Below are 116,821 nucleotides of genomic sequence, written 5' to 3'. Positions count from 1 at the left end.
TCCACATAATAAACCTCATAATTTAACAAGTTTATATAAATAAATAAAACCATTACAAAATAAACTAAGAGTCCTCAGTGATTCATCGTTAAAAAAGACTAGTTGCACCATGAATTGCAACAATGCAATTACATTTTTGTTCTTCGTGGCACAAGCCATGGAAGCACAAACTAAGGGGAAAACTTGTCTTGTCACGAAGCTCATTCAACATCATCTAATTGATCAAAGTTAAATTGAACATTTCAATTTTTTTTTACACGGTTAAAATTCTAAATTACTCTTAAAAAACATAAAAAAATCACATGATATATAGTGGCTTTTTACTTAAAAAACACAGTAAAATGAACAAATTACCTCTAATAACAAGAGCTCCTAAACTTATTTTCATGGTTTTTTTTTATTATAATTTTTTATTGTCATTGCATGGGTCAAAGGGTGACTTGATAATTTATCAAATTAAATATTTTTTTAAAAAATAGCTAACACGAGGGTAAGAGACAGGAAAATTTACAGGTGGGGTTAGGACTAGGATTTTTTTAAGGGGTAAAAACTCAATTTTTTATAGCTTTGGCTCTGAAATTTTAAATTATTGAAGGGGGAGTTAGTAATTTTCTTTTTTTGCAAGGGCCAGGACAGACCAATGCAGGCTTCCCTTGGCTTGGGCTTTTTTGACACCCATTTATAGATATGGATTTTAAAGATGGTTTGGTTTAAGTTTTTTTTATATATATATATATTTTTTTTTAATTTTTTTATTTGATATTATAAAACTCGAAACTTTCTTGGTTTCTGGCAAGCACTTTCAGTGGGGCAATTGTTTTTTGGCGTCATAGGAGAGTCCAGCTCTGGCTAGAGAAACATGGTACAAAAGAACCAATTTCTGGAAACATGGCTATCTGTTGGACAGAGAAGACGAAGCACTTGAAAGATATAAGTTGATTACAGGAAATATAGTTTTGTTTCCCAAGTTTCAGGTCCCCGGTAAGCACAGCTTAGAAGATGACTGGCTTTTCAGCTTCACCTGATGGGCTAGTTGACAAGTGTTCTGGGCTGAATCCCAGAGGAGTGCTGGAGCCTGGAAATAGAGTGTCCATTTTTTTAAAGGAGAAAAGATTAGGGCTTCACCTAGGCATGAATCTAAAAAGTGTTCTTTTTTGTTATTTTTCGCTTGGCAGTCACGAGAAAAGTCAAATGTATCTGATATTAAACAAACCATGACCCCTTCTTGTTGGTGGAGGTTGCGTTGCATCTTCTCCACCGCTCACTCTTTTTAAAATAATTTTTGAGAAGAACATCAAAACTATCCGAAAACTTAAAAATAATTAATCTTAAATAAAAAAAAGAAAAATTTCCAAACTTTACCTAACCCGGTTTGCAATGCAAAGCCAAAGAGAAATCATAATTGGCTATCATTATTCTTGAGCAAAGAGATGATATATGCAAATCCATAGCAAATATATAGTAATAGGGAATCGAGGTAGCTCCTCCTACCTAACTCTTTTATGTAAAATATATTATTTTGCCAACAAATTAAGTAAATTTGGATGCTAGTTTCCTCGGAAGAATTTATTTCGTTTCAGTCCTGATCAACATGATACGATATCCAAGAAATGAAGTTTCCATGCAAAGAAAATGAAATATGGTTGTTTAAACACGACCTGGATTGATATGGCCAGCCTCTGATTTAATTAGCTAGCTAGGCATATACTTCCAAGCCCGCCCCTCTCCAAACAGACCTGAAAGTCAAGATGGTTTTCCAAAACATCACGCCTGCTAACATTGTCAAACACTAAATCAATATTCTGAAGCATTAAGTATTAAATATTAAGTATTAATAGTAATCCACATTTGTTTATTTTTTGCATTTTGACCTTTTTGTTTTCTTTGGTTATTGATTTTGTTTTTTAATTTAGTCTTTATATGATGTGTTTATAGGGATTTAGTGTTGATAATTTATTTTAATTTGCCTTTTCTATTATTATAGCAATATCAAAAAAATATCCTAGTATCGGGTTGGTATGAAAAAATATTTTAGCATCGCGATATGATCTATTTTTTTTTAAAAGTTTAGTTAAATAAAAAATAATTTCTAAAAAAAACTAGAATATTAAACTTTGTGGAGTTAATGACCCGGTTTGCCAGTTTGGTGAGGTAACCCTAGTTGTCCATGTTCGCGGGTTTAGCGGTGATTTTTTTTTTATCATATATGTTGCACGTGTGCGACGTCGTAGCGATCATCCTCCCGGATTGGGATAGTCATCAATGATGTGGGCGGAAAGGACAATGAATTCTTGTCATTTATTAGTAAAAAAGAGGGAATGAGAGTCGCCACCTAATATTTTTATCACTAGGAACCCTAACTGGTCTTAGAGTCTGGAGAAGGAGACTGATTGCTTAAAATTAAGGTATTAGCACCCATAATACACCTTACCTGAGGTAAACTGCATTGTTTATTTGTCTGATACAAACTAAGGAAATGTTGTGTTTTCTATTTGTTAATCTATTTAAAGTTGAAGGAAAGTCCTTCTCAGTAAAGAGGTCCATATCTTATTAGGTTAAAAACCTAACCGTTCTAAGGCTAATAAAAGAAATATATCTTACGTATAAGTTCATAATCTTATATGTCGCGGGGCGCACGACAAAGAGCGATGACGGGTCTGCCGCTTGAGATGTTGGTAAAAAAAAAAGGGGTTTTGGGTATAATCATAAAGTTATAATTATAAAATTCAGGAGTCGCCACCTAGTGTTATGATTGCTAGGAAACCTATAGTCTACGAGAGTCTGGGTAAGGGACTAATTGTGCAAGGGAAAGACGTATCACCTCTACTGCACCTTACCTAAGGTAAGCTGTATTATTGTTTGATTGTTTTTCTAAGTCGTGTTTCTGTCCATTGGTCTTTTTTAAGTTTTAAAGTAGATCTCTCTTCGTGAGGAAGTCTCTACCTTATTGGGTTAAATCTTAATCATTCCAAGGGCCAAACTTATCTATTTTTGTATTTTTTAAAACATGATAAAATATGATCGTTATCTTTTAGAAAATATGCATGAAAAACCTTTTAGGATTTGGCTGTATGAACGAAAACAAAATATTTTTTTGTTTTTTTAAATAGAAAATTAATTTAAAAATTTTTGAATTTTCAAAAAAAAATTTAAGAAAATTTTTGTAGAAAACCAGGTATTTTAATACTAGATTTGTATCTTATAGTGTAAATATACAACCCGATATTATGCAAAATTATTGGAAAAACATGCGAGAAAATCAAGAATATTTTGAAAGGCTCTTGGAAATTTTTGGATTTTTTTTTTTTAAAAAATATTATTATTATTATTATTATATGGGCTAGGTCTGGCCTGACCCGACCATATGGGCGGGACCCAGCAAGGTCGGTTGGGTCAACTACGACCCATTAGACCTATACTCTCTTTTTTTTTTCTTTTTCTTTTTTACATTGGACGGGCTGGACTCGACCCAACCATTTGGGTTGGGCTGGAAAGGGTCTAGCCCAACCCATGTTAGTGGCATTTTGCCATTTGCATGCAAAAAGTATTCTACATGCAAATGGTTATGGAGGAGTTTTAAAGAAGAAAAATGAGAGGAAGACTTGCCTGGTCGAAGGAGAAAAGAGGCTGGCGGCGTTTCTGGTGGTACAAGAAAGATCGACGTGTGGTTGGTGGCGGCAACGTCGATGAAGATGCGGTGGTTACAATGGCGCAAAAAAGGCTAGTGAAGGGGGAGAAAAAAACTGGGGAAATGCTGTTTTTTCCCAACTTTAGCCTCTGATTTCTTGATGCTCAATACATCGAATTCACCCTTATTTATAAGGGGTGAGAGGGACATTATTTCTTTACTGATGTCAAATCTTGGCCTTTGATTCGACACGGAAGGATCCTAACTGTTGGTTCAAAGTTGCTGTCAAGGCCTGAAAAAGTTGGCAGCTAAAGGCTGGTCGGGTTGGGCACTTTGGAGTGGTGCTGCGGTGGCTGTAGGGCCTGTTGGCCGACTAGACCTACTTTAGGGTGTAGTACAATGTTAGGCTATCATGGCGGTGTATTGTCTTGTTTGATTGAGAGATGAAGCATTAAATGCCCTTGAAAAGTAGCCACCCGATCAGTTTTTGGGGTAAGAAGTTAAAAGACAATGAGCAGTAACCAGATCACATGTCGTCTGGTCCTCTTTTTTTTGGGAGAAAATAACATCGTTTTTCAATCTTAGGGTTTTAAATTAAGGGATTTGGTCAAAGTTCAATTTGGTGATTCGACTTCTGATTTCTTTTAATTACACCCTTAATTGACTTCAAACTCTTAATTTTGTGCAGTTTTGCCCCTATTAAACTTAAACATCGCCCCCGCATTTCGGCGCCTTTTTTATTTTGGTTATTGGTCTTGGATTTATGCAATTTGACCCTCAATTGACCATTAAACTTTTAATTCTCTTCAATTTCACCCCTGATTTCAATCAATTGAGTCCTCATAGTTCGACGCCTTTTGAAAAATGGTCATTGGTTGTGAATTTATTCAATCTAGCCCTTAATTGCCCTTAAACTTTTGATTTTCTTGCAATTTTACCCTTGATTTGCATCAATTGACTGGATAAAAATTAAATTTGGTCTTCTAAAATTTCAATATTCTTAATTAAGCTCAAATTAGGCTTGCAAACTTAAATTTTCATGAATTAGGCCCCTAATAAAATTAATTTGACCCATTTAAAGTATAATTAAGTCCTTGCACCTAATTAAATCATTTAATTGGACCCAAATTAATTCTTTAACATAATTAAACTTTTAATTTTGTCCATGATTAAATCAAATCGGCCTATTAAAAACCTAATTATATCATTGGACTTAATTTTTATACAGATTCGTCCAATAAACATTTAATTTGCATTGTCTCTTCAATCTTAGGTACAATGGGGTACAATTAAGCTCTCAATTCATCCAAAATTGAAGTGTGACCTTCCTCTATATTTCATAACCTTTCAGCTTGCTTTTACCCAAATGTCAGTCTTCTTGTAATTATTATTTTATTATTTTATTTTTATTTTGGAAAGGAAAAAGGGTAAAATTTAGGGAGTAATCCAAAAATAGATTATGACAGTTTCCCCCCTCTTTATAATGTTTACGATAGAAAGTCTCGTAAGAAACTTTAAATATTAAGCTTTATAAAGAAGAAAGTGGAATGAGATATAACAGACTCACTAGATGAAGAAGTGGTTAATCATTCTGAATGCGTTTGAAGTGAGGGATAAAAAGCGCACTCAAAGGAAAAAAAAAAGATAGGGCTAGAAAGCGCACTGTCTAGGATGAGGGCACAAAGACACACTGATCAAGAAGAGATGAAAAATAGAGATAGGGCTAGAAATCGCACTACCTGAAGAATTGAGGGCCCGAAGGCGCACTCAAGAAAAAATATAGGGCTAGAAAGTGCACTATCTGAGAGATGAGGGTTAGAATGTGCAACCAGTAAGAGATTGGGTTTGTAAAGAAAAAGATGATCTTTGAAAAACTGAAAGATTTTTAGAGTAGTATAGTTGTACCATGCAACATGCCTAAAGATTTTTGAAATGGTCAAATTGTCATGGGTGACCTGCCCAAGTGAAGAATATAAAGATTTTTTCAAATGATCTTATTGTAATGGGTGACTTGCTCAGGTGAAAAAAGGCAAAGATTTTTTAAAATGGTTTCAATGTAATAGGCGACCTATCCAGGTTGAAAAATACAAAGGATTTTCAAAATGGTCTCATTGTAATGGGTGACCTGCCTAGGTGAAGAATGCAAATGATTTTTCAACTGGTCTTATTGTAATAGGCGACCTGCCCAAGTGTGCAAGATTTTTCAAAGTGGTCTCATTGTATTGGGTGATCAGCCCATATGAAAGATGTGAAGATTTTTCAAAATGGTCTCATTGTTATGAGCGACTTGCCCAGGTAAAAAATGCAAAGATTTTTCAAAGTAGTCTCATTGTAATAGGAGACCTGCCCAAATGAAAAAAATACAAAGATTTTTTAAAGAGGTATCATTGTAATAGGTGACCTATCTAGGTGAAAAATTCAAAGATTTTTCAAAATGGTTTCATTGTAATGGACAACTTGCCCAGGTGGAAAAATTCAAGATTTTCAAAGTGATCTCGCTGTAATGAGCGACTTGCTCATGTGAAAAATATGAAGATTTTTCAAAGTGGTCTCATTGTAATGGGCGATCTGTTTAGGTAAAAAATACGACTTACCTGGTGAAAGGATTTATCTAGAGATGCCTTGAAGGGACGACAATATAAAACTTGAGGCGCACTATTTAGGAGATGAGAGCTTAAAAGAGCACTCACAAGGAAAAGAGATAGGGCTTGAAGGTGCACTATCTGAGAGATGAAGTCTCAAAGACGTGCTCAAAATAAGAAGATAGGGTCTGAAGGTGCACTATCTAAGAGATGAGGGTTTAAAGACACTCTCAATAAGAGATGAGATATAGAGATAGGTAGAAAGCGCACTATCAGAGGGATGAGGGCTAAAAGACCCACTCAAAGGAAGAGAGATAGAGATGGGACTAGAAAGCGCACTATTTGAGAAGCGAGGGCTAGAAAGCGCACTATGAAGGAAAATAAAGATAAAGCTATGAAGCGCACTATCTGGGATGTAAGGGCTCAAAGACACTCTCAAAAGGATGAGACATAGGTCTAGAAAGCGCACTATTTGAAATGATTGAGGACTCAAAGGTATATTTTAAAAGATAGGGTTGGTAAACTACAAACCCATTAAGGATTCTTCTTAGATTGTCAATAATGACCCAATTGCAATGTATACTTACTTGAGAAATATAGGTCTTCCTTTCTTCATAAACTGCCTCTTTCTGAAGTTGGATCTCTGTTAACTAGCTTCAGTGGCTTCTTGTTTTTTACTTTCTCGAGCCATTGTTTGTGGTCTTGATTTTTGGAAATAACAGATCTTTAGACTGTATCTACATTGCCCCTTACTTAAAGACCTATATCTTCAGTTTTGTTCAACATCCTTTGTCTTCTCAGAAAAGGCATCTTAAAGTCAGTCCTATTATGTTCCTTGGATTGCTCCAGCCTGATCATATCCTTAAATGTTCTGGGCTTTGAGTTTTTTTTAGGCATAAGGTTGTGTGAAAGAAGATTTGATTATTTATAAGGATTCCTTTCTCAGAAAATTTTTGGAACTTTAAATATTTACACAACATTGTAATTAAACATAAATCATAACAAAAACAAAACAAAAATCATCAAAATCTTTATACTTTAAATATATTTTAAGTTAAAAAAAAAATAGTCCGACACACAGCGAAGCGCGAGCGAATTTATTAGTGATATATTGAAACAAGACAAAAGAAGAATAATTATAGTACATTTCATGACATAGTGTGTGGAAAACCAGAGTTTTCAATCCATAAAATTACAACCCTAACATGGCAGGGAAAGAAATAAAATTATATGATATTTTATAAATATCTTAGTCTTAATTTTTTTTTAAATAAACTAAACATGTCTATTTATACTAGTTTTAGATCTAGAATTTCTATAGAAAAGAATTCATAATAAAAATTTAGTAACTAATACATTTCATCTAGCAGGATTATCCATCATGTCTGTGCCACTGAGAATCGAGATCATGCAGAGAGAAACCATCAAACCATCCTCTCCAACGCCCCTTCACTTAAGAAGTCTCAAGCTCTCTCTTCTGGACCAGTTCATGCCAGTAGTTCACATTCCACTGCTGCTATTTTACCCCAGGAATGGAAACGACACAGATCACCTTGCCAAAGCCACTGAAAGGTCACTGCTACTAAAGACCTCGCTGTCTGAAGCCTTGACTCATTTTTATCCGTTCGCAGGCAGACTCAAAGACAACTCGTCCATTGAATGTGATGACCATGGGGCTGAATATATTGAGGCTCGAATCCATTGTATTCTCTCTGATATTCTCAAAAAGCCTGATACTGAAGTGCTAAAACAACTCCTGCCTGCAGCTCTAAGTGAAGCCGCCACGGCCAGGGATAGTCAATTACTTGTCCAAGCTAGTTTCTTTGATTGTGGTGGCTTGGCAATTGGAATGAATCTTTCTCACAAGGTTGCAGATGCAGCCACGGTAACAACATTCATCAAGTGCTGGGCTGCAACCGCTCGCAGGTCGAGTACTGAGGTGGTGATCAGTCCAGTGTTCATGGGTGCTTCTATTTTCCCACAAATGGATTTACCAATCCCAATGCTTCCAGTAGATTTGATTCAAGGAGAGTCTGTCATGAAAAGGTTTGTGTTTGAAGCTCCCAAAATTACTGCTCTCAAGGCTAAAGCCATCAGTGCAAGCGTACCAGATCCAACACGGGTGGAATCTGTAACAGCGTTGATCTGGAAATGTGCGATGAGCGCATCAAGATCAAACTTGGGGGTTCCTAGAAAATCTGTGTTGTCTCTTAGCGTGAATATGCGGAAGAGGCTTGTGCCAACCTTACCAGACAACTACGGTGGGAACTACGTGGGTAGAATATCAGCGCGGATGGAGGATCATGATGATTTAGAATTGCAAGGTATAGTGAGCCGTATAAGGAAAGATCTTATAGAGTTTGGTGAAAATTATGCTAAAATAACCCAAGGGGATGATACTTCGTTAGCAATTTGCAAGGCGGTAGAAGAGTTTGGAAAGATGGCCATGAGCAAAGATATTGACTCCTATAACGGCACCAGTTGGTGTAGATTTGAACTTTATGATGCTGATTTCGGATGGGGAAAACCAACATGGTTGAGTACTGTTTTCACTAGAAAGCTGAAAAATCTTATGTGTTTGATCGACACAAGGGATGGTGATGGAATAGAAGCGTGTATAAGCTTGAGTCGAGAAGACATGGCCTTGTTCGAATCCAACAAGGAGCTGCTTGAATTTGCTGCTGCATATCATAGTGTATCAGTTTAGCTCAGATGGAAAGAACATGTTTGTGAGGTCCAATGTGTGATGTAATGCGCTTGAATGATCGATTCATTACATTACATTCTTTAGTTTGCTGGTGGTGAAATTTCTTTTCTTTTTCTTTTTTCTTGTTGTCTGGTCATAAAATTTTACAGTAATGTAATAGAGTTTATCAACAGTATCATTTAGCTGCTCTAATTTTACGAAATGCCACCACAGATGAGCCGTTGAACAAAAATCAAGCTGTATTTTTAAAAAATCATAACAAATATGAACACTTGGAGGTTTAATTCACACCTTTTCTACCGGAGCACTTGAATCGGACGGGATAACTAACAAGAACATGGCACCTGGAGCAGAGCAAACACAAATCTCCAATGCCTTGCGCCTAATGACAATAAAAACTTTACATTTACGTCACCAACACATGTTGGTGCTTCTTACAAATAAATTGGAATCAACATAAATGAATTGGCAACAGTCCATACAGCCCTTCAAACACAAAGCTATTAGCATATAAGCACTTGGCATCTCTCCATGTGGCTGGAGAGAGTAGTCACACAGAGTGAATGAAAGACTTCCATATTATTGTGCAATTGCACTTGGATTCCAACTTCGGAGGCTTCATACTGTCCATCTTCGGAGGATTTCACATTATCGTGCAATTGCACTTGGATTCCAACTTAGGAGGCTTCATAATGTCCATCTCGTTCGGAATTCCAACATTACGCACCATAGATTCATTGGCATTCTCATCGTTCTTGGTCTTGTTGACAAGTGTTCTGGGCTGAATCGCAGAGGAGTGCTGGAAATAGAGTGTCCATTTTTTAAAGGAGAAAAGAGTAGGGCTTCACCTTGGAAGCAGATCCCTCTTTGTCGTGTTCCACAATGTAGAAGAACAAGTCAAAGAGAAAAAGCATGCTGCAACAACCACCAAATTTGCAGGAACGTAGCTATCCAATATTCAAAGTTTAAAATCAAATAAGATTGTATCTGCTGTTTAAAATTCAAACTATCAGATATACATGCACATATGTGGGACATCAGTTAGTATTATCACGTATTTAAACCCTCTGTACATGCATACAAAGGCAATGAAAAATATATACAAGACAGTCTTCAAACACTTCTTCTTTAAGTGATAAAAGCTTATATGGTATCAGAGCCCCTACAAAAACAAACGTCTTCTCTTCTCTAAATTCTAAATGGCATCTTCATCATCCTCAAACTCCACTACTCCTGCAACTATCGTAACCCTTTCCAATCTCCCATTCACTATTACTGTTAAACTACACTCCTCTAACTACCCTGTGTGGAAAGCTCAAGCTATGCCATATTTTCGTGGTCATGATCTTTATGGCTATCTTGATGGCACGATCCCTATTCCACTAAAAGAAATCGACATCTCTGACTCTACCACAGGTACAAGTCAAACAATTCCTAATCCTCTCTATAACCAGTGGCTTCGTCAGGATTCCTTAATCCTAGCCACCATCAACTCCTCCCTAACTGAAGATGTACTCACTCAAGTCATGTCCTACACCACCTCACGTGAGGTATGGCTTGCACTTGAAAACAATTTCTCCTCCCTTTCTCGTGCTAAAGTAATCTAGATTCGAACTCAATTAGCAAATGCTAAGAAAGGCGCCATGACAGCTAATGAATTTTTCCTCTCTGTCAAACGCATGGCTGATGAACTTGCCCTTGCTGGACAACCTCTCCCAAATGATGATATCATCACTTATATTCTTGCTGGACTTGGCCAGGAGTATTATTCCCTGGCCTCCACCATTTCCTCACGGCGTGATCCTGTTAGTTTGGAGGAACTCTTCTCTCTGCTTCTCATATATGAATCACGGATCAATCATAATAATCAACCACTTCTTGCTTCTGCCAACCTGGTCACCACCTCACCCCAACAATTCCATCGCCAACCTGGCACCGTTCAACACTCAAATCGTTATCGGGGTAACTATCGTGGTCGGGGACGTTCTCACTTTCATGATTCCACCCACTCTTCATCCCTTATATGTCAGGTATGCCTCAAACCAGGTCACAGTGCTCGCAAATGCTATCATCGCTTTGATTTATCTTATCAGGCTCCACCTCATTCCAAGAACCAGCCACAGGCTCTACTTGCTGCACACTATCTGCAACCAGATAAAGAATGGCATCCCGACATAGGGGTCACTCATCATCTCACCAATGACGTAAACAATATTCAGATTTCTCATGCCAACCATGATACACAAGATCATGTTCAGGTGGCTAATGGTGCAGGTCTGAAAATTGTGCGTAGTGGCACTTCTACATTATCTTCTCCATCTAAATCATTTACTCTTAATCAAATTCTGCTTGTTCCTGATATTCAAAAAAATTTGTTACCTGTTCACCGTTTTTGTCTAGACAATAACGTTTTCTTTGAATTTCATGCCTCTTTCTTCATTGTGAAGGACTACTCGGGGAATACCCTACATCGCGGCCCCCTCAGTAATGGACTATACAACTTCTCAGCTTCCTTAACTCATCTTCAGCCGCAGGCTTTTTCCAGTGTTCGTGTGTCTTCCCAAATCTGGCATCGTCGTCTTGGACATGTTTCCTTTCCTGTTATTCATAAAGCTATTTCTTTACCAATTCCAAATAAAAATCACCCCATCTGTTCTGATTGTCAGCTGGCCAAGAGCCATGCTATGCCCTTTATCAAAATGCATGTTGCTGTTTCACAACCTTTAGAATTAATTTATTCGGATGTTTGGGGGCCAGCTTTTACATTATCGACCTCTGGTGCACGCTATTATATCAGTATTTTGGATGATGTTACTACATATTTATGGCTTTTTCCCTTAAAACTCAAATCTGACGCATATCAAACCTTTCTCAGCTTCCAAACTGTTGTTGAACGCCAGTTTGACAACAAAATTAAAGCTTTTCAAAGTGACAGGGGGGGAGAATACCACAGCTTAAATAGATATCTACACAATCAAGGCATCAATCATCGTATAACCTGTCCCTATACCTATCAACAGGCTGGTGCCATTGAAAGGCGTCATAGACAAATCGTTGAAATTGGACTAGCCTTGCTTGCTCACTCCAATTTGCCTTAAAAGTTCTGGGAAGATGCGTTCTTAACAGCAACCTTTATTATAAATAGACTTCCAACTCCCATCTTAAATCATAAATCTTTATATGAAATGGTTCATCATCAAAAGCTTGATTATAATTTTTTACGCACCTTTGACTGTGCATGTTGGCCCTATTTACATTCATATAATCATCACAAACTTGATTTTCGATCCAAAAACTGCATTTTTATTGGGTATAGTATTGGTCATCGAGGTTACAAATGTCTAGATGTGTCCACATGCAAAATTTTTATTTCCCGTCATGTTGTCTTTGATGAAAATCTCTTCCCATACACTGCACCAAACTCTCCCAGTCCTTTATCACCAACTACTTCTGTTACTCTACCATCCAATCTCAATTTATGTTCTGCAGGTTCCTCTTTTTCTACAGGTGCCACTCCTCAATCTCTTGCATCAAACACTCTGCATGTGGCTTCTCCATCTGGTCCTCAAACTGATCATGGTGTTCATTTGATCTCTCCAGCAATCACTTTCAATGAGCCTCAACATACTGATCCTCCACCCCATATTCCTTTACCCTCTGCCTCTGCTCCACCCATGCAAAATTTGCACCCAATGACTATAAGAAGCAAAAACAACATCCATAAATCGAAGTTGCCACCTGATTTCCACGTCAAATATCCCATTCCTAAAGCTCTTCTATCTACAATCCAAACACCAGAGACAGAACCAACTTGTTACACAGAGGCTGTTAAATATCCATACTGGCGAACTGCTATGAACACAGAGTTTGATGCCTTACTACAGAATGGGACTTGGAATTTAGTTCCCAAATCACTTACTGCTAATCTAGTTGGATGTAAATGGGTATACAGAATCAAAAGGAAAGCTAATGGGGATATTGACAGATTTAAAGCAAGACTTGTAGCCAAAGGGTTCCATCAATAAGAAGGTGTTGATTTCAGCGAGACATTTAGTCCTGTGGTAAAGCCAACCACAGTGAGGTTGGTTCTCTCATTAGCTGTTTCACGTGGCTGGCCTCTTCGCCAAATTGATATTCAAAATGCATTTTTATATGGTCACCTGCATGAAGATGTTTACATGGCTCAACCTCCCGATTTTGCTCATTCTCAGTTTCCAAATCATGTTTGCAAACTCGAAAAATCTCTCTATGGTCTTCGTCAAGCACCACGAGCATGGTTTTCACATTTGACAGATAAGCTCAAATCTATTGGTTTTCTTGGAAGTCAAGCTGATCACTCACTCTTTGTTTATCATCACAATTCCATTCTTATTTATTTTTTGATTTATATCAATGACATAATCATAACTGGCAGTGATATTGGTTCCATCAACCGAGTGATCACATTGTTGCAGGGTGACTTTGCAGTCAAGGATATGGGTAAACTAAGCTTCTTTCTAAACATTGAAGCTATTCGCACTGATGATGGTCTGTATCTATCACAACGACGTTATATTCTAGACCTCTTAATGCGCAGCAAAATGGACAAAGCCAAACCTTGTCTTACTCCAATGTCAACCTCGCTGCCATTATCCAAATTTGCTGGTATTACTTTTCATGATCCTTCTTTATACAAAAGTATCGTTAGAGGGCTTCAATATCTTTCATTTACTCGGCCAGACATTGTGTTTGCCATTCATAAAGTTAGCAAGTTTATGGATAATCCTATGGAAATGCATTGGGCGGCCGTCAAACGCATATTGCGTTATTTGAAGCACACCATTTCTCATTCTTTACTCATTCAGCCTACTGCAAATGTTACTTTACAAACATTTAGTGATGCAGATTGGGCGTCCGATCCTGATGATAGACGTTCCGTTGGTGCCTATTGTGTATACTTGGGCAATAATCTAGTTTCATGGAGCTGCAAGCAACAACAAACCGTTGCTCGCAGCAGTACAGGATCCGAATACAAAGCCCTTGCCAATGCAGCAGCAGAGCTTCAATGGATTAAGTCAGTGCTCAATGAACTTGGTGTTCCATCTGTGCATTCTCCTATTCTATGGTGCGACAACATAAGGGCTACTTACTTAACAAGTAACCCCATATTTCATGCTCGCACAAAGCATATTGAAATTGATTTTCATTATGTTCGTGACCAAGTTGTGCGTGGGCAACTTATCGTTCGCTTCATTTCCTCTAAAGATCAGTATACCGATGCTCTCACAAAACCGCTTCCATCTGTCAGATTTCATACTTTGCGAGACAATCTCAGAGTTCGGTCCCTACCCTTTCGATTGCAGGGGCGTGTAGAAGAACAAGTCAAAGAGAAAGAGCATGCTGCAACAACCACCAAATCTGCAAGAACGTAGCTATCCAATATTCAAAGTTTGAAATCAAACAAGATTGTATCTGCTGTTTAAAATTCAAACTATCAGATATACATGCACATATGTAGGAAATCAGTTAGTATTATCATGTATTTAAACCCTCTGTATACATGCACACAAAGGCAATGAAAAATATATACAAGACAGTCTTCAAACACTTCTTCTTTAAGTGATAAAAGCTTATACACAAGCTCAAGGTTTAGTGGAAATGCTCGACAAGGATTGGATGGATTTCTATGTTTAGACTCCTAATGGAAGCAGTCTGTCTGCGTTATAATGGATGCTCTGAAAACAACACTTTCTGATCTCTGGATTAATCATGTCCTGCCAGCAAAGGAGGTGTGCAATAAAAGAGATAGCAGATCCCCTGAAAGAATTAGGATCATTGAAGCCCGAAGCCTGCACCTAGGCATGAATTGTATAGCTATATAGTTTATTAGCGGGCAACTTCAAAATTGATGCAGCTAGGACTTGATGAGCTGAGGCATTCATTACAGTTTGAATAGGTTTTTTTTTTTGGTTGAAAATCAGGGCTTAAAGACCAGAGAAAAAAAAACTATATTAAATGAGGAAAAGTGGATGCAATAATATCATAATACAAGGTAAAAAACAACCTGATGGTGGATCTGAATAATTCAATTATTTCTATTAATTGGATTTCTAATAAGATTATAATTTGCTAACCAATCTGCTGCTGCGTTAGCCTCCCTGAATATGTGCTGAATTTGGACCATCCGGTCCTTGGTTATAAGCTCTCGTGCTTTCATAACTAGGGTATAATTTGCATCTATATTAATAATTGGCCTTGTAATTAGCCGAACCACCAATAAAAAATCCAATTCCAATTGATCTTTAAATCCCGATCGCAATGACTTGAACACGATATGTCAGTCTAACCGAAACAATTAAAATTTAAATTGATCTTTTCCACATGATTAGATTGTATGTTGAAAAAGTGTTTTCTATAAAAAATTAAATTATTTTTACTTTAAATTATTTTTTATATTATTTTGATGCAAATTATGGTAAAATGTTTTTTTAAAAAATATTATAGCATTCTTTTTATGAGCAGTATTTTAGCCATACAAAAACTATATTTGTTCATGTACAAATCTCACCTAATGTGATGTCATTGATTTTTATAGAAACTTAAATTATCCTATGTCATACTTGTTTTTGAATATTCTATTTCATATAATCTTTGTTTGCTTGCTTGCAAATTTTGTCCTAACAATCTTGTTTAAATTGATTATAGTTATGTTCTAACAATCTTGTTTTAATTTATTATAAGGCTAATTTAAATTGATTCTTAAACTGTTAAACACATGACATTTAAAAAAGTATATTTGACAATAGACTTGATTTGAGATGGCAACATGGTATGGTTATAAATAAGGGCGAAGGAGTTAAGGAGGCTACGGTGGGCTATAGCCTAGGTTAAAAAAAATAGATTATAAAAAATTCAATAACCCACTCACCTTGATTTTTAGTAATTGGTCATGAGACAATCATATAAACTTTCCAATAACCCAAAACTCAATAAAAACTTTCTCCTTGTCCTTTACTAAAATCCACATAAATCCTAAACACAAATAATTAATTGGTCGTGAGACAATTAGATTCACATGCCTTTGTAAGTTAGGGATTTAGCTACCGCAGAACATGCAGCTTAATAAATATGTATGGTGCAACTTATGCTTGAAAGTATGGTTCAAGAAGGATCTTCTACCTCTATACGTGGAGAAGCTGGTGATTGTTTGATTGTGATGAACTCTTTTGAATTTATATTCATCTTATATTTGATGCATAAAATAATAAGGATTATTGATTTATTTTGTCGAGTTTTGCAGCAAAAATCTCTTGACATCTTAAATGCAATGGATTTTGTATCAGCTACTAAAGCATTACTTTGAATTTTGAGAGATGTCGAATTTGATCTTTTCCTTACACATGTGCAATCTGTTTGCACACAATATGAAATTGACATACCACATATGAATATTTCGTATAAAAAGGCTAGAGGTTGTTCATGTCAGTAACAAGGACCAGTGACACTTTACCAACATTATCATTATGATATATTTAACTCAATATTAGATTTTCAATTGGAAGAATTAAATTTTAGATTCAGTGATGGGACAGTGGAACTCCTTGCACTTAGCTCTCCTTTAGAACCTAAGGACAACTTTAAATCATTTAAAGTTGATGTTATTTACAAGTTTGCTGAGAAATTTTATCATGAAGATTTTAATGAATAAGAGATGTATGATTTGAGATCTTAACTAGAGCATTATCAGATTGATGTGATTCATCATAAGAGCTTTCATAATATGTCTATCATTGCTGAATTATGTCGAAGATTAGTTGAAACTAATAAGTCGCAACACTATCATTTGATTGACATGTTGATTCGTCTTGTTTTAACTTTGCCTGTTTTCACTACCACCACAGAGCAAGCATTTTCAGTTATAAAACATGTTAAAATTGTGCTTCACAATAAAATTAAAGAGGAGTTCATAGCAGATTCTATGATGATTTCCATTGAACGAGAGCTTGCTGAAGATATCGATTCGGATTCGATCATAGATGAATTCTATTTCACAAAACATCGAAAGGTGCAACTTTGATAGTGTAATTTTTTTATATATATTTTGTGTTATGTATTTGGATTGAAAATTTATTGTTAACTTGACACAAATTTATATATATGAGTTAATGATTGATCTTGAAAAATAATTTATGTTTATTTATTTTGTAGCTCATGGTAGAAAAAATTCCTGGCTCCGCCCTTGGTTATAAATAAGAATTCAAGAAAAAATCAGTAAAAGTATTGTGAAAGATAATGAGTCAATCAAATCTCAATTTTATTAACTAGATTATTAGCCCGCGTCACGCTGCGGGTTAGATCAATTTTATTTATTTTTTAACATAAAGAAAAAAGTGTAAGCATTGCTAATGTTTTTTCTAGTAGTTTTTTTTTTTATCAAAACCGTGTAGGAATTGATTCAATGTGACCCAGTCAATCTGGATGATCTAAAAATAATTCAAATGACCAGTAAAAATATAAGTTGACTCAAAATAAATATCCAATATGAATTTTTTTTTTATAAATATTGAGACGACAACACATTTGATCGATTCGAGTCAACTCGGGTTAACTTGTTAATCCGCATGTCAGGTCATGAGACCATAATAACCTCATATAAAGCAAATAAAAATAAATTACGAAACTTAATTTTTAATTAACAAGTGCTGAAGGATATAGTTGGAACAACAAATTCATTTAAAAGAAGGACAAAAAAATGACCCATGTTAACCTACTAAACTTGTACTCGGGTCATGAGACCGAGATAACCCAATAAAAAGTAAATTAAAATAAATTATGAAGTACAATTCACAATCAACATAGTGTTGATATATGAAATTAAAAAAATCTAATTAAAAAGGACATGTAACAAACAACTCGGGTTAACCCATTGAACTTGTGACTTAGGTCATGAGATGTTGATACCTCGTAAAAAGTAAACCCAAACAAATAACGAAATCTAATTCTCAATTAACCCAATATCAAATGATAAAATTTTTTAAAAATCAATTAGGAAAAAAGGAAAAAAAACTCGAGCTAACCGAGCTAATTTGTCAAACTCGTGATCCGGGTCATGAAACCGAAACAACCTAGTAAAAGTAGTTGAAAAAATATAAATCTCAATCCACAACAAACCTAATATTGAAAGTTGAAAGATAGAATTAAAATTTAAAAAAATATAAAGAAACAATAAATAGTGTTTTGTGATGAGTGGTATAATAAAATATTTCAAGAGCATGTTATTCATTACTAGAGACTAAATTGTAAAATCTCCATAATTTAGAAGCAAAACCATAATTTACAAAATTCAAGAAATACACCAAAAATACCACAAATCAATGAACAAACTAAAATTCATCATTCTTAATTTCACAATCATTACGTGACAATGTTCATAATTTCAAAACATGTTTAAGAGGTCAGAATACAATTTTAAAAAGTATAGGGACTAAATTAAGATTTTCATAAATCAGAGACTATATTGAAATTCCATCATCTTTTACCTATAGATAATTGTTTTTTTCCGGACGCAACGCTAGTTTTCTCCACATAATAAACCTCATAATTTAACAAGTTTATATAAATAAATAAAACCATTACAAAATAAACTAAGAGTCATCAGTAATTCATAAAAAGTATAGGGAAAAATTATCTTGTCACGAAGCTCATTCAATATCATCTAATCGATCAAAGTTAAATTGATCATCTCAATTTTTTTTTACGCGGTTAAAAATCTAAATTACCTTTAAAAAACATAAAAAAATCACATGACATATAGTGGTCTTTTTACTTAAAAAACATAGTAAAATGAACAAATTACCTCTAATAACAAGAGCTCCTAAACTTATTGTCATGGTGTTTTCATGTTTTTTTTTTATTATAATTTTTTGTTGTTATTGCATGGGTTAAAGGGTGATTTGATAATTGATCAAATTAAATATTATTAAAAAAATAGCTAACACGAGGGTAAGAGACAGGAAAATTTATAGTGGGGTTAGGAGTTAGGAGTTAGGAATATGATTTTTTTAAGGGGTAAAAACTCAATTTTTTATAGCTTTGGCTCTAAAATTTTAAATTATTGAAGTGGGGGCTATTAATTTTGTTTTTTTGCAAGGGCCTGGACAGACCAGTGCAGGCTTCCCTTGGCTTGGGCGTTTTTGACACCCATTTATAGATATGGATTTTAAAGATGGTTTGGTTTAAGTTTATATATATATATATATATATTTTTTTTTTTAATTTTTTTTATTTGATATTATAAAACTCGAAACTTTCTTGGTTTCTGGCAAGCACTTTCAGTGGGGCAATTGTTTTTTGGCGTCATAGGAGAGTCCAGCTCTGGCTAGAGAAACATGGTACAAAAGAACCAATTTCTGGTAAGATGGCTATCTGTTGGACCAATGCCAAAGAAGAGGAAGCGCTTGAAAGATATAAGTTGATTACAGGAAATATAGTTTTGTTTCCCAAGTTTCAGGTCCTCGGTAAGAACAGCTTAGAAGATGACTGGCTTTTCAACTTCACCTGATGGGCTAGTTGACAAGTGTTCTGGGCTGAATCCCAGAGGAGTGCTGGAAATAGAGTGTCCATTTTTTTAAAGGAGAAAAGATTTGGGCTTCACCTAGGCATGAATTGTATAGCTATATAGTTTATTAGCTGGCAACTTCAAAACTGATGCAGCTAGAACTTATCACTTGATAAGCTGAGCTATTTCGTTACAGTTTGAATATTTTTTTTGGTTGAAAATTGAGGCTTAAAGCCTGGAGAAAAAAAATTATATTAAACGAGGAAGAGTGTATCCAACAAAATCATAATACAAGATGAAAAACAATCTTAATGGTAGATCTGAATAATCCAATTATCTCTATTAATTAGATTTTTAGTAAGATTATAATTTGCTAATCAGTTGTTGCTGTGTCAGCCTCCCTGAATACTAGTTGAATTCAAACCTTCTAGTCCTTGGTTATAAGCTCTCGTGCTTTCATAACTAGGTATAATTTGCATCTATCTTAATAGTTGGCCTTGTAATTAGCTGAACCACCAATAAAAAATCAAATTTCAAAATGACCCGTCTAATCCTAAAAGAGCAGGCTAGTTCCAAACCAGTGATAACATTCCACAATTTTACCTTGACTGATGAACAAATACTCTATCATTTTTTGAATAGTTGAAAGTGTCTTTTTTCATTATTTTTCACTTCCAGTCACGAGAAAAGTCAAATGTATTTGATATTAAACAAATGATGACCCTTTCTTGGTGGTGTAGGTTGCGTTGCATTTTCTCCACCACTCTAATTTCTTTTTCAATCGGGTATTTGAGAGTGTAGTAATAATTATTTTTCAAAGTATTTTTTGTTTGGAAATATATTAGAATAATTTTTTTTAAAATAATTTTTTATAAGCACATCAAAACTATTCGAAAAAATAAAAAAATTAATCTTAAATAAAAAAAGAAAAATTTCCGAACTTTACCCAACCCGGTTTGTAATGCAAAGCCAAAGAGAAATCATAAATTGGCTATCATTCATTATTCTTGAGCAAAGAGATGATGCATGCAAATCCATAGCAAATATATAGTAATAGGGAATGGAGATAGCTCCTCCTACCTAACTCTTTTATGTAAAACATATTATTTTGCCAACAAATTAAGTAAATTTGGATGCTAGTTTCCTCGGAAGAATTTATTTCGTTTCAGTCCTGATCAACATGATACGATATCCAAGAAATGAAGTTTCCATGCAAAGAAAATGAAATATGGTTGTTTAAACACGACCTGGATTAATATGGCCAGCCTCTGATTTAATTAGTTAGCTAGGCATATACTTCCAAGCCCGCCCCTCTACAAACAGACCTGAAAGTCAAGATGGTTTCCCAAAACACTAAATCAATATTCTGAAGCATTAAATATTAAATATTAAATATTAAGTATTAATAGTAATCCACATTTATTTATTTTTTGCATTTTGACCTTTTTGTTTTCTTTGGTTATTGATTTTCCTTTTTAATTTAGTCTTTATATGATGTGTTTATAGGGATTTAGTGTTGATAATTTATTTTAATTTGCCTTTTGTATTATTATCGCAATATCAAAAAAATATCCTAGCATCAGGTTGGTATGAAAAAATATCTTAGCATCGCGATATGATCTATTTTTTTAAAAAAAGTTTAGTTAAATAAAAAATAATTTCTAAAAAAATTAGGATATTAAACTTTGTGGAGTTAATGACCCGGTTTGCTAGTTTGGTGAGGTAACCCTAGTTGTCTTGGTTCGCGGGTTTAGCGGTGATTTTACTTTTTATCATATATGTTGCACGTGTGCGACGTCGCAGCGATCATCCTTCTAAATTGGGATAGTCATCAATGATGTGGGTGGAAAGGACAAGAAATTCTTGTCATTTATTAGTAAAAAAGAGGGAATGAGAGTCGTTACTTAATATTTTTATCACTAGAAACTCTAACTGGTCTTAGAGTCTGGAGAAGGGGACTGATTGCGTAAAATTAAAGTATTAGCACCCATAACACACCTTACCTGAGGTAAACTGCATTGTTTATTTGTCTGATACAAACTAAGAAAATGTTGTGTTCTCTAACTGTTGATCTATTTAAGGTTGGAGAAAAATCCTTCTCAGTAAAAAGGTTCGTATCTTATTAGGTTAAAAACCTAACCATTCTAATGCCAATAAAAAGAATATATCTTACATATAAGTTCACAATCCTATATGTCACCGGGCACACGACATAGAGCGATGACAGATCTACCGCTTGAGATGTTGGTGAAAAAGAAAGGGGTTTTGGGTATAATCATAAAGTTATAATTATAAAATTTAGGAGTCGCCACCTAGTGTTATGATTACTAAGAAACCTATGGTCGACGAGAGTTTGAGTAAGGGACTAATTGTGCAAGGGGAAGACGTATCACCCCCAATGCACCCTACCTAAAGTAAGCTGCATTATTGTTTGATTGTTTTTCTAAGTCGTGTTTCTGTCCATTGGTCTTTTTTAAGTTTTAAAGTAGATCTCCCTTCGTGAGGAAGTCTCTACTTTATTGGGTTAAATCTTAATCATTCCAAGAGCCAAACTTATCTATTTTTTTTATTTTTTAAAACATGATAAAACATGATCGTTATCTTTTTAAAAATATGCATGAAAAACCTTTTAGGACTTGGCTGTATGCACGAAAATAAAATATATTTTTTTATTTTTTTAAATAGAAAATTAATTAAACTTTTTTGAATTTTCTAAAAAATATTTAAGAATTTTTTTTTAGAAAACCAAGTATTTTAATACTAGATTTGTATCTTATAGTGTAAATATACAGCCCAATATTATACAAAATTATTGAAAAAACTTGCGAGAAAATCAAAAATATTTTGAAAGGACTCTTGAAAATTTTTGGATTTTTTTTGTTTTTTTTTAAATATTTTTATTATATAATAATAATAATAATATATTATTATTATTATTATTATTATTATATGGGCTGGGTCCGGCCTGACCCAACCATATGGGCCGGACCCAGCAAGGTCGGTTGGGTAAACTACGACCTATTAGACCTATCATCTCTTTTTTTTTCTTTTTCATTTTTACATTGGGCGGGCTGGACTCGGTCCAACCATCTGGGTTGGGCTGGAAAGGGTCTAGCCCAACCCATGTTAGTGGCATTTTTCCATTTAAATGCAAAAAGTCTTCTATATGCAAATGGTTATGAAGGAGTTTTGGAGAAGAAAAATGAGAGGAAGACTTGCCTGGCCGAAGAAGAAAAGAGGCTGGCGGCGTTCCTGGTGGTACAGGGAAGACTGACGTGTGGTTTGGTTGGTGGCGGCAATGGCGACAAAGATGTGGTGGTTACAGTGGCGCAAAAAAGGCTAGCAAAGGGGGAGAAAAAAAAACTGGGGAAATGCTTTTTTTCCCAACTTTAGCCTCTGATTTCTTGATGCTCAATGTATCGAATTCACCCCTATTTATAAGGGGTGGAAAAGGGACACCATTTCTTTATTGATGTCAAATCTTGGTCTTTGAATCGACCCGGAAGGATCCTAACTGTTGGTTCAAAATTGCTGTCAAGGCCTGAAAAAGTTGGCAGCTAAAGGCTGGTCGAGTTGGCCACTTTGGAGTGGTGCTGTGGTGGTTGTAGGGCTAGTTGGCCGACGAGACCTCCTCTAGGGTGTAGTACAATGTTAGGCCATCATGGTGGTGTATTGTCCGGTTTGGTGAGAGATGAAGCATTAAATGCCCCTGAAAAGTAGTCACCCGATCAGCTTTTTCGGGTAAGAAGTTCAGGGACAATGAGCAGTAACTAGATGACATGTCGTCTGGTCCTCTTTTTTTTTTTTGAATAAATTGAGTCGTTTTTCAGTCGTAGTGTTTTAAATTCAATAATTTGGTCAAAGTTCAATTTAGTAATTCAACTTCTGATTTCTTTTAATTACACCTTTAACTGACTTCAAACTTTTAATTTTGTGTAGCTTTGCCCCTATTAAACTTCAACATCGCCCTCGCATTTCGACGTTTTTTTTTTATATTTTGGTTATTGGTCTTTGATTTATGCAATTTGACCTTCAATTGACCATTAAACTAAAATTCATCATTCTTAATTTCACAATCATTACGTGCAATGTCTATAATTTCAAAATATGTTTCAGAGGTCAGAATACAATTTTAAAAAGTATAGGGATTAAATTAAGATTTTCGCAAATCAAAGGCTATATTGAAATTCCACCATCTTTTACCTAGAGATAATTTTTTTTTCCCCGGACGCAACGCTAGTTTTCTCCACATAATAAACCTCATAATTTAACAAGTTTATATAAATAAATAAAACCATTACAAAATAAACTAAGAGTCCTCAGTGATTCATCGTTAAAAAAGACTAGTTGCACCATGAATTGCAACAATGCAATTACATTTTTGTTCTTCGTGGCACAAGCCATGGAAGCACAAACTAAGGGGAAAACTTGTCTTGTCACGAAGCTCATTCAACATCATCTAATTGATCAAAGTTAAATTGAACATTTCAATTTTTTTTTACACGGTTAAAATTCTAAATTACTCTTAAAAAACATAAAAAAATCACATGATATATAGTGGTTTTTTACTTAAAAAACACAGTAAAATGAACAAATTACCTCTAATAACAAGAGCTCCTAAACTTATTTTCATGGTTTTTTTTTATTATAATTTTTTATTGTCATTGCATGGGTCAAAGGGTGACTTGATAATTTATCAAATTAAATATTTTTTTAAAAAATAGCTAACACGAGGGTAAGAGACAGGAAAATTTACAGGAGGGGTTAGGACTAGGATTTTTTTTAAGGGGTAAAAACTCAATTTTTTATAGCTTTGGCTCTGAAATTTTAAATTATTGAAGGGGGAGTTAGTAATTTTCTTTTTTTGCAAGGGCCAGGACAGACCAATGCAGGCTTCCCTTGGCTTGGGCTTTTTTGACACCCATTTATAGATATGGATTTTAAAGATGGTTTGGTTTAAGTTTTTTTTTTTTTATATATATATATTTTTAATTTTTTTATTTGATATTATAAAACTCGAAACTTTCTTGGTTTCTGGCAAGCACTTTCAGTGGGGCAATTGTTTTTTGGCGTCATAGGAGAGTCCAGCTCTGGCTAGAGAAACCTGGCACAAAAGAACCAATTTCCGGAAACATGGCTATCTGTTGGACAGAGAAGAGGAAGCACTTGAAAGATATAAGTTGATTACAGGAAATATAGTTTTGTTTCCCAAGTTTCAGGTCCCCGGTAAGCACAGCTTAGAAGATGACTGGCTTTTCAGCTTCACCTGATGGGCTAGTTGAAAAGTGTTCTGGGCTGAATCCCAGAGGAGTGCTGGAGCCTGGAAATAGAGTGTCCATTTTTTTAAAGGAGAAAAGATTAGGGCTTCACCTAGGCATGAATCTAAAAAGTGTTCTTTTTTGTTATTTTTCGCTTGGCAGTCAGGAGAAAAGTCAAATGTATCTGATATTAAACAAACCATGACCCCTTCTTGTTGGTGGAGGTTGCGTTGCATCTTCTCCACCGCTCACTCTTTTTAAAATAATTTTTGAGAAGAACATCAAAACTATCCGAAAACTTAAAAAAAATTAATCTTAAATAAAAAAAGAAAAATTTCCAAACTTTACCTAACCCGGTTTGCAATGCAAAGCCAAAGAGAAATCATAAATTGGCTATCATTATTCTTGAGCAAAGAGATGATATATGCAAATCCATAGCAAATATATAGTAATAGGGAATCGAGGTAGCTCCTCCTACCTAACTCTTTTATGTAAAATATATTATTTTGCCAACAAATTAAGTAAATTTGGATGCTAGTTTCCTCGGAAGAATTTATTTCGTTTCAGTCCTGATCAACATGATACGATATCCAAGAAATGAAGTTTCCATGCAAAGAAAATGAAATATGGTTGTTTAAACACGACCTGGATTGATATGGCCAGCCTCTGATTTAATTAGCTAGCTAGGCATATACATCCAAGCCCCCCCCCCCCCTCTCCAAACAGACCTGAAAGTCAAGATGGTTTTCCAAAACATCACGCCTGCTAACATTGTCAAACACTAAATCAATATTCTGAAGCATTAAGTATTAAATATTAAGTATTAAGTATTAAGTATTAATAGTAATCCACATTTGTTTATTTTTTGCATTTGACCCTTTTTTCCTTTGATTATTGATTTTTTTTTAATTTAGTTTTTATATGATGTGTTTATAGGGATTTAGAGTTGATACTTTATTTTAATTTTCCTTTTATACTATTATCGCGGTATCAAAAAAACATATCCCAGCATCGGGTTGGTATAAAAAAATATTTCAGTATCGCAGCATGGTCTATTTTTTTAAAAAAAGTTTAGTTAAATAAAAAATAATTTCTAAAAAAAACTAGGATATTAAACTTTGTGGAGTTAATGACTTGGTTTGCTAGTTTGGTGAGGTAACTCTGGTTGTCCCGGTTGGCGGGTTTAGCGGTGATTTTTCTTTTTACTAATTGAACTCGATTATGTGATCATCTATTTTTCTTTTTATCATATATGTTGCACTTGTGCGGCGCGCGTCGCAACGATCATCCTTCCGGATTGGGATAGTCATGAATGATGTGGGTGGAAAGGACAATGAATTCTTGTAATTTATTAGTAAAAAAGAGGGAATGAGAGTCGCCACCTAGTATTTTTATTACTAGGAACCCTAACTGGTCTCAGAGTCTTGAGAAGGGGACTGATTGCGTAAAATTAAGGTATTAGCACCCATAATACACCTTACATGAGGTAAACTGAATTGTTTATTTGTGTGATACAAAATAAGAAAATGTTGTGTTATCTAACTGTTAATCTATTTAAGGTTGAAGAAAAGTCATTTTCAGTAAAAAGGTCTGTATTTTATTAGGTTAAAAAGCTAAGCGTTCTAATGTCAATAAAAGAAATATATCTTATGTATAAGTTTATAATCCTATATGTCGCGGTGCGCACGATGTTGAGCGACGACGGGTCTGCCGCCTAAGATGTTGGTGAAAAAGAAAGGGGTTTTGGGTATAATCATAAAGTTATGATTATAGAATTCAGGAGTCGCCACCTAGTGTTATGATTACTAGGAAACATATGGTCTACGAGAGTCTGGGTAAGGGACTAATTGTGCAAGGGAAAGACGTATCACCCCTAGTGCACCCTACCTAAGATAAGCTGCATTATTGTTTGATTGTTTTTCTAGGTCATGTTTCTGTCCATTGGTCTTTTCTAAGGTTCAAGGTAGATCTCGTTTCGTGAGTAAGTCTCTACCTTATTGACTTAAATCTTAATCATTCCAAGGGCCAAACTTATCTATTTTTGTATTTTTAAAACATGATCGTTATCTTTTAGAAAATATGCATGAAAAACCTTTTAGGATTTTGCCGTATGCACGAAAATAAAATATTTTTTTGTTTTTTTAAATAGAAAATTAATTTGAATTTTTTAAAAAATTTTAAGAATTGTTTTTTAGAAAACTAGGTATTTTAATACTAGATTTATATCTTATAGTGTAAATATACAGCCCGATATTATGCAAAATTATTGGAAAAACATGCGAGAAAATAAAAAATATTTTGAAAGGACTCTTGGAAAGTTTTGGATTATTTGTTTTTTAAATATTATTATTATATAATATATTTTTATTTTTATTATTATGGGCTGGGCCCGGCCCGACCTAACCATATGGGTCGGACCCAGCAAGGTCGGTTAGGTCAACTACGACCCAATAGACCTAACATCTCTCTTTTCTTTCTTTTTTACATTGGGTGGGCTGGACTCGGCCCAACCATCTGGGTTGGGCTGGAAAAGGGTCTAGCCTAACCCATGTTAGTGGCATTTTTCCATTTGCATGCAAAAAGTATTTTACATGCAAATGGTTACGGAGGAGTTTTGGAGAAGAAAAAGGAGAGGAAGAATTGCCTAGCCGAAGGAGAAAAGAGGCTAGCAGCGTTCCTTGTGGTACAGGAAAGACCAGTGTGTGGTTGGTGGCAGCAACGGCGATGAAGATGTGATGGTTACAGTGGCGCAAAAAAGGCTAGCGAAGGGGGAGAAAAAAACTAGGGAAATGCTGTTTTTTTCCCCAACTTTAGCCTCTAATTTCTTAATGCTCAATGCATCGAATTCACCCCTATTTATAAAGGGTGGAAGAGGGACACTGTTTCTTTACTGATGTCAAATCTTGGTCTTTGATTCGACCCAGAAGGATCCTAACCTTTGGTTTAAAGTTGCTGTCAAGGCCTGAAAAAGTTGGCAGCGGAAGGCTAGTCGGGTTGGCCACTTAGGAGTGGTGTTGTGGTGGTTGTAGGGCCAGTTGGCCAATGAGACCTCCTCTAGGGTGTAGTACAATGTTAGGCCATCATGGTGGTGTATTATCCGGTTTGGTGAGAGATGAAGCATTAAATGCCCCTAAAAAGTAGCCACCCGATCAGCTTTTTCGGGTAAGAAGTTAAGGGACAATGAGCAGTAATGTCGTCTGGTCCTTTTTTGTTTTTGAATAAATCGAGTCATTTTTTAGTCTTAGGGTTTTAAATTCAGGGATTTGGTCAAAGTTCAATTTAGTAATTCGACTTCTGATTTCTTTTAATTACACCCTTAACTGACTTCAAACTTTTAATTTTGTGCAGTTTTGCCCCTATTAAACTTCAACATCGCCCTAGTATTTTGATGTTTTTTTTTTGTTATTGGTCTTTGATTTATGCAATTTGACTCTCAATTGACCATTAAACTTTTAATTCTCTTCAATTTCACCCTTGATTTTAATCAATTGAGTCCTCATAGTTCGACACCTTTTGAAAAATGGTCATTGGTTGTGAATTTCTTCAATCGAGCCCTTAATTGACCCAAAACTTTTGATTTTCTTGCAATTTTACCTCTGATTTGCATCAATTGACTGCATAAAAATTAAATTTGATCTCCTAAAATTCCAATCTTCTTAATTAAGCTCAATTTTGGCTCCAAAACTTAAATTTTCATGAATTAAGCCCCTAATAACATTAATTTAACCCATTTAAAGTATAATTAAGTCCTTGCATCTAATTAAATCATTTAATTAGACCGAAATTAATTCTTTAACATAATTAAACTTTTAATTTTGTCCATGATTAAATCGAATCAGCCTATTAAAAACCTAATTATATCACTGGACTTAATTTTTATACAGATTCATCCAATAAGCATTTAATTTGACATTGAATTTGCATTGTCTCTTCAATCTTAGGTACAATGGGGTACAATTAAACTCTCAATTCATCCAAAATTAAAGCTTGACCTTCCTCTATATTTGAAATCCTTTCAACTTGCTTTTACCCAAATGCCAGTCTTCTTGTTATTATTTTATTTTTATTTTGGAAAGAAAAAAGGGTAAAATTTAAGGAGTAACCCAAAAATAGGTTATGACAATTGCACCCCTTTTTACAATGTTTACGATACAAAGTCTCGTAAGAGACTTTATATAGTAAGCTTTATAAAGAAGAAAATGGAATGAGAGATAACAGACTCACCAGATGAAGAAATGGTCAATTCTTCTGAATGTGTTTGAAGTGAGGGCTAAAAAGTGCACTCAAAGGAAAAAAAAAAAAGAGATAGGGCTAGAAAGTGCACTATCTAGGATGAGGGCACAAAGACGCACTAAAAAAGATATGAATAATAAAGATAGGGCTAGAAAGCGCACTACCTGAAGAATTGAGGGCCCAAAGGCGCTCTCAAGAAAAAAATATAGGGCTAGAAAGCACACTATCTGAGAGATGAATGTTAGTATGCACACTTAGTAAGAGATTGGGTTTGTAAAGAAAAAGATGATCTTTGAAAAACTGAAAGATTTTTGGAGTAGTATAGTTGTACCATGCAACATGCCTCAAGATTTTTGAAATAGTCAAATTATCATGGGTGACCTGTCCAAGTGAAGAATATAAAGATTTTTCCAAATGGTCTCATTATAATGGGCGACTTGCTCAGGTGAAAAAATGCAAAGATTTTTCAAAATGGTCTCATTGTAATGGGAGATCTGTCCAAGTGAAGAATACAAACGTTTTTTCAAATGGTTTTATTATAATAGGCGACCTGCCCAAGTGTGCAAGATTTTTCAAAGTGGTCTCATTGTATTGGGTGATCAGCTTATATGAAAGATGCGAAGTTTTTTCAAAATGGTCTTATTGTTATGAGCGACTTGCCTAGGTGAAAAATGCAAAGACTTTTCAAAGTGGTCTCATTGTAATAGACGACATGTTCAAATGAAAAAATACAAAGATTTTTCAAAGAGGTCTCATTGTAATGGGTGACCTATCCAGGTGAAAAATTCAAAGATTTTTCAAAATGATTTCATTGTAATAGGCGACTTGCCCAGGTGAAAAATACGAGAATTTTTCAAAGTGATCTCATTGTAATGGACGACCTGTCCAGGTAAAAAATACAACTTACCTGGTGAAAGGATTTATCTAGAGATGCCTTGAAGGGACGACAAGATAAGGCTTGAGGCGCACTATTTAGGAGATGAGAGCTTAAAAGAGCACTCACAAGGAAAAAAGATAGAGCTTGAAGGTGCACTATCTGAGAGATAATCTCAAAGACGTGCTCAAAATAAGAAGATATGGTCTTAAGGTGCACTATATAAGAGATGAGGTTTGAAGGCACACTTAATAAGAGATGAGATATAGAGATAGGCTAGAAAGCACACTATCATAGGGATGAGGGCTAAAAGGCCCCCTCAAAGAAAGAGGGATAGAGATGGGATTAGAAAGCGCACTATATGAGAAGCGAGGGCTAGAAAGCGCACTCTGAATGAAAATAGAGATAAGGCTAAGAAGCGCACTATCTAGGATTAAGGGCTCAAAGACGTTCTCAAAAGGACGAGATATAGGTCTAGAAAGCGCACTATTTAAAATGATTGAGGACTTAAAGGTATATTTTAAAAGATAGGGTTGGTAAACTACAAACCCATTAAGGATTATTCTTAGATTCTCAACAATGATCCAATTACAATGTATACTTACCTAAGAAATATATGTTTTCCTTTCTTCACGGATTGTCTCTTTCTGAAGTTGGATCTCTATTAAGTAGCTTCAGCAACTTCTTGTTTTTTGCTTACTCAAGCCATCGCCTGTGGTCTTGATTTCTAGAAATAACAGATCTTTAGATTGTATCTACATTGCCCCCTACTTAAAGACCTTTATCTTCAGTTTTGTTCGACATCCTCTATCTTCTCAGAAAGGGAATCTTAGAGTCAGTCCTATTATGTTCATTGGATTGCTCCAGCCTGATTATATCCTCAAATGTTCTAGGCTTTGAGTTTCTTTTTTATTTTTTTAGGCATAAGGTTGTGTGAAAGAAGATTTGATTATTTACAAGGATTGGTTTTTCAGAAAATTTTTGGAACATTAAATACTTACACAACATTGTAATAAAACATAAATCATAACAAAAACAAAACAAAAATCATCAAAATCTCTATATTTTTAATATTTTTTAAGTTTAGAAAAAAAATAGTCCGACCCGTAATGGAGCGCGAGCGATATCAATGATATATTGAAACAAGACAAAAAAGGAATAATTATAGTACATTTCATGATGTAGTGCGAGGAAAACTAGAGTTTTCAATCCATAAAATTACAACCCTAACAAGGGAGGGAAATAAATAAAATTCTATAATATTTTATAAAAATCTTAGACTTATTTTTTTAAAAAAAATAAATTAAACATTTCTATTTATAGTGGTTTTAGATCTAGAATCTCTATAGATAAGAATTCATAATAAAAATTTACTTAAACCAGTACATTTCATCTAGCAGGATAATTATCCATCATGTCTGTGCCACTGAGAATCGAGATCATGCAGAGAGAAACCATCAAACCATCCTCTCCAACGCCCCTTCACTTAAGAAGTCTCAAGCTCTCTCTTCTGGACCAGTTCATGCCAGTAGTTCACATTCCACTGCTTCTATTTTACCCCAGGAATGGAAACGACACAGATCACCTTGCCAAAGCCACGGAAAGGTCACTGCTACTAAAGACCTCGCTGTCTGAAGCCTTGACTCATTTTTATCCATTCGCAGGCAGACTCAAAGACAACTCGTCCATTGAATGTGATGACCATGGGGCTGAATATATTGAGGCTCGAATCCATTGTATTCTCTCTGATATTCTCAAAAAGCCTGATACTGAAGTGCTAAAACAACTCCTGCCTGCAGCTCTAAGTGAAGCAGCCACGGCCAGGGATAGTCAATTACTTGTCCAAGCTAGTTTCTTTGATTGTGGTGGCTTGGCAATTGGGGTGAATCTTTCTCACAAGGTTGCAGATGCAGCCACGGTAACATCATTCATCAAGTGCTGGGCTGCAACCGCTCGCAGGTCGAGTACTGAGGTGGTGATCAGTCCAGTGTTCATGGGTGCTTCCATTTTCCCACAAATGGATTTACCAATCCCAATGCTTCCAGTAGATTTGATTCAAGGAGAGTCTGTCATGAAAAGGTTTGTGTTTGAAGCTCCCAAAATTACTGCTCTCAAGGCTAAAGCCATCAGTGCAAGCGTGCCAGATCCAACACGGGTGGAATCTGTAACAGCGTTGATCTGGAAATGTGCGATGAGCGCATCCAGATCAAACTTGGGGGTTCCTAGAAAATCGGTGTTGTCTCTTGGCGTGAATATTCGGAAGAGGCTTGTGCCAACCTTACCAGACAACTACGGTGGGAACTACGTAGGTAGTATATCAGCGCGGATGGAGGATCATGATGATTTAGAATTGCAAGGTATAGTGAGCCGTATAAGGAAAGATCTTATAGAGTTTGGTGAAAATTATGCTAAAATAACCCAAGGGGACGATACTTCGTTAGCAATTTGCAAGGCGGTAGAAGAGTTTGGAAAGATGGCCACGAGCAAAGATATTGACTACTATAACGGCACCAGTTGGTGTAGATTTGAACTTTATGATGCTGATTTCGGATGGGGAAAACCAACATGGTTGAGTACTGTTTTCACTATAGAGCTGAAAAATCTTATGTGTTTGATCGACACAAGGGATGGTGATGGAATAGAAGCGTGTATAAGTTTGAGTCCAGAAGACATGGCCTTGTTCGAATCCAACAGGGAGCTGCTTGAATTTGCTGCTGCAAATCATAGCGTATCAGTTTAGCTCAGATGGAAAGAACATGTTTGTGAGGTCCAACGTGTGATGTAATGCGCTTGAATGATCGATTCATTACATTACATTCTTTAGTTTGCTGGTGGTGAAATTTCTTTTCTTTTTCTTTTTTCTTGTTGTCTGGTCATAAAATTTTACAGTAATGTAATAGAGTTTATCAACAGTATCATTTTAGCTGCTCTAATTTTACGAAATGCCACCACAGATGAGCCGTTGAACAAAAATCAAGCTGTATTTAAAAAAAAAAAATCATAACAAATATGAACACTTGGGGGTTTAATTCACACCTTTTCTACCGGAGCACTTGAATCGGACGGGATAACTAACAAGAACATGGCACCTGGAGCAGAGCAAACACAAATCTACAATGCCTCGCGCCTAATGACAATAAAAACTTTACATTTACGTCACCAACACATGTTGGTGCTTCTTACAAATAAATTGGAATCAACATAAATGAATTGGCAACAGTCCATACAGCCCTTCAAACACAAAGCTATTAGCATATAAGCACTTGGCATCTCTCCATGTGGCTGGAGAGAGTAGTCACACAGAGTGAATGAAAGACTTCCATATTATTGTGCAATTGCACTTGGATTCCAACTTCGGAGGCTTCATACTGTCCATCTTCGGAGGATTTCACATTATCGTGCAATTGCACTTGGATTCCAACTTAGGAGGCTTCATAATGTCCATCTCGTTCGGAAGCCCAACATTACGCACCATAGATTCATTGGCATTCTCATCGTTCTCGGTCTCGTTGACAAGTGTTCTGGGCTGAATCCCAGAGGAGTGCTGGAAATAGAGTGTCCATTTTTTAAAGGAGAAAATAGTAGGGCTTCACCTTGGAAGCGGATCCCTCTTTGTTGTGTCCCACAAGCTCAAGGTTTATTGGAAATGCTCGACAAGGATCGGATGGGTTTCTATGTCTGGACTACTAATGGAAGCAGTCTGTCTGCGTTATATCGAGACGAGGCATAATGGATGCTCTGAAAACAGCACTTTCTGATCTCTGGATTAATCCGCTGAAAGATTCAGGATCATTGAAGCCCGAAGCCTGCAACTAGGCATGAATTGTATAGCTATATAGTTTATTAGCGGGCAACTTCAAAACTGATGCTGCTAGGACTCTATGAGCTGAGGCATTTCGCTACAGTTTGAATAGTTGAAAGTGTCCTTTTTTGTTATTTTTCACTTGCCGGCACGAGAAAACTGAAATGTATCTGATATTAAACAAACCGTGACCCCTTCTTCTTGTTGGTGGAGGTTGCGTTGCCTCTTCTCCACCACTCACTCTGACTTCTTTTTTTCAGTTGGGTATTTAAAAATGCCATAATAATGATTTTTTAATGTATTTTTTGTTTGGAATTATATTAGAATATTTTTTTTTTTTAAAAAATAATTTTTAATAAATACATCAAAACTATCCAAAAACTTAAAAAAATTAATCTTAAATAAAAAAAAGAAAAATTTCCAAACTTTACCTAACCCGGTTTGTAATGCAAAGCCAGAGAGAAATCATAAATTGGCTATCATTCATTATTCTTGAGCAAAGAGGTGATATATGCAAATCCATAGCAAATATATAGTAATAGGGAATCAAGATAGCTCCTTCTAGAGGTGAGCATTTTCAGTTCGGTCTGGTTTTGGGTTAAAATAAGCAATCAAACCGAAATTATTTTTTTTCAAGTTTTTGAACCGAACCGAACGGAAAACCGGTTCGAACCGACCATGTTCGGTTCAGTTTTTTTCCCTTTCAAACCAATTTAAATCAAAAATTATTTCTGGGTTTTTTCACTTATCATATTTTTTCAGGGATTTTATTTTTGTTTTGTTTCTAATTTCACAGATCTGTGCTTTCTGTGCTTATTTTATGAGAAATCTTGGCTTTCTCAACAAGTATGACTCTTTTTTTAACTGGTTAGGCATGCATGATATCCAGAAATTCAATCCTGATTTTCTTTTTGTTAGATCTTTGACGAATAATTAAACTTTGCAAAAAGATACACAAAACAAAAGCAAAGAACAGAAGTCATTTGACTGGAGAGAAAAAAACAAAGAAAAGATCAAAAGATATATGTTATTCAAATATAAAACCATCAAAACATTATTATTTGAACAAGAGGAAACAAATCAAAGAGGAAGGGCCAAACCCTTACACGCTAGTTAAAAAAATCCCTTTTTTTTCCTCTCTAATCTTCCCTCCACTTGGTTTTGGAGCCGCCACCACACACCTGCAAAGAAAAAACCCTACACTCGCTTTCAATGGTGACCGTTCCAACTCTATTGCACCTAGAGGTGATCATTTTCGGTTCGGTTCGGTTTTTACCTAAAAAAATAACCAAAATAAAATTTTAAAAAACTGAAAAATTTGAACCAGAACCGAACCGGAATCGGTTCAAACCGACCGGTTTCGGTTCGGTCCGGTTCGGTTTTTTTAACATAAAAATAAAAAAAACCTATATTCAAACCGACCGGGTTTTTTTAACAATCTTCTCTATAGCTTCTCCAGCTTCCTTCTTGTTCTTCCCTACAAACCCCACAATTTCAAAAGCCCAATTACTCAACAAACAATAAATCTGTCATCATAAGCTTCATGAAAACTATCATGGGACTGCAGATTATAGAGTTCTGGTAAGACAACAAAGAGTTGCAAGGAGAATAGTTTTCTTGAAGATGAAGATCACTAAAGCCATGAAGATGAATCTGTCATCATAAGCTTCATGAAAACTATCATGCCCAATTACTGAAGCCTTGAAGTTGAAGATTGAAGCTATGTTGAAATTTTGTCAAATGACTAGAAGTCTAGATCTGGCCATTAGTGATGGACGAGAGTGTGAGAGATTGAGATTTGAGAGTTGTGTACTTTGGGGGGGGATCTGGCCATTAGTGATGGACGAGAGTGTGAGAGAATGAGATTTGAGAGTTGTGTGCTTTTGGGGGAGAGGGGGGGGGGGCGGCTGCGATGCAGAAGGAGGGGGAGTGCTAGGGTTAAAAATTTAGAAGAGGCTTTTATAGTATTTTTTTTTTAAACTGAACCGGTTCGGTTCGGTTTGGTTTTTTCAGTTTCAGGCTTATCAAACCGAAACCGAACCGAACCGGTCGGTTTTTTAAAAATTTTAATCGGTTTAATCGGTTTTTTTTACGGTTCGGTTTTTTCGGTTATTTTTTTCCCGGTTTTCTCGGTTTAATCGGTTTTTTGATTTTTTTGCTCACCCCTAATTGCACCAACTCAGTCTCCTTCTTCAATCAAAGAGGAGAGATGCAAAGAGAAAGGGAGGGGAGAGAAGCAGAGAGAAAGGGAGGGGGAAGGGTGGCTGCTTTTGTGTTTAGGGAATACAGAGAGCAAAGTTTAAGCTTTAGGTTTAGGATTAGAAAAAGCATCTTATTTCTAGTTGTTTTTTTTTAAGTGCTAGTCTGGTAGAACCGGTTCGGTTCGGTTCGGTTTAATCGGTTTCAGACTTTGAAAACCGAACCGAACTAGAATTTTTTGTGATTTTTTAATCGGTTAATTCGGTTTTTTTTTCGGTTCGGTTTTTTCGGGTTTTTTTCTGGTTTTCTCGGTTTAATCGGTTTATCGGTTTTTTTGCTCACCCCTAGCTCCTACCTAACTCTTTTATGTAAAATAAATTATTTTGCAACAAATTAAGTAAATTTGGATGCTAGTTTCCTCGGAGAATTTATTTCGTTTCAGTCCTGATCAACATGATACGATATCCCAGAAATGAAGTTTCCATGCAAAGAAAATGAAATATGGTTGTTTAAACACGACCTGGATTAATATGGCCAGCCTCTGATTTAATTAGCTAGCTAGGCATATACATCCAAGCCCGCCCCTCTCCAAACAGACCTGAAAGTCAAGATGGTTTCCCAAAACATCACGCCTGCTAACATTGTCAAACACTAAATCAATATTCTGAAGCATTAAATATTAAATATTAAGTATTAATAGTAATCCACATTTATTTATTTTTTGCATTTTGACCTTTTTGTTTTCTTTGGTTATTGATTTCCCTTTTTAATTTAGTCTTTATATGATGTGTTTATAGGGATTTAGTGTTGATAATTTATTTTAATTTGTCTTTTGTATTATTATCGCAATATCAAAAAAATATCCTAGCATCGGGTTGATATGAAAAAATATCTCAGCATCGCGATATGGTCTATTTTTTTTAAAAAAATTTAGTTAAATAAAAAATAATTTCTAAAAAAAACTAGGATATTAAACTTTGTGGAGTTAATGACCCGGTTTTCCAGTTTGGTGAGGTAACCCTAGTTGTCTCGGTTCGCGGGTTTAGTGGTGATTTTACTTTTTATCATATATGTTGCGCGTGTGCGACGTCGCAGCGATCATCCTCCTGGATTGGGATAGTCATCAATGATGTGGGTGGAAAGGACAAGGAATTCTTGTCATTTATTAGTAAAAAAAGGGAATAAGAGTCGCCACCTAGTATTTTTATCAATAGGAACCCTAACTGGTCTCAGAGTCTGGAGAAAAGGACTGATTGCGTAAAATTAAGGTATTAGCACCCATAATACACCTTACCTGAGGTAAACTGCATTGTTTATTTGTTTGATACAAACTAAGCAAATGTTGTGTTTTTTTAACTATTGATCTATTTAAGGTTGGACAAAAGTCATTCTTAGTAAAGAGGTCCGTAACTTATTAGGTTAAAAACCTAATCGTTCTAATGTCAATAAAAAAAATATATCTTACGTATAAGTTCATAATCCTATATGTCGCGGGGCACACGACATAGAGCGATGACGGGTCTGTCGCTTGAGATGTTGGTGAAAAAGAAAGGGGTTTTGGGTATAATCATAAAGTTATAATTATAAAATTCAGGAGTAGCCACCTAGTGTTATGATTACTAGGAAACCTATGGTGTACGAGAGTCTGGGTAAGGGGCTAATTTTGCAAGGGGAAGACGTATCACCCCAATGCACTCTACCTAGGGTAAGCTGCATTAATGTTTGATTGTTTTTCTAAGTCGTGTTTCTGTCCATTGTTCTTTTTTAAGTTTTAAAGTAGATTTCCCTTCATAAGGAAGTCTCTATCTTATTGGGTTAAATTTTAATCATTCCAAGGGCCAAACTTATCTATTTTTGTATTTTTTAAAACATGATAAAATATGATCGTTATCTTTTAAAAAATATGCATGAAAAACCTTTTAGGATTTGGTCGTATGCGCAGAAAAAAAATATTTTTTTGTTTTTTTAAATAGAAAACTAATTTAAAATTTTTTGAATTTTCAAAAAAAAATTTAAGAAAATTTTGTAGAAAACCATGTATTTAATACTAGATTTGTATCTTATAGTGTAAATATACAGCCCGATATTATGCAAAATTATTGGAAAAACATGCGAAAAAATCAAAAATATTTTGAAAGGACTCCTGGAAATTTTTGGATTTTTTTTCGTTTTTTAAATATTTTTATTATTATCTAATATTTTTATTATTATTATTATTATTATATGGACGGGGAACGGCCCAACCCAACCATATGGGCCGGACCCAGCAAGGTTGATTGGGTCAACTACAACCCAACAGACCTGGCATCTCTCTTTTTTTCTTTTTTTTCTTTTTACATTGGTTGGGCTGGACTCAGCCCACCCTTCTAGGTTGGGCTGGAAAGGGTTTAGCCCTACCCATGTTAGTGGCATTTTGCCATTTGCATGCAAAAAGTATTCTACATTTGGAGGAGTTTTGGAGAAGAAAAAGGAGAGGAAGGCTTGCATGGCCGAAGGAGAAAAGAGGCTGGCGGTGTTCCTGGTGGTACAGGGAAGACCAACGTGTGGTTGGTTGCGGCAATGACGACGAAAATGCGGTGGTTATAGTGGTGCACAAGAGGCTAATGAAGGAGGAGGAAAAAAACTGGGGAAATGTTGTTTTTCCCAACTTTAGCCTCTGATTTCTTGATGCTCAATGCATCGAATTCACCCTTATTTATAAGGAGTGGAAGAGGGATATTGTTTCTTTACTGATGCCAAATCTTGGCTTTTGATTCAACCCGGAAGGATTCTAACTGTTGGTTCAAAGTTGTTGTCAAGGCCTAAAAAAGTTGGCAGCTAAAGGCTGGTCGGGTTGACCACTTTGGAGTGGTGCTGCGGTGGCTGTAGGGCCAGTTGGCTGATGAGACCTACTCTAGGGTGTAATACAATGTTAGGCCATCATAGTGGTGTATTGTCCGGTTTGGTTGAGAGATGTAGCATTAAATGTCCCTGAAAAGTAGCCACCCGATCAGCTTTTCAGGAAAGAAGTTAGGGGAATGAGCAGTAACTAGATGACATGTCGTCCAATCCTTCTTTTTTTTACAAAATAACATCGTTTTTCAGTCTTAGTGTAACATCTCCATTTCCAAAACCAACGCATCAATCATAAAATAATAATAAAAAAGGAAACATGATAATTTTATTTATTTTTACTTTATTTTCTTTATTGAACTCATACAAAGTTTATTGAAATTTCTACCGAAATTTCAGCAAAGTCTCCCATATACCGTGAGGTTCCAAGTTATCGACAAATCATTTGTACACATCCTGTATTTATTTTTCATACACATTCCAATCACTCCAAGTCTCAAACTGTAACACCCCAAACTTTTAAGATAAAAATTCACATAATTATCAAGTTATAAAAATGGGAAGAATCCTAGGAAGTTTTTTTTAAAACAATTAAGAGATAACCATTAATTAATCATCGTAATTGCATTCATACATTAGCATAATGAAAATTCTAAATTTCAAATTACTACTTAAAGTTTTAACAACATAGTACTACATAACTTTATACATACAAATTAGAAGTATTGTTATATACAACTCAAAAGAAAATTATTCCATCTTCATATTAACTTAAGTGACTATACAGAGGGAACACCCATGCATCAACTAAGGGTTACGCTGCTGAGACGAACCTGCATAGTAATTTGCATAAACATAATTAAATTAATTAAGATGATCTAGTATATTTTTCATTACGCTAACAATTTGTTTTTTTTTTAATTCATTTATCATCAATTTCTATAATTTTCCACCTGTCAGCACACCAATCTTCTCCAATAATAACTAATTATATTGATCACCCATTTCCAGGGCACCAATTCCAAACTAGGACACTGGTCCAACCATCAGCCCATTCACAGGGATCATCAGCCCATTCACAGGGCACCAGTTCCAAACCAGGACATTGTCCAATCATCAACCCATTCACCAGGCGCCAGTCCCAAACCAGGAACTGGTTAAACCATCATTCAAACATTACATATAAATACAAAAATTTGAACTACATATTATTAGGGACTAAGCTAAAGAATTAAACAAGACTTTAAATTAGAGATCTAAATGTCAGATACCTATTTGAAATCTGTGCTCTGCTAGTCGTCCCCTGCTCTCATCTATTTCCCATAATCTCACATGTACCAATAGTTACACTAATTTAAATTTCAAGTCTTGACCACACATACACACATATACGTACTACCTTCATAATTTAACATTTTGTAATAAAAAACAATTCCAAATAGAAGTTACCAAATTACAAGTTTTAGGTAGCTCAACATTTTGGATTCCAAACACTGTTTAGTATTTTGAGTATAACTGGAGCTATAGAACTTGGTTTTATGCGTGGTTTGTTTCTTTAGAACACTAAAACATAGGTCTACAACTTTCATGAAGATGAATATACCCAATTTTTCCATCTACATGCCTAAATTCATAAATTTCAGAAATCCAAAAATTTGTCCTGCGGATTCCTGGTTTTTTACCTATCTTTAGTTTTTCTTTCATATTTAGTGTTTTGTCACTCAAATTTAAGCAAGGTCAATTTCATTTGAAAGGTAACATCCATGTCTAAAACTTTCATGAAGAAATATATCTCAAATTTTATCATCTTAGGGTTCAAATCTTAATAGAGAAATTGAGAGACAACCTATCCAGTTTTGATTTCAAAGTTCAACAAGTATAAATTTGTTTCCCATGTATTTTTTCATCATTTCCAGCCATTATAAACACAAAATGCCTCTACCTATCATTATTTAACAAATTTCTTAAACCTATACTAAGGTATTCTCAAATCTCAATTATTCAAGAAAAACACGAACAAATTCGAGTAACGTGATAAGAGAGTTTGTTACCTTCTATTACAAAAAATGAGTCAAGAGATTGAGAACAACCCCTCTTCTTCTTCCCCTTCCTTCCTTCTTCTAACCCTTCCCTTCCCACTAGTAAATTTTCTAGGTTTTCTCAAATTTTTCTTCCTAAATCTTACTTGAAGCACTCTTAGTTCATTTACTCTCACTTTTCTTTGGATTAAAATGATGAATCTACAAGGTTTCCTCTCAATTTTTCTTTTCTCCTCTTTCTTCCTCTCATTGGCCGACCATTACTCTAGGAATTTCTAAAGATTTCTTGTTATATATAATTATGTTCTTTCTTTATTTGCATCTTGCCCCCTCATTTTACTTCTATTTTCACATGACCCCACCATTCCTTTTATTAATCCATTTACCCTATTACTTCTCTTTCTCTTTACTAAATCCTTACTCCTTTATTATTGTTTTCAATTTCACCCTTCTCATTAAATAACTTCTCTTTTAATCCAATTAATTTGTTCAATTTAATCATTTCTCCACATCCTTTGTATTTTATTTTACTTTACTAAATCAAGATGAGATTATTTTATCCAAGGGCTTACATTCTCCCCTCCTAAAAAAAACTTTCGTCCTCAAAATTAAAATTTTATACCCGAGTTTAGAAAAGTTCAGGGTACTTCCTCCTCATCTCCACTAATTTTCCCACATTTCTTCCTCAATTTGAGAACTCCTCTATAACACATTGACCAAAGGAATTTTCTTATTTTGAAGCTCCTTTTCACTCTAATCCAAAATCTTCACAGGTTTCACTTCTAAAGTCAAATCTTCTTCAATCTCTATAGGAACCTGTGGTAGCACTTGAGTCGGGTCTATCTCTGCTTTCTGTAACATAGAAACATGAAAAACATTATGGATCTTGGTCAAATGCGGGGGCAACGCCAATTTATACGCCACATGTCAAATTCTCTTTACCACTTCATAGGGCCCGATGTATCTTGGTGCTAACTTTCCCTTCATACTAAATCTTAACATGTGCTTCCATGGAGCGACTTTCAAGTATACTCGGTCTCCTACATTAAATTCAAGAGGTCTTCTTCATTTGTCAACATAACTTTTCTGCTTGTCTTGGGCTTCTTTCATACGATCCTTTATAACCTTAACCTTTTCCGTTGTCATCTGAATAATTTCAGCTCCAATTAAACGCCGAACACCTACTTCTTCCCAACATACATGAGTCTGACACCTCCTACCATACAAAGCTTCATATGGGGCCATTCCTATAGTGGCTTGATAACTATTATTATAAGTGAACTCCATTAGGGGTAGATGATCCTCCCAATTACCACCAAACTCCAATACGCAAGCTCTTAATAAATCTTCTAGGATTTGAATTTTTCTCTCAGTTTGTCCATCAGTTTGAGGATGAAAAGTTGTGCTCATATTCAAACTCGTTCCCAAAGAATGTTGTATGCTCAGCCACAATCGAGAAGCAAACCGAGGATCATGGTTTGAAACTATCGACACGGGTACTCCATGCATCCTTACCACTTCATTTATATACAATCGAGCCAATTTATCAATTGAGTCGGTCATTTTCATTGGTAAAAAGAGAGTAGGCTTGGTCAATCTGTCTATTATCACCTATATCGCGTCATTGCCCTTTTTCCCTTTAGGTAAACCAAATACAAATTCCATAGTGATGTCCTCCCATTTTCACTAGGGTATCAACAACGACTACAAAGGCCTTGCCGACTTCTGATGTTCTGCCTTTACTTGTTGGCAGATAGCACAACTAGTTATGTATTTAGCTATCTGTTTTTTCATATTTGACCACTAATACAACTCTTTCAAATCTTTATACATCTTAGTACTTCCAGGATGCATATTAAGTTTGGTCTCATACGCCTCTTTCAACAATTCATCTTTCAAAGTCATGTCTTCCGGTACATACATTAATTTTCCCATTACCACCATTCCATCATCTAAGATTTGAAAAGGAGTTTCAACCCCGAATTCAATCTTATCTTTTATCTTACTAACTTCGATATCAATTCGCTGAGCCCCTAATATTTTTTCACAAAATACCGATCTCACTTTCAATTGAGCTAACAAAGAACCCCTAGGTCCAATCTCCACCTTAGCATTAATTTTCCTTAACTCTAACAATTCTTTTTCATCACAATCATCTGATTCCAAAGTTGATACCCTATTTTTACGACTAAGAGCATCCGCCACAACATTAGCTTTTCCCGAGTGATAATCTATCACACAATCATAATCTTTAATTAGTTCAAGCCATCGTCTTTGCCGCATATTTAACTCCTTTTGAGTCATTAAATATTTTAAACTTTTATGATCGGTAAAAATTTGAACTCGAGACCCATACAAGTAGTGTCTCCACACTCGTAAGGCAAATACTACAACAATCAATTCTAAATCATGATCTGGATAGTTGACTTTATGGGGCTTCAACTGTCTAGAGGCATAAGCAATCACCTTCTCATGTTGCATCAATACGCACTCTAAACCCTTTTTGGATGCATCACTATATACCACAAAACCTTCCATCCCTAAGGGTAAAGCTAACACCGGTGCAGTGGTAAGCCTCTTCTTTAGTTCTTGAAAACTCTTTTAACATTCGGGTGTCCATTCCCACTTTGTTTCCTTTCGAGTCAATCAGGTCATTGGGGTTGCTATAGTAGAAAATCCCTCAATAAATCTTCTATAATAATCAGTCAACCCAAGAAAACTATGAATTTCAGTCATATTAGTGGGCCTCTCTCATTTTAACATCGCCTCCACTTTTTTTGGATCAATAAATATCCATTCAGCCAATATAACATGCCCTAAGAAAGTCACCTTATTTAACCAAAATTCACATTTACTCAACTTGGCATACAGCCGATGTTCTCTCAAAGTTTGCAAAACCTCCCTAAAATGTTGCTCATGTTCCAAATATGTATTGGAATACACCAGTATGTCATCTATAAAAACCACCACAGACTTATCTATAAATACTGCAGGAGCATTTGTCAACCCAAAAGGCATCACCAAAAATTCATAATGTCCATAACGGGTTCTGAAAGCGGTCTTTGCTACATCATGTTCTTTAATTCTTAATTGGTAATAATCCGATCTCAAATCTATCTTTGAAAATACCCTAGCTCCCTTGAGTTGATCAAATAAATAATCTATTCATGAAAGTGGATATTTATTTTTTATTGTCACCTTATTCAACTGTCTATAATCAATACAGAGTCGAGAGTTTCATCCTTCTTTTTTACAAATAACACAGGGGCTTCCCAAGGAGAATTACTTGGACGTATGAACTCCTTTTCTAATAATTCCCGCAATTGTATTTTTAGCTCAGCCAGCTCCGTTGACGCCATTCTATATGGCACTTGGGCTATAAGGGATTGACCCGGTAGTGTATTAATTGAAACTTCTACTTCTCTCTCTGGAGGTAATCCTGGTAGTTTTTTCAGAAACACATCCGAGAACTCTCTTGCTACGGGGATGCTGACCAACTCTCTTTTTCTTCCATGGACATCCACCACTAAGGCGAGGTAAACCTCGCATCCTTTCCTCATTATATTTTGTGTTGTCATAGCAGAAATTAAACAATTTGGTATGACATTTCTTTCTCCTTAAAACACTACTCTCTCACCCATAGATCCAGAAAATGTTACTGTTTTTGCAAAGTAGTCCATTTGGGCCCTATACTTACCCAACCAATCCATTCCCAATATAATATCAAAATCATGTATCCCTAAGGGAATCAAATCTACATGTGTGTCACACCCTATGATTTCAAGTTTAATACCCATATATATTACATCAATGTCTACATGTTTCCCCAAAGGAGTACTAATGATAAATCCTTTCCCAACTCTACTTGGACTCCTTCCTAATTTTCCTACTGTCGTATGTGCAATAAATGAATGGGTAGCTCCAGGATCAAATAACACATAGATAGGCAGATGATTTAACAGTAAAGTACCTGCAACAACATCAGGGGAAACCCGAGCCTCCTCTTGCGTTATGGTGAACACCCTACCTTGGGTCCGATCCCCTTGTGCCTTGACATGGCCTCTGTTACCACTGGCCCAAACTGAGTTTGTCTAGCCGGTCGATCCACTGTAATCGACTGCTGCTGGCTCTGCATCTGTTGCTGTGTCTAAATAAACTCTAACCTCCGAGGCAATCCTTTCTAACATGTCCATGCCTATGGCAGTAATAACATCCCTTGCCTAAATATAGGCAATCCCTCCATCTATTCTCTCCTCGACATACATAACACTGCCCTGGTGTAGTGGAACAATCTCTAGGATGCTTCTGTCCACGCCGGATACATAGAGGATAAACAATTGGCCTCTACTCTGACATCCCTCCAACCGATCCGGATCCACTCCTACTGCCCTGTTGTCCTTCAGTAGGTCCAATACCAGAACTTTGAACAGTCCCAACTGTTACCCCTTCCTTTCTCCTAAACTAACTGAACTGAGGCTTCCCCATTTAAAAAAAAAGAGGTCTACCTGAGGAAACATCAACATCCTTCCTCTTACCCAATATTGTCTGGCCTTGATGAACCTCTATTGTACATGCTTCTAAAGCCTGAGCCGCCTCTATAAACTTCCTAGTTGACTCAAACCGTAAAGCAATCAATCCTTGTCTCAACTCCTGATGTAATCCATCACGTAGTCTTTCAACCATATGTTGCTTAGTAGCAATGAACTGTGAAGCAAAAGAGAGAGATCATGGAACCTCCTCCCATACTCTAGTACTGACATGTCCCCTTATTTCAACGCTAGGAACTCCTACTTTTTGATCCTACACTGATAAGAAGAGAAAAATTGCATCTCAAACTGTCTTTTGAATTCACTCCAAGTCCATGTCTTAATATCCCTCCTGGACTGTATCACCTCCTTCCATGACTAGGCTCTATCGGTCAGCAACTGTGAAGCATAATTCATCCAACAATCCTCGGGTACTCTCATTTGAGTCATATTGTTCTCTACTTTTCGCATCCATCTACCTGCAATCTCTGCATCTTGTTCGCCCAAAAAGGGCTCACATCCCAACTCCCCCATACTCTTTATATTCCGCACTAGAGCAATTAAATTGTCAGAATCAATAGCAGTAGGGACAGCTGGAGCTGTCAGTGGTACTGAAATTGCTGGTGTTATTAGGGCTGCTGGAGCTACTGTACTAAGCATAGACTCGATCACGGGGCTACTATCGATGCTGCTGATGCTGCTCTCTGTTCTTGCGGTCCAGCTCTCTCAGGTGGTAAATCCCCAGCTTGAATAGAACCAACCCCAGCCTGGAGTTTAGATGACTCCTCAACACTTGGCTATTGAGATGTTGACGGTATATGCGAAGCAGTGTCCTCTAAAGGATCTCCCGCTGCCTATTAGCAAATCCTGTATCCTGATCTCTCCCCCTCACTAAAGAGGGATTAGTAGCCACGCATTTTCTCGTCTGTACCATCCTGAAATAATCCAACAATCATAAGGTTTTCATTTCAATATCCTAAACCCTATACAGGCTCTAATACCAAAATGTAACATCCCCATTTTCGAAACCAACGCATCAATCATAAAAAAAAAAAAAGGAAACATGGTAATTTTTTTTTTACTTTATTTTCTTTGTTGAACTCATACAAAGTTTATTGAAATTTCTACCGAAATTTTGGCAGAGTCTCTCCTATACCGGAAGGTCCAAATTTATCGACAAATCATTTGTACACATCTTGTATTTATTGTTCATACACATTCCAATCATTCCAAGTCTCAAACTGTAACACCCCAAACTTTTAACATAAAAAATCACACAATTATCAAGTTATAAAAATGAGAAGAATCCCAGGGAGTTTTTTAAAAAATTAAGAGATAACCATTAATTAACCATCGTAATTGCATTCATACATTAGCATAATGAAGATTTCAAATTTCAAATTACTATTTAAAGTTTTAACAAAAGAGTACTACATAACTTTATACCTACAAATTAGAAGTATTGTCCCGGTTCGTGGGTTTAGCGGTGATTTTTCTTTTTATTAATTGAACTCAATTATGTGATCATCTATTTTTCTTTTTATCATATATGTTGCAAGTGTGCGGCGTCGCAATGCTCATTCTCCCGGATTGGGATAGTCATGAATGACATGGGTGGAAAAGATCAGGAATTCTTGTCATTTATTTGTAAAAAAGAGGGAATGAGAGTCGCCACCTAGTATTTTGATCACTAGAAACCCTAATTGGTCTCAGAGTCTGGAGAAGGGGATTGATTGCATAAAATTAAAGTATTAGCACCCATAATACACCTTAGCTGAGATAAACTGTATTGTTTATTTGTCTGATACAAACTAAGAAAATGTTGTGTTTTCTAACTGTTGATCTATTTAAGGTTGAAGAAAAGTTCTTCTCAGTAAAGAAGTATGTTTAAAAACCTAACTGTTCTAATGCCAATTGACACGATCAAAGAGTTAATGTCTTATCCCAAGTGCAGGAGTGTCAAAGTAATAAATAACCCGGCAAGACCGGGGTCGAACCACAGGGAGGTGAACTATATAAATTATAAATAATAACAATAATAATAACAACAACAACAACAATGATGATGGTGATGTTGATGATGAGTTGAAGAGGACTTTGAGATGTAAGATTAATGTGAAGATTAAACAATGATAAAAACAAATGTCAAGGTTAAAGGATCCACTAATAGTATTAGAGATAAGAAAAGTATAAACTCTTTAGAAATTATCAACATGATCATATTAATCATCTTATTTACTTAATACCATACTATAAATTTTATCAGGTATTCATGATGTTAACTTATGTTGACAACAAATCAAGTTCCTCTCATAATAACGATGTCAACCGAAGACTATGAAGGATCAAGTATTTGATGTACCAAGTGTTATACAACACAAATCTAGATTAACCATTTAACAAGCAAGGTATTAAGAATTAATAAGATAAAAATGATAAGACATGTTAATAGCAAGTTGTTTAGGATATAAGCATTGAAGTCCATATTGAGTTTATATTATATTTATCCTAACACCATTGGTGAAACCTTTTCACCTTAACATGGTAAACTTAGTTATACATTATGAAGGAGAAAAACATAAATAAATAATATAAAAACATAAACATGATATAAGTTAACTACGTATAGTAAAGGAAATGAAAAGCATAAACAAGAGATTAATGAAAGCAAAACTTAAGCATTACAAAAATATAAAGAGAGAGAGCAAGAACATGATCTTGATCTAAGAACCAAGATGCCTAAATGAATGGCAAATGCCTCCTTTTATAGGCTAAAATTCGGAACTATTCATTTGGTAATTGATTATTGATGTAGTAGCCAACTATTGATTTAGTGGACTTGGTGGATAGCAGCACTCAAACATTTTGGCTGGATGAAATGACATTGATTCAATCTGAATTTGACAAAGTGTTCCTCATGAAAGTTGTTGGAAATCATCTCTTCTTTCTACCCATAAAATTTCAGAGCATTTGGATCACTAGAGCTCGAGATATGGCTAAATTATTTAGTAGTGCTTCTGGTGGACGTGGTGGACAGCCCTTAAGCTCTTGTCTAGATGAAATGTCATTACTAAATCAGAATTGGAGCAGGTCGTCTGCATGAAAGTTGTTGGAAATTGTCTTATCCTTCCACCCACCAAATTTGACATCATTTTACGTTCTAAAACTCTAGCTATGGGTAAACTTCTGAGCAGTGTTTGGGCTGGATTGCAGGACAGATTCTGACTTCTCTTTTGTAGCCAAACTTTGAATTTAAAAATGGCATATTTGGATCTTCCACTATTCATGAAAGTTGTAGGCCTATTTCTTAGATTTCTAGCCATATAAACCAAACTGAAATCCAAGATCTATAGCTCCAGATATGACCCAATGACTGAACAGTGCTCCAATTTGAATTGAATCGACATCTCCTTTCTAAGCTTAGCCTTTTCTTTGTCCTTTCACTTTCAATAGTTAATCACGGCAATCAATTCTTTGAATTGTGAGATATGCCTTCATTTAAAATGAGCATTTACCATAAATTAAAGCTATCTTATATTATCAGACTTGTTATTATAAAAACATGATTTAATTAAGGAGTTATTGATACTTCAAGTGCAAAATGATGATATAAAACCTTGATAAAAATACACTTTTAAGTACTAATCACCAATAAAAGGAATATATCTTACGTATAAATTCATAATCCTATATGTTGCGGGGCACACAACATCGAGCGATGACGGGTCTGCCGCCTGAGATGTTGGTGAAAAAGAAAGGGGTTTTGGGTATAATCATAAAGTTATAATTATAAAATTCAGGAGTCGCCACCTAGTGTTATGATTATCAGGAAACTTTTGGTCTACGAGAGTATGGGTAAGGGACTAATTATGCAAGGAGAAGACGTATCACCCCCAGTGCAAAGAAAATGAAATATAGTTGTTAAGCACAACCTGAGTTGATTTGAAAAAACTAGGTTATAAAGTCTGATTTAAATTGGATTTTGAGTTCAATCAAACAATATATTAATTTGACAAAATCTAATTAATAATAATACATTTTTAATAATTTGATTGACTCATCAAATCCTCTCCAAACATAATTGCATTAGTGTTAAAGAAAAAAAATTGCAAAACAATATCATTTTAATATAAATGGTCTGATAACCTACTAATCGACCCAACAAGCCCGGTATTTAAGAGGGTGTGGTAGCGGCTGTTTTTTAAAATATTTTTTTTTCAAAAATACATTAAATTAATTTTTTTATTTTTAAAATCAACATATAAAAAATATTTAAGACCATGAAAAAATAATTTTAAATAAAAAATAAAAATTTAATAATCTTCACGGTCATCCTCTAATTTAATTAGCTAGCTAGGCATATTCTTCCATGCCCGTCCCTCTCCAAACAGACCTTTCAATCGAAGTCAAGATGGTTTTCAAAACATCATGCCTGCTAACATTGTCAAACACTAAATCAATATTCTGAAGCATTAATTATTAATAGGACTCCACAGTTTGTTTTTTTATTTTTATTTTGACCCTTATTAATACTAATCAAACAACAATACAATTTATTTATTTTAGGTAAGGTATATTAGAAGTGATACATCCTTTTCTTATACAATTAGTCTCTTACCTAGATTCTCGCAGACCATTAATTTTCTAATAACCATAATATTAGGTGGCAACTTCTAAATTCTATAATCATAACTTTATGATCATACCCAAAATTCTTTTTCTTTTCACCAACATCTCAGGAGGTATGGTCTATTTTAAAAAAAAAATTAGTTAAATAAAAAAATAATTTCTAAAAAAAAACTAAAATATTAAATTTTGTAGAGTTAATGATCCAGTTTGACAAGATAACCCTAATTACTCCAATTCACGGGTTTAGCAATGACTTTTCTTTTTACTATTTGATCTTTTTTTTTTTTATATATCATACATAAGACTTTAATATTATTAAGATATTGAAAGAAAGTGTCCCACATTGCATAAGACAGCATCGTCCAGTTGTTTTTTTCCACTTGACTTGTCCGTTTACTTTGATTAGTTGCTTTCGTTGCTATCACTCCGTTCTTACCAGGGGAGTTGTTATGTTAATTACTGTCTCGATTGAGGACTTATCTGTTAACCAGACTGGAAAATAGATAGCTAGCAGGATTATCCATCATGTCTGTGCCTATGAGAATCGAGATCATGCAGAGAGAAACCATCAAACCATCCTCTCCAACGCCCCTTCACTTAAGAAGTCTCAAGCTCTCTCTTCTGGACCAATTCATGCCAGTAGGTCACATTCCCCTGCAGCTATTTTACCCCAGGAATGGAAACGACACAGATCACCTTGCCAAAGCCACGGAAAGGTCACTGCTACTAAAGACCTCACTGTCTGAAGCCTTGACTCATTTTTATCCATTCGCAGGCAGACTCAAAGACAATTCGTCCATTGAATGTGATGACCATGGGGCTGAATATATTGAGGCTCGAATCCATTGTATTCTCTCTGATATTCTCAAAAAACCTGATACTGAAGTGCTAAAACAACTCATGCCTGCAGCTGTAAGTGAACCAGCCACGGCCAGGGATAGTCAATTAATTGTCCAAGCTAGTTTCTTTGATTGTGGTGGCTTGGCAATTGGCGTGAATCTTTCTCACAAGGTTGCAGATGCAGCCACGCTAACATCATTCATCAAGTGCTGGGCTGCAACCGCTCGCAGGTCGAGTACTGAGGTGGTGATCAGTCCAGTGTTCATGGGTGCTTCTATTTTCCCACAAATGGATTTACCAATCTCAATGCTTCCAGTAGATTTGATTCAAGGAGAGTCTGTCATGAAAAGGTTTGTGTTTGAAGCTCCCAAAATTACTGCTCTCAAGGCTAAAGCCATCAGTGCAAGCGTGCCAGATCCAACACGGGTGGAATCTGTAACAGCGTTGATCTGGAAATGTGCGATGAGCGCATCAAGATCAAACTTGGGGGTTCCTAGAAAAGCTGTGTTGTCTCTTGGAGTGAATATTCGGAAGAGGCTTGTGCCAACCTTACCAGACAACTACGGTGGGAACTACGTAGGTAGTATATCAGCGCGGATAGAGGATCATGATGATTTAGAATTGCAAGGTATAGTGAGCCGTATAAGGAAAGATCTTATAGAGTTTGGTGAAAATTATGCTAAAATAACCCAAGGGGACGATACTTCGTTAGCAATTTGCAAGGCGGTAGAAGAGTTTGGAAAGATGGCCATGAGCAAAGATATTGACTCCTATAACGGCACCAGTTGGTGTAGATTTGAACTTTATGATGCTGATTTCGGATGGGGAAAACCAACATGGTTGAGCAATGTTTTCACTATAGAGCTGAAAAATATTATGTGTTTGATGGACACAAGGGATGGTGATGGAATAGAAGCGTGTATAAGTTTGAGTCGAGAAGACATGGCCTTGTTCGAATCCAACAAGGAGCTGCTTGAATTTGCTGCTGCAAATCCTAGTGTATCAGTTTAGCTCAGATGGAAAGAACATGTTTGCGAGGTCCAATGTGTGATGTAATGCGCTTGAATGATCGATTCATTACATTACATTCTTTAGTTTGCTGGTGGTGAAATTTCTTTTCTTTTTCTTTTTTCTTGTTGTCTGGTCATAAAATTTTACAGCAATGTAATTGCGTTTCTCAACAGTATCATTTTAGCTGCTCTAATTTTACGAAATGCCACCACAGATGAGCCGTTGAACAAAAATCAAGCTGTATTTTTAAAAAATCATAACAAATATGAACACTTGGGGGTTTAATTCACACCTTTTCTACCGGAGCACTTGAATCGGACGGGATAACTAACAAGAATATGGCACCTGGAGCAGAGCAAACACAAATCTCCAATGCCTTGCGCCTAATGACAATAAAAACTTTACATTTACGTCACCAACACATGGTGGTGCTTCTTACAAATAAATTGGAATCAACATAAATGAATTGGCAACAGTCCATACAGCCCTTCAAACACAAAACTATTAGCATACAAGCACTTGGCATCTCTCCATGTGGCTGGAGAGAGTAGTCACACAGAGTGAATGAAAGACTTCCATATTATTGTGCAATTGCACTTGGATTCCAACTTCGGAGGCTTCATACTGTCCATCTTCAGAGGATTTCACATTATCGTGCAATTGCACTTGGATTCCAACTTAGGAGGCTTCATAATGTCCATCTCGTTCGGAAGCCCAACATTACGCACCATAGATTCATTGGCATTCTCATCATTCTCGGTCTTGTTGGCAGAATGTTTTGCATCTACTCCTGCCCGCTTTTGCCTAACTTTTAGGGATTTTGAAGTGCGTTTTGCAGCAGGTCTCCCACGCGGATCCTTTCTGTCAGCTGTGGATTTTCCAAGAATTGTAACAGTTGGCCAAGAACCTTCCAATGGGACTGAACTTTCCTTTTCAATGGCTGTAGTTGCAGCCTGGTAGGCCAGATCATGAACAATGGAGCTACAGAAAAGTATTGTATCTGTTGCTTCTTCAAGGGTTAGGCTTCTTGCCTTGCTCCCTACCTGACAGTCTACCATGACAGTTGACTCCTCTGTCAAAAGTTAAAACATTGTTAGAGAATCAAACCAAAACATGCTACACCAATCTCAAAGTTAGCATTAGATTAAAATATGTGGCAAGCATATGGAAACTGGAAAATCATTTTGTAAACATAGGAATTGCTACTAACATTACTTTTACAAACTGTGGAACTTGACTCATTATTCTAACTGGAAAATAATGTTTAAATCAGACTGTCAAAGCAAAAAAAAATTGGAGCCATGTTTCAGTCAATTGTGTTCAAACCTGCAAGCAACATGTAATCAACACAAATCATAACCCAGGATTAAATATACCTATTATGCCATCTGCATGATCTGGCCTGTTGTGTTCCAAAACAGAAGCAGGAGTTTCGTTATCTGAAGGTGTTGGGACTGGATGATCCTGAACTTCACTTATGGTGCTCCTTGAATTTGTCAATATATCATCATTCTCTGAGCCAGTACCATGACAATTGTTCTCAACTTCTATTTCTGATATTGAAGCCAAACGACTATGAGCAGGAATCTCAGCAACATTCAATCTGTCAAGACTGGTGTTTAGCATGTTTTGTTCTGTGACAACAGAAGAATCTGGAGGAAGAGCTGATGCTTCTACATCTGAGACATCGCCTACATTGTTTGGCAAATCTTCTCCATTTTCATATAAAGAAAAGTTGCCATGATTTGATAGTGCTGAATTCTCCTCCAACCGAATCCCAACTGTATGACTTGGCAAATCTGAGGAAGATACATCAGTTTTTCTATTACTGTCCTTTTGCTCAAACAAATCTTCTTCAGGAACTGCTGCGTCAGTAAAAAACATACAAGAAACATCCATTTCTTTATTTTCTGAAGCCAGCAATATCCTTTGAAAAGCTACAGGTGTTTCCTCCAAACCATCATATTTTATATTGCCAACAGAAACCTCGACATTTTCTTCATGTGTGTTTGTTGCAAGACCTAGAGTTTGGTGACCATCATTTAAAGTTCCAGAAAAAGATGATGCAGTGCTTTGAGGTCTTGAGCTTAGGTCATATCTGTAGTTCTCCATGTCAGATTTCCTGCCACTTAACTGTCGTTGAACACGTGTTTCAACTTGTCTGCTGGTGCTGAAATCAATGGAGGATGATGCTGATGTACTACCATGCCCAATGGAACTTCTAAAACTGTTTGCACTGTCTCTTGCATACGACAAATCATCGTAAGTAATGGTAGAGGCAATTAAAGTCCTGCCTTGAACAACAGGCCCTTTGCTACTGCTAGACCTTTTGAGCAATACAGAAATCCCAGCACCTTCTGAAACACCAGCCTTCAAACTTGGATAGTTATTTGAGCGAGGCAATAGCTGATCTCCACCGTCTCCGCTAGGAAGGCTATAACCAGGAAGTGGCTGTCCTGTTTCATGATGGCCAGCAGTACTATGTTCACTTCCTTCCATCAAAGACCTCGTGAGAGAACTTTCTCGGGAATAAATATGGTTTTGCTCATGGTATGAAGTCTCGCCTTGCTTAATAGCACTATGTTCACTTCCTTCCATCAAAGACCTCGTGAGAGAACTTTCTCGGGAATAAATACGGTTTTGCTCATGGTATGAAGCCTCGTCTTGCTTAACTCTGTCTTCAGGCAGGGAAACCCTTGCATCAACCATTTCAACAAATTGTGATTCCATATCATTAACTTGTGGCTGTAATTCAGGTACAGCCATCCGGATATTTGGCTCATCAGATGGCTGGTGTTCTTCAGAAATATTAATAGACAGCACTGGGATGCTGTCAATGGCTACTATTTCTGTGTCTGGAGTGGCAGTGCCTACAAGATTGTCGCAATCAGGACAGAGATTGACATCCTTTTCCAGAGTTTCAATAACACTATACCTGCAACCACATTTAGAACAAACACTTGTTTTTTCTAGACTGTCAACTTCTGACAAATCAGCCTTGAAACATAAAGTGTCAGAAGCAGAACTGATTTCCACATGATGGTGCCTGCCCTCCTCATAACCACCAGGTTCATATTCAATTGAGGGGTCTCTTTCCAAGTCATGCAGCTGAAAGTGAAGGCCATCGTCTGTATCATGCCCAGCATCTTTATTTAATGCATCCACCTTATCAAAGGCAAAAACCCCTTCCTGAGCATCAGGATGCAGTACCTTACCACTTTCAGTTGCCATATCTTCCTGGTGGTGGTCACCTCCCTCGGTATCAGGTGCAATGCTGGTACCTTGATCAGAACTCGCATTACTGCTGGTTGTTACAGAAGAGTTCCTCGACATCAAAGAGCGATGTGCAGAACTTGCTTTTCCACCATAGAAGGTAGTGCTGGGGACACTGGATAGAAGTGGTCTGAACATGTTCTGAGGACTTTTCCGATGATCCTACACAAAAAATATTTGTCAAACAAATGATCGGCACACCAAGACTTGTGAAAAACTATGAATGCACAGTAGAGGAAAGTAAATGCAAGAACTCCACGATTTTCACAGAATAAATATAAACTACTTAAGGTTTCATGGACAGTTCCATAAATAAACTTTTTCTTACTTGTCAAACCGGACACTTTAGACCTGCATTATTCCAGAAATGATGTGACAGCATGACCACAACAAAAAAGTTTAACTAATTACATGATTTTAATTAATAAACAATTTGGTAAGACCATATCAAACTAGAAAATGCATAATTGAAGCATGTATGGTCAAAGCGTACAAACAAAAAATGCATGCCATTTTATCTAAAAGGAAAAGATCAACCGATTGAAAAGCATTTATTTCAGAGCTGCAAGGAAGGTAAACACTAAAAAAATGTGTTAATGTATTTAAAGTTCAAATTAAATAAAAAAGACATAATATTCTTATTATAATGGCTGTGGTTACCAAAGAAATACAAGTGAAGAAATTTTTTGCGAAACTATCAGAGTAAAAAAGGACATGATAACAATTCACGATGCCTTTCCCTTCTGATACAATTTCATTGTCACAGTTGAGCATATATTTTTTTATTTCTTTGGGTAAGTTTATAACAGATCCATTTTATTCAACATCCATTTCACGTTTTCTTTTGTTTTATGGAGGGGGGAGGATGCAGGTGGAAGGGTGATCTACTGTAGGATTGGTCAAGTTTTTAGGAATTATGATGACTTCCCACACAATTGCAGGCATTAGAAATGAATTAGTTATTGATGGCAGGGTTGAGTAATAAAAATGATCTTAAAGTTTTAAGTTCTTGAGGTAGGTCAGAGAATGGTGTTCATGACAATTTTGGCTATGTTTATATATCTGTGGAAACTTTTGATTTTAGTATCATGGTCAATAAATAAAAGGACTTATGGTGGCGATAAAAGTTATCGAAATTGTCAATAAACTAATTTGTACATGGAAGCTCACCTTCATATCTGAAGTATGACAGGGATCTGTGTAAAACCTAACTCTAGAAAGTGACTATTGTAGGGATACTCGCAAAACTTTATCACAGTAAATATTTAACAGAGAAGAGAGTGGTTAAGTGCAATAGACACTGCCATACCATTTGACGAAGAGCAGAGTCAAAGGATTTTTTTGGAGCGGAACTTGGGGAAAATACTCTAGTTGAGTTCTTTGAGAACGCAGGAGCTCTATTATTAGGAAAGCCACCAGTTCTCTTTGAAGCTAAGTGGTCTAAGCTACCCACATAAGTGGATTGTAGAGAGTCCACATCATCATCACCAGATGATGCCACAGAACCTTTGCTGTGTGAGCTAATTCGGTCTCTATCATGACTGTGTGATGAACTGACACTTCTAGAGGCTGGAGACATTGATTGCCTGCCAAATTTTGAGCCCGAGTCCCTACTATTTCTGGATGCTGGAGAGGAACCCCTTACATATGATGCTGGCCGATCTGCCAGAGAAGTGCGAAGATTCGGTGGTGCTTCAGAGGAGAAACCAGGAATATTTGACTGCCATGCCCTTATTTTTGGTGAGGCAGAGTTCCCTCTACTTGTCCTTATGGGGGAAGTTCCCCTTGCCCCCGATCCTGTGCTCATCCTCCTTGGAGTTGGAGTAGAAGACCTTGGAGCGGGTGTTGAGGCTTTACTCGGAGGAGGAGATGGTCTACGTGATGGAGTGGAAGCCCGTTGACTAGGAGTTGGACTAGAATAAGATGCCGACGATGGCCTTCCTCTCGACTGAAATGTACTATTACCAGAACGCGGGGAAGGGCTTAAGCGATTTGGACTTGCACTGCCCCTACTGCTCCTGTGACTCTTCTCCATCTACACATGGATGCACCCATCTCAATTACAGGAAATTATGGATATAATTGTATTCTTTATCCTAAACCTTTGGGCAATAAATTGTATTCCATAAAAGCAGTCAATGACTTACCGTCGAAGATCTCGATATGGAAATGGGTTGACTACGAGGTCTGCCCCTGGATGCAACATTAACTGGTGGGGGTTCATCATCCAAAGAAGGAAAAAGCGGGGTCTCAGGAGGAGTTAATAACCTACAAAATTATTAAGACCAAGCAATTCATCAAAACCAAGAGCAGCTAAGAGCTCTCTTACCAGCTTAAAAGCAAGATGCAAAAGAAAAAATGTGATATTAATTATTATAAAATGATCAATTTCAGCTTGTCTTTGTGAATTAACCAACCAACTGGCAGCGCTATTAGCTTGACATTTAGAAACTTGACTTGTTAAATATGGTAAATTTAGCTTGTATACCTCAAAACTTGAATTTTTAACTATGATAAATTGAACACGCTAGAGACAAGTAGACTGTGGCCTAAAAACAAGTTTCTCCTTGTCAAAAACTGAAATATTGTGTTCACTAGAGAAACAAAAATTAACAAGGTGTTGTAAAATGTTTCCAAATAGGAAACCATAACCCACCAGTCATAGTCATTCTTCTCCCCATCTACATTAAGAAGTTCACTACTCTCTCCTCGAACAGGGATGGAAACTCCAAGTTTTAAGTCTGAAAAGTATCTCAACTTTGTGGCTGCATAAAACAATTTAATTCATCAACGGAGCATGCAACACCATTAGCCAGAAGAAACATAGAAATATTTATATTCAGGAAAGGATAGATAATGCAATAAATAAACCAAATGAAAGAATGGAGCTTGCATGGACAATTACAGAATGAGTCTTCAAAGTCATCAGCTGACTGAAGCAAGAAATTCTCTCCTTCTCTAGACTGCATTTCATTGAACAGAGCAAGATCCTCATCTTTCTCTTTGAAGAGCAATCCACCTTCAAGGCTACGCCCTCGCTTATGATTTTCTGCTCTTGGCTCTCTCCCAGGAGAATATCTCAATGCCGGAGAAGGCGGCATCTCCTCCACTATGAATAAACTTCCAAACTAATCACTTCAACCTCTCCTCGGCACTAAAACCAAGATAACCGTTTTTCCAACCAGATTTCCCATAAACCGGTATCCAACGACGAAACCAAACTAATAAATTAACCAAAACACCTTTTCTTCCGAAAAATGAAGCTTCAGTTCTAGTTTCACTGAATTAAATTAACACCACTTCTAGCAACCCGAAGCAAAGCCAACCAATTCCCACGCATACAATTTAACCCCAAATCTTCAAAGACAAACCTACAGCACAGCATATACCATGACATTAATTGAAGCAAATGCAGCATTAAAAATGAAGTAGCTCAACAACCCTATGAAAATAAGAAGCAAACAGAATCCTTCATCTCGCAATACAATATCAAAACCCTAGATTCCTTTCCATCATGATCCCAGCACACTGATACTACACTCCATCACACTCAAAACCCCCCAATTCAACTCAAATTCAACTTCTAATCACCTTCCACCGAATAAAAAAAAAGATTAAAAACTCACCGTTTTAAAGCAGCAAAGAGGAGTAGCCAACTCAGCAAGTAGCCACAGCAGCAGCAGCAGCAGCAGAGCAACTTCACTTGCCAGAAACCAAAAAATATATATATTCAAGTAAAAAATTCTTCAACGAAGATCTCAAATTCCAAGATTAAATGCCAAATTACACCCCCAAGAACGCTTTCTTTTCTAGATCTAAACGCATTCAATGCTCCAAGTTATTCACTGCCAGATCGCGGATCGATCACCTTCGTTTTTTTTCCAGCATTCTTCTCTCTCCTCCGAGAAATTAAAAAAAAAACTAAAAAAACTCTTCTTTTTTAGTTGTTACGGAGCTGCTTTGATTTGCTTGTTCCTTCTTCTTTCCTTCTCATCAACACCAAACTTCCATTTTCTATTCTCTTTCTCTCTCAGTCGTTTCACTTTCTCGCTGCTCTGCGATGGATATTTCCTCTCTTCCTTTTTTCCCTTTTCTAGATTATTGCTCTGGTTATTATTTTCTTTATTTGTCTTGATTGCAATTATTTTTCCTTAAGACAGTATAATACGAGAATTCTTATTTCTTAACATACGATTTATTAATTTTAAATTTTTAAGTATGAAATACGATCCTAGTGGTCACGTGCTTTGATAGGCTTTTTAAGTCCTTCAGCCTTACGTATTCCTGTTACCATGATATATATATATATATATATATATATATATATATATATATATATATATATATATATATATATATATATATTGAAATTAATTAATTAATTAATTAGAGAATTTTCGTATCTGCTGAGTGCTTACCTTTTATTGCAGGAGTATTGTTGTACTTACAAGCTAATTAACCTGTTCTTTTTTGGGACCAGGAAAATTACTTTCTAACAACATTAATGTGTGAGCCCAACATCTGACGATTGAAACTATTTAATGGGACAGGTATTTAGCACATATTTTGGGCTGAACTATTTTTTTTTATTAAATTTTAATTTTTTTACTAATATTTTTTTTGGTGTATGGATGTTAAAAATAAATTTTAAAAAATAAAATAAAAATATTATTTTAATATATTTTAAAAAATAATTTAAATCAAGAGCTATGTTATGTTTTGAAACTTTTTTAGGAGGAATTAGGGTATTTTTTTTATTATAACTGACTAGAAAAGGATTTATATTTCTTTTTCAAATAATATTAAACTATTTATATATATATACATAGAGAGAGATTTTTTATTTAATTATAAAGGATATTAGATTAATTGTTTTACTAGGATACACTTTTATAGCAATTTGGTATTTTTTAAAAAATATATATATTAACAATGTTGAAAATCATCTATCGATCAGTCTTGTCATTTGCACAAGTGTTCATGTGTCAGGTAGCTTGCAGTGTAATAAATAATAACTACAAATACGTGGCATTACAGCATTTAAGCTGGGGCAGGTGATAGGGAAAACTTAAAATGCCTGGACAATAATGATAACAATTATTTATTAATTTTAATTTTGAAGTCAGTGTTTAAAAATATTCATTAATTTTCTCGAATATAATACGTGAGATATTTCCATGAATTCGCTGGAAGTGATAACTTACCTACTTAAAATAATTATTTATCATAGATTCGATAATATAATTTTAAAATAAGAGGACTAGCAACCACACTCCACGCTCGATCTGCGAAGGTCCAAGAAAACTCTCATTCCATGTCGGGCCATATAACAACTTTTTTTTTTTTTAGTTTAATGTAGGTGTCCGAGCCAGCTTGCGCGCACCTCGGCTAATCCCACGGGCCCTGAAGTTAACGACCATGTAAGCCTCCAGTAGCCATCATATGAGTAACCACATGGCTCGAACCTGAGACCACAGAGGGAGCAAACCTCTTGGTCTCAAGTTCTTACCACTGGGCCACAATTTAGATGGTTCATATAACAACTTTTTATCCAGGGAGTTAGCGCTAAACATTTACGTGTTTGTTTTTTTATGTAGTAATCGTATTTTATAAAATTTTAATTTTTTTTAAAATTAATATTTTTTTTATTTTGATATATTGGTATTAAAAATAAATTTTAAAAAATAAAAAATATTAATTTTATATATTTTCAAATAAAAAGAAGAAGAAGCAATCACCGTATCATAATTAGGTGGTACTGTTTGATTGAGATTTATTAAATTGCTGCTGTTGTGATTGTTAATCCATCAATTTGGATGAAGATCATGCTTGGTTTCAAGTCAACATCAGACTTCTAGGCCCATGATAAGCTCATTTTTCGTTCTTTCTGTATGTTGACCGATCAGCTAACACCATGCTTTCATGGATTGATAATCGGGAAAGTCAAACAATAATTCTTAAGAGGCAACGTAAAATAAAAAAAAATAAAAAAAAAGGGAAATTTGTGAAGGGCTACGTTTGGACCTAGAAATCATTTAACTAGAAGCTACAAAAAGGTCGGGACTTGAGACCTTGGTAACTGGCAGTACAACCCAGACCGCAGTTTTAACTTTTGACACCTTTTTTCAGGGGTTGCTTTTGCATTATTTAAACTCGAGGGTGGTCGGAAGTCAACAGGTCCTAGATTCGAGCTGTGAAGATAAACTCGGATCGATTCCAAAAATGTATATTTAAAAAAAAAAAAGAGTTGAAACTATTTTTTTTGAAGAAAAAAAATCAAATAAAGTTTTACTCCTCTGACGATATTAACTCTCTATCTACTTTAAAACTAGATTTGCTGCAAATCTTTTTCTTATATAAACAAAATATTAGCATAAGAAAAATCCAAAAAGAATATCATATAAGTCTAACTAAGTTATCAAATAACTCAATATTAACGTAATAGAAGGTAAATAACACGAGAAGCAAAACTCCAAAAACAATCAGCTTAAAAAAAACATGTAAATTCAAACGAACCTCCTAAACTTCATCTAATATTTAAAATATCCAACTCGTTAAATCATGGATTCCTGTTCAATGAAAAAACTAGACTCTAAATCAATTTAATTTTAAAGTATGTAATCGTTGAAAAAATATTAATAAAAAAACTTGTAAACGCCAAAATAATAAAAATAAAAAGAGTGTGGATAAAATTTGAGATAAAAAATCCAAGGACGGTGAAATTTGAAAAATAAAAATGATCTCATACAAGATAAATAGAAATTAAAAAAATGAGTATCAAATTTTAAAAATTAAAAAAATCATAGGGGATGAAATTAAAAAAACATTTGTAATTTGATAGATTATTTATAGATTAAAAAATTATAAAGGGCTAACCTAATAGAATAGGATAGCAAAACCAAAAAAAAAACCCCAAAAAAATAACAAAAGATATGAAAACATTAGCTTAAAAAATAAAAATAAAATCAAATAAACCCGAGTGAAAATTCTTAACCTGATCTAATCTCTAAAATTTACAACAAATGAAATCTTCAAACCGAATTCGATCAAGAAACTCAATTATCAACAAGTTTAATCTTGAAGGATTAAAATGTAAAAAGAAAAAAGAATAAATCATAAATCATAAAAGAACAAAACAAGAAAAAGAATAAAAAAACATCATCTTAAAAAAAAAAAAACCTGACTAAACCCCTAGACTTTGCCTAGTCTCTAAAAATCACAACCCGTGAAATCTTGGACTTGAATTAAATTAATAATCTAAATTATTAATTAATTTAATTTTGGAGGATGAGATCAGTGAAAAAATACTATTATATATATATATATATATATATAGAAAAAGAGCAAATAAGAAAATGGGGATAAAATTTGATAGTAAAAAAGATCTAAGAATAATGAAATTTAAAAAAATAAATAAAAATAAACACAAGTAAAATAAATAATAATTAAAAAAACGAGAATCAAATTTGAAAGATAAAAAAAAATATAGGTGAATTTGAAAAAAACTTATAATTTTATGAATCATTAAAGGATTAAAAAATAAAAAGAAAAGTGAAACAGAAAATAATGGTAGACAAATCACAAACAAAACAAAAAAAATATAAAAATATAAAAAATCACTTTTGAACATCCAAGTCAAAAGTTTTACAATTATTTATTTCAAGGCTAGATTTGTAATTGCATTTTACATTAAGAAAGTGACACGTGTAATATATTAAACACATTTATACCATACCGAAAAGACAATATAACCTCTAAAACTTACATCATTGTTTTTTTTTTTAAAAGACAAATTAATAATTATACTATCATAATAAATAAAAAATATGTCTCAGGTTATTGTAACTTTATTAGCAGACTTAGTTTTTTTTCTAATAAAACCTAGCCAGCTCGGATACCCATGTCGGTAAACTATCAGGTTGGACCGATTCGGGGTTTTATGATAGCTGCTCCGCGAGAACTAACGCCATGAGATACAAATGACGGTCAATTTACTTATGCAGGGCTCGTCAAAAACACGTGACGCTGTTTTTAACAATTGAGAAGGTGATAAAATGGACTGGACAAGAGTCAAGAGACCAAGCAGGTCATTTAACCGACCATAGCATCTCCCTTATAAATCTCCCAACCTCCTGAAGACTCTTGCAGAGTCTCCCTTTCTTTTTTTCTTTCTTTCTTTTTAAAAAAACTTAAAAATCTTACAAATTATTGCAAAATATTATCAATTTTTAAAGATCTTAGAAAGTCTGCCTTTTTCAGAGTTTTATTGTCTGGTCTGAACTTAAGTTATGACGTGTTTTACATTGTGGTTTAATTATTTTTAATATTTTTTAATCGTTTTGATGGGTTGAAATCAAAAATAAAAAATAAAAAATAAATTATTTTAATATATTTACAAGTAAAAAAATATCTTAAGAATCAATTTCTACTACATTTCTAAACATGTGTATTTTTTTTACTCGAGGTATAAATATTTATTTATTTTACTTGATTTCTTTTTTTATTTCAGATTTATTTTTTTTTTCTTAAATCTACAATCAGCGGAAAAAAAAAAAGATGCTAGAGATTAGCTTCTGCTCTTCTTCTTTATGTTTTTATTTTTGGTGAGAAATTTCCACTCATAATGTTCTTAGTGAGATTAGTTCCCTTTCTTTTTTCAATCGTTGATCGGCTTAGATATAACTTCTTGGGTGTGCAAAACAAAAGATATATGTTCTTGTTTTTCTCCGGGAAGAAACGTGTTTCCTGTGATTTCACGGGGACATAGGGTGCATACGTGGATTTAGAAAAAATAAATAAATAAACCTTTCCTTTTAAATAGATAAATTACAAATGGATTTCGATTCTATTTTTAAATTTAAATAGGATTCATATTTTTAACCTTAAGTTTAAAATCCACTTATAATCAAATATTTGATATTCTATCATATTATATTTAAAAACACTATATTACTATCATCACGCACGTGTGAGAACCAAATATATTTTTTTTCACGTCGAAAATCATGATTGCAAAAAATTTGTCGATTTGGTCACTTGCACAGGACATATGGGTTTCACAAACATGCACGTAAAATTGTCATGCAGAAATAGCTTGAAATGGTCACGGGCTATTCAGAATAGCTTGCAGAGTGATATTTTGGGTATAAATAATAACCATTTAGGTGGTGGTACAGTGATAAGAGCTTGGGACCAAGAGGTTTGTTTCTTTTGTGGTCTCAGGTTCGAGTCCTGTGGTTGCTCATATGATGGCCACTGGAGGCTTACATGGTCGTTAACTTCAGGGCCCGTGGGATTAGTCGAGGTGCGCGCAAGCTGGCCCGGACACTCACGTTAAACTAAAAAAAAAGAACTACATATAGAAGGATGGTGCTAAATCTCACTACAAAAATATCAGAGATAATTAAAAAAAAACTCTCATATAATCTGATATTGATTTCATTTTTTCTCTGTATTTTTATAATTAAATTATACTTTTCATCCTATAATTTACATGTTTAATAATAGTTTATATTTTCATAATGTATTTTATTTGATTTTTTTACTTGATTTAGAATATAAAAAATCGAGGTAAAACACTGGTACGTGACTATCTCCTAGTTCTTATAAAAGATAAGCTTTTTGTTTCATTATTTATTATTTTATATATATTTTTATTTATTTTATTTTTAATAAAAAAATTCATAATATCATAGAACGTCCACATAACACCAACACTTTATTATGTTTTTGGGCTAGAAACTAACTTGGGACTATATTTCACAAAACACGGTTGTGTCGTGCCAGCCCATGTACTATAAGAGCTTAGCCCAACCTGACGTGTCGTACACCTCCTCAAGAAATAAAAGAAAACGATGCCGTCTAGGCGTCGTTCATACCAAGGCAAAGTGGGTGGGAATTAGTTTGCGCGGTTGAACCAAACTTTCCCGTCCATCAATTGTCAAAAAAAGATCTCGAAATATTCGCAATTTACCACCTTGCCATCTCAAGCCAATGCCAGCTCAGTTCGTCAATGGCAACCCAGAATGCAATGACTGGCATCCTGGGAATCAATGAACAAATGATACCTAACGTTTGAAACTATTGTTGGTTTTTAAAATATTATTCGATTAAAAATATATTAAAATAAAATATATTTTTTAATTTATTTTAGATACTAATATATTAAAATAATTTAAAATTAAAACGAAAAAAATTACTTAAAAATTTTCAAAAATATTAATTTTACGTTCAAGCAATTCTTTTGAAAAATTTTATTTAAAATTAATTTTTTAGTGTTTTTATACTTTTTATATATGAATATAAAAATAAATTCTAAAAAATAAAAAATATTATTTTAATATATATTTTTAAACGAAAAGTAATAACAGTACCAAAATCAACTTTGAGTGTATCGCCACTAATAACAGTTCCGGAGCTAACAAAGCGAAGCACCAGCTACAAACAACCAATCAATTTTCTTTTCCTATAAAAAGCAAAGCAAATCGTCGTGGTTTCTCTGGCTATCTTCTTCCCTTCCTCCTCCTCCTCCTCCTCCTCGTCTATTCTAAGGAGACACTTTGTACCTCTCATGGCTGCTGCTGCTTCCCTTGCCGGATCCAATGTCGTCGCCTACAGATCCGCCGCTCATTTCCCCACCTCCGCTGATACAAGAATCGCTCACTTTCGCCCTTTCTCTACAGTTTCCGCTGGAGTCGGGCATCGCATTTCTCTCCAGTGTAGATCGAGGAGCTCATTTGCTTCTTCTGGTATCTATTTTAATTTCTAATTAGAGTGATTATTTACTTACGTCGGGGATTATTCATCAGTGATTGATTGATTGATTGGCGCACGCGCAGGTGTAAGAGCTCAGGTTGCGACTTCTGAAAAAGCGAGCGCAGAGGCGGCACAGAAGGTGCAATCACCGGTAGTGGTAGTGACTGGAGCCTCTAGAGGTATTGGCAAAGCAATTGCTCTGTCTTTGGGAAAAGCAGGTTGCAAGGTTAGTAAAATTCCACTATCTAACTCATAGAATAGTATTGTTATTTTTTAATTTCTGGAAAATGGTGAATTAGAGATATTTTCTTTTTCTGATATTGCAGGTCTTGGTTAATTATGCTAGGTCTTCAAAGGAAGCTGAGGAAGTTTCCAAAGAGGTAGGTGAATCCCTGATTTTTATAATTTTAATACCAAGGTGTCCTTCAGCTTTGCATTTTTGTGTCTCACGGTTCAAGGTTTTAGTGGCTAGCTGACCATTAATAATTTTCTGGCCATCACCGAAATGCTGGTTTGATTAGCACGAGACGGTCCAATTGAAAGAAATAGAAGGTGCCGATCAATTATTTTCCACCAAGTGTTAAAATGACATACTTTCAAGGGCTCAAGATGTGAATTAGCTCCTTTGTAGCCAGATGCGGTCGGGAAATAATAAAGTCGCCGCTTTATTTCTTTTGCCGCGCTGCCCAATGTTTACCCTTTTGTTGTCTGGCCTATTCTTGATGACCTTTTTGAAATGGAAGTAAATAATGACTAAAATGGAAATTGGTAGAGATGGTGATGTTTGGTTTAACAGCTTCGTCAGGTTTCATTCAAAATATTTTTTCTCAAACCTGGAAATTTCAGTTTACTTGCTGTATATGTGGTTGTTTCTTCTGTTTACTGGAAATGGAATTGTTACTAATTCACAGTGCATGATTAAAACTACCGTTGGGTTTATTTGATAATTTTGTAGATTGAGGCTTATGGTGGTCAGGCCCTCACTTTTGGGGGTGATGTTTCAAAAGAGGCTGATGTGGAATCAATGATGAAAACTGTGAGTGGATGTTCCTTCTGTTGGTTGAATTTAATTGCAAATATTATTTATGCTTTTGCTAATGATTTGTCACATTTGTAGGCTGTTGATGCATGGGGAACCGTTGATATACTGATAAATAATGCAGGTTAGTAATAACTCCTATCTTTCCTCATCACTTTCTGCTTTCCTTTTAGTGCTCGTAATGCATATACCTTGATTTCAGGAATTACACGGGATACATTGCTGATGAGAATGAAGAAATCTCAGTGGCAGGAGGTTATTGATCTTAATCTCACTGGTGTATTCCTTTGTACACAGGTGTGTGCATTGAGATCCAAATAATTTGATCAATCTGACATCAACTTATGATTATCCTAATCAAACTAAGATAGTGTGCTCTGTGCAGGCAGCAGCCAAAATTATGATGAAAAAGAGAAAGGTAAGATCCCTTGCCCATCTTCAAGTCATTGGCCTTCCTTGTTCTTGGCTAATTAAGCCAGTGATAGATTTGTGCCCTAAACCCCCAATTTGTTACAGTTTTGAGCCCCATGCAAGTTTAAATTTCTTTCGTTCATCATGCACTTCTCTTATACATAATCTTCTTTAACAGTGTCAGATTGTTGTTAAGAAGTTATCATAGTCCGAAAACTATTTCTTTATATTGAAACCTGTAATCATATCTCAAAGATAAAATAACTTTGAGACTTGTCACCATGAGTGTTTCCAATGGGTGTACACTGACCTGTCCAAGACCGAGGATGCTTTCAGCTGATTCAACTTTTTTGTAGCTAATACCTCCGTATCTATAATTTGCAGAAATTAAATGATAAACAGAATGGGGGCATAATATAAGTTCTATTAAGTGAAATTTTTAATTTGTGTAGGGAAGGATTATTAACATAGCATCAGTTGTTGGTTTGGTTGGCAATGCCGGGCAAGCCAACTATAGTGCTGCAAAGGCAGGAGTTATTGGCCTGACAAAGACTGTTGCAAAGGAATATGCAAGCAGAAACATTAATGTGAGTTTTCAGGAGTTTTATCTTTTGTTAAAATTGTTGTGCACTTTTTAAGTTTTTGCATGGAATCAGATCTAATTAAGACTATTTTCCAGGTAAATGCTGTGGCCCCAGGATTCATTGCATCTGATATGACTGCCAAGCTTGGAGATGATATTGAAAAGAAAATCTTGGAAACAATCCCTTTGGGTGAGTATATTTTTTTTTTCAAATTTTTTATTTTTTTATCAAATTTCACATTGCAGTTGGCCTTTTAAGTTTCTGCTGCAAAGTTTTCGAGGCAACGGATTTTTCAAAGGGTTTGAGAAGTATTCATGCGAAACTCATCCGAAAGCCCTCATCATTTTTTGCTTTTGGAAATGTGCTAATATTGCTAGCTTATGTAGTTCATCAAATCTTTGTTTGTTTGTAGTAGATGATGTGAATATTTCTCTAGCTCTATGCTTCTATTGAATGACGAGTCCTTGTCAGTTTGATCTCCTTATTTAACTGATCCAGTCATCTGAATTTGAACAAGTTGAATTTTTTTTCACGAGCATCTCATAGAATTATGTTCAGATGATGGTCATAACAGTTGATATTTGTTCAGGACGTTATGGCCAACCAGAAGAGGTTGCAGGACTAGTGGAATTCCTGGCTCTTAATCCCGCCTCCAGTTACATCACTGGACAGGTTCTAAATCTATTCTATTTTGATTTTCCATGTTTTGTAAGTTTTAACTGCTGAAGTTATAGCCCAAACCAGCTCTTCTAAATTATTTTCTTTGGGTTGCTTCGTGTCCTGGCATGGCTTGCCTAGGCACTGTTTTGATTCTCCCTTTGCTTGGTCCAAGCCAACCCCTTGCATGCTTTAAATTTGCCTGCGGGCTTCATTACCTTGGCTATCCCTTAAGGAGCCATAACCTTGTGATGTAATCCATAGGCTAAACAGATTTAGCTAATAAGTCTCACAGGGAGACAAATTCTAGTGGTTTGATCAATTAATGCTCTGGTTTACCAGATCCATTGCATAACATGCATTGCCTTTGCTTTACATTGCCACTTAATTGCTATGCTCTGCCATGGAGGAGAACTGCATGTAATGAGGTCCATTGGCTAAAGCCAAGTGTTAAATGGAGCCCCTTGGCATGGTTCCTTTGGCATCCCAGCTAATGAATGCTGAACCCAGCCCCCGTTCGGTTTTCATGGTTGCTAAGTTAGATATTATTGTTTTGCAGGTGTTCACTATTGATGGAGGAATGGTAATGTAAGTGATGCGCCATGTCTGGTTAAACCCCGAGATTCAAAGATCATGCTGGTGCTCTTCGAACTGCATGTCAAGTCAGGGTTTTGGCCAGCTTGGGCAAGACAGTTTTTAGCATAACATTACGGTGTAATAAATGACCACCCAGAACAAGTTTTGATAGAAGCATTTCTGAAACGGTAGAAGAGAGGTGCAGCTGTTTTTCTAGGCTTTGGTTGGCATATGGAAAAGTAATTGATTGCTGTGTGGTATTAGTAAGAAAATGGTGTTCATCTAAAATCGCTTCTTATCAGGACGAGCTTCTGCATGATTCTTTTCTATTTCAGAAAAATGAACGCATCTTTGATGTCGTTCTGTTTTGTAATTGGCGGGCTATAATCTGGAAGGAAAAAGGAAAAAGGAAAAAGCCTCCTTGACCTCCATAGATTCAAAGAATTCTGAACCTTTTTTTTTTAGCAGTAAGAGAGTTCTGAAGCTTGTTTCAATCATTCATAGGTGAATCAATCTCTGTCCTTTATGTGATAACATGAGCCTCAAAAAGCATCAATCTTGTGTTAATTTCCTGCAGTCAGGTGAAATGGGTACTCCACTTCTCCAGTGTCCAACCCTACTCATACTCTTTCTTTTGTTTCTTCTCTCCACGTATTTTTTAGCTTATTTTGTTATTCTTCGAAACTGGGAACCAAAACAGCGAAAAGAAGCTTCGAGCTGCTTCACGTCCCTTGCTCATCATGGCAGTCCTGCGGTTATTATGGCTGTCCGTGCAGTACTGCTACACAGCCAAACCTCACTTACCTTTGCCTCTCCAAACTCAGCTTACGATAACACAATGCTTGAGCTCAGCATGGCTTTAGTTCTTGGTGGACCTCCTTCACTACATGGCATTCTTCCCTAATGACACTCTCTTCATACTTCACCATGTAGCAACACTATTTGTTTGTCGCTTGTTATGGAGCACATGGACTTCCTCTGCTTCTCACATTGCCCAAGTTACTAGTGCTTGTCTGAATGTCTGGAGCATTGCCAGATCCTGAAAGCCAGTGTTCCTGCCGCGGCAAGCTTGTGTTAAGTTTTGGCGAGGACAGAACATTTGTTTGTTTGTTTGTTCAATGAAATGATTTTGTTTTACAGAGATGAAGCAGTTATTACTTCTGTGATCTATATCTTGGACAAAATTATACTTGAAAACTGAACTCATTTTAAATGACTTTGCAGTAGCTTCTTCTGTAAGAGCAAATTGATAACTGCATAGAACATTGAAAGGAAGTGAGTGAATACAATATTGTATCTATACCAAATCACTTGTACAGCTGATGTACTGTTCGATTGTTACGAGAGAGCAAGACGATTACGGTGGTCATCACTGGCACTAATGCAGCATCAGGACTGAAAGTCTGAAATCCTTCCAAATCACTCAACCGATGCATTTAGTTTAACTTCTATTACAATGCTGATCCAACAAATTGAAACTTAGCTGTGTTAGACCTTCAATTCTGATATTGTGCACCAGCTGCTGAGCCTTTTCGAGGAACATTCAAGTTTGGTACATTACTTAAAGGGTTTGGGTCCAGGATTTATATGCCTATAATTGAAGCATTCATCTTGTCAGGACTCCCTTGGTAGTTAAGCTCTGCAAAAGTCCCACCTCCCTCTCCCTTTGCCAGTCTTCCTGGGTTTATGCAAATGCACTTCCTTTGCTCTTCCCCTTCACCAAGGGTCAACACCTGTGCCAGAGAGCAAACACTTGAAGGGTTTGAAGAAGTTGAACCCACCATCCTTCACTGGTTGGCTACATTTTGAGCCTATCTGCACATCTTTTTTTCTATCTTCTATTTTTTTTTTTGAAATCGGGACTGAAACCAAAAAGATTCAGGTACTTGGTGCTATGTTTACCTTCATAAAGTACTTCATATCTGAAGGCAGGATGAGAATATCTGGAATAGAGTTAATGTGAAGAGCTTCTGGAGCAAGTGAAAAGTCCAATGGAACGTCTTCAGCTGGCGGATATAGAGGATAAAAGCTGTTTTCATTTATTTAAAAATTAACAAGTCAGGTACTCTAGACCTCCGATCTCTTGAACCAACAAAAATATCAAGTGGAGGAGTTTTCAATAAGAATTTTCAAACGTACCTGCGCTGACTGATAATATGGTTCGCAAGTCTACTCATTCGATCACTGGGTGTTCCATCTGTTGGATTTCGTGACATCTCCTCTCCGCTTATCTGTTTTAGAATGTCCACTGTGCAGCAGCCTACTTTGACCTGAAACTAAAACTATTAAACAGAATACATGCATTGCACACTCTGATGCAGATTCATGTTTATGAAAAAAAATAAGGATCAATAGCACCTCTGAAATTTGAAGTTGTGGGATGCTTGGATACTAGACCTAGGTGGCATGTGATCTTGAAAAAAATCACGACAAGATTTTCAATTTTCAATAATGGATCCTGGGAAATTTCAGGATCTTTACTGACCACCCAAGTTGCTTAACATGCTCTAGAGAAACGAGACTTGGGCTTGGTCCAAGCTAGAATTCTAGTAAATTCAACTACTCTGGCAGAACATTCTATTGACATGCACAAAATATAGAAATTTGTCGTCTATGGAACCTAAACCTAGACTGAACCTGAAAGGGGTTCAAAAAATTTGAGCTTCCTTTATAATTATAATCCTTTAGGGTTGCTTAATAGGATGGAAAACTTATGTCCTGAATGTTATAATTTTCCCTAGGTTCTCAACCTCTTGGTTTGCTACCCGAGCAGATAGCCAGAAATTCTGAGCTCTAATTACTGATCCAAAACAATGAACATTTGCCCATAAAAACCGTACTTGGTGAATCATCCAAATGGTGACCAATCAGTATTTGGATACGATTAAGGTCTACAAGAACCTCGTTATAAAGATTAACCTAGCACATTTGAATAACAAAAGTAATATAGCTTGTATTGAACACAAGACAGTTCAAAGTTGATTGTCCAACAGGAACTTCTAAAAAATACAGGTGAGATGAATAGTTTTTGAAAAATGGAAATTCTAAATCAATTTTCCATCAGCGAAAACCAAAAAATCATTGTTGAGAGTTTCAAGCAAGAATTGAAAATTTGAGTGTAAAAAAATGGGCATCATTTTTTACCTGATTTGCTTCAAAAATTCCTGGATTTGTGAGACCGGTTATCTGGCAAAAGGACAGAAAATGAAATAAAATGTATGATCTGCATGGGGTGGTAAAATGTACTGCAAATACCTTCTTTGTTTGTTTGTTCTTCTTCTTCTTTTTATCAAACAAGCAGCGTCTTTCTAGTTACAACACGAATGACTCGAATCATATATATCATGTACCTGATGTTCGAGATTGGGGAGATGAATATCAAAAGCAGGCTGCACAACCACAGCTAAATCTCAGTAACAAATATACACATCTATAGGTAAAAACAATATACACAAGACATGCACGCGTGTGCTTGCTATGATTAAGTAAAGGAATTATTTTAGGACTCAATATATCACTATCATGACCTGTGGGAAAACAAAATCATGCTGAGCATCCCGTATAGATGGAACAAGAATCACACGCACATTAGAGCCAGCATATTCCACATGGTCTTGCAACTGAAAGAATAAACAGCTAAATGATTATAAAATAATGAAGTTGCTCCCATGAAACAATTCACAACGTTTTGATTAGTTACCCTTCTCAGAATTTCCTGACAAAACAACTCATCAAAGCTCCTGTCTACAGCCCCTTTCTTAACCTCTGGATGTTCAGAATCGATGAATGGTCCCATCTAAGAAAAACTGCCATTAAGTCTACGACATGATATTTCCTGAGCCCATAACCCGAGCATGACAATGCATTCAAAAATAGTAAAATCATACCAGTACAAGTAATTGTGGTAACTTTCTGCCTGCATATGCAAGCAGCTCTGTCAGAGGCTCAAAGAATAAGTTGTCTGTTGTGGTGAAAGGGCCCGAAGCAATAAGCTGTTAGATACAAACAGATTATTTCCTATAGGATCGAAATATTGCAGGAATACAAGAGAGCAAACATGATTGCTCAATTTGTTATGATTTCACATGTGACTTATGAATGAAAACTTTGGCAGAAAACTGAATTATTGTCTTAAGTGGCGAGGTTTGAGCTTTTATTGTACAAGTATGCAAGTTTTATCCGCTTCAAGCAGCAATTTAAAACCTCCTGCCTTCTCAGCTTTGCAGTAGTTTCTCTACAGTTAACAAATGAAATGCACACGCTGCTGCTGATACTTTTTAAATCTATCCCATCCGAAAGCCTTTAATTCATTAGCTTCTACAAGTGCATCATTGATCCTGAACATTTTAAACTATTTTAATTCCATATTTTCAGTTAAATGCTCTACTATTGGACTCTTCCAATGTTTGCACCCCAAATCATCTGTCCCTTCCACTCAGCAACAACTATGAAACATGGTATGTATGGCTTATGATCAAGCACAAGAAACAGTGTTATTCTAATATCCTCAATTGAAGTGGAAGACAAAGCTACATACAGCTGATATCTCTTTTTGTACATAAGAAGAATCGGTTGACTCAACCACCAGATCCAAAGCTTGCTTCTTTGTAGGATGCTGATTCACAGCAACAGTGGCAGATAAAGGAACTGAGTCCACCAGTTTAGATGCAATCAAACAATGTCCACTAGGATTTTGACCTTCAATACCTACAATCTGCAGAAAGGCTAAGCTTGATTTAGGGATATATGGATCAAAGATCAATAATCTTATTTCTAGTTTACCTGTCCTGGAAAAATGGAGAACTGGCTCAAGTTATGCAATTCTAAACGAACATTGCGGCCTCCAGAATGCTCAACACTGTTGCATAGATATGGCACACATAATCAGGACTAGCATTCAACAGTCTCTTCCCTGTGACCATCGTTCATATGAAAAAAAATATCCAAGAACACCCTGATTGTCAGATCTTTTGACTATGAATCTAGGAACTGGGCAATCTAGGCCCTGTTTTAGCCTGGACACAACCCTTCGGGGGCAAACTTGGCCAAGACAGTTATTTTTATCGCATTGCCTCATACACGGGCTTCTTCCAAAATGAGACCAGATTTTTAGACCATGAATTGATATCATTTCTGTTCTCCTTAAATATACCAGCACATAAATCTACTTCATCATGGATGTCCTATTGTGCACGTCGCATCATTTCCCTTACAAGTTGATTGATGCAAATGAATAGCATAAAGGAAAATCATGTGACTTCTTACCTGCTTTGCAACATGATGGATTTCTCATTTAAACGCCCTTCTCCATCACAACAGATCATTCCGACAGCAAATATATTTCTCTGAAAAAATAGTTCTAATCAGATGCATGGATGAACAGCTTTATGGCAGTGTAAAAGTTTACATAAAGCATGCTGGAGAATTTAGAAAGCAATTAATTCATCAAAGGCAAACTAAAAAATTATCTTCTTTTTTTTTCACAAGAAAAAAAGAAGCAAATAACAGAAGAGTATAGGGAGAATTTGGATACAAGATATCTAACACAATTGATATGTTAGGGTCCCCATACAGTTATTTACATCTAACAGAGATAAGCACACGGCCATGGTATTTCATGCTGGCATGATTTCAGTTATCAGAATGCTAACGAGAAGATAAATATCATGAAAGCAGACAACAGCCAAGTTACCTGTGAAGCAACTGTTGGGTCCATTGGTTCCTCGTACAGCCCAGAAGCAAAGAGTGCAATTGCATGCTTTCTAATGCGATTTTCAAGTGCATTAAACTAAATGGTAGGAAAATTATGTTAGTGCAATACAGAAAAATTGGAGGTACGAAGAACCACTTTATAGTTTATGCAATGAGAAGCATCATATACCCTATCTTCAATCTTGTCATACATGAACCTGCAACCAGGTTCTGGCCCCAATCTATGGACCATCAAAGAACACCTCTTGCAGGGTTGAGCCCTCTTAATAATTTCATCCTCAAGATTCCCATGGTCATGCTCACCATCATTGTTCTCCACCACAGGAAGGCTATTGATGTTGAATTTGACCACAAACTTATCAGTCCGCCGTCCAAAGGGTGTCACAAGTTTTGATGGTTTCCCAGAAGAATAACCATTTCCATACGATTTGGGTGGTGAATTGAATGGCTCTGAGTTGAGTTTTAATGATTTGTCTGTTGGAGTCCCGGGAACTTCTTCTTTCAAATCTTCTTCATCGTAATTCAAGATCCTAGACAGCATGATACATTTCTATCAAGTTTAACAGACCAAATATTTTCCATCCAGCATAGAAACAAATTAACAAGCAAAACAGAGAAAGAGTAGACAAATAAACTGCTCACATGTCCACATCTTTGCTTGAATAGATGTACAAATTGGGTTCCTCTTTAACAACAGCTTCTTTCTGTTCATTCTGCAGGTGCAACAAAAACCCATCCATTTCAGCATTTCGAACCGTCGATTCATCAAGTAGCCTGCACCAAAGTTAAGCTTGAAAGGCAATAATTTTGTTCTTTTTTACGGTGAAAACTCTATAAAAATAAATAAATAACCATGAAAATAATAAAGAAAAAAGAAACCTAGACGGAGAATAAAACTCACCTATTGAGATAGTAAACCTCCCAGCTCGAGACGAGGTCTGATGGCTTCAGATTGTAATTTATACAGAAAGTAAGACCTAATAATTAAAGCAGATTAGGATCTGAACAGAACTATTGGCAATGCAAGAAAATTAAGGGACAAAAGTGCAAAGCAGGGCTTACATTTCTTGAGGACTTCTTCTTCATCGTCTAGAGAGAACCCGCTCTTCTTAAATTCTTCTTTGATTTCCTCTTCCATCAAGCAACCTCTCTCCCCCTCTCAGATTCTCTCTCTTAGGGTTTCGTTCTCTCCCCCTCTCAGATTCTCTCTCTCCCTTTGAGCAAAATGGCGGGAAAATAGTGTTGTTCAGTAGATAAAATAGTGGTCTTCGCGGGTTTTTAATTTATACTCCCCTCTCCTTTACATTTATTTCGAAAATGCCCTGAAAGAAGTCCGGTCCAATGGGCCCGATTCAGCCCGTTTGCCTGGCAAATTGTTATTTATACCCTCTTTCTATATATATATATATATATATATAATCCAAATTGTTATTTTTTTTCAATTGTTATAGTTGAGGAATTATTCATTTTCATATAAAAAAATAAAATAAAATCAATACATCCTTGATAAATAAATAATTAATAATTAAAGCATTGGATTCCATGTTTGTTTTAATTTTTTAATTAATTTTTCCATGTTTGTTTTTAGTTTTTTAGAACAATTTAGACATAGATGACTTGTTTAAAAATTAATAAAAAAAATATAGTTTTGAATTTTGATAAAAAAAACTATGATTAAAAAAAAGAAAATATTGGTATACAAGATTATTTTTTTAACACAATTAGTGTAATATTCCATATATAGATGTCAACTTAACATTTTGGAACAGCTTGAGAAACTTTCATGGAAGAAAGAAGGAAAAAATCCTGTCCAAACTAAATTAAATTTCATGCATACCCCCATGAAAGTTATCAACGATGGAGAAGTTGTTATTGTTGTTTATACAGAGAAACCTTAACATAAAAGAAACCAGTTCCCCAAGCGTTGTATAAACAGGAGGACACAACAATATCAACTCTACAACTGTTAATTAAATTTGAGTTTCCTGCTAAGTGCAAAGGCCATAACCAGCAACTCAATCAACACCCTTTCTTTACAGTACTTGGTCTGCCCTTGTCTCGCATTTGGTGTGATGCTCATGAGAAGAACTCGTAGTCTTTGGCTGTAAGGATGATATGTCTTAGGGCACCAATGGGTGACAATATCATCAGCAAAATTCCAAGCACAATGCAGACCTGAAATATATTTTTGAATTATTCAGCTCATGCAAGCCTCAAGATTAATATAATTGATTTCTAAACAATGTCAAGCTTACGCACCCAATTTGCTATCCAAGAGAAGCTGAACTTCTTGGGTTTATAGATGGCAAGCCACATGATGCAAGGGAGCTGTAAAGAGTTGATTTTTTTGTCAGTGATGATAGCTTAAATATGAAGCAGGTATGTGGTAAATGATATATATATATATATACTGGGTTAGTAATGAGTTCTTACAAAGTATGTTGTTGGGGCAAAAGCAAATCCTCCGAAGAACGAAAGCAGGCCACCGAAGAATGGAATACATATACCAACAATCATTGTGAACCCTGCAGCAAACAATATTCAAAGAAGAGATTGAGCGCCCAAAGCTGCAGGTACAAACTTGCAGAGGCGTTCAGAATAGGTAGCTGAAAGAAAAATAGAGTGGCCTGGAAGCTGCACTTACCAACATATACCGTGCGAGTAACAAAGCGAAGCATGAAAGAAGGAGAAAAATGGAGTTTCTTCACCAATGCAGTTTCCAACATGTCGAACACTGCCATAGCATATATCTGCAGATTGAAACATGCATCATGAGTCAATATACATGTATGTGTGCATGCAGTAGGCGCTGGAATCGACCGAAACTGAATTAACCAAGGAAAAAAAAGAAGTAAAACGCACCTGATAACTTCCAATAACATGAATGACAACAAACATGTTAGCAGTTGCAATAAGCCAAGCTGGTTTCTCGAGTGAGATAAGAATGTTGTCTTCCACGCTGTTTCCAAAAAACCAGTATCCAATCAAGGCAACTGGGAAGTAGCAGATGGCGACGACAACATATGCAAGGAAGGCTCCTCTCCACATGGGTTTCTTGGAAGGCTTCTCTGGAGTAGAGGGAATTGTTGCTTGGATCTCCAAGATCACATTGTGACCGGCATATGCAAAAGCTATATCACCCAAGGCAGAGAAAAAGTCAAAGACAGCTCCGGTTTTAGTGCTCGCTTTATAGCTGTAGTCGACATCAGGCTGAACACCCTTATTAAGGGTGGCTCCCCAGGCAATTGTGGAGTAACTGCATGATGCAATCACCGCCATATCCGTATAAAAAAGAGGGTCTTGGATTATATACGTATATAGATTAAACTGATCAAATAGTGAGGCGAATTGAGTAGCTAGGTGCGTACCTCAAGGACATGACTGCTGCAGCCAGAGAGATAACACTAATGGAGTTGAGATTGGGAAGATGAGCCAGAACAAACTGAAGCGAAGCGAAAATCATGATGAAGTACGTTAGCCTGATGTCTTTGCAGTCGGAGCAAACCAAATCATGGAACTTCTTCAATGATTTTCCTCCGGTAACCATATAGACTATGTTTACTCCAACTTGTACAACTAGTTGCTGTGGCACAACAATCCAGAGACCCAGCTTCTCTCCAAACGCATGTTGCCCTAGCTCATGGTATCTATCAAATCGCTTACCAGGAACCATCTCATGCATTTCAACCATTTGCCATAGAGTGTATAACGTGATCACCCATGATAAAAAAAGTATGGCAACACCTGGTCCCCTAAAATTTCATGGATGCAGAACAAAGAATTAATTAGTAGTTAAGCTCATACATATATTGATCTATGTATATATAATAAAGTTAAGATTAAGCATATATTTATAGATACATACCATCCAAGTTGAGCCATGGCATAGGGGAGACTAAGAACACCAGCACCAACCATGGCAGTGACATTGTGGAAGGTTGAGTACCACCATTTGGCATTCCTCGAGGAAGTGACTGGAAGCCAATCATTTATGGCCTTTTCTCTTGCTGCTTCATCGTTCTGTGACTCATTGGATGGCATAATTGCAATCAAGCTAGTTTACGTAACACAACAAAAAGTCACAGAAACGTTTGGTTGATTCAAGCAATCTTAGCCTCCCGGAATATCCTTCTCCTCGAGCCACAGGAAACTCCAATAAAATGGTCGCCTCCAAATACAATTTATAATGAAGATACGCGAGAGAATATCGGTGGAGGATTCTGTAATTAGCAGATGATCCTTAGACCAAAGATGGTAAATTGGCAATTGGTGGTTCAGGATACTATTTCTCTCCTGGCTAAATTTTGAATCTTGCTTACCCGGAGGAAGGGGGATTTCTCCTATAAATGCAACAAGATATCCTTATCTTGTTTGATGTTTATATCTTCATTAGTCAATTTATGCATATTTGAAGATTGCACGTTGAATATGTAATCTTGGTAGCCACTAGTTGATCGTTGATTCCTAAAAAAAAAAGAGAGCTATAATTAGATCATTAAGCTGGAAACATACAGATATAGGAGGAGTCTAATTTTTCTTTATTTTTTATTGATCTGCTAACACTTCTGAACTTCAAACAATAGGGTGGATATAAAGAAATACTCAATTATTTGACTAAGAAATACTATTTCTCTTCCTGACTAAATTTTGAATCTTGTTGACCTGTCCATTGAGAAAGGATAGGGGATTTCTCCTATAAAATCACAAAGATACCCTTATCTTGTTCAATGTTTATATCAAGAGGAGGGGCTTCATTAGTCAATTTGCACATATTTAAAGATTGCACGTTGAATTTGTAATCCTGGTAGCCGCTAGTTGATCGTTGATTCCTCGAATAAAAAAAGGGCTATAATTAGATCATTAAGCTGGAAACATACAGATATAGGGAGGAGAGTCTAATTTTTCTTTATTTTTTATTGATATGCTAACACTTCTGAGCTCCAGACAGTGGGGTGGCGGATACAAAGAAATACTCAATTATTTGACCAAGAAATACTATTTCTCTTTCTGGCCAAATTTTGAATCTTGCTAACCTGTCCGTTGAGGAAGGACAGGGGATTTCTCCTATAAAAGCACCAAGATACCCTTATCTTGTTTGATATTTATATCAAGAGGAGGGGCTTCATTAGTCAATTTGTGTATATTTGAAGATTGCACGTTAAATTTATAATCCTAGTAGCCGCTATTTGATCGTTGATTCCTTGAAAAAAATAGACTATAATTAGATCATTAAACTGGAAACATGCAGATATAGAAGGAAAACTCTAATTTTTCTTTATTTTTTATTATTTTGCTAACACTTATGAGCTCCAGTAGGTGGAGTGGATACAAAAAAATACTCAATTATTTGACCAAGAAATGGGTTAGTCACAAAATCTTGACAAGAAATCATGAGGGTATTCTGCTATATAGAAATGGTGCTTTCTATAGTTGATGCAGATGGTGTCTTCGATTTGGGATGAACATATTACAGACCTGATTTTGTTGAATCATCAGTTACATGTGCAGCAGAACAAGAAGAATATAGTTAAAGTCGTAGGATATTAACCATGGATCTAATAGCCATATTGTCGTCTTGCTTCTCAACTAGTCATCGACATGAATGTTTCCATCAACTTCGACATCAGCTTTTGATATCTGTTGGGAAATTAAGAATATAGTCAAAATTGCTGTGTTTGATTTTGCGGTACAGCCACGTTTTCTAAAAAAAATTAATTTGTTTTTGTTTTAATTTAGTTTGTTATGATGTTTTTAAATCGTTTTAATTCGTTAATATTAAAAATAAATTTTAAAATTAAAAAAATTATTTTATTATATTTTCAAATAAAAAACATTTTAAAAAACAATATTTACCACAATCTTAAATTAACACACTATATCATAAAAAAAAAAAAAAAAAAAACTCTATCGGTATACAAAGACCAAAATGAATTAAGAAAATTAATATGTGGAAAGAACACTTTGGATTCCAAAACAAAAGATTCTACTATGACGATCCTGCCGAAACTCACAAGTCTTTTTACAATCAATTCAGGCTACTAAAGGAGTGGCATGCTTGTAGCTCTGATTCGTCCCTGAATCTTCCACTGCTAGCCCTTGAGCAATAAAGCAAAAATACTGGTTCATCGACTTCTTGTTGAAGGATGCTTGTTTATGCTTCGATGGCTGATTTGAGAAAGAGGTTCCTGCAATATCAATATCCTTTTCTTTATCCATTGAAACGGGCGAGGACAGGGATGACCCTGAAAATGAACTTGAAGGCGATCTATCTGAAACAGCTAAATGTGTATTTGCTTGAATAGCTCCATGCATTAGCCCCGTGGTAAATTTCTTTCCAGGTGATGGACTTGGAAGACCGCTCCTTCCAGAAATTGTTCTTTTGTTGGTTGAGAGGGAAAACAGTTTTGAGTATCTCTGCCGGAGAGGAATTGGACGGTCTTCCAAGGTTTGGCATAAATTAAATGAGTTTACAGAGTCATCATCTTCTAACTCCATCACAGCAGCTTTTTTCTCTTTCCTCCTGGGCAACTGAAGGAGAGACCTCAGACGCCTTGCAGCATTATTTACAGAACCTGATTTTTTGTTTTCCGACGAGTTACCCGTGTCAATATCACTTGGGCCACTCAAGCATGAATTGTCACCAACACTTCTGTGATCGCAACTGGCATCAGATGCGTTCTCAATACCAGTGTACAAGAACACCTCTGCATCTGGAATTCTAAAAGAAGTGCCAGGACTCTTTCCTATACCATGCCCTTTCAGATGGGAAACAATAGCTTTTCTGGCTATGTTATCCTGAGGATAAGAGATCCCTCCAGCTGAAATCAGCTGCTTGATTAGAATTTCAGAAGATGCTGATCTTGGCCGTTGCTTGAGGAGATCTAGTGGAGTCATGGCGTCCATGTCACTAATATTAAGTTGATTGATGGTATGAAGGGCTGTTCTTCCATCGTTGTTCTTGACATTGGTGATATCTTTGATATTCACAATCTTACCACTCATTAACTGAGTGAAGAGCTCAATCTGCCTATCCACTCTTCGAAAACCAGGGGTCTGGAAGCCTGACACTGCCATATGGAGAAAAGTATCTCCATAGTTGTTTGTAAAGGAGGCGAGTGAGGGAGATGCAAGTATCAAAATCTCTGCCACAGCTAAGTAACCCCTGTAAGCAGCCACGTGCAGTGCCGTATTCCCTTGATAATCTTTGGAGGCAATGATATCAAAGGATGTAATTAGATCCTTAACTACCTGCACGAACAGGATAAATTTTTCTGTAAGTGTAGTTTTTCTTAGGTCTAAGGGATATCACCATGAAGAACAAAGTGGATTCATCCCTGCATGAGCACAGAATAAAAAACGAAGGGATAATAAGAACAAAATGGACTCGAAATGAGCATGCCATCAGAAAGGCTCTAGATAAAACTTCTCCAATCATGAGTAGATAGGAGTAATCCTGACATGTGATAGCCAGTCCATCAAACAGAAGTAAGAGAGAACTCTACAATTCTGTTGGCCATTTCTTTCAAGAAAGCAAAACGAGTAAACTCTTATGGCAAGAACCGGCCTTGCTGAGAGGGGAGGTGAATCTGAGAATCTAAAGTGAGAGGGACTTGCCAATGTACACATTGAAGGGCTAACAGCAATACGAGGAGTCTCCCAGAAAAGGCTACTGCCCATTTGACAAGTCAGGGTTCTCCATTTGAACAAGGCTCGTACAATAAGAACTACTGCTAAAATTGCCATCTGAACAACCAGAACCCAAATGACACTATGAAAAATATACGTTTCATATAATCGGTGGAGAAAGGCACCTTCAACTCATATGCATAACCAGACCTGTACGTTAAAATATTGTAAAATGATAGGTGGAGAAATTCACCTAAAGCCAATGAAAGATGTGGACTACTGACACAAGGGAGGAAAATAAACCAGGAGCAATCAACTAGTCTAATCTGAAGCATCACAAACAGCCCCCTTCTTCAAAAAGGGGAGATCAATCTTTCTCTATCAGTCATGTAATATTGGATCACTGTCCTTTCTACAGCTCATTAACCTGATGCATTTGAGCATGTACTCAGAAGAGAGGAAAGGAATGACAACCATGCACTAGCAAACTAAAATAACAGGAAAACTTCTGATAATAGTGCAAGGATGAATATGTGAAGCTACTGATAAAGCATAAAACAGAATAGTCCTCACCTCGACCTGCCCCCTCCCTGCGGCAGCATGTAAGACGGTCGACCCTTGAGCATCTCTATAAACAAAAACATCCGAGCAATCCCCTAGAAGCTCCTTCAAAATCTCCAAATTCCCACCTCTAGCTGCAGCATGGACAGCTCTATTCATAATCTCCCACTTAAATTCGGAATGACTCTCACTCTGCTGCTCCTCTAACTCTCCTCCAGAGCCAAGGCCACATCGTGGTGAAATAGAGAAATCAAGCAAGAGCCTGAAAACCTCAGAATTCCTGCTCCTGGCCGCGGCATAAAATATGTCAGTGACACCATATTCTCCTTCTCCAAAAACAAGAAGAGGGTTTCTCTCCAACAATTCCTTGACAAAGGTCCCATCACCAGCTGAAGCAGCAGTGTACAAAAGCCAACCACCATGTCCAGCTCTAATGAGAGTGTTGTGACCTCCTTTTGTTTCACATTCTAGCAGGAGCTGTCTGGCTACATGAGAACGACATTGAGCAACACCATCGAACTGCTCCTCGTCGTCCCAAACAGTTTCAAGCCGACGAATCCGACGAAGGGAAGTGAGTTTGATGAGGAGATTGGTGTCAAGGTAAATAAGCTCTCTCACCAAGTCATAGTAGCCATTAGCAGCTGCGAAATCAATGGGTGACGCATACCACCACTGATCTCCAGTGCTTTCCCACCTAAGAGGGAAGTATGAGGGTGGCATTGTTGCCTATATTCAATAATAAAAACCAGCAACTATAAGCAGAGTTTTTAATCAAGCGCAGAGAATTCAAGAATCCAGCAGCAAGTTGTGAAATGGGAGGAAAAGTGGCAAGAGGGAAAGGCCATTAGCCAGTAATGATTACTAGTTTCACCTTTTAAAGTGAAATCAATTCTTTTTATGTGAGAATATTTTCGGGAAAGTTGCAAGGATAAGGAATCTTGGAATTCAGGAATAAAAATCAGATCACATAGCAAGACAGCTTGTGGGAGTTAAACGAAGCACGGTGGAAAGAACAGATAACTATCGGAAATCCACAAACAACCCTCCACTAGGTAGTTAGAGAGCCAGGAGGGAACAGGACCCAGGAGACAAAAACGAGGCAAAGAAAAAAATTGTCGCTCCAACGGGGCATACCAAACCTTCAACTGTTCGGGTATGAAAATAAATATAGAGTTTGTGAAAAAATTATTTTCAAGATGTTTATTTATTTCATATAAATATATTATATTTAGCATACAATTAAGCATTTTAAATCTTTTAAAGAATTAAAAAAATACATTTATTTTGTATGTGTGTATGTATAATTATTAATGAAGGAGTTATATTTTAATTTAATCTGAATAATTACTATTCAGTTTTATCCTAACAATTATAAATATCAAAATTAATTATAAAAATTAAAAAAATAAATTAAAAACAAAATTAATATCACCGAGTGCCAACTTTTAACATTATGAATAACTATTTAAAAGCATTAGAAATCTTACTGAAGAAATTCATAATTTTCATTTAATTTACTATACAGTAAAAACTCACTCTTACAAACAATTAGAAAAAAGTGTTTCTCTCTATTTCTATGATGGGATCAATGTTCTTTAGTTCTTTATTCATCTACAAGCTACCACTTAATTTTTAACTTTTCTGGAGATATATTTCTTTCTTGTGGTGGAGAAAAGGAGTGTTCAATGTTCATTAATTCCATCTGTCCCTGGAAAGGGAAATCTCAACAACAGGATTCACACAGCATTGATCATATCTTTGCTTTCTTGTATCGAATTCTCTGAAGGCTATTCTACATCCTCCCCTTCTACTTTCTGATCTCGCATTTCAGACACCAGTGTGCTCTGTGCAGGGATCTTCACAGATGTCACCAACTCATCGGAACTTGCATCGGTGGACAGAACAGAAAAGGGACATTAAGTGGCTTGAATCTGCCGTTGAAGTAACTGAAAGTTTGCGAGGCCCATGCATCTACCTCCACTAATAAAGAACCTGCACCTAACTGCTCATGCAAGCCATCGGGCAATCAATTTTTTACTTTTTCTTTAGGAGTCGAACCCATGATTATGTCGCAAGTTTTCTCCTTTGATTCTTGTTTAGTATTGATCCAACTAAAGACTAACTACTTGAGTTGTTGCGAGGAAAGTCACTTGTCGATTCAGTTGTCTTCCATTAAAGTGCTTTAAAATTAATTATTTGTTGATTTTTTTTCAAATCAAGTTCATACACATCAATAATGATTACTAGTTAAGTAAGATTAGTTAGTGGTGAGATAAAGCAGGTAAAATAAACAATTCAATCCAATAATTTAAGTTGTTAGGTAAAATTTTAAAATATAATTTATATTATTTTCTAACATTTCTTCTCAAGTGATAGATTTTTGGGCTTGAAACTTACACAAACTTACACTACTATGTGCTTAACTTTTATCAAATAAATGAGAATGGTAAGACTCGAACTCGTAACTACTTGGTCATCAAGGCTCTGATACCATGTTAAAAGAATCAATTCAACCCAAAAACTCAAATTATTAGATAAGATCTAATATATGATTTATATTATTCTCTAATAATGCAATCATAATAAAAATGAATGGCTAAATTTGACCATTTCTTATAATGGGTGTTGAAAATCCATGTTCAATTCATGATATTTCATTATGGGGATTTAAGAATATAATAATAGCTGCTTTTAAAAGTAATTTTTGTTTATAAATAAATTAAAATAATATTTTTTTTATTTTTTAAAATTTATTTTTAACTATCGAAAACATAAAAAAAAAATTAAAAAAAATCTCTGAAGGCTCACAAAGATCAGAAGATTTGGTTAGCTCATGGAATAATCCACTGGTCGTCAAATTTATTGTAAGAGCTGGAGCCAACAATGTGTCATGGGTATTTCGTTGTAGTAATCTCCCTAGTTATCACTAATGTTTCTCTTCTTCAAGCTTGTAACTACCCTCGATCACTTCTTAGTACTGCCGGCTCACCAAATCAACCCTCGAGTATTTAATAAATATTTTGCACCCTGTTGAACCTATCATGTGTCGTTTTATCAACCTCTCTTGAGTAAACCTTGTTGCTCAAGTGGTTGCATTTCTGCATGGAGTCCTGGTCATGAACTGGGCTCTTTATTAACTACTTTTAGTTCCTCCCTGTACAAATGGGAAGCTTTGCTCTGGGAGATTGATGCTTAAAATATAGTGAGCAAAAATGTAAAGGTCTTGCCTTGTAAAATACTCGAAAACTGGCCCATGTTGCCCATGGTTGGCTTGATGTTCTACGGGGACAATGGACATCCTCATGGAAGCAAATGTCTGGGCCCATGCAGTCACTTCTTGGTTTTGTTTTACTTCTCATCACTTATCAGCAACATCGGATCACGAGATATGATTTTCTTACAATTCTTTAGGGTTATCTGAGCACACAGACAAGATTATGTGATGCTTCCTCCAATCTGCACCAAAAGTCAAACAAACTAATAAAGATACATAATAGAACGCAAGCACAGAAACAGTAAAGGTCCAGATTTCCAATGTACCAAATCATTCGAAACTTCTGGATTCAAAGAGAGGAGACAAGCCATGTCATCTGGGATCTTTATTAAAATGTTTAACCTCCAAACAAAAAAATGCCACCGACCAGCCTATTAATCAAAACGAAGGGTAAAACCACATTATGCAGAGGCGAGGTTGAATTTGTATCTTCACTCCTTCACTGCCCACAGTTTCAGGTAAAATCAGCAGTGGCCATTAGCATATTCTGTTTTCACGGGAAATCTTGCCTCTAACCCATTTTTCGTTACTCGGGGTATTCTCACCAAGAGCCAAAAAGACCTGAATCGTGATCAAAATCGGAGAATTCAAACTATGGGATCTAACTGACTAGTAATCATCACCTAGGCATCGCAACTTACCAGAAAGCATAAACTAAGGTATTATAGAACTAAAACCAAAGGTGCCCAGAATATCAAACTTAAGAACTCTAAGTCACTACCTTAATGTACTCAGTACTGCAGTCAATGGTAGTAATACAGCTGACTTTGCAGCTTTGCAGGGAATCAATAAAAGTCACTTTCTTTCTCTCCTTCTGCTTTCATCACTAATCATTGTCACTATGCATTAACCTCACACAAGGGGTGGCCGCAAATGACCTAAAATACTCATTAAATTTGAAGTAAATACCTTTTAAATTTGAACTATACTGCAATTATGCTTTCACAAGAGTGTCTCAACATTCACAACAAATTGTTGGAAAAAACGAGTGTCTTTTTCAAGATAACTTATAGTGCAGGGAGTGTCCATATGAATTTGGCAAAGAAAAAAAAAAACATATGCGAAATAGAGCAATCTTAAGACAGCATGTTCATATCACATTCACTAGCACAATGCAAGACTCGTATGCAAGCAGCTGGGAAGCAACTAAGAAATGGCATACATATGGTCATCTGCATCCTCTTGAATATTGCTTGGGGCAGGAAATACTGAATAAAAGAATTCAAATATCAAATCTGTTCCCTAAAACATCTCATTCTGAAAACAAGAAAACAAGAGCAGTATTTCTTCAAGTCTATCTTGCATTATTTTCAAATAAGCGCAAATAAGGAAAATTTCACACAAAAATACTTCAATTGGACAAAGATGCACTCATGATCGGTGAATGTAAGCATCTGCTAATAACGATCACAGAATTATGGCAGGTGCTTGTCCAAAACAGGGTTCGTTTGCATCACAGGACAAGCAGGTTGCCAGCTTCATAATGCTTCTTGCTGCAGAAAAAACAGGTTGCTAATCAAGTAGCTAATATGGCAAGGTAAGATCATTCCTTGTTTATCATCAAGGATACAGGAATAAGGAATCACAGTGAAATTTTGCACATGGATTTATAGCCTTTAGGACCTCAGGAACCCCTCTTGCTCTAGACATTGCCACACTTGCAAGTGCCTTAATAAGTAATAACTGCAGCCAGTAACTTAATTGACTGATTCATGATCATTTTATGTGAGAAATAAAGTTAAATTATTTTGCGAGGCTAATGACACCTAAAATTTTACAGTCTGCCCTTAAGTTGACTGTTTTATTTCGTTATTTGGAATAACATGGCATAAATGGAGAATATATTGTTTGCATCTGTTTCCATGAGATTTGAATTCAATGAATCATACAAAGATAAAGACTTGAAGCACAGAGAGTAAGTGAAACATAGCAAGAGAAAAGAAGACAAATGCATTGGTGTTATGATTAGTTTCTAATGATACCTAACAAAAATACAGTTGGGTTTTTAACAAGATATTGATCATAGTGAATTTGAACTGGTGTATCTAACGTATTTATCATACTATTTTCTTCATTATAGGACACAATAACTTATTTCACTAATGTGTTCATCTTTGGGGGGACTCATTTTCAATTTGCTATGAATCTCATGTCTCACTGTTTGATTTCATTCACTATCAGGAAAATGACCTTCACAATCGCGATCCAAACCTTGATTTGATTTGATTACCAATGACAGAAAATCCAATTGTAGACAGTACAAGTGCAAAACATGAACTCAACCTGCCAAACATTTTTTTTTTTTAATAAAAAAAATGAAGAAAGTAGTGAGAAATCATATATGCCCAAAATGACCAAAAATAGCACCACTGTGCCAAAATGCCATGTATTAGTATACCACATGCTATGGGAGACAAATAAGTTTAAGAAAAAGAGAAAATTAGAATAAGTTCACCAGGGAAGCTTGCGCCTTGCATTTATAATTTTTTCATGAAATCTTCAATTTTCTCAGCAGTATCATACATACTCTTCAGTTTGACCTCCTCCAAAAGCATATGACATGTTTGATATTTCGGTACTATATCTTTACTGATCATTTCCTCAAACAGATGGTAAGCCCACTGGCATTTGTTTGCTCTGCAGAGGCCATGAATTAGAAGAGCATAGGCTGATCTATCAAGACTTAGTTGATGCTTTTTCACCATGTCATCCAATAATTGACTCAACAAATTCATGTCTCCAGTTCTAAGGCATGACTTAAGCAATGGGTAGAATGTCTGACCATCAAGTTTGAAAGGTGCCGATGTTTCCATCTCCCTCAGAAGACTAAGGGCCTTTGATACATGACCATGATGACAGAGCATAGCAATCATGGAATTATAAGTAGATGTATCACGGGAGACCCCGGCATTTGGCATCTCCTTCTCAAAAACATCAACAGCCTCCTGAAATCGGCCAGCTCTCCCTAATATATAAATCAAAGAATTGAAAAAAGGTGTATCAGGTTTACATCCGGCTGACTTCATTCTCTGAGTTAGTTGTAAAGCCTCCTCGGTATTCTGTGACTTGGCCAGAAAAACAATGATGGTGGTGTAAGTGACAACATTTGGTGGGCACCCTTGCGCTTCCATTTCATCAAGGAGCTCATAGACCTTAGAAAAATTGTGCTGGCGGCAATAGAATAGGATGATGGTAGAGTAGCTGATTACACAAGGTCGAAAAGCATGCCCTTTCATCTCTTGGAGAGTCCAGTGTGCTTCATCAACTAGATTGGCTTTACACCAACCATGAATAAAAATGTTAAATGTGTGAGCATTAGGCAAAATGTGTGATTTAAGCTCCAAGAAGATAGCGCGGGCCTGCTCAACTTTGCCCTCCTTGCAAAGCGTGTCGAGCAACAAGTTCATAGACTCCGCATTCTTCTCCAAACCAAATGTTCCTAACTCGTCAAACATCCTCACAGCATCTTCCCATTTTCCTGCCCCCGAAAACCTTCTCATAGCCTTACCCACAGTGTTAAGTGTAACTAGATGATTTCGATTCATTTCCTCTAATAACTCCCTCATTTGATCCATTTGTTTCATTTTCCCCAGAATGTCCACCATCATATCATATGCCTCGGGTCTATGTTTGTAGCCAGGGCGTAATCCAGCCCATCTAAAAACACCCAAAGCAGATTTCCAATCATCCTTAAAGCGGAGGAGCAATTTGTCAACAAGATCATTAGAAACCTCAATGTTATCGCACACTTGTTCGTCCGCCAAAGACAGAAGAATCTCATCAGGACTGCTTCCTACACGAGCTTTGGCAGCGACTAAGTTCACAGTCGACTGATTTCTAGAGTCTAGACAGTTATCTTGGTAATCAAATACAGTCGTGCTTGTAAGCACGGAAGGTAATTGAGGAGGAGAAACGCACGAAGAAGAAGAAGATGAGACAGCAAGAGAGCAATAATCAGCACGACTAAAAACTACACGGGCGTTTCTAAGACAGCTTCTTAGTACTTGTACCCTGTTCATTGGTCTTGATTTTTAATAAAATTATGACCACTAAAAACAAGTAGAAGAGAATGGGTACCCGAAAAACTGAAGAGCTGAGCCGCTAGCAACACCTGAGCTAGCTTCTGCAGGGAAACTCCGGCGCTGGTCTGTGGTGTTAGATGAGATGATGATGCTATTCGGCTGCAATTTTACCTTCGGCAAGCAAGGGCTTGGGGTTTCAGAAGCTAAAAAGACCCCCAACAATTTCCGAGTAAGGTTGGGTTGACTGGGGCCTTGTTATGATTTGATTTGGGCCCGGCTCATCATTATTGTGCGCGGTAGGTTTTTTTGTTTTTAAATGTTTGTTTGTTTTTAAATTTTAAAAATATTTTAAAAACAATTGAATTTTTTTTTATTTTTTATTTTAAATTAATTTTTTTTTGTGATTTTAGATTATTTTGATGTGTTAATATAAAAAATAAATTTAAAAAAATAAAAAAATATCATTTTGATGCATTTCTAAATAAAAAACAATTTAAAAAGCAATAATTACTACAATACCAAACAAAAATATAAAAATACAAATTAAAATTTTAAATTTAACCAAATTCTAGGATAAATATTATCCTTGTATTATTACCAAATTTGTAATAGGTCCTTTGATTTGAATAAACATAAAATCATGCAGGCGAATTTTATTGTTTAAGTTTGAATTAACTGTTGATTTACTTCCTTTTAAGTTTTATTGCTTTTAATTTTCTTCTTCTTGGGGGTAGCAGTGGGATTTATTTATTTATTTTCTTAACCAATTTGGTTGGATTTAATATGGAGACTTAAAAAAAAACAGCTATTTAACTAATTGAGAAAACAAAATAAGTAATTGAATAAATTAAAAAAAAAAGAAAGGATTGATTTACCAAATTAAAAACACAAGTAGAAAAGAATAATGGGGTAAAACATAAAATTAACAATTTAGCAGGTGATCTTGTGATAAGAGTTTGAGATTAAGAGGTTTGCTTCTCCTGTGGTTTTAGGTTCGAGTCTTGTGATTGCTAATATGATGACTACTAGAAGCTTACATGATCGTTAATTTCAAGGACTGTGGGATTAGTCAAGGCATGCGCAAGCTGGTCCGGATACTCGTGTTAGTAATAAAAAAAATTGTGTAAAATTAGGACAGATAAAATTCTAGGAAGAGAGAAAGAGTAATTAAGTCGTATGTAATTCATTTAATTAAAAAAGGGGTTAGGAAAACTAGGTATCTTTTATATATATATATAATCTGAAGTTAACCTTTAAAAGCTATATATATATATAAATTATTGTTGCATATAGAGAGCCATGACATTCAGTTCAATTTTAGTTTGAAGTTTGAGATCGTGTGATTGTATGTTGTCTGCTGGCAATTTGAAACAAGTAAACATTACATAAGACAAAACGACACAGAGCATCATTAAAGAGATTGTAAATTTAAGCTTTTTATTTGAAAATATATTAAAATTAAATTAATTATTAATTATAATTCAAAATTAAATTTTAATAAAAAAAACATGATCATTATAACATTTCTAGAAAACATAAATTTTTAAGTAAAAACCATTTCGAAAACATGTTTGAAATGAAATTTCTAAAAAAAATCATTTTTAAATTTTTTTTAAAGTGTTTATATTTGAATAGATTTTAAAAATACATTTAATTTAATGAATTTATTTTATATTTACTTTTTAAATTTTTTAATGAATTTAGTATGTTTAATATCAAAATAAAATAAAATTTTATTTTAATACATTTTAAAATAAAAAATATTTTTTAAAATCACTACACTGTACAATTTCAAAGATCCTAATGTTACAAGATCCGCATGAATTGTGGCTACTTTTTTTATTTTTTATTTTTGATATATTATACGAAAATTATTTAAAAATATATTAAATTATATCAATTTAATACATAATTTTTTTAAAAAAAAACAATAAAAAGCAAATTGAATAGGGGTTGAAATGCAACTCTATCTAAACCCTAAACCCAATGCTAGCCGGTTCTCCCATTAATGTATTGAGATGCAACAAAATTTATAGCTATGCCAAACTATAGAGTTAATTCAACACAAATTGAGATCAACTTGTTATTCAACATTTATTTTGAACTAGGAAATAAACAAAAACAAAACAAAAATTGACCTATTTTTGCATACTTCTCTTCTTACAATGATCGAAGCATCCCATGGCATCCCCAGGATGAGAAAGCAAACCAGTGGTAGAGGAGAGAGAGCGGGAAATATATAGGATAAACAAGAAAACAAACCCTCTGATTTTTTGTATTTAAACAGATAAAACTGTGGTAAATCCCTAGCTTAAATATCCAAAACAAAAATCAGAGTCAATTGTTTATTTTAAATTCCAAACTTCGCACATCATCTAAAGCCTTGTACTCGTAAACCACAAAATCGAAAAAAAAGCGCCTCAATTCATCATCTCCATGCTTCAGCTTCAAGCTTGAGTTTTGGCCATGTGAGCTATCAAGTCAATCACGCGTGAACTGCAAAAATGGGAATCATGAATCAGCTGCACATCCTTCAAACCTTTTGGAGAAGACAATTGCAAAGGTACCATGAATGCTATAAATCGGGAAAGGAAGGGAGAAATGTACCTGTAGCCCCATTCATTGTCATACCAAGAGACAAGTTTGACGAAGTTATCGTTCAAGGCAATTCCAGCCTTGGCATCGAATATGCTTGACCTGCATAAAGCACAACCATTAGAGGAAATACAAAGAAAGCATGTATTCAGGCCAGCACAATCCACATGGTCTACGAAGACAGCATCACAGCCTTTTCCTTTACCTGCTGTCACCAATGAAGTCAGTAGACACCACATCCTCTTCAACGTAACCCAGAATACCCTTGAGGTTATTCTCAGACTCCTCCCTGGAGATCATCAAGGTAAACAAATAAAATCAGAATATAAATAAGCTAGAAGATTCTGACTAGAAGATCATTCTAACAAGCACTTACTTGATAGCAGATTTGATAGCCTCGTATGTTGCCTTCTTCTCAAGCCTGACAGTGAGGTCAACAACAGAGACATCCACAGTAGGAACACGGAAGGACATTCCAGTCAATTTTCCATTAAGTGCTGGCAGAACCTTTCCAACAGCCTATGAGATTTGACAATGAACGAAGAAGAATAAGGTCCGGCCGTAGGTGCATAAACATAGCAATAAACTATAAACAAACAATGATGCTCCCCCCAAAAAAATGCATACCTTGGCAGCCCCAGTGCTGCTAGGAATGATATTGAAGGAAGCAGCCCTTCCACCTCTCCAGTCCTTCATTGATGGACCATCAACAGTTTTCTGAGTGGCTGAATAACATGGATACAGAGCATCAGAGGACTAACTTTCAAACCCAAATGCAAAGAAAGCAACAAGATAAATCAGGATATAACATGAAGCTAAGCTCACCAGTAATCGCGTGAACTGTAGTCATAAGACCCTCAACAATTCCAAACCTGTCATGGATAACCTGTAAATCAAGGGGCAAAGATGATGATTAGTAAATAAATAATCCGCCCATTACCTCCATTTAGTTAAAAGATCTCATCGAAATAGATAGATACCTTGGCCAAGGGGGCAAGACAGTTTGTAGTGCAGCTAGCATTGGAAACAATGTCAAGATCTGGAGTGTATTGCTTCTCATTTACACCCACAACAAACATAGGTGCATCTTTGCTTGGGGCGGAGATAACAACCTTCTTCGCACCACCCTGAACCAACAAATTATCTATTTATTACGTAAAAAAAAAACACTATAATCAAAAATCAGATTATAATTCAATACATTCTCGATGGATTTTGTGTTAAATTAATGCCAAGAAAAGAAACCTTCAAGTGAGCAGCAGCCTTGTCCTTGTCTGTGAAAACTCCAGTGGACTCAACGACAAACTCAGCACCGGCTTGAGCCCATGGGATCTCCTCTGGGTTCCTACCAATAATCAGAAAGAAATAAGAATAAACATTAAAAAAAATCCCAGTAAAACAACAGCAAGATACACAAATTTTTCTATTAACATCTACAGTATTTTTTTTTTACCTGATGCCAAAAACAGCGACAGCCTTCTCACCAAAGAGAAGGGTCTTCTCATCCTTAACCTTGAGCTCACTGTGCTTCCAGCGACCGTGAACTGTATCATATTTGAACATATATGTCTGCAGACCCCCCCAAAAACAATTCATTAACCACAATAGAAAATCGAAAACAGCAGCAAAAATAAAAATAAATAAATAAATAGTTACCATGTAGTCAGTAGTGATAAAAGGATCATTAATAGCAACAAGTTCCACGTCATCTCTTTGAAGAGCAACTCTAGCAACCAAACGACCGATCCTTCCAAATCCTATGAACATTTTATTTTATTTAACGTTAATAAATGAATGTTTGGTTCCTTTTACCAGGAGTTTAAAAAAAAACACGTTTGAGATCAGGAAAATTACCGTTGATACCGATCTTAATCTTCTTATCACATGCTGTTAATTAAACAAAAATAAGAAAAACGAAATCAGATCAGATGAAAATGAAAACTAAAACGACGTGAAAATCAAACGAAAACAGTGTAACGGAGAGACATTTTTATAATCATTACCCATTGTTGTTGATAGTAACGGGACACAGAGGAGAGATTTAGAATTAAGAGGGGAGATTTGAGGGATAAGCTTAAACAGAGATAATTTTAGTGAGGAGAGTGGCTGCTAATTGAGGGTCATATAAAGAAGAGTAGGTGCGTGGTGGGGTTAGGTCACGTGAGCGGTTTTTTTTTTCTTGGGCAAAACGAAAGAAACAATTAGCTTGGTTTTAAGCCGCTGATTGGAATTTTGAAAAGCCGTTGTATTAGCCGCTGATTTTAAAAAGGAAATTCACGCGATTTTGTGGCATTTGGATTCAGTCTTGGGTGGTTGACTGGTTGTTTATCTATGAGGGAGAGGCGTGAGAGGAAGGTATAGCGCACTTTCCTTAATGACCGTGGGAGTCTTAATGTTCTGGAAGTGGGAATATTCGGAGTATGTCCGATGGGCTCAAAGTTGTTGGGCCCAGCAACGGAAGGTTCTTGTCGTGGACTGGTTGCATGAGCTCTCTGCTGACATCAGCAGCCTGCTAGGTCAAGCCTGAATTTGCTGCCACACAAGTTTCACGGTTTTCCGGTTGCTAGAAACTTCAAAGAGTAGATCTCAAAAATACCCACCTTTCGATTTTATTGTCAAATGATTTTTTTTTAATTTCACTTTTAAATTAAAAGAGTATAATTAAGAACTTTTATGTGAATTTTTTAAAACTTTTATATTTTTTTTACCAAAATTATACTTTTTAAAACAGAAACAACATTATTTTAAATAATAATAATAATAATAATAATTCTTGTTGGATGATTTTAACAGAAGTCATTGACGACGAATTAAAACAGTTTTAAGTTGAAATTAATATAAGAAATAACTTAATTATAAAATCAAGTTAGTATTAGTGTCTAAATTTTTTTATATATAAAAACATGAAAGATCTATTGAGTGAAAGTTGCCGTGACTTATACCAATTTAATGAAAGTATTAGTGTTTAGATTTGATTTGTTTTTGTATTGTAAAAGCATTTTAAAAAAAAAATAAATTTTTTTATTTTTTTATTTCAAATTAATATTTTTTTAATGTTTTCAAATCATTTTGATGTGCTGATGTCAAAAATAATTTAAAAAAAATAAAAAAAAAATATTATTTTAATATATTTTTAAATAAAAATTTTTTAAAAAATAATCACAATCACATTTTCAAACTAGCATAACAGAGATCCTAAAAGGAGATAATTATAATTCTTTTAAACATTTGCGAAGAAATTGTTTATTGGTCAAACCCATATATATATATATATATATATATATAACTCGGGTTATATTCAATTTGGGCCATGGCATGCTCACAAAGATTCTTGGCAACAGGTCAGCCAGCGTTCTGAGCAGAAACCCAACGTCATGCAAGTGGCAAAACCAATGTACCTTAAGAACTCCTGTATTTTATTATCATGAGATGGCATGCGCGCATGTTGCCATGAATTTATAAACACAAGTATTAATAATGTTATAATTATGTATCAGTATTAGATAAATAATAAAAATTAAAAGTATGATAGAATTAATATTTTATGATGGAAATAAAGTTATATTGGTGATAAAAAACTTAGAGACTTAACAAAATGATCTGTAGCAATTCACAGTGTTTTGGGAGGAAAGACACAGTGTTTTCACCACATGATTTAGATTTTCTGTTAATAAAAAGCAAAAAGAATTATAAAGCTAAATTCTTTACCAACTTAATATTAAAAAAAAATCAACAAAGATAATTTTGGAATGAAAATACCTATGAAAAAAAACACTGTAGCAATTGATAATGTTTTGTGAGGAAAACTACAATGCTTTCCCCGATAAAATAAAATAAAAAACCATTTAGAGAAATACTGTAGCAATTCATAGTGTTTTGTGAGAAAATCTGCAACGCTTTTCCCATATGATTTAGCTTCATTATAATTATAATTCTTAACCAACTCAATATTAAACAAAAATCGACAAAGATAATTTTGAAAAAAATCATAAAAAATCATATGGGAAAACACTACAACAATTCACAGTGTTTTAAAGAAAAAAAAATTACAAAGCTAAATTTTTAATCAGCCCAATATTGAAAAAATCAAATCAACAGAGGCAATTTAAAAAAAAATAGCAAAAAAAAGGAAAATCATGTTGAAAACACTCTAGCAATTCACAGTGTTTTGTAATGAAAGCTACAGTGCTTTCCCACATGATTTAGCCTTGTTTGTAATGACTTATAATTGTAATTCTCAACAATGTTTTGCGAGGAAAACTATAGTGCTTTCCCTACATAATTAAGTTTTATTACAAAGTTAAATTCTAACCAACTCAATATTAAAAAAAATAAAATTGATGAAGATAATCTTAGAAAAAAATATTACAAAAAAAGAAAACACAGAAGAAACTGGAAAAAATCATGCGATGAAAAACCGTATCAATCCATAGTGTTTTGTTAGAAAAAACTTGTATTTACTTGTAATTGCAATTCTTAACCAGCTTAATATTTAAAAAATAAAATTGACAAAGATAATTTTAGAAAAAAACATAACAAAACAGAAAAAAAAACCATGTGGAAAAAAACATTGTAGCAATTCCTCAGTAATTTGCGAGGAAAGTTACAGTGCTTTCCTCACATATTGTAACTGTAATTTTTAACTAACTCAATATTAAAAAATAAAATAAAAAAAGATAATTTCGAAGAAAATCATAAAAAAACAAAAATAAAAAAAACCACGCAGAGAAACATTGTAACAATCAACAATGTTTTAAAGGAAAAAATTACAAAACTAAATTTTCAGTCAGCTCAATATAAAAAATAATCGACAAATATAATTTTAAAAAATAAAAAAATAAAATAGAAAAACTATGTGCGAAAACACCGTAACAATCTATAGTATTTTAAAGGAAAAAAATTACAAAGCAAAATTTTTAACCAGCTCAACATTTAAAAAGTAAAATCAACAAAGATAATTTTGAAAAAAAATAAATAAAAAAAAAGAAAAAGAGGAATGTTGGAAAAAAAAGAAAAGTAATTTTGAAAAAAAAAAATAAACAAAAAAATAAAGGAAAAGTTGGAAAAAAATGAAAAAATGAAAAAAAAGAAGAGGAAAGCACCGTGGATTGTAATCCACAGTGAATTAGGTGTGGGGGAATAATGATTCCCCCCACACCCTTTAGTTTTATGTATAATAATATTTTAAAAACATAAAGTATTCTGATCCAACTTACACACACCATATTAAAAATATGTCTGGAAATATTATGCAAATTATATTTTTTTAACATGTAATTTCTTTACTTAAAATTAATTATTTTATATTTTTTAAAATTTTTTGATATACTGATATTAAAAATATTATTTTAATATATTTTTAAATAAAAAATATTTTAAATTACAACAACTATTACATTTTCAGACACACTCAAAATCTTTTTTTATACAGGATCAAACCCTACAACCTGCAGGCCCAAGAGATATATTGATAATAATATTTGAACCCACCTTGTCTTTCAGTTCTGCTGTCTTTGCGAGGAAAGCTTTCAACGGTGCGGTGTACATCATAAATCTTATATTTACTGTCACAAATCTTCTTATAGCCACTGGAAGTTTACTTTTAATTAATTTTAAGGTAAATAGAATTAATTAAAATTAAAAATAAGTAAAAAAATCAAAAAAATAAAAAAAAACCAAAAAAACCAAATCTTAAAAAAAAACCGATTAAAATTTTAAAAAAACCAACCGGTTCGGTTTCGATTTATAAGCCTAAAACTGAAAAAACCGAACTAAATCGAAACCAAAAAAAAAACCGAGCTAAATCAAAAAAACCAAGCCAAACTGGTTTGAATCGGTTTTTGTCCTAAAAATCGAATCAAACTGAAACTGGTTTCGGTTTTTTTTTATAAAAAAATCAATTTGATTATTTTTTTAATAAAAACTAAACCGAACTGAAAATAATTATTTCTAATTAAAATTAAAATATACGTAAGCTAATCCTTATATTTATCTAAAAACATAATATTTGAACGTGGAGCATATTACGTCGATCTTAGCTAAATGCCGCCAAAACAACCCCTCCATTAAACTGTTGTATTAACTAACAGCGTTGACAATTTTTTTGAGCGTGGGTGTGGACATCACTCCTTCCATGGAAACCATGCTCAGGCTGGACCTGTTCATGCCAGAGACTAATTAAATGGAAGGAGTAAATAAATGACTGGACATCTAGAAGTTGCTAGTTGCTGTCGTCATTACCAGCATGGAAAATGAAGTCAACTTTTAAGAACCTAATTCACTATTAAACTAAATTAAAAAATAAGAATACTAAAAAAATAAAAAGTACATTTTTTAAACTTGATTTGTCTTATCAGAGGTTAATAAAAAAACTCCAAACTCAAAACCTAATCTAAATTTTTAGCTAAACCGATAGCATTGATCTGAAAAACCCTGCAGTACTAGAATTCAGTGATCTAATTCATCATGACAAAATGATGTTTTAATAAAAATAATTAATTCAAATTAATAGGATAATTTAATAATTAAAACTTGTTTATCTTATCAGATAGGAGTTATTGTTTTCAATTCAGTTTTTATAAAATAATCAAATCTGATTTAAACCGACTGGTTTCGATTCGGTTTGATTTTTTAGAATAAAAACCGGTTCAAATCGGTTTGACTTGGTTTTTAAAATGGTAATTATGAATCCTTGGACAGCACGCATTGAATTGAGAGAAAAAGGAGGGGAGACGGTGGCATTAGGGCTTGAAACGGCCGCCAATAAAGGAAAGGAAAAGGAAACCGACTAATTTTATGGTTGGTGGGGTTTTGCTGATCATTCTTGACCTATCCTTTTTCCTTTGGGCACCCACTCTTTTCCTGAATTTTAGGCGTTTCTATCCACTACAAATTCTCTCAATATCAATCACTTCCCTTTCATACTCTCCTTTCCTTCATTTCTCTCTAAACTTGATTTTTCTGGAGAAGGGGATTTCTCTGTTTCTCCTTCTCTCTTGCAATTCTAGCATGGCTCCCTCACGATGGATAAGGCCTGAGGTACGTTCTTCCACCGTCTTGTTTCCGTTATGTTCCGGATAAAGTCAAAGAAAAATAATACTAATTAGCGTTCTTCATGACATGATGAACAATGAGGTTTTAGGGTTTTTAGATGAAGAAATATGAATATAAGCAAGTATTTTCTTGTCTTGTTTCATGACTAAAAAGATTGGTTCTTGTAACAGGTGTTTCCACTCTTTGCATCTGTTGGTGTAGCTGTTGGCATTTGTGGCATGCAACTTCTTAGGAATATAACCACCAACCCTGAAGTAAGGTAATGCTATGCACAAGGAAGAGGCTCGAACACGCACGACACTTTTGGATAGAATTCTGTGCATTAATTGGATCTTGACAATCAATTTGATTTTATGAATAATAGCTGTTTGTTTAGGCTGATTTTGTTATTTATCTATTATTGATTTGAATCTGGCGGCGGTGGCTCAGGGTGACGAAAGAGAACAGGGCAGCAGGAGTGCTTGACAACTTTAAAGAGGGCGAGAAATATGCAGAACATGGTCTTAGGAAGTATGTCCGAAAGAGAACTCCTCAGATCATGCCATCCATCAACGGTTTCTTCTCAGACCCAGATCTTCCAACTAACTAAAACCCGCTGACCACTCTATTTAGGATTGCATCTTTTCAAGTTTGAGATCTGGAGGAAGAAAGCAATGACAACGTTATTCATTTATCATTTGCATAGGATAAGGAAGAGTATGATACATTGGTTGTTCCATCTTTTTGTTACTCTATCTCAATACAATTTAATAATAACAGAGTTCATCTTCTAATCTCTTTTCTTCTGAGTTTTTTTTACCATCATACTGATTATTTCTTATTTTTAATTATGTATCCCTGATGTAATTTTGCTGTCAGATGTTCTTGCGCGGTATGATTTTCAATTTCGAATATTACTATTGTTAATCCAGTACAAAATTCAATCATTATCATGCATGCCTGAATTGGCTGGTGTCTCCAATGAGCATGAAACAAACTAGCTCTTCACCAGATGAGCATCATTAACCCCTGGCTGCACCAGCAGTCTTGGTCTTTACCCTAGCACATCCATCTACATTGATACTCACCCAAATCCCAGGTGGATCAGTTCAATCGAGCAAACTTTCACATTTCAGGAAATTGACATCATGCCATGATGAACAATCCGATGACTTTTGATGTTGCTTCTCAGCGTTGCATTCTCAATTACTTGTGGAAATATTATGGGTCACAATTTACATCAATAAGATCTGCTTAGAGCAATTCATCCATACGACCGAGGTTTTTGGTGTGCTCTTCGGCCCATATCGACTGCCTCTGCACATGGAGCATGCATGATATGCTCCCTGCTTTGTGATGAAAGCCTGTGCCAAGGTGAGCGTATCTTTGTTCGTGCCTGCCATTTCGATCCGAACTCCCAGAAGGCACGCTTGAGAGATCTGTGCTCGAATTGGTCGTGACAGGACCGACACTGGTCTTTAAAACTTCAGTTAATCTTCAATGCTGATGCTTTCACTCTAGCTTTCGTAGAATCATTCCTTCAAACTTTTGTTCGGAACAAGCATCTCTTGTAGGTTTCCAGATAGTAAGGCAGGATGAGAAGCTTCGTGATCCAACACACATATCAATACAAATAGTAAGGTGATGTTAAGTTTTCATCTCTAGAATTCCATGATCTAATTTCTCATTATCATAGGATTCAGTGGTTCTTCAAACCTTTGCCCTCCGCTCCTGTTAGGCCTTCTCAGGGTTCAATGGCCATTTTAATAAGATCATACAGTATCCTCCAACGAAATATATGACCAGATTCTAACCTGTGGCCTGAGGATGAAAGACTGAGGTGCTTAATCTCTACTGTCGTCAAGACAAATCCTTTTGGTGGTTACTCTTGCATTGATCTCCTCAGGAATTCTGTGACCAACTTCGAAAACGAAGAAGAGTTGTCCTCGAGCAACTTCACCGGGGAGTCATACTCTACAACTTTGCCTACAGTAACCAACACATTTGCAGCAATATATTCAAATGCTTCAAGGAAAATAAAAAAGTATATGCCAACAGCCTAATGATGATAGGCTATGCTATTTTATGTTCTCAACATTATTTACTTTGCGAGTTTGATCTATATTTCTACAAGACAGAGTAATTCATAATGTTGGGAAATTTTGCCTTACCGTCATCAAGAACCAAAACCAAGTCATTGTCTATGACAGTAGGTATTCGATGCGCCACAGTGATGACTGTGCATGTACTTGTTTCTTCTCTTATTGTTCCTTGAATGATATTATCTGTTGCTGTATCAATGGAAGCTGTGGCCTCATCTAATACCAAAATTCTCCTTTTCTTTAGCATTACCCTAGCCAGGCAAACAAGCTGCCTTTGTCCAACACTCCAGTTTTCTCCATCTTCAGCAACTGATCCATTGCCAGATTCCAGCATTCAATAACCAAGAAATTGAATTTACGAAACTCTGAAAATGAAAAAGAAAAAGGAATAGGACTTCAAGTTTCTTTATTGGAGTACAATATGTACCTGGTGCGTCAAGAAGTCTTTTATCTTGTTTCACTGTATCTGCAAGGCGGCACTTGTTGAGAACCTGAAAAGCAGAATGGTGTTAAGTTAATGTACATTGAAATCCTAATCCAGTACGAAAGAGTTTTGATTCTTACCTCCCAGATTTCTTGATCCGAGTGTTGCTCCAAAGGATCCAGATTAGTCCTTACAGTTCCTTGAAACAAAGTGGGATCTTGAGGAATTATGCCAAGCCTGGACCTCAAGTCCTGCAAACCTATCTTGGAAATATCCAGTCCATCAATAAGAATCTGTCCGCCTGATGGCTCGATCACTCGAAAGAGAGCTTGAATCAGAGTAGACTTTCCACTTCCCGTCCTGCCCACAACACCGATTTTCTTTCCTCCAGGGAAGGTGCAAGTTATCCCTTTGAGAACCATTGGGAGAGAAGGACCATATTGAACATGAAGGCTTATCAGTTCAATTCTTCCATCCACTGGCCATTCAGGCTTTGGCCCACAATCTTCAATCACTAGAGGAGCTTCGCTAGGTATGTTAGTGAATTGAAGAATTCTTTCAACTGATATCATTTTGTTTTCAACGTTGCATAAATTCCAGATAACCCAAGACTGAAGAACATTCAAGTTCAGACCGTAGGTTGCTGCGAGCCCCGCCAAGCCTGAGATCCATTCAACCAACCATTAGACTACAAGTATAATTTATGTTTCAGAAAAGAATCGGAAATGAATTAAAGGTAGAAATATGCTTCTACTTGTCTATATTTCCTTTTTCTTGCAACATTCAACCATCAAATATGATTAGGAATTATTACAACAGTAAGCGACTGATCAAAAGTGACATCATCATCTTCGGTTTGTTTTCTTGTTTAATATTCTCAATGAAAAATAGATATACTATAGATGCTTGATGCGAATGTGGGATACTAGACAATGGTTTCATTACTCCATTTCTTTTCTTCTTTGAAGCTTCCTTAATAGAATCTAGCTAGATGGATTTGGTTATATATTCAAATTATGTCAGCTTTTGCCATTGCATCACCTACGAAACAATGCACTATTTGTGAAATTCATCTACGAAACTCCACGTATTCTCGGTTGAAAATTGGTGCGCATAGTTTCTCATTATGTTGGTTCACTAACAATAAGAGATAAGAGAAGCTCACTGGGATTAATGGCTGACTTAGGAAGGCTGACCAAGATGATGAGAACAAGAAAGAACCCAAGATTGAAGAGAAAGTTGATCCGAACGCACAACCATTCCATTGTGCCTGAGTTGTGAAAGACTATGCGAGAATAATCATCAATTAAGCTTAGGTTTCTCGTCAGAAAGCGTTCTTCCTGATTGAAACAGCGAATTGTCGCTGCTCCTGCAATAGATTCTGAAAAGTGATGCAAGATAGGAGCCTTTCTGATTCCAACCATTCTGGCTAATTCTCTAGCAGTTGTAATGTAGTAAGCCTGCATAAAATTTTGATTAAGCTCCATAATGTTTAAATATGAGTTGAATGGGATGAATCATCTAAGATTCGGACTAGAAATATCCATGCTTTTTCTTTGGTCGGTGCAGCATAAATGATAAGGAACTGTTCTTGTATTTTTAATAAACTCTGGCTTGGGAGATCACCCAACCACGACCTTCATGCAAATCATATCTATGTTGCACCACATGATCACTGCTAAGCCATTAAAATCTCTTTAGTGGCTGACAAGGTTTAATCTAATACAAACATGATAAGAAGTTGAAGCAGGATTTTTTATATACCTGATACCAGATGGAGATTCCTAGTATGACAAGAAAGATGGGGAAGACCTGCCAAGCCACCTGAGACATGAGGATAATGATGCTTAATAGCTGAATTAGCGCAAATGCCAATCCAGCCAATCTGTAGGGAATGTCTGTATCTACTGTGCTTTGATCTGTAGATGACTGCCAGGACAAGCACAAAAAATAAAAATAAATATTTTTTTCTCGGAAGCATGTGAAGACGTTAGACAAAGCAAAGAGTGTCGAACTTGGAATAGCAACAAAAAACTAACCCTGCTGAGGATCCTACTAGAGGGAGTAGCATCAAAGAAAGAAATACTAGCTCGAAAAACTGATGAGATCATTCCAAGGAAGAGACGCTGAGCAGTCTCAATAGCAATTGTTGCCAGAAAAACTGCTCTTCCCAATATAAAGACCGAGCTTCCACCGGACAACAAAATGAATATGCCGATCAGCTTTTCTTTGGTGACCTTGTGATTCTCCTCTGTTGCCCATGCAATCCAGTAATTGCTGCCCATCTGCAGTCCCTGGAAAAGGACTTGACACAGAAGAATGATTGGAACAAGGGCTCCTTTGTAAGCTGAAGTAATGAAGGTTGAGTAAACACTCCATTTCACTCTGCCAGTTTCAGATACTTCTTCTTGAGTTCTCTCTGAAAATCTATCAGAACTGCTAGGCTCTTCAAATTTTTCTTCTGTGACTTCAATTTGATTTAACTGAGATGGTATACTGGTTAATGAGTTATCTTCTTTGGGTGGATTCACTTGGTTTAGTGATCTTCTATGGGCAACCATTTGTCTAACAAGTTCACCCGTGGGATCTGCAATCAAGTCTTCATATTTTCCTGACTGGACAATCATGCCATCTTTCATCACCTATAAAGACACATTTAAAAGTAATGGATAAGAGGCTTGGGAGGGCCAAATTCATGTGATAGTTGGATATCTAGTCAAAGTTTCAGGTTATGTACCAGAACAAGGTCTGCATCCTCTAAAAATTCCAGTTGATGGGTAGCATATATGACAGTCTTCTGAGACAAGAGTTGCATGAGACATTTCTGCACAAAAACATTCCAAATATGAGGAAAACAACAAGATGGGAATACAGACACAGAAGTATAGTTGCATGAGAGATGGTAAAAAGCATAGAAAATAGTGGGAAGATGCTTGCCTTGAACAAATGTGTTCCAGTATGCGCATCAACAGCACTAAAAGGATCATCTAGGATATAAACATCTGAATTACTGTAGAGAGCTCTTGCAAGTTGAATTCTCTGCTTTTGTCCGCCACTCAAGTTCACCCCTCTCTCTCCCACTACAGTCAAATCTCCATCAGCCCATTGTTCAATATCCTGTTTCAAAGCACACCCTTTCAAAACATCCTCATAAAAATCCCTATTCATATCCTTGCCGAACAACACGTTGTCTCTTACAGTTCTGGTTTGAATCCAAGCTCTCTGTGGAACATAAGCTTTTGTTCCATGAACCTTGATTCCTGCCCCAGAAATCCTGGGAATCTCTCCAATTATGCTGCATAGAAGGCTTGATTTGCCAGACCCAACTGATCCACAAACTGCAACCTTGTACAGCTTCATTATTTTCATGTTCTTGGTAATTTTGATGGTAGTTTTCGTTGAGATTTGATCTTTTGTTTCCCAAGCGTATTCTCCACTTTTCATTTCGATAGCAATGTCTGATGCTTGAGAAGTTTGGTAAGGAATCTGCTTCTTTTGATCTTTTTCTCTTAGAAAATCTTGGATGCGATCGATGGAGACCTTCGTTTGAGCAATCATGGAAATGAGCTCTGGCAGGTTGTAGATGGGCTCTTGGAGAATTCGGAAAGTTGCTAGAGCTGAGAGGACTGTTCCTGTTGTCAATGGTGTTTTCAATATAATACAGACACCGAAAGTGACAACGGAGACCAGAGTTGGTGAAGCCCAAAACAGAAAGGCCATTGCTGAACTTGTATAGAGGTATCTCCTCAGCCAGTTTCTCTCAGTCTCTCTAAGCTGAAGAAGCTTCTTAAAAAATGTCGGTTCCCATGAATACAGTTTTAAGACTCTCATGCTCTTGAGAGTCTCTGATGTTGCTTTGATTCTTAAGTCCTTGGCTTCCATGATCCTGGAGTGGAGCCTTTCTTGCTTACTGGCCAAAGGAGTGTTGCTAACCATCACCAGAATTGTGGAAGAGAGAGCTGCAATTGAGGGGGCAGCACCCAGGTTTCTATAGAGGATAACAAGGGCCAAAAACACCTGGAATGGTAGCAGCCAAACCCCATGGATGTTCCAACAGAAGTCACCAATTCTCTCTACGTCAACATTGATCATATTTATGATTTTGCCATTGCTTGAACCAGCAAACTTCACTGATAAAGATTTCTTGTAAACTAGTACTGAGAGAGCAGCTCTCACTCGCACGCCAATACGCTGAGCGCCAAAGTACCATTGCCGCTGTGTTAAGGACTCAACTGTCTTGGAGAAAAAGAAGATGAAAGCAAGAACCAGCCCGTTGAGGTATCCTGAATCATCATGATTCTCCGACAAAAAATTTACAAAGTTGGTGATCAAAAGAGGACCCATATAGGAGGCAATTGTGTTTACTCCTGCAGAAGATGAACAGAATTAAGCATAATAGACCTCCTAAACAGAATCTAAAGATTGATGCAAGATTGAACAAAGAGATACCTGCAAAAACTCCATTTAAAGTCAGGGATTTCCAAACAGCATATGCTATGGCTTTTGGCAAATTAGAAGTCTCGTTTTTATTTTTTCCAAACGAATCCTCAAGCAATGAGGAAGCATACCCGGCCGTTTCTGATGCAGGAACTGAAGGAACATGAGATAGCTCAAGTTTTTCCATCCTCCCCCTACTAAACAGTGGGTTTATCCATCGAAAAGTAAGCTTGCTCCAAATTCCAGCATTCCTATAGCAAGCTGAATCTTTGAACAAACTCTCATGCTCTTCTTGAAGCAATGGGGTTTCAAGATCATTATGTGTCTTGGTACTTCTACATCTGAATGTCAGAGCATTGAGAGAAAGCAGAATTGACAGTGGTAAGGAAGGGAAATCAGCAATATTAGCTTCGGGCCAGGAATAAGGCAATTCTATGGAACTAAAACGGGTGATGAAGTGAATGGAAACAGAAAGCGAACAAAAGATGCTGTAAACGACCCACCAAAGAATAACGACTACGGGCCATCTGTTGTTTTCTCGAAGAGTTCTGTTTTTGGAATAGCAAGCAACTAGAGTAGCTAAAATCCAAGTCACGGATAAGAACACAGATTTAGAGGTAACAATTCCAAGGTCCCAATACTGATAAAACCCAAAACCAAGGTACAAGATCGAGATTATAATGTTAGAAAGAACAGCAACTGTAGTGAACAGCACTGTGGGTTGTTTCACTGCTTTGTGTTCTCTGCTGTGTAAATCACCACCGCCTCTCCTTTGTTTCAAGATGTCTACCAACAGCCATGCCAGTAACAGTACGGCAAATGCTGCATTGACAATCTCTACAGAAATGTCCATTCCAGTCCCCAGCAAAAAAATTCCCATCTCAACTTGATCCTCACCCAATCAAAATTCAAGACAAAAGCTGAAAAAATGTACTCCAAAAGAAACCCACCAGAGAGAGCACTCTAGGCAACGTGTAAGACCTGCAAAAACATCCTCATCTATGTTAACGTTAAAACCAATGACAACCCACTTCAGATACCAAGACAGAGACACAAAACAGCAGAACTGAATCTACAATTCCCCTCTTCGGAACTAGAAGGAAGAAATGGATGAGGTTTTTTAAGGTTTGAGATAGCAAACTTGCCTGCCAAAGCGTGAAAGAAGCACGTGTGCCTTCAAGGGTGGCAAATTGGCAATAACGAACGTAGGTAGGAGGCGTCAAGTGGTTTACAGACACAGTGGGTTAAGGAATGAGGATTTTTTCTTATATAAAAAGATACAAAATCAAATCACCGTCATGCCATCATTACAATCTTTTTCTTCCATTTCAATCTCTGAAGGATAAGTCTTTATCATAATTCCACAGGATCAGAACAAAAATGAGGTCCAGAATCTTAATAGTCGCTGCACACGTCAACTTTAAATAATCCAGGTAATCTCTTCCCTTAAGACGGGCAGTTTTTCATTGTTTTTAGAGTCATGATGTCTTCAATTATGATGTCATTTAAGGAACATAGCCGCACTTTAAAATTTCATTTTTAATGGTATTTCATATAATTTTTGTTTATTTAAAATTATATTTTTATTTTTTTTATTATTTTAATATATTTATAAATAAAATATATTTTAAAAAATAACTGTCTCTAATTTCTGAGCTAAGACCACCTCAAAGGGCTACTAGGCCTGCTTGCCAAGTTGATCTTCTAAACTAGAATTTTTAGGGTGAATATTAAGAAAATCTTATCGTTTTAGATTTTTAAAAAATATATCTTCAAGATAATAAAAATATTTAATATCTATGATCAATATGCTAATTAAATTAATTCTGAAGATATCTATTGCCACCAAAGAAAACAAATCGAACATATAATATCTAAGTCTATGATAAGGTTACTGTATTTCATTCTTGTTTGTTTATTGCTCCAATTTTCTTGGTTAGGTGCATTTCACTTCTACATTTCTTTTCTTTTTTTGTCGATGCCGATGCGGTGGTGGGTGAGGTGCATGAACATAACTCTCTTCTCTCCGTACAATTCATTTGTAAGTGTTCAAATACAATTTTGCTTTCAATAACTTTCCAAAATATTTTTGCTTCTTCGAGGAAAAAAAGGGCTCTGTTTACTTATAAAAAAAATTCATTTATTGCTTCTTAAGATTAAATAAATAAAAAATTATTTTTTCCATAAAAAGTGTATTTTACTTCTTTATTTTTTTAAAAAATAAAAAATATTTAAATAATTATTTTTTCAAAGACACTAGCGTGCCTCGTGAAGTGCTTTTTCAATAGCAATATCATTTTTTAGGCCTTAACTTGCAAAATATAAAAAAAATCAAAACTGGTTCAAACCAACCAGTTTCGGTTCAGTTTGATTTTTTATATTAAAAATCGAAACTCAACCTACCGGTTTTGGATCTGTTCGATTCGGTTTTGGTTCAGTTATTTTATATTAAAAACCAAAAAATATATTGTGTTTTGGCGGTTTTTTGGACTTTTCTAATGGATTTGGTTTCGATTTGGTTTGTTTAGCCTATTTTTTTGGTTTCAGGCTTACAAAATCAAAATCGAACCGAATCGAATATTTTTTAAATATTCTAATCGGTTTAATCAATTTTTTTTTATAGTTGGGTTTTTTTTTAATTTAATTAGTTTTTTGAATATTTTTTCATTCCTAAGGGATAATATGTTTCGCATTAGGTAATTATTATTACCAGACGTCCATTAGTCCTGCTTTAATGGTATCTATAATCTCTCTATCTTAAGATTAAATAAATAAAAAATTATTTTCTTCTTAAGAAAGTGTATTTTACTTCTTTATTTTTGTAAGAGATGGAAGATATTTAAATAATTATTTTTTAAATTCTCTACAATAAAAGGAAATAAATATTTTGCTTAGTTCGCTTAATATTTTATACCTATTCGTTTTATTATTCTCAATTTAAATCAAACAAGAACATTGCTTCCTTTTTAGAAAAAAAAATACATAGAAATAAAACAATTATTTTCAAAAAGTAAAGGCCATTATTTCAGAACGGAAGCTATTTTAGATGAAGATTGGATTTTATACGTGTATTTGTTTATGTGCCTGTGCTTTGAAAAAATAAAATAAATTTAGGGGATTCATTAGATTTTTGTTTTTTTTCTTTTTCTTCGGGAAACAAAAGCACCAGAAGCATAGTTTTAAAAACCGACCCGGTCATTGACCCGGTCCAGTGATCGGGTCACGGGTCAGATGGGTTGACCCGGGTCAACCCAAAAAAAATTCACAGTAAAATAGAATAGGAAGTCGAGCTTTCTCATCACATTTTTTTTTTCCATGTCTGAGCTAATTAGCTAGTAGCATTAAGAAGATGGGAATCAAGTTGATGGGGTCTACGCAAGAACCTGCAGATGGGCATCAAAGCACCAAGGGAATCAGAGCTGCCAAGTGATCTCTTCATGACTGATGATGATTGTGGTGGCGGTAATGAAACAAAAAGAAAACAACTTTCTCTAAAGGAAACAGATCTATCTTTGTTTGATCAAGGGAGTCAGTCCTCTTCTTGTTCTTCTCAAGTCTTCGTAGTTTCAAGATCTCTCTCTCTCTCTCTTTTGGGTTTGGGGGAGGGGAGGGGGGGGGCGTGTTTGCCGGGGCTGATCATGGATGTGAGGGTGCAGGGGGCTTGCTTAGAGATACTCATGGTCACTTTCTTGCTGGCTTATGAGCAAGTATTGGCGTTTATAGTGCTTTCAAGGCTGAGTTATGGCCTGCGAGGATTGGTGTGGAGTTTACATGGAATATTAACAATAGACTTCTGCAATCGGAGGTTGATTCCCGGGAAGTGGCTTCAGTTCTGTCAAAAGACACAGAAGAGGCAACTTGGTTCCGTTACAGAGGAGCAATTAATGAGCTAACCTCCAAAGAAACAACCAGCAGAAGAAGAGAGAAAAAAAGAATGAAAATAAGCCCGGGCCGGCCGGGTCCCGGGTCGACCCTCCGGGTCGACCGGGTCTGGCCGGGCCAATTCCCAGCCTGTTTTTGCTTAGACCCGGCCCGGCCACAGACCCGGGTCGGCCGGGTCCCGGGTCGACCCACCGGGCCGGGCCAGGTTTTTAAACACTGACCAGAAGACACGCCAGACACTGGCGTGTGCCTCGTGAAGTGCTTTTTCAACAGCAATATCATTTTCGAGGCCTTAACATGTGGAGTGCAACAACAGCAGGGGTGATGTATTCGGTTCAGTTTGGTTTTTATATATAAAAACTAATTAAATAGAAATTTTATAAAATATAAAAAAATTAAAACCGGTTCAAACCTATCGGTTTTGGTTTGATCCGATTTGATTTTTTATATTAAAAACCGAAACTCAATCCACCAGTTTTGGATCTGTTTGGTTCGGTTATTTATATTAAAAATCAAAAACTATATTGTTTTTTTGGGTTTTTTGGACTTTTCTAATGGGTTGGTTTCAGTTTGGTTTGGTTTGGTTTGTTCAGCTTATTTTTTTTGATTTCAGGCTTACAAAATCAAAATCAAATCGAATTGAATATTTTTTAAATATTCTAATCGGTTTAATCGATTTTTTTTATAGTTTGAATTTTTTTTAATTTAATTAGTTTTTTGAATTTTTTTTCATTCCTAGGGGATAATATGTTTCGCATTAGGTAATTATTATTACCAGACGTACATTAGTCCAGCTTTAATGGTATCTACAATCTCTCTATCTTCGAGAAAGCAAACAAATCCAGATCATCAGATTCAGCTATTCATATAATTGAGAGTGAAAAGTCTCGATCGGTAGGCTGACAAGTCTTCGCCGGAATTAATTATCCACCCGCAACTCAATTCCTCCCCCACTACTCCACAGCAATCTCACTTGAAACAACCAAGAAGCACAGCCTAGATCAGTACAAAAATACATGGACGCAGCCAGTGGTCCCTGACTGTGGTTTCAGTCTGCTCGTTGAATCTTCTTCAATTTCAAAAAACTATGAATGTATCACGTGTTTCTTCCCCATGTTATATGGAGCCCATGCACACCTAGGAATCCATTGATGCATGACGTGACAAACCATTATTAAATAATAATTTAAAAAATATAGGATAAGTAGTGTAGCTTTTTGTATATATATATTTTTTAACTTGTTGTTTATTTTTCAATATTGTTTATTTTTCCCATATTTTTTTTGTTTCCCTTCTTTTTTTTTTTGGGTTTTACCTGTTGTTTTTTTTTTTCAAGATTTTTTTTTTTGTGTTTTTTTTAAATTATCTTTGTTGATTTTTTTTAATATTGAACTGGTTGAGAATTTAGTTATGTAGTTTTTTTCTTTAAAATATTATGAATTGCTATAATATTTCCCTGCATGATTTTCTTTCTTTTTTTTTATGAATTTTTTTTTTCAAAATGATTTTTGTCAATTTTAATTTTTTCATATTGAGCTGGTTGAGAATTTTATTTCGTAGTTTAAAAAAAAACATTGTGGATTGCTACAATGTTTCCCCACATGATTTTTGTTTTACTACAGTGTTTCTCCACATGTTTTTTTTTCAAAATTATCTTTGTCGAATTTTTTTTTAATATTGTCCTGATTGAGAATTTAGCTTTAACTTTCCATGCTTCCACGTGGAATATGTTGTTTCGCAAGTTAGGTAATTATTATTATTTTTTATTTTTTTTAAAAAATATATCAAAATAATATTTTATTTTTTTAAAAAATTATTTTTAATATTAATATGTAAAAATAATTTAAAACAAAAACAATTAATTTAAAGTAAAAAACAGACGAAAACAATATTCATTAGTCCAGCTTTCATGGTATCTACACTCTCTCTATCTTTAAGTAAGCAAACAAAATCCAGATCATCAGATTCAGCTAGTCATATAATTGAGAGTGAAAAGTCGCGGTAGGCTGACAAGTCTTTGCCAGAATTATCCACTCGCAACCCAATTCCTCCCCCACTCCACTGCAATCTCACTGGAAACAACCAAGAAGCACAGCCTAGATGATCAGTACAAATACATCTTGTTCGTTACTTTCTTGGAAACTACATGGACGCAGCCAGTGGTCTATGACTATGGTATCATATCAGTCTGCTCGTTGAATCTTCTTCAATTCAAAAAACTATGAATGTATCACGTGTTTCTTCTCCATGTTATGGAGCCCATGCACACCTAGGAATCCATTGATGCATGGTGTGACACACAGTATATTCTACTGCATGTGTGCATGAGCCCCGCATGGAAGAATTTTTTGCTTTGCTTTGCTTGGTTTGGCATGGCTTCGCTTTATCAGAGAATATTATAATAAGCTTTTGGAATGCACTGGAATAATCAAGTGAGCCTGAGGCCGTTGATCATCCAGTTGTGCTCTTAATTTGAGTGAGTGGGAGTCACGTTTCATACGGCCATGGAACGTCTTGATTTCTCTCGTGGCTCAACTTGTAGCAGTTAAATCCTGCATTTTATTCAGCAGGGAACGTGGTGGGCATCTGGAGAGGGTAAAGGCAAGACCACTGTAATGGTGGGCATAGCTGTTGTTGTGTGGTAGGTGGTGATGACCGATGAGCTTTTGACTATGTCATTTGTCTTGCGCTGTTCCAGGGTGGAATCTTTTTTTTTTTTTTTTTTTTAAAAAAAAGAAGAAGTTAAAGGGAATATCTAAAATTGTTAATGTGATTTTTAATAAACAAAAGATTAAACTATAAGAGAGTTAATTTAATATGACTTGGTTGACTTTGCGAGTTCAAAGATAACCCGAATAATTAATAAGAACTTAGTTTGACTAAAAAGATTCGAGACAACATCTTTTTCTTTAAAAAAAATGAGACAACGACATATTGGATCGACCCGAGTCAACACGAGTTGATTTGTCAATTTGTAACTTGGGTCATGAGATCATCATAACCACATAGAAAACAAATTATGAAGCAAAATTCACAATCAATTCAATGTTGAATGATGAAAAAAAATCAATCAAGACTCAAGGCTCTTGGGCCTGACATGATAGTCAGACCCAAGTAGCTTGGGTCTGGCGTGTTTGCCAGATTCAAGGTGCTTGGGTTTGGAAATCCATGTCAGACCCAAGCATACAATAAACAAACAGAGGACAATTGTGCACTTTAATTTTTAGGAGAAAGAGAGAAAAAACACAAACAATCAATCACCGGTGGTAATCCAACCATGATATGTCTACACGTGTTACACCATGTGAAAGAGAGCACATTTGCACATCTAGTTATACAGTGAATGACCAGATTTGGCCACTAGGAAGCGTCTCACGCGCCTCCTTAATGGCGCGGGCGCCGCCCACTTGTTGAGATGTGTGGAACATGCGCCAACAACTTTTCGATTAAAAAATAAAATATACATCGTGCAAATACTAAAACACCCTCATGGTCCTCTTAACTACACAACATACTTATGTAAATTACATATTCATGTAAATTTCACTGTCGCAATTCTGGCAAACATACAGACCCAAGTGGCAGCCATGCCAGGCTTAATTTCCTTGGGTGTGGCAGTTATGCATGGATGCCATACCCAAACAAAATTATTTTGATGGTAACTCCGTCAGCAATTTTGTTGGTAGAAATGTCATGCCATCGTACAATTTTCCTTATTGAATCCCATTGTAATACCCTCCGTAATGTTGTCGGTATATACCGACAGAAGTTTTCCGTCAGCATATTCACAAACAAATTTTACCATTGGGTTAATTCTGTTGGTAACGTCATCTATAAAACTTACACATCATTGAACTGTTTGGCTTTTATTTCATTCCTTCTATTCTCACTGCGATTCCCTCGGTATATACCTTGAAAATATTCTTGTCGGTGTTTTCCGATGGATTAAGGGATGAAAAATTTGGTCGGTAAATGTCACCGCAATATACCGATGAAAAAATTTCATTGGTGTTTCCATTTGTATTTGTTAATTTTCTGGTAGTTTAAAATATAAATACCTCGCTATTTTAATACTACATTTAGAAAAAATATAATTTGTTGTTTGGAAAAAAAAAATCAACAATACATGCAGAGTATCATAATCTTCCAGGCAACAACCAGTCCTTTTAATAATTTGGATGGCAAAGAAAACTCCATGAAGTTCTCAAATATAAGCTACTTATATAAGAACTAATTATTGTATCTCACGCATGCTTTGAGTACTCACCACAAATCATCAGGAAATTAATAAGCCATACTTTTAGGTCTTGTTGATGGAAGATCCAAAATCATGAAGGGTATTTTTGACAGTGTGGTTGCGGTTGCTTTTCAAATAACTTTTCGTGCCGAAATGCATGTCAATGATTTTTTTTATTTTTTTAAAATTATTTTTGACATTAGTACATCAAAACGATCCAAAACATATTAAATTTTAGTAAAATAATAATTAATTTTTTTAAAAATATGATTTGCACAGCATTCCCAAATAGTTTCGAACCAGGATCAATCTCATCTATCTAGCTAGCTAGAAAGAAAGAACCACTAGAGCCCTTATTCAAAGGGAGAAAAACCCTTACAAGCAAGGAAAATATATAGTCGACATTCATGCGATCACATAGATCTAAATATAAAATTTATATCTATAAACATAAAATAAAAAACCAAATAATTTAAAACATGAACAAGAAAAAAAGAAAAGCGGATATTTTAGAGAGAAAAAAACTAGGTTTTAGATTATTTTTTTCTTGGAGAAGATGATGGATGCATGGCTATAAGTCTCCCAACAGCGATGATGTTCCCTATGAATTGTTTTGTTGCTTGCCATGTTAGCTGCACCTTTATCATTTTGGTTTGAAACCAGCCAATGCGTAATGATTATTAATTCTTCCCTGTACATAAGGACATTTTTTTCAAAACAATCGGCCTTAAATTAAATTAATTATCTGCATAATTTTTTATTTAATTATTAAATCGAGCTAAAATTTTATCAAAAAGTTTTGCTTGTTTTCTAACAAACTAAAATTTTATAGTCAAAACAATTAAAAAACATAAAATAATAATTTTTAATAAAAAAACAAAAAAAAACACGATTTCAGCCCCTTCCCAAGCAAATCCTAAGTTTTCTAACCTCACCACCCTGTGATATCGATTGATTACAGCTAAAACTTGTCTATTATGAAACATTGTTAACGAAAATGGGGGAGTCGATGAACACAAAATGACGACATCTCTAAAGACTTTGGAGTTTTCATTTTACATGCTGAAAGCTTCCAGTACATGGCGAGGACCACTCGTCAACTGAGCTGATGATATCTGCCATGGAATATCCACAGCAAGCTTTATGGACGTTCATGCATGCCTGGAGCCCATCCTCTGGAGATCTCTACAGAGACTTGTTGCTTCCTTTCTTTTCTTGAATCTTCTGATCATCATCAATCACCATGCACCATTCTTTGCCATTCAAGAAATTATTCAAGGAGCCACCAAAAAACATATTTAAAGATTTAAATATCTTAGCTAGATATGTACCGGCAGCCTTTATTAATGGTAAAAGGTATCTTTTACCTTTATTAACGGTAAAAGGTATCTTTTAAAACAAATTAAGATGAGCAACGTGTCATCCGTCTCATCAATAATAAAATAAATAAAAGTTTGTGGCTCTAATCAAATGGGTCAAGCGGGCTTCTAGGTCCAGTAGTGATTAGCTTTTTTTATTTTTTAAATTAATGTTTTTCTATATTTTTTTTTGAAATTATTTTTTATTTATATTTAAATTAATATCTCTTTTTTTTTATTTTGTTTATATAGTCTTTTTTAAATAATAATTATTTTTTAGTTATTTTGTATGTATTTAATTTTTGAAGAGATTTTTATGATTTATTTATAGTTGTTTTTCAGATAATATTTCTAATATATACAATCTTACATAATTTTTTTTTATTCAATTAATTTAATATGTGTATCTATTTTTATTATTGTTTGACTGAATAAAAAAATTATTTTAATAAATAAATTTAGCAAACATAACCGGATAAATATTTCATCTTACGTGATTAAATATCTTGATCTACGCTTGTCTTTTAATTTTTCTAATTTTATTTTTAGTTATCGTTTATGTTTTTT

General features: G+C 35.5%; 10 protein-coding genes across 20 annotated transcripts; 3 read left to right on the top strand and 7 right to left on the bottom strand.

Annotated features, from left to right (window-relative positions):
* The first annotated feature begins 7,536 nt into the window (after nucleotides 1-7,536).
* LOC7460033 (BAHD acyltransferase At5g47980) lies at nucleotides 7,537-51,869 on the top strand. 7 transcript variants are annotated; one of them, XM_052456900.1, is made up of 3 exons: nucleotides 7,537-7,762; nucleotides 31,405-31,582; nucleotides 50,721-51,869. In XM_052456900.1, the coding sequence occupies exons 1-3, from the start codon at nucleotides 7,592-7,594 to the stop codon at nucleotides 51,695-51,697; spliced, it is 1,326 nt and encodes a 441-aa protein (XP_052312860.1). In that variant the 5' UTR covers nucleotides 7,537-7,591; the 3' UTR covers nucleotides 51,698-51,869. The 7 variants fall into 7 exon arrangements, 6 of the variants coding, with proteins under 6 accessions (XP_052312860.1, XP_002314550.3, XP_052312863.1 ...); XM_002314514.4 differs by lacking the exon at nucleotides 31,405-31,582 and having other exon boundaries at nucleotides 7,538-7,762; nucleotides 50,543-51,869; XM_052456903.1 differs by lacking the exon at nucleotides 7,537-7,762 and having other exon boundaries at nucleotides 31,181-32,176; nucleotides 51,315-51,869.
* A 50-nt stretch (nucleotides 51,870-51,919) lies between these two features.
* LOC7477041 (uncharacterized) lies at nucleotides 51,920-59,100 on the bottom strand. Of its 2 annotated transcripts, XM_024609470.2 has the most exons (7): nucleotides 58,597-59,100; nucleotides 57,876-58,341; nucleotides 57,627-57,735; nucleotides 57,118-57,238; nucleotides 56,280-57,005; nucleotides 53,074-55,132; nucleotides 51,920-52,769 (listed from the first exon to the last, which is right to left on the bottom strand). In XM_024609470.2, exons 2-7 carry the CDS (start codon nucleotides 58,069-58,071, stop codon nucleotides 52,342-52,344), a joined length of 3,639 nt encoding a protein of 1,212 aa, XP_024465238.1. In that variant the 5' UTR covers nucleotides 58,072-58,341; nucleotides 58,597-59,100; the 3' UTR covers nucleotides 51,920-52,341. The 2 variants fall into 2 exon arrangements, with proteins under 2 accessions (XP_024465238.1, XP_024465239.1); XM_024609471.2 differs by lacking the exon at nucleotides 58,597-59,100 and having other exon boundaries at nucleotides 57,876-58,577.
* A 6,246-nt stretch (nucleotides 59,101-65,346) lies between these two features.
* On the top strand, nucleotides 65,347-69,489 carry LOC7460034 (3-oxoacyl-[acyl-carrier-protein] reductase 4). The gene is made up of 11 exons (XM_002314515.4): nucleotides 65,347-65,718; nucleotides 65,809-65,951; nucleotides 66,052-66,105; nucleotides 66,681-66,761; nucleotides 66,843-66,888; nucleotides 66,967-67,061; nucleotides 67,150-67,182; nucleotides 67,628-67,762; nucleotides 67,855-67,948; nucleotides 68,349-68,431; nucleotides 68,976-69,489. Exons 1-11 carry the CDS (start codon nucleotides 65,541-65,543, stop codon nucleotides 69,006-69,008), a joined length of 975 nt encoding a protein of 324 aa, XP_002314551.1. The 5' UTR covers nucleotides 65,347-65,540; the 3' UTR covers nucleotides 69,009-69,489.
* Nucleotides 69,490-70,238: 749 nt separating this feature from the next.
* Nucleotides 70,239-75,964, bottom strand: LOC18102432 (uncharacterized). Of its 2 annotated transcripts, XM_006378220.3 has the most exons (16): nucleotides 75,767-75,964; nucleotides 75,606-75,681; nucleotides 75,347-75,478; nucleotides 74,874-75,234; nucleotides 74,685-74,780; nucleotides 74,258-74,337; nucleotides 73,775-73,850; nucleotides 73,530-73,706; nucleotides 72,880-72,984; nucleotides 72,693-72,788; nucleotides 72,520-72,612; nucleotides 72,343-72,381; nucleotides 72,137-72,178; nucleotides 71,132-71,262; nucleotides 70,895-71,021; nucleotides 70,239-70,725 (listed from the first exon to the last, which is right to left on the bottom strand). In XM_006378220.3, exons 1-16 carry the CDS (start codon nucleotides 75,840-75,842, stop codon nucleotides 70,576-70,578), a joined length of 1,857 nt encoding a protein of 618 aa, XP_006378282.1. In that variant the 5' UTR covers nucleotides 75,843-75,964; the 3' UTR covers nucleotides 70,239-70,575. The 2 variants fall into 2 exon arrangements, with proteins under 2 accessions (XP_006378282.1, XP_024466736.1); XM_024610968.2 differs by lacking the exon at nucleotides 75,767-75,964 and having other exon boundaries at nucleotides 75,347-75,494.
* A 537-nt stretch (nucleotides 75,965-76,501) lies between these two features.
* On the bottom strand, nucleotides 76,502-78,959 carry LOC7460035 (lysine histidine transporter 1). The gene is made up of 7 exons (XM_002315593.3): nucleotides 78,570-78,959; nucleotides 78,073-78,456; nucleotides 77,567-77,960; nucleotides 77,349-77,454; nucleotides 77,138-77,229; nucleotides 76,964-77,032; nucleotides 76,502-76,879 (listed from the first exon to the last, which is right to left on the bottom strand). The coding sequence occupies exons 1-7, from the start codon at nucleotides 78,743-78,745 to the stop codon at nucleotides 76,781-76,783; spliced, it is 1,320 nt and encodes a 439-aa protein (XP_002315629.1). The 5' UTR covers nucleotides 78,746-78,959; the 3' UTR covers nucleotides 76,502-76,780.
* Nucleotides 78,960-80,650: 1,691 nt separating this feature from the next.
* On the bottom strand, nucleotides 80,651-84,025 carry LOC7460036 (uncharacterized). Its single transcript, XM_002315594.4, has 2 exons — nucleotides 82,904-84,025; nucleotides 80,651-81,952 (listed from the first exon to the last, which is right to left on the bottom strand). The coding sequence occupies exons 1-2, from the start codon at nucleotides 83,609-83,611 to the stop codon at nucleotides 80,735-80,737; spliced, it is 1,926 nt and encodes a 641-aa protein (XP_002315630.4). The 5' UTR covers nucleotides 83,612-84,025; the 3' UTR covers nucleotides 80,651-80,734.
* A 361-nt stretch (nucleotides 84,026-84,386) lies between these two features.
* Nucleotides 84,387-90,507, bottom strand: LOC7460037 (pentatricopeptide repeat-containing protein At3g04130, mitochondrial). Of its 2 annotated transcripts, XR_002984487.2 has the most exons (3): nucleotides 90,243-90,507; nucleotides 86,432-87,658; nucleotides 84,387-86,347 (listed from the first exon to the last, which is right to left on the bottom strand). XR_002984487.2 is itself a non-coding variant. In XM_002315595.4 (2 exons), the coding sequence occupies exon 1, from the start codon at nucleotides 90,182-90,184 to the stop codon at nucleotides 88,643-88,645; it is 1,542 nt and encodes a 513-aa protein (XP_002315631.2). In that variant the 5' UTR covers nucleotides 90,185-90,440; the 3' UTR covers nucleotides 87,393-87,658; nucleotides 88,356-88,642. The 2 variants fall into 2 exon arrangements, 1 of the variants encoding a protein (XP_002315631.2); XM_002315595.4 differs by lacking the exon at nucleotides 84,387-86,347 and having other exon boundaries at nucleotides 87,393-87,658; nucleotides 88,356-90,440.
* Nucleotides 90,508-92,245: 1,738 nt separating this feature from the next.
* LOC7460038 (glyceraldehyde-3-phosphate dehydrogenase GAPC1, cytosolic) lies at nucleotides 92,246-94,944 on the bottom strand. Its single transcript, XM_002315596.4, has 12 exons — nucleotides 94,786-94,944; nucleotides 94,637-94,669; nucleotides 94,439-94,539; nucleotides 94,236-94,351; nucleotides 94,028-94,127; nucleotides 93,763-93,909; nucleotides 93,608-93,668; nucleotides 93,410-93,507; nucleotides 93,159-93,301; nucleotides 92,988-93,071; nucleotides 92,795-92,884; nucleotides 92,246-92,683 (listed from the first exon to the last, which is right to left on the bottom strand). The coding sequence occupies exons 1-12, from the start codon at nucleotides 94,787-94,789 to the stop codon at nucleotides 92,635-92,637; spliced, it is 1,026 nt and encodes a 341-aa protein (XP_002315632.1). The 5' UTR covers nucleotides 94,790-94,944; the 3' UTR covers nucleotides 92,246-92,634.
* A 4,598-nt stretch (nucleotides 94,945-99,542) lies between these two features.
* Nucleotides 99,543-100,608, top strand: LOC7460039 (uncharacterized). The gene is made up of 3 exons (XM_002314517.4): nucleotides 99,543-99,820; nucleotides 100,006-100,094; nucleotides 100,265-100,608. The coding sequence occupies exons 1-3, from the start codon at nucleotides 99,578-99,580 to the stop codon at nucleotides 100,422-100,424; spliced, it is 492 nt and encodes a 163-aa protein (XP_002314553.2). The 5' UTR covers nucleotides 99,543-99,577; the 3' UTR covers nucleotides 100,425-100,608.
* Nucleotides 100,609-100,709: 101 nt separating this feature from the next.
* On the bottom strand, nucleotides 100,710-108,079 carry LOC7477044 (putative ABC transporter C family member 15). Of its 2 annotated transcripts, none has more exons than XR_008060345.1 (11): nucleotides 106,790-107,998; nucleotides 105,278-106,707; nucleotides 105,078-105,164; nucleotides 104,380-104,982; nucleotides 104,105-104,269; nucleotides 103,506-103,800; nucleotides 102,481-103,001; nucleotides 102,344-102,407; nucleotides 101,986-102,225; nucleotides 101,629-101,800; nucleotides 100,710-101,417 (listed from the first exon to the last, which is right to left on the bottom strand). XR_008060345.1 is itself a non-coding variant. In XM_002315597.4 (11 exons), exons 2-11 carry the CDS (start codon nucleotides 107,655-107,657, stop codon nucleotides 101,697-101,699), a joined length of 4,377 nt encoding a protein of 1,458 aa, XP_002315633.4. In that variant the 5' UTR covers nucleotides 107,658-107,758; nucleotides 107,923-108,079; the 3' UTR covers nucleotides 100,710-101,696. The 2 variants fall into 2 exon arrangements, 1 of the variants encoding a protein (XP_002315633.4); XM_002315597.4 differs by having other exon boundaries at nucleotides 100,710-101,800; nucleotides 106,790-107,758; nucleotides 107,923-108,079.
* Between the last annotated feature and the right edge of the window lie 8,742 nt (nucleotides 108,080-116,821).

Source organism: Populus trichocarpa, chromosome 10 (assembly GCF_000002775.5).
Source record: "Populus trichocarpa isolate Nisqually-1 chromosome 10, P.trichocarpa_v4.1, whole genome shotgun sequence".
NCBI lineage: Eukaryota > Viridiplantae > Streptophyta > Magnoliopsida > Malpighiales > Salicaceae > Populus > Populus trichocarpa.
The sequence above is the reverse complement of the archived record's forward strand: the minus strand, read 5'-3'. Positions and strand labels throughout refer to the sequence as shown.

What these genes read in the sequence shown, in the direction of transcription:
- LOC7460033 (XM_052456900.1), top strand. Translation starts at nt 7,592, where the DNA reads ATGTCTGTGCCACTGAGAATCGAGATCATGCAGAGAGAAACCATCAAA. An exon ending in ATGGAAACGACACAGATCAC is followed by an intron (nt 7,763 to 31,404) that starts CTTGCCAAAGCC and finishes GACACAGATCAC; the next exon opens with CTTGCCAAAGCCACGGAAAG. An exon ending in CTCTGATATTCTCAAAAAGC is followed by an intron (nt 31,583 to 50,720) that starts CTGATACTGAAG and finishes TTCTCAAAAAAC; the next exon opens with CTGATACTGAAGTGCTAAAA.
- LOC7477041 (XM_024609470.2), bottom strand. Translation starts at nt 58,071, where the DNA reads ATGCCGCCTTCTCCGGCATTGAGATATTCTCCTGGGAGAGAGCCAAGA. An exon ending in GAGAAGAATGACTATGACTG is followed by an intron (nt 57,239 to 57,626) that starts GTGGGTTATGGT and finishes ATAATTTTGTAG; the next exon opens with GTTATTAACTCCTCCTGAGA. An exon ending in CCATATCGAGATCTTCGACG is followed by an intron (nt 57,006 to 57,117) that starts GTAAGTCATTGA and finishes ATCCATGTGTAG; the next exon opens with ATGGAGAAGAGTCACAGGAG.
- LOC7460034 (XM_002314515.4), top strand. Translation starts at nt 65,541, where the DNA reads ATGGCTGCTGCTGCTTCCCTTGCCGGATCCAATGTCGTCGCCTACAGA. An exon ending in GTGTATTCCTTTGTACACAG is followed by an intron (nt 67,062 to 67,149) that starts GTGTGTGCATTG and finishes TGCTCTGTGCAG; the next exon opens with GCAGCAGCCAAAATTATGAT. An exon ending in TTATGATGAAAAAGAGAAAG is followed by an intron (nt 67,183 to 67,627) that starts GTAAGATCCCTT and finishes TAATTTGTGTAG; the next exon opens with GGAAGGATTATTAACATAGC.
- LOC18102432 (XM_006378220.3), bottom strand. Translation starts at nt 75,842, where the DNA reads ATGGAAGAGGAAATCAAAGAAGAATTTAAGAAGAGCGGGTTCTCTCTA. An exon ending in TCCATCATGTTGCAAAGCAG is followed by an intron (nt 73,851 to 74,257) that starts GTAAGAAGTCAC and finishes TCTATGCAACAG; the next exon opens with TGTTGAGCATTCTGGAGGCC. An exon ending in GTCAGGAAATTCTGAGAAGG is followed by an intron (nt 72,613 to 72,692) that starts GTAACTAATCAA and finishes TTATTCTTTCAG; the next exon opens with TTGCAAGACCATGTGGAATA.
- LOC7460035 (XM_002315593.3), bottom strand. Translation starts at nt 78,745, where the DNA reads ATGCCATCCAATGAGTCACAGAACGATGAAGCAGCAAGAGAAAAGGCC. An exon ending in GCCATGGCTCAACTTGGATG is followed by an intron (nt 78,457 to 78,569) that starts GTATGTATCTAT and finishes ATGAAATTTTAG; the next exon opens with GGGACCAGGTGTTGCCATAC. An exon ending in ATGTTATTGGAAGTTATCAG is followed by an intron (nt 77,455 to 77,566) that starts GTGCGTTTTACT and finishes TTCAATCTGCAG; the next exon opens with ATATATGCTATGGCAGTGTT.
- LOC7460036 (XM_002315594.4), bottom strand. Translation starts at nt 83,611, where the DNA reads ATGCCACCCTCATACTTCCCTCTTAGGTGGGAAAGCACTGGAGATCAG. An exon ending in CAGGGAGGGGGCAGGTCGAG is followed by an intron (nt 81,953 to 82,903) that starts GTGAGGACTATT and finishes CTGTTCGTGCAG; the next exon opens with GTAGTTAAGGATCTAATTAC.
- LOC7460037 (XM_002315595.4), bottom strand. Translation starts at nt 90,184, where the DNA reads ATGAACAGGGTACAAGTACTAAGAAGCTGTCTTAGAAACGCCCGTGTA.
- LOC7460038 (XM_002315596.4), bottom strand. An exon ending in AGGCTGCTGCTCACTTGAAG is followed by an intron (nt 93,910 to 94,027) that starts GTTTCTTTTCTT and finishes TTGTTGGTTCAG; the next exon opens with GGTGGTGCGAAGAAGGTTGT. An exon ending in GCTATCAAATCTGCTATCAA is followed by an intron (nt 93,072 to 93,158) that starts GTAAGTGCTTGT and finishes GATGATCTCCAG; the next exon opens with GGAGGAGTCTGAGAATAACC.
- LOC7460039 (XM_002314517.4), top strand. Translation starts at nt 99,578, where the DNA reads ATGGTTGGTGGGGTTTTGCTGATCATTCTTGACCTATCCTTTTTCCTT. An exon ending in CACGATGGATAAGGCCTGAG is followed by an intron (nt 99,821 to 100,005) that starts GTACGTTCTTCC and finishes TTCTTGTAACAG; the next exon opens with GTGTTTCCACTCTTTGCATC. An exon ending in ACCACCAACCCTGAAGTAAG is followed by an intron (nt 100,095 to 100,264) that starts GTAATGCTATGC and finishes GCGGTGGCTCAG; the next exon opens with GGTGACGAAAGAGAACAGGG.
- LOC7477044 (XM_002315597.4), bottom strand. Translation starts at nt 107,657, where the DNA reads ATGGGAATTTTTTTGCTGGGGACTGGAATGGACATTTCTGTAGAGATT. An exon ending in CTAGTAGGATCCTCAGCAGG is followed by an intron (nt 104,270 to 104,379) that starts GTTAGTTTTTTG and finishes TTGTCCTGGCAG; the next exon opens with TCATCTACAGATCAAAGCAC. An exon ending in TAAGTCAGCCATTAATCCCA is followed by an intron (nt 103,002 to 103,505) that starts GTGAGCTTCTCT and finishes AATGGATCTCAG; the next exon opens with GCTTGGCGGGGCTCGCAGCA.